Source organism: Coturnix japonica, chromosome Z (assembly GCF_054131305.1).
Source record: "Coturnix japonica strain WE chromosome Z, WE-NBRP24, whole genome shotgun sequence".
NCBI lineage: Eukaryota > Metazoa > Chordata > Aves > Galliformes > Phasianidae > Coturnix > Coturnix japonica.
The window spans coordinates 29,290,293-29,434,101 of NC_140702.1; the positions used below are offsets into that span (position 1 = coordinate 29,290,293).

Consider the following 143,809-nt stretch of genomic DNA (forward strand, 5'->3'; position numbering starts at 1 on the left):
CAAGACCCCTGAACTAATTGCACTAATTCATTTTGTTCTTCATTACTGGCAGATGCTGCTGAGTAAAACAAGGATCCAGAGTCTTGCATAATGAAATGAATGTTGTTCTGCTGCCTGTCTGCCCAGGACAGAAGGTTTTCTTGTCTAACAGAAAAAACTGAAAGGCTGCCTAACACTGCCACCTTGGGATGCCTGCACACACCATCCAAATCCTTAAACTTTCACATTTTTGTAGGTACATTTTAGAAAGAACACGTACATGTACAATACACTGAGAGCTATTGATTTCCTTTCAAACAAATTATTTTCAGGACTATAAATGCTTTAAAACTTTAAAAAACTTCAAAACTTTTCTCTCAAAAACATGGCTTATTTTAGGCTCCCCAAATAAGCTACTGGATTTGGAGCTTGATTTCAAAGACATCAACTGAAACTGTGTTTCATCAGTTCAAGTGAGGTTTAAAATCTGAAGAACTGAAATCAACCACTTTAGCCAAGTAAATACCGTAGGTCAAACTCAGCTCCACCACAGTTACTTCAGATAGGAGATTTTTGCAAATAACCCTGGAGGAGGAGGACACAGGACCAGTCATTTGAGTGTCAAGAGCTTATTGTTCACGAGCTACAGCATCATCTTCCTTATGTCAGGGAGTTAAGAAACTGCCTACACTTGCTGTTTGCAATTGTTTAACGCTGGCCTGGGAGCCACTAAGGGCTTGTAACTGTGGGCAGTTTGCAGACTGTGGGTAATGCAAGCTGTTAATTCCAGTCCACCTTCGCATCATGAGCTGCTGTCAACAGTACCCTGAGGTGAGGCAGTCTTCTTGCCAGCCAGTAGGGCACAGCAGGGCTGACAGGACTCTCCTCCATCCTCCTACCAGGCTTAATGAGATCCCAGCAGCGGAGCTTCTCCTGCCAGGCTGATGCCACTCACTAGGAGTTTGTACAAAGAAAGCTTAAGAGAAAATGAAAACAGTGAGGCACATAGTGCAGTACCAGGGGCACAGCAGAACTGCTCCACTGAAGCTAAGCCACCGTGGGTTTCATGTCTTGCTTTGGGTGGTTCAAGACTGAATGCTTAGTAGACCAGGAAACATAGGCCTCATGAGATGGGATAGAAATGGCTGTCAGGTGACAATGACTGCTTCCAAGGGAGCTAGTGCTGAAGATAAGGGTAGTTTTACACTGTCATGAAGTAAGAAAAAAATGCCTGACGCTGAAAAAGCTGTTATTGAGAAACATGCTGCCTACTGACATTGTATATAGTAGGAAACCCCCTGTACAGATGAAGCCTTCAGCTGGCATCAATAAAAAGTGGCTTCAATAAAAAATGCATGGCCTCACTATCAGTGCAGTTTTGGGAGCCACAGCACAAAAAGAACATTGAGAGAGAGCACAAAAAGAACTATTAGAGAGTGTCCAGAGGAGGGCTACAAAGACAGTGATGGGTCAGAAGGGGATGATATATGAATGGTTTTATCATCTGAATGAAAATCTGATTGGGAAGCCAGCCTATAAAGCACTCTCTTTCAGCTGGTGTCTGAGGAGAACTTTGTGTCATTCATTATGGTGACAGCTCTACAGCAGAGGAGCAAATGGACAGCCAAGAGGAAAACGTGCATATGCTTTTCTTCATGAAGGTTTAACACAGCTCCAACGAACTGCGACATAATGCAGCAGAACCAATGCTGAAGCTTGTAGAAAGCACCAAAGAATCAATCACACATATTGTACATATTCTGGATTAAACTTTCTGCTAAAATTAAGCTGGATCCAATAACCAAAGCCAAAGCCAGTGGTGCCTTTTAATGTGATGCAGTCCTGTAGAAAGCTTTTCTCCTCATTGCTAGGGACCAGAGGGCAAGATGTGTGAGGAGTGGCTGTGGTCCCTTGGTGTGCTCAAAGCAGAGCAGAGGAGCTGAGAGGACTCTCAGATATAGGGTTTGGATTTTAAGTGGTGCTGTCTGCGGCCAGGAGCTCACTCAAAATATCCTCCCATTCCCACCCACATCAAACCAACAGTGGAACTACCAGGAGGAAAAACTGGCTGCACAGTGGAGGCAGACCATTCAGCTTGTCTCAGAAGATAGTGAATCAAGTCTCAGCTCATTTTTGGAACCTTTCAGGATACTGTTCGTATGAAAAAATACATTCCTGCTCTGACGTTATTTCATGGAACAGTTTTACAAACCATGTGCAGAAATAATCTGAACATGGCTGATGGTCTCTAACATTTTTGTAACAGAAACATCTTGTTGTCCTCTATTCAGATGTTGTACAAAAGGATGCTTAGAAAAATATTGGCTTAATCAGTCATTCTTGCTGCGCATAAATTGAACAAACATAATTCAGCTGCTGAGTCAGATTAAATAGAAGGAAGAGGTGAAATTCCTGAACGCTGTGATTTAGGGATGTGCATAGGGCAACAATACTCCCATCTTACCATTAAGTCAAGCTTTATGCTAAGCACAAATCTGGTTATAAAGACCCATAGGGGAAAATATTCTGGGCAGTTCAGAAACTGTGTCATGAACAGGGACTGGGATTTCCACTTCCTCCCTGCTGAAGTCCAGGTCTCTCTGTGATGAGATCTGCTTCTCATGGCACTGAATGACTGCATCTGCACATGAATGTTAATCCTTCACTAATAAGACTTCTCCAAAAAATGCAGCAGTGAATTTCCAGTCTTCTGGAAAAAGACTGATATTAACTGAGGGAATCCTAAAAGCTTGAAGGTCGGGGTGCAGTGATAAACTTCACATTTTATTTCTTTTAAACAAGCTACTAATGGGGTAACCCTGAAAAAAAAAAAACAAACAAACCAAAACAAAACAAAATACAACAAAGCAGAGCAGGCATTAGCTTTTCTTGATTGGTGAATGCTTAGGGTCAGACAAATGAGCCAAAAGCTGATTCCTATTGTATTACTGTTGCCCCACTTGAAAGAGCATTTTATGTAACATGATTTCATTCCAGATGTGCTATTGTCTGAAAATTGCTCTTTCCCCAGTTTGCCCAGGACAGAGCAGTTTCATAACAGGCATTTTTCCATTTACACTTTCTGCTTGCTGGCTTGCCAGGCCCCAAAATTACTTCACTAAAAGCTCTTTCTGAAAGGACTGGGTAGAGATAGGGTACTTTCTTGTAGAAGAGATACTGTTTTGAACTGTGCCTTGGCCTTCGGTCTTTTAATTCAAGTCAAACCTGTCAGCACGCCCTGCAGAGTGGTGGCAGCAGCAGATCTGAGGAGACTTTTTCCCTACTTCTGAAGCAGCAACCCTACAGCAGGCTGCTCTTAGACACCGTGACTTCCAGGGTCTGTACAAAGAGACAGAAAATGCTCCAAGCAGGGGGCAGGCAGCTTCTCATTAGAACCTCTAGCTCTTAGTCAAAACCAAGGCACCTATATCAGGTGTTTTTATCCTGGAGGCTGGGCAGATTCAACCAAGTATGTTCTCCAGACTTTTTTAACGTCTGGGACATAGCAGCAACATACAACAAATATGTTAAAATAGTGTTTCTTTACACACTGGCACTATTAAAAAAACACGCAAAATTGCACGCAAACGTATTTTAGACTGTTAGTTCGTCTTTAGTATGTGTGGCATATATTTCTGTGTCTTATCAGTGAAATTAGCTAAGCTGTGGTATTTTTTGGTTTACCTTGCAGTTACGCAACATCATAATATGTACTTCCATTTGTTTTTTCATTACTGACTTCAAAATAATTACTCTGGATTAGCCACTGAATGTTATCAAGCTGTTTACTGATACTATTCTACCTAGTTTTGTGTTTTCCTAATTAGTTAACATGCTGTCATCTAGTTTGTCAAATTAGACCTAGATTTAAAAAAACAAAACAACACAAAAAGGGAATGAACTTTGTCCTAAATAAGTGCTTGAAAAGCTCTACAAGAACTTCACTGATTGTTTAGCTATGAAGTCTTTTATCTGTGTGAACACAGATGTGGAACTTAAAGGTAGGAAAGTAAAATGGACTTTGTACTACTGCTTTTCAGGTTACTAACTTTGCTGTATGATAGGAAGAAAACAAACAAGAAAATTAGCTAAGTCTGAACACATAAATGTCTTTGATTTTAAGAATTATATCAGCAAATCTTGTGTATGATAGCTCCCCTTTGGAAAATGAAATTATGAGAGAAAGACTGCATAGCTAAGTTGGAGAGAAAGAAATAGTGCTTTCTGCTTTTTCAAAAGTGTTTGAAATGCGGAGGGAAACCTCATTATTTGAGAGCCTTTGCTTTCACACTACCAAATGCAGATTGAAGCAGGGTTCGAGGCAGAAAAACTTACCTGTTTGTGTTAGAAAACAGGTAACAGAAGCCAAGGTCTTAATCTCAGCCCCAGAACTTACAAACTTCTCCAGTGTCAGAACTGATAAGCATAGAGCAGTGGACTACAGGGAAAGCTTATGAACACACCATGGTGATGTGCAGGGTCCAGGGAGACCATGGACCACTGGTAGATATCAGTACTTTGTACATCACGGTAGATATGATCTCTGTCCTAATTGGTGACAAGTGAAAAAGGAACTAATTAAAGGGAAAGTACATTTTAAGATACAGCCTTCTCCCACTTGATTTTTCTGACTTCGGTGCTGAACCTAAAGCTGATCTTGAGTAACTCAATTTCTTATCTCATGTCAAGTGTTCAGTAACTCAACAGAGCAAATAGTTGTATTATGGAGCTGATACTGGCTGTCTCTGGAGAAAAAGCCCTAGAGATCAGGTTGATTTACTGTCAGCAGCCAGACACATCTTCCACAGTTGCGGCCTGGTGGCTCAGGAGGAAGCAGGAGCTTCTGTTGTGATTCATGGCACTTCAGATGTGATAAAGATAAGGGCATGGTCCTTTCCCCAGTAGTGTTACTCATTCCTGAATGTATTGGTGGAAAATAAGCAACCTAGCTCTTAAGAAATGAATGCACAAACTCATCCATTTACATTAAAAATATGGGTTTTTACTGGCAACCTTTCAGTCAGCCAGAGAGTCTACCTAAAAATACAGTTGATGGCCTGCTCTGTGTACAAATACACAGCTGGATTTTAAAGCATTCATGCAATATAATTTTACTATACAGTTTTTTGTATAGTTCTTTCTTTGTATGAGTAAAGAGTCAGCACCATATATTGCAACATCAGCCTGGATGACTGGATGCATTGGCTTTGCTATTGCAATTTGCATTTGTTTTACACGCAATCAATTCTACATGAATAATCTTTACCAGCCTGTGTCCTTTGAATGTTGTCCATGATCATTTTATGAAAAATCCCTGATGGTGTTCCATAACAGCGTAACATACCTCCTCAGCAACTGTAAAGGCAAGAATAACACTTAAATGAGTTACATTTCTGCCTTGACAGTTTCAGGTCTATCACTTAGAAAGTTTGCAATGTGTATGCTCTATCAGGCTAAGTCAGATGATGATTCCCTTTTCCTATCCTTAAGCCACAGAATATAAAAAAGTCATAATTTATATATATGCCAATTACTCCCTATGAGTATTCAAAATTATCTGCAGCCACTCTGATTTTAAAAACATGTAGTATTAAAAATATCCATGCTAGTGTCTGTGACAGCAAGGAACAGAAAACAAGTCAACTGCTGCATGGTCTACTTCTGATGTAAGTAGCTCTACTGGATCAAGAGTAACCAGTGACTCTGCAGGGGTGTAAAAGGCATTCCACATAATAAACCCTGGAGGTCTCTATAAAATCATACTGCCTTTAGAATTATGCGTTAAAATAATTAAGCATTGAATTGAAATGAGAACTGAGTTTTTGTGCAAGGTGGGAAGCAAGTGCATAGTTCAGCAGGAGAAGAGGAAAAAAAAAAAAAAAAAAAAAGTTAAAATTAAAATTAAAATTAAAAAGTACTTTGTGAAATACAATCCCAGTCTAACAGATTTAAAGTAAGACCTAGACTATTCCCCACATACCTTCTGAGCAATATTGTGATCCAGTACAAGAGCCAAGAATGATTAAAACTGAAAAACACACCAAGAAAAAAGGCATTAACCATCTGGATTTTACTTTCTGGTCTGCTGTAGTAGAAGTACTGAGAAGCTGTAGCTCCCATAGGTTTCTGTCCAGCATCCACTCTGCCACATTTGTCTCTTCTCTTGGTCTTGTTGTAATACGCAGGGTACCATGCATGAGCGCACCTCATTCTGACTGAGTGGATGGGGAGTCTGGAGGCAGTGTGGGCTGTGCTGAGCTTGGAAAAGGAGCTAAGGTGCCAACTGCCCAGCCCATCCCTGGCCTGGAGCTTCTGGGTAGTTGCCAAAAGAGACAATACCTGAGCTCCTGCTACCTGCCCTTTGCACAGTACTGGTGGTCTGTCTTCCCAGGTGCCAAGTTTTAGAAAATTCATAGCAGAATGGAATAGAATAGTTCATTTGTAAGGGACCGACAGTGATATGAAGTCCAACTGCTTGACCACTTCTGGGCTAACCAAAAGCTGAAGTGTATTAATGAGAACATTATCCAAACAGCTGTTGAACACTGACAGCCATGGAGCTTCAACCACTTCTCTAGGAAGCCTATTCCAATGTCTGACCACCCTCATGGTAAATAAATGTTTCACAATGTGCCATTTCCATTCTGCCACCGGCTCCCAGCAGCAGAGCCTGGCTCCCCTTTCTCATTGCGCTGTAGGGAGCAGTGAGGTCAGCCCTCAGCCTCCTCTTCTCCAGGGTCGAGGAGAGCAGTGCCCTCAGCATTTCTCACAGGACATCATGCCTTCAGCCCTGTCACCAGCTTTGCTACCCACCTCTGCGTGTGTTCAAGGACCTAAACACCTTTTCATATTGTTGAGCCCAGAACTCACACAATATTCAAGATGAGGCCATGTCAGTGCTAAACATAGCAGCAGATTCACCTCTTTTGACCAGCTGGCTGTGCTGTGTTTGATGTACCTCAATATCCAGTTGTCCCCTTGGCTGTCCAGATACAGCACTGGCTCATGCTGAGCTGCTGTCACCAGCACTCCCATGTGCCATCCTGCTGAGCTGCTCTCCAGCCACTTGTCCTCATCTGTGCCTGTGTTTGGCACTGTTCTGTCCCACATGCAGAACTCAACACTTTCCTTTGCTGAACTTCATGCTACTGCCAGTTGCCCAATGCTCCAGTGTATCTAGATCCCTCAGCAAGGCCTTACATTATAAAGGCATCATTAAAAGACATCAGAGTAATTGGGATTTACAGCCTTACATTCACCATGACTGAAGATGGCCAGCAGATATAAAAGTCATCAGGAAATAATGCTGGCATTTAGCACCCTAAGATCTATGTCCCAAATGCTCTGCTTGGCCCCTTCTTTGCACAAAACTGGATCTCCTGGAGCACTCAAGCTTCTGTGAGTGGCCACTCAAGTTACTCATACAGATCACAGACCGTTCCCTTGGCAAAGAGTGGGACCTTCTAGTGCAGTACTAAGGAAACTGTTCTTTCCCAAATGCATACCAGCTCTCATTTCCAATACTGTCAGGGATATGCATGATAAGTATACTGATCCATTTCTCTACCTTCTGGTCTGGCTTAGGACCCATCTTGTTCTTTTCTGTTTAACAACAATTTCTTGTCAACAGCTATTTCACAAACTTAAGAAGAACTGAAACTAATCTTAAACAGGGCACTTATTTTTTTGAGGCTTTCAGACGCCACTTCCTGCCTGCAGTACCTAATAAAGTCTTGAATTGCACAAAATAACATTGCAAGATGACAGTAAATTAAACCTGCATGCCTGCATCTGCTGCAGGGTGTGTATGTGAACATGCTGAGTGTCCTGTTCTCTGACACAGGGGCTGAGAACCAATGTGCTGGGGATCTCAGGCCAGCAGAGTCAGAGACAAAGCAAAGAGGAAAGAAGTGTGCTACAAATCCTTCTCACTGACTGCTCTGAGATCTGCTACTGGAGCCTCAGTTGCCCTGCATATTATGTTTGGTCTCTCTATCCCTACAGTGGGATAAAGCAGAAAGAATACATCTTTGAATTTGACTACTGGAAAGGAAAAATTGTTCTAAGAACTTGTCTGCAGTCATTGACTGCATCATGCACGGTGATATCTTCTTTGGTGTTTCAAGCAGTGTTTGGGTAGGGAATTCCATCTGTCAGGGAAAGCATCCAGCTGAAAGAGTATGAAACAAAGAGTGCATCCAGTCACATGGCAAATATCACAAGGGAGAAATCGTAGTTATCACAAATAATAATAATAATAATAATTAAAAAAAAAAAAAAAAGCCTTCAAGACCCCTGCAAAGTGCACTAAAACAGCTGAACGCATGGAAGCGAGGCACAGATCATCCAACCACTGCTAGTTTTCTCTTGCAGAAACAAGGAAAAGGGAAGAGGAAGAACAGAACTAGGAACTTCAATGCACAGTGTACACCCCCTTCTGGTTATGTGAACAATGATCTGTTGCAATGTGAATGTGTCGGCCTCCTCTGCCAGGCACGGGCGGCACATCGGTGGGGACTGGGGCACAGGGACCATCGCCAGCACTGGGGAACACGTTGTCTGCAGCCCTTCGGGAAGGGGCCCGGCTCAGAGGTGTCTCTGGAAACGTGCGTGCTCGCGAGGGGGAAACTTCTAATGGCGTTGGCAGGAAAAGCTCAGTTCCATCCACAGACTAATTTCTTGAAAAGGTAATGTGAGAAATCCTTTTTTAAAGACAAAGAACAAAGACAAGGCTGTATCACTAAGACTAACTGTCAAAATTGCCTTTTGCTTCAAGATGAAACACTTTGTTGGATTTAGAGCTGACTTTACTTGAAATGATTTACTTTAACTACTGTGAGAGCTAATGATTCTAAATTTGTTTCATCTACTGATGTTTGCAAAGACAAGAAATTGGTTGTTTTCCATAGGAAAAACAAAATGATAAAATACAATTTATCTCCTTGAAGCCTTCATCCTAAAAGGCACTAATAGAGCTGACAGAGCACAAACAATTTTTATGTCGTCATAACAATAATTTATTCACTTCTCTTATGTGAATGGTTCTCCTTCAGTACCTATCTGATTTGACTCTTCTGTTTTCCCAAGCCAAGCAGGCACCTAATCTGTCTGGAGGAAAGCATCTGTTTCAGCAGTCAGCAAACATACCCATGTAGTGACTCCTGCATTCCAGCTTTCTTTCCATACCTGCCAGTCATATGGAACTTGCATATATAATAGTTTCTTGCAGTCTAAAAAATCACTCTCTCTGGTTTACTACATGTGTTTGGCAAGCACCCTGGTTTTTGTTTTGCTTTGCTTGTTTTTTTGTTTGTTTTATTTTGTTTTAATATATCTGCTTATATGTGATCTACTCCTAAAGCTGGCACTGTGATGGTATTGAAATGGAGATTTCACTAGTTTCTTCAAAGGCACCTCTCCTGGCGTGCACTGTGGAAACAAGTAGAATGCCTCCAGGTATGCACAATGAGTCTTTGGAGTCTTCTCTGTCATGAATTGCACAAATACAGACTGGTGACAGAAGGATTAGCATTAAAAGGTCTCGACTGGCCAAAATCCAAAATTCCATGCTTATTTAAAATCAGGCCTGGATACAGAACAGTAATGACAAAAGCACTAGTCACTGTGTTTTTTGTGGAGCTAAATACATACGTATGTATATATGTATATATAGTCTTGCTATTTTAAATAGTAAACAAAATGTATAAAAGCTGCTGGAGCAATCCTGATCTCCTCTCCCACGCAGCATACACTTTGATCTTAATGAGTCTGCGTGGTCTTTAATTATACTTGCAGGTACCAGTTTCATCCCTATTTCTCAGAGAGTAAGGAATGTGATTCAAGACAGAGAAGAATACATTAGCACTCTAGCACGTAAAACCTGTGGTGTCAGCAGAAATTAGATATCTGTGCAGCAAGGGGATATTACAAATACTCATTGCAAATGAGTAAGATTGCAAATTACGCATTACTATTCAAGTCAAAAATGCACCTGTAAAATATCTGCCTTAGTCCTATAGCTGAGGACATTTTATTCCCATCTCCTTCAACTCAAAGAATGGGAAGAAGCATCTTTTCACTCTACGACTTTTTAAAGCAGGGAAGAGGTCTCAAGTCTAAGACAAGGGCAAGAACAGGTCATCCCAGTACTCAGGAAAAGAAAGGAGACCACCTAGGCTAAGAATGTAATCATAGCTGAATTACTATGGAAAAACAAGACAAAACACAGGAGGTGTGAGCAGGGTTGGATGCTATAAAAGGGAAATGTAGAAACGTTGCCTGGGCATTTAGGGATGGCATCAAGAAAACCAAAGCTAGAGCATAGATTTGCACATGAAGAGTAGTAAGAAAAGTTTCTGCTGGTAAATTAGTGTTAAAATGTTGAACAGGGAGAATGCAGGGCTGTTAATGAACAGCTGGGTGATTTAGTGAAAGTGAGCACAAACAAACGAGGAAATCAGCGTCTCCTTCACACTAATCTTCAAGGTCTTTCAAGCAAAGAACAGCAGATGTCATTTACTATGAGTTTAGCAACACTTTCAATGCTGTGTCCCAGAACACTAATGTATTCAAACTAGGATGTATCCAAGACTTTGTAGTCTGAATAGAGAGTTGGATGGGTTGGACTGGGCCAGAGAGTTATGCATTAATTGGTCGTCCTGTATTGGAAGGCTGTACCATGCCATCTGTCCTAGGAAATTTCCTGTTTAGCACATTTATGAGTGACCTGGAGGATGCAAAGGAGTACTGCTTGTCAAGTTTGTAGGTGACACCAAAGTGGGGGTAACAGTCAATATATCTGCGCTACATACTTGGGCTTCTATTTCAGAGGGACATTGACCATCTGCAGAAGTAGCCAAGGAAATCTCACAAAAATGAATGCAAAGATGCAAAGCCCTGAGCAGGAAGAGCCTGTTGCAGTTTTACAGGTTAACTGGGGAGAATCTCCGCTGTAAATATATAGGATAACCTTGGTAAAGACTCCTCCTGAGATGCTTGGTAGACATAAGGCTGAAGCATGCCCTAGAAGCAGAAAAGGCCAACAGCACCTTGGGCTGTACGAACAAGAACACAGGCAGCAGGTTGAAGGAAGGGACTATTCTGTTCTACTTAACAAGTCATGCGTAGAGTACTGTGTTCAGTTTCAGATTTCCCAACAAAAGAAACATCAATAATCTCAAGCAAGCTCAGCAGGGCCACAGAGATGGCCAGACTCTGTATCAGCTGCTTGAAGAGGAGGGGCTGAGGGAATGCGGTTTATTCAGCCTGGAGAAGACCTTGGGGTATGTAACCAGCCTTCCTGTATCCACTGGGAGAATCATTGCAATGCACTTGGTCTGCTTTCAGCTTTATGTGAAAGGAGGAAAGGGAAATGAACAAGTTGAAAAGAGAGTAGTTCAGACTACATAAAGAGAAACTTCTTCCTCTTGAGGACAGCCCAGCAGTAGAATGGGTTGCCCTAAGAGGTTGTGTTCACTCCGCCCGTGCAAGTTTTCAAGACCAGGCTGAGCCCTGAACAACCTGGTCTGACCTCATGGCTGACTGTTTCAACAGGAGGTTGGACCAGGCACCTCCCGAGGTCTTTTCCAAGCTGAATTACCCCATAATTTGTGAGTGATCAGTACTGCAAAACTGCTTTGGATGCACAATCCTCTCCCAGTCTCTGTCATAAATCATTCCACACCCATTTTATAACCACAGTAAAGAGCTTTTAACTACTTGGTTGTTGATAAACCCTTTTCTCACATAGCAACTGTCAAAAAAGTTGTTTTTTTTTGTTTTTTTTTTTTGTTTTCCCTAGCAGACTGCTCAGTGCACATACTGTCCAGTATGTCCAGTGGATGTCATATACGCTCCCACATCTGAGACCAAAGAAGCTTCAGTACAAGTGTCTTAAAAATAAGAAACCGCTTAGCTGAGACATGCCTGTGACAACTGGCTCAGCCTGCCTCATCCCTGAGAACAAAAACCAGGATAGCAAAGGGGTACTGGACGTGCTGGACTGGGGGGAAGAGAGGGTGGCACTGGGAAGACAGAGGCTGATGGAGATAGACCAGGCAGAAGCTGAGCACCAACAAGGAATAAGGAGGTGCATGACAGGCGAGGCGTACAAAAAGAGGGCCAAGCCGTGATCCCCGTGGCTAAGAGACACCATTGTACCTCACACTCTGCAAGCATCCCCCCTATCCGAGTTCTTGCTCCCCGTTCTGCTCTCCCACCAGCTCCCCGCTGGCACCGCCGAGCCAGCTCAGCCCAGCAGGGAAGCTGCTGCCAGCACACACCAAAGGCGCATTGCTCGCCATACATTCGGCACTGCGCGCCGCCGCCGCTGCTTCCATCAGATCAAGGGCGAGAAGGGAACGCGCATACAACCACACCGCCGCCCAAACGCCGCCGGTCTCTCTCCGGCGCCACGCCCGCTCCGCCGCCCGGGGAGCCGTGCCAAAGGCCCGGGAACGCCCCGGGAGGCGCGGAGCAAGGCGGGGCCGAGCCGGGCCGAGCAGAGCCCAGCAAAGGCGAGCCAAGCGTGTCCCAGCTGCGATGGAGGGGGACGAGGCGGCGGGCCTGCTGGCGGAGCACGGCCAGTGCCGGCTCAAGACGTACCGGCGGCGGTGGTTCCTGCTGGCCGTGGTGTGCCTGCTGAACTGCTCCAACGCCATGGTGAGCGGGGCTGGGCGGGACGAGCCCCCTCGGGAGCGGGGGAGGCCTTTCTGACCGGCGGGATCTGCGGCAGAACGGCGTGAGGGGGAGGAGGGCAACGCGCGTGTGAACCCGAGGAAGCACCGCGGTGAAGCCAGGCTGGGATGGAGAGCAGGTGGAAGTACTGAGGAGACTTTGGGGGCCCGCTGGGAGGCTGAGAGGGCACCGAGCCTGTGAAGGACGGCTTCAGGCTAAAGGAGTGTGCTGCTGAAACTTCCCGTGGGTACAGGAGCACGAGTTGGCTGGGCTTTCGTGCTAATCTGGGCCAGTAGGCTTATACACTCAGAAGAAGGAGCGAGTGGATCTCCTGCTGGGGTTTGTTGCAAATACAGAGTGGTAAAGAGGTGATTTTGCACCAAGCTAAGGACAGCAGAGCCATGAGGGGTCTGGAACATAAGTCTTATGGGGAGCAGATGTGGGAACTGGGATTGTTCAGTCTAGAGAAAAGGCAGCTCAGGGGAGACCCCATCTCCCTCTGCAACTGCCTGAAAGGAGGTTGTGGTGAGGTGGGGTTCAGCCTCACAGGTAACAGCAATAGGACGAAAGGGAATGGCCTCGGGTTGCGCCTGCGGAGGTTCGGGTTGGACAGGAGGAAACATTTCTCCTCAGAAATGTGGTGAGGCAATGGCATGGGCTGGGGGGGAGTCACTGTCCCTGGAGGTGTTCAGGAACCATATGGATGTGGCACTGAGGGACATGGCCAGTAGGGGTAGGCTGACAGCTGAGCCTGAAGATCCTAGAGGTCCCTTCCAACATTAAACAGAATGGCACAGGAACTTCTAAATGCCCACAGATACATAATTCTGAAAGACCTAAAGAAGGGACACTAGATCACACCTATTTGTTGAGCAGATTAAATAGTTATCAAAGTAAATATTGCAGTTTCCCCCATACCAAGTTGCATGCCCAAATATTCACTCACCAATTCATTGAGGGCACTGTTGATAGTTATCAGGCAGTGTAGATTTATGTGCTTGTGGATTATTATACCATGAGCATGTGCTGTCTGGCAGCCAAGGTTTGGCACATTCAGTGATGGGAAGGAAGAGTGTGTCTTCCATGATGCAGAAGTGCTGTGGTGGAGAAATGAAAACATACGGTGAGAATCTGGTTGTATACTGAAACACCAAAAAGCTTAGGTACCCTCTTAAGACAAAATCTATGTATCCTCTAAGGAAGAGGAGGTGCAAAAATGGGTCCTGCAGAAAAGCACTGTGAAGGTCTGTTGTTTGCTTGCAGTTAGGTTAGCGCAGCACAAGTGCGTCATGTAACAGGAAAGCGCCACTGCTAGTCCAGATGCCTGGATGTCCTGGCTAGGAGTGAGAGTGACAGCATAGGGAAAGGATGCTGTACAAAGCTGCTACAGGCCCTTCTGGAAGACCTGGACTTTGCAAATGGTTAATAGTGAAACAGGAGAGATACTTGAAATGGTCTTTCAGATGCACCTGCAAGTGAACCCATGTCTTGGGTCATGCTGCTGGAAGGAGGGTACTGTCTGTCTGCTCTGACTTGTGCCAGCCTCCTGATTGTCTGCAGCCTTATTTTACCACAGTAGTAACTTGGTCCAGAACTTCCCCACTTCAAAAACTGTGTACTTAATACCCTATGGTATTTACTCTGCACTTCTCTGGAATTTCCAAGTATGCTGACATAGAAAGTTGTAACCAAACGATTTCTGAGGCAGATGTTTCTCATAAATGTTGCAGGTGAAAATCACATCAAAACAGAGGGAGGGGTTGAAAGGCCATGAAATCAACTTGTTTGGTTTCTGTTTAAAAGTTCCAGATGGAAAGATTAGCTTACCAGTTCTGTGGCATGAAAACTGCCATGCAAGTTGAGTTGTGTCCATACTTCCTGCTCAGGTGCTGCATACAGTACTTTGTGGTGGGTATTCCTGTGTTGGTGTGTCTGCAAAATGCAAATGGTGAGCACATCCAACTTCTGAGCTCTCATTTGGAGAGAACAGGTCACCTCATGGGGTGGACTGAGCTTCTGTGATGACACCCTGTGTTCTGCTCTTGCTCATGCACACACACAGCTTTCCTTTTTATTGGCCTCTGGTGTCAGTGAAAGTGACAGACAGCAGGTAGCTCTGAGAGAGGAGGATTACTGTAGCTGTCACAAGGACAATGTAGGAGCAATTTGTGTACAGGAAAACACGTTCAGTCATGCCACAAGGACAGGCAGAGAAATAAATGTTTCTTTGTTCATTCTGTTTTAAAATTCTGATTGAGTGAAGCCAGGCCTGACCACGTGATGATGAAATAGAAACTACTTCTGCTCTACATCATCACGTGAAGTTCACTGTGAGAGAGGGTAGCAGGGTAGATGAGGTATAAGGAAGGCTTTTACACCAAACAGTAGTTATCTCTTCCTTGAATCTCTGTTTCTGACATGGGCTTAAGAGCCTCTGTCTTTCAATGCTCTGTGAAGTGAGCGCTGTCTTCTTGTAGGTTGATTCTCATTTCCCTAAATACTGCTGTTCTGGAAACTGCTAGCTGAAAATGTAGTGTAAGAAATCCTTGCATCACTTAAAAGAAGTCCTTCAGTAGGCATCATCTATTTCATGCAGTTTCTGCCTGAAGTCCTGGGCTGTGTGGTACTTCTGACCGCATCTGGGCTAAGCATAGGTGATTGCTCCCCAGGTGCCTCATGCCAACACTTTTGAGTAAGAGGTGACACTTTTATGCTTGTGGTTGCTTTCCATATTTGTTTTGTTAGACTGATACTGTGGTTTTGAGTGCATGGGTGTTTAATCTAAAGCTTTACTGTTTACTAATACTCAGGAAATGCTGATTGCTGAGGCTAAAACCTCCTTTCTCTTTGCTTCCTTAATGCAGAGTTCAAAGGCTGGAAAACTGCTTTGCAGAAGGAACTTCTTGCCTTCGTGCTGGGGGCAGACAAATGCACATCAGAATGAGTCTGGGAGTGCTTCCTGCCTTGTTCTGTGCTTGTCAGCTTGAGTAAGGCAGAGAAGAAAGAGGAGGGAGCAACAGGCAGAGCTGGCTCACACGTGGCTGGCTTGCTCCTGACTCGCTCTCCTGGAGGGCTTCTACCACCACTTGGGGCACTTGGAGAGGAAGGAGAGCCACACAAGTGTGCTGCATGGCTATGGGCACGTGTTCCTCACCCATACCTGTTCCAGCAGGGCCCTTGTAGATACGCATGCACATACAGCTGCTGCTTTCTAGCTCTTGTCTTCTCATGGGCTGTAAGAGGCTGAAACTGACATCCAGCCTGTCTGGAGGTCTTTCCTCTGTCCTTCCTTCCTGGCTGCTGCATCAGCATGGGTGGAATCAGCTGAGGCCAGAGGCTGTTTGCTTCAAGTCTTTTGTGTCCACTTTGATGATCTGTTAGCTCAAAGAGGAGGAATCTGGTGTATGGCTTTGGAGCAGGAGTACTGTGTGTCTCAGGCAGACATGCAATGTCACTTTCACAGCACACACTGCTGTGTTCTGGTGCATGGGAAAGCATGCTGAGACTGGGGAGCTGCTGCAGGCAGTGACTGCCTGATGATTGCTGAGCTGTCTGTTGTGAAAGAGAAGGTCTCCCTTCTTGTGAGCCATCCCTGTGTTTCCTCCTTTTCAGACTGTACAGAAAAGGTGTTACAGGGGTGTTGCCACACTGTGCACAGCTATACAGTCTGCATGACAGTGAAGAACGCTCCATATGGCAGCTGGTGCTAGCTGATGTTGTCATTAACATGGCAAAATGCTTGCACCTTACTTGGTTACACGTGCTTTCCACTCTGCAAATCTTTTTTAGCTTTTTACATCTGAAATCTTGATTTGTTGGTGTGTGTGGGGGTAGACATTGGCTATCGGCTTGCATTTCATGAAAACCAACATTTTTCTACTGTATCTGGCAAGGCTGTTTATGTGATGCATTAACACATTCACAGCATTCCTTGAGCTCTCGCAGTCCCAGGGTTGTATTTATTTGTGCTCCTCATGCTGCTACAGGGCAGCATGGTGCAGGCAGGGAGGCAGTGGCATGCAGCCCACCAGTAATGTCCTGCAGAAGTGGGAGGGAGGACAGATCCTGGACTCCTTTGGAAAAGGTTGAAGGAAACTGAATTGTTAGCCTCTTACCAATGTAATGAGATTGCAGGGATGCTAAAAATCTATTCTGGTAATGATAGTCATGCTTACTCATTTTTGCTCTCTGTTCTGCAGCTATGGCTGACATTTGCTCCAGTGGCTGACCAGACTGCTGCCTACTTTCACATTTCCCTGGAGATGGTCAACTGGCTCTCAATATTGTACCTGCTCATCTCAATCCCCTTTGGTCTGGTGGCAACGTGGGTTCTTGACAGTGTGGGGCTCAGATGTGCTGTGAGTTGAACCGTTCTGTTATCCTGAGGGCTCTTCACCCAGAGGTGGTGGAGAACCCACTCTGTGGGTTTAGCTGCACAAAGCACCAGCATATACATTGTGAATCTTTTGCCAAGTGCAGCAGAGGATGGCTGTGTTGAAAGCTCAGTTCTAGTTCAGTAATAGCTGTCACCACCTTGGAAGGAGGGAACAGTAGGAAAAGTCATCGTGAATGTTGTACTTCTTTCCTTTTTCTGCTTGGGATTTTTTTGTTTTAACTAACTGACAGGGACAGGCAGCATGATTCAACTATGTAAAGAACTTAGTGAGATCAGGAGTTTACAAGGGAGTTGTGTTAACACAGCTATTGTGCTTGTAGGGCCAGTTTAAGGAATGCAGGGCCAGGTGCAAGCAAGCTAGTGGGGAAAAAAAAAAACAACTTCTGCCAGCTCAGTGTGCTGTGTGCAAAGCCAGCTTGGGATCTCAGCACAGTCTTCCCAAAAGCTGTGAGGTTTGAGATCAGGCACTGAAACAAGCAGTAAGGGAACAGAACACAATAAGGACTTCTGTGCTGAAAAACTCATTTCCACGGTCTTTGGGTCATTGCAGCAAGATATGTGGGTGATGGCAAAAACCTGAAAACAGAGTGAAAATAGTGAACTTTGGATTTCTACTAAATTCCACAACAGTGTCTGTTGTCTTGCCTAAGCTGCATGAAAGCTTAGGCAGAGCTGTTCCTTAAGGAGTCTGGTAAATAGGTTATCTTTGGATCAGGAACATCCTGCAGTGATCCAGAGGGGTGGGGACAGTCTGCAGGCAGCTTTCTGTGCAGCAGTTATTAACAGCCCAGTATCTCCCAGAATTCATCTGCTACTTTGTTTATGCTATGCTGTTGCATTAAGTTTTGTCCTTCAGGCTACAACGCACAACCCATGGCTGTTTCTGCTTGCAGGTGATTCTGAGTGCGTGGCTGAATATGATGGGTAGCATCATCCGGATGTTCAGCGTCCTGAAGTTCATGAGCTTGGGCTCCCAGAATTACTGGTACCTGTTTGTTGGGCAGTGCCTCTGTGCATTGGCTCAGCCTCTTGTCATCTTTTCACCAACTAAGTTGGCAGCTTTATGGTTTCCGGATCACCAGAGAGCAACAGCGAATATGATCTCATCCATGTGTAAGTGATAGCTACACAATAACTTTGTTACCTTCCAGAACCTGCTGGCATCTGTACTGCTTTCAGGGACAGCCAGCTGAGGGAAGCCTTCTCTACTACAGCTGTTAGGCCTTGCAAACACGGCTCTGACCAAAGGCGTCATACCTTCAAGGCACCTCACAGGACAGGCAGGCATTCTCATGCCACCAAGCAGGAAATGGGCCTCAGACATGTCCAAGTGCAGAGTTTAAAAGCATCCTTTCCCTCTGCCATAACAAGATGACCATCTTTGCTGAGGACAGCCCTTAGCATTACTAAATTTCAAGTCTCTGCAGTGGCTTTACCTGTGCAACTTGTTGAGCGCATGCTTGTGGTCACAGTAATCAAATTCTGTAATTAGATAGAGGTGAGGCTGCAGGAGCAATTTTGTTCACCTGTTCTTCCAGTAGCAAGGCTGAGCATTTGTTCCCATTATATGTACATGCGTACACATGTAAAATATACTTGGCTGGCCATGCAAACACACTAAATATGCTAAGTGCAGCAGCACTACGCACACAGAAATTACTTCTCACTTGTAAAGTCCCTAAGCAAAAGTTTCTGAAAGCTGGGAAACTGGAAGTACCAGATCTGCTTTCTCCGACCTCATCCATTTCCTGGTTCCTTTATCTGTTGCTAGAGTTAGGATACTGCACTTAAAAGACCTGTTTCCTCCTTCTGTGTGACATTTTCCCTGGCTTCTCCCCTCCTTGAGACGTGCCCAAAAACTGGGCTGACGTGCTTGTTCCAGCTTCATTACCTGGAGGTATGAGGAAGATCCCACACTGCCACAGAGTTGTGTCAGAAGGGATAAGCCAGGGGTAAAGGCCAGTTTAGAAGGACACCTACACAGCTTTCCCAGTACTGTTGGTAAACCTAGACCATGAATACTTATTTAGAAATATGGGTATTTGTAATGTCAGAACAAGGCAATTATTTTGCCTCACCCTCCCTAGAGTAGGGAAAACAGTGTTGAACATCTTCTTTCCCAGGACTGAGATAGATCTTTACCTTCCCTTCTGGAGGAGGAGCTCTGCTGTGTGTTGTGATACCAGTACTACCAGAGTTCGGAAGGTGCTGGTGGACACCACTGGGCACTGCAGTCCTTTGCTTTGGGGATGGAGGATCACAGCATCTAGAAATTTGATTATTTCAAGTGAGGGAGCATCCAGAGCAGCTAAATAGTATACCATTGATGTAGTGATCTCAGACCTTACAGGAATGAGTGGACTTATCTGTGGGAATTAATAAAACTGAAGAGCTAGGCATAGTAGATACTTAAGATTTGAATCTGTTCAGTCTGTGTCTTGCTGAGATATCAGTGTGAGGACTAAATGGGCTGTGATAATTATCTGTTGCGACGCCTGCATATTGCTGTCTAGCAGGCTTCCATTAGTGGTGTCTGGTTATACCCATTATTGCCTGCTGTATAAAATTGGGATTTCATTTTTAAAAACAGTTTAAATATTGCCGAGAAGGAGCATCTGCCACAGCCTGTTCATTTACTTCAGTGGTTAATTACCTCACTGGCAAATGCTTACATGTTACTACTTTACTGGTAGTACCTGTAAGCAGGATTTGCTGTTTCTGTGTGCAGGTAGAAACAGATCCTCCACACAGGATCCAGCTGAGTAACTGATATCACTATTACACATTGGTGCTCTTCAGTATTTACCATACTCAGTCCTCTTATTAATCCCACACACTTACTCATGTAGAAGCAGTGCAGGGCTCAGAATGGATCCCTGTGAACACCATGAGAAATTCTCCTGTTCGTGTTTTACACACATACAAAAGTTTTAATCCATCTCCTTGGGAAATGTTTTTTTAACTATTTCCATTTAAAGTTATATTTTACCTGGATGACAACAACAAATACTTTCCAAATACAGAGCAGAAATGCTGCGATTGTTGTGTCCTACAGCAATATTAATGATGCTTTGGCAGAACTGCCTTTGTTCTATACAAAATATTGGTGTAATTCAGTGGTTGAGCTCTGGGATGTCCCACACATGATTAATACTCTCCTACTGAGGACTTGTGGAAGGTGTGTGCTGGGTACATGCTGTGCGCTTACTGGACAGTCTTCACAAAATGTAATATGAGGCTGTTCTGACTGGTTCCCTAGCAGTACGGATTCTCATTATTTTAAAGGGGACATTTAGCTGATTTTTTTGTTTGTTTATTTGTTTTTGCACGCTAAATGTTCATACATCTACAGTGCTACTAGATCCTGGCATGTTTGTTGCTTCTGAGAATGAAACTGACAAACACATCCAGTGCACATGGCAGAAGGTGGCCAGGCGGTTCTTGGTACCTGCCACTTTTTGATGTGCACAGGGTTCTTGAGGGAGAAGGGTGAGGTAAACCAGCTGTGGCTCAGCTCCTACTCGTGAACTGCAAGAGCAGTTGGATGCTGGTTTTCTACTTACTGTGAAAAACTGATGTTTTAAGGCTGGCTGGCTGTTAAAATGGCTGATTATACTGCAGGAATGTGTAGATGAATAAGGAAACTCTGGTGCCAGTGAAGCACTGGCACTGAACTTGAAAGAAGACTGAGGAAGTGATGCACAAAGGCATCACATTGCATTCAAAAGTGTCCCAACTAATGCTAGGGTACGTTCCTTCCTAGATCCAGGCTCAGGTGGGATTCTGAGGTTGTTTACATTTCTCCTGTATTTGTTGCTGCTGCTATATGACATCAGGACAGATTACGTGTAGTGGTTTGTCTTCATGAAGTCACTTCTTATTAGCATTTACTGGAACAGCTTTGTGAGGGTGCAGACACCATAATTTGTATATGAAAATCAATTTCCAGCTTTAAGTCTTTTAGGAAAATGGATATAAATGGATTGCCTGATGATGAGGGAACAAATGTGACAACAGCGAGACCACACAGTTAACTTCTCTCACATGTTCATCTCCCGGTTTCTCCATTGGTCTGTCTGTACTTGTTGCTTTTCTGGTCACTGCTACTCTGGTGCTCAGTGGTAGTAGAGATTAATAAATTAATATGACTGCTTTCATGAAAAACATATTTTTATTTTCTTCCAGCCAATCCCTTGGGTATTCTTATAGCAAACGTTCTGTCACCTGCACTAGTTCCTGAAGGAAGGCACATCCCACTGATGGTAAATGAAAACTGGTTTTATCAGCCACTGGGGCTGGTTGGGGTCCAGCTGGCTTATGTGTTTGGAATGGTGGAGCTGGAAAGATACTTAACGTTGCTTTGCTTTGTGTTGTGTAGCTAGGTGTTTACGCTGTCCCTGCCGTAACAGCCTGTCTTCTGGCCACCGTGGGGATTCGTGAGAAGGTTCCTCCAACACCTCCTTCAGCCAGTGCTACTAACTCCACTTCTCAGCCTTTCTTCACGGGACTCAAAATGGTAAGTGCTGTAGCACAGAGAGGAACCCAACAGAGAGATGATGAAATGAGGGATGCAGCTTTGCCAAGCAGGGATGTGTTGAAAAATCTGCTGAGAAAGCAGGCTCTGGATTTCGGTCCACCAAGTCTGTCATGGAAGGTTCTCTTCAACAGGGAGTGAATTCTGCTCACAGCAAAGCTGTGAGGGATGCTGTCTGACCATTCAGCTATGGGCTGTTTGCTCTTTAGCTAGTACAAACAAGAACACCGGTCTCCTCCAAGAGGACTGCACAGTCTAAGCTTTCTGAGGGGGTAGCAGATGTGGTAACAGATGGAGAAGAATCTGGGCACTGAAGAGATTCCTCCTTTTACGTGGCTTCTGTTTTTCACTTGGCTGCTGGCTGAACTCACAAGGAGTTCCATACTCCTGTGACGCTCACAGGGTTGCCCTCAGCATTTCTTACTAAGAGGTCAGAGCATCTGACCCTTAAGTCTGTTGTCACAGCCTGGCCTTTTTTCCTTCTCCATTTGTTTAAGCACGTTACCTTCTTTTTCTAGCTCCTGAGAAACAAGCCATACATCATCCTGACAGTGTGCTTTGGAGGAGGAATTGGGATGTTCACCTGCTTTTCAGCTCTGCTAGAACAAATCCTCTGTGAAAAAGGTTACTCAAATGTGAGTTTTCTCCCTTCCTCCCCACTGACCACGTCTTCTATGATCCTAGCAATTTCCTTGTTAAGCAAATCAGAACAAAATGAAGACAACTGAATATGCTGCACTGTCTCATATCTTATTTGCATGTACTCTTTAATGTATGTTAAGCAGTATATTAATGCCCAGCACAGTCAGTCTTTCAGTGTAATGGATGATCTATGTTTTTATTACTGCCTCTGTCCAGGCTCCTCTTTGCAATTTAAAAACCTTTTTTCCCCAAACACTATTTAGGGGAAGTTGCTCTAGAACACAGATGTTCTCCATTATTCTCAGGGTGCTGGCCAGGTGCAGCTTTCACAGCTGTGCACAGGGTTTGCACAGCTGGTTCCTCCTGCTGTCTCCCTGCAATAGCAAGGGGCTGCACCAGTTCCTGTGTTTCCCCTTTGGCATACAGTACTTCAGTCCTGCTGCTTGTATCCCTGTGGAGTCCTCTTAAAACACTCTTAACTCCAGCTATTAGATGTCTACATGTTGACCTGCCTTGCTGCACATTCAGCCTTCCTTGCCAGGCATGCCAAAATTTGTCATCCGTTGAGACCTCAAGACCACCCTCACCCTGCTGTCCACACACGTGTAGCAGCACTGATTCTGGGCCCAGTTATTTACTGCCCACAACCCTGCAGTGAAAACTTGCTCTGCCTAAGAGAGTGACCCACTAGCAGTAAGCAGGTGGATCAATGACATTAAACCTCATTCTAACAAACTGTATTTTCTCTGCTACTTAATTTTTATGCCCCACAGGTATTTGCTGGCCTGGACGGTGCTCTGTTCACTGTGTGCGGCTTGTTGGGTGCCTTCCTGCTAGGGCTGTATGTCGACCGGACAAGGAATTTCATAGAGTCCACTAAAATCTGTTTCTGTCTGAGTGCCCTTGCCAGCATCGTATTTGCAGTGGTGAGTTTTCCCTTGCATTGCACCACACCTGTGGGCTTATTTCTGTTGCCATCTAGTAAATCATCAGCTTAAAACAAGGTCATTTGATGTCATAGTATTTATTAAGCTTTTATTCAGATAGGATTTTTAACAGAAAAACCCTTCCTTGGAGACTTCACTGAGTACCTTTGGAGCCTCAGACAGAGCTTCAGGACATAAATGAATTGGTGCAATTTACTTACTTACACTGGATCACTTCACCTTTATCCCATACAGATAAACTACTAGTTCAAAGCAGTAAAATAAAACCCACCCATCCAAGTCTGCTTGGTGCCCTGATGTTTTGAACTCTGATTCCAGACACAGTTTGGACTTCACAAGCTCTATCCAGGCCTCTGGAACTGCTGTGAGACACCTGCTGTTTCTCTGAGAATTTAAAGCATGAATAAGGAATGGGGTTACCAGCACTTTGGCTGCAGGGCTTTTAACTTTTCTAGTGGTGAGACAAAGGCTTTTTTTTTTCCCACCAAACCTAGGAAGGAGGCTACTTTGGGCACTAAGCTTATCACCAAAGTTTGTGGATAATTCAGGTTTTTTCTTCATGGCTTTTTTGTTTGTTTGTTTTTGTTTTAAACATTCCAGTGTTACAAACATGAACCTAACATGATAAAGAATAGTTTTAAGCATAAACTGAGCTGTAGTACCCCAGTGAATTCTCACATGTAATTCACTGCAAATGCCAGTCCTGAAATGCTTGTCAGGATGACAGTGTGTGGTTCACTTGGTGGTGAAGATAAAGCAAGTGCACTTGGGGTTTGTGTTCAGAAAATCAAGTCCATATTCTTCACATAATTCTGCTGATCCTCTGTTACTTGTCTTTAAAAGCTAAATGTTCACTGAGTAGCAGTTTGTTGACTGTAGAGGGCTGAAGAGTAAAGAAATGCAGTGCTGGTGGATAGCAAATACTTGGGACTTCATGCAGGTTATGAGCTCAAAGACTTTCTGTGCAGTAAAGCTGACAGTGAGATTTTCGTGCTGTTTTCCTGTCTGCAGGCTTCTCGGTTCAGAAATCAGGCCATTGCTCTGGCCATCACCAGCTCAATCTTCGGTTTCTTTGGTTTTGCCATGTACCCTATTGCCATGGAGCTGGCAGTGGAGTGTTCCTATCCTGTGGGAGAAGGCACATCTACAGGACTAATTTTTGTTGCAAGGTAAGCAGGCAGGTTAAATCCAGCTGACAGTTGAACATGGGTTCCTGTGCACACACCGGTTTGTGAGTGCAGAATGAGCATCACTATCAGCCATGCTATTGCCTTTGTGCAAGGGATGAGGTGGCTGGCTGAGCTGTGGAGCTGATGAGCTTCCACTAAAGGCTTTGGCACTGTTTTGCTGCAGGAATGACTGAGCCCTAAGCAGTGTTATTCATGGCTCAGTACCACTTTTGTGTGACAGGTGGAGCTGCAGCAGCAAGAAAAACCAGTCAAAGAGGGGCAGCAAACACTTGATTTGAAAGTTCTTGTCTCCCACTGGTTGTGAACTTCATTGCTGCTACCAGCCAGCTGTGATGAGGAGGAAGCCGAAATCTTTTTCCTGTCCTCACCCCTGCAGTGAGAGGTATTTCCAAGTCTCTGGCCAGTGACTAAGCTTCAGCACCTTGACAGCTGTAGTTCAATACCTTCTCACCTTTGCAGTGATTGCACCGTGATTCTGCTGTGTTAGCCCTGTGTCTGGGGTGTTCTGAAAGGCTGATGTGGCCACCCTGTGAACCAGAGTCTGTTAGCCAAGGGCCTAGGTCAGGAACAGCTGATTTCAGCTTTCTCTGCAAAAGGGCCCTGTTCCAGAAAGGGGCATTGCTCCCTTGCACTGAGGAAGCTGGACTTGTCTTTGTTGGTGGTGAAAGAGGTAGTCACTGCATGCTGGCTTCTCTCCACAGCCAGATTGAAGGTGTGATTTTTATGATTCTGCTGCAAGCCCTCACCGTGCGTGTTTCTAAGGACCCATCTTCCACCTGTGCTCTTGATCAGGACGGAGCCCTGGACTGGACAAGTAAGTACATCTTTAAGAAACAATGCTGGATGCTCAGCTGCACACTACATGTCCCCCACTCCCACCCATGTCTCGCTGCTGAGGACCCTGCAAGACCAGTTTCTACTGCACCTATATCTGAGTTTAACCACATAGCTATGCTTAGCAAAAAGCCTATCCATGTAGCACACAAAGCCTGTGCTGCTTTGCAGTGTGGCAGGTCAAGACTACAGACACATTGACTGAAGGTTAATTCCTTTGTTTCTGCATGCACAGATGTTACAGGTTTTGTAATGTGCCTGTGCAGCTTTGCTCTGACTTATTCCACACTGCTGTTCCTAGTCAGCAGAAGACAAACTGAGATGCAGTAGAGCACAAATATGCTTGCACTGTAGGCTAAATCCTAGTTTTGATCTCTCATTTATGTAATACTAACATCAGTTCCTAGTGTCACACCATAACACGGAGACTAGCAAGCTTTTTTTTTTTTTAAATAAAATCTTCAGCTGAGCAGAAATTCCCAGAATCGGCTCTATTTGCTAACAGGGAACAAGATTTCGCTGTCCCCAAAAAGCAATGTGGCTTCATCAGGGCTGTAAATCTCAGAGAAGCCTTGAGTTCCCAATCCTGGTGTTCTTCAAGGCCAGGTTGCATGGAGCCCTAGGCAGCCTGATGTAGGGGGTGGCAACCCTGCCCATAACAAGAGAGTTGGAATTGGTTGTTGCAGTTTTCTTCACCAGCCCCCAACACACAGTTGTACACACACATGCACGCACAAATACTTGCAAACGTATTCCCACAAACACACTGCATGCACTGATGTAAGTCCTCCAACCTGAGAGTCCTGGCAGATTTCACTCAAGTAATCTTTCAGAGTCCTTGTTATGTGAGCTGAGATTTGGCTTTCACCCAACCAGTGTTGCCCAGTCTTGAGCTGTATGTTGTCCTCAGGCTAGCCTTAGGGAGATTGTCACCTGGCCCATGCAGTTGCTCTAAACTTTTGCAGCAGTGGAGAATGAGGATTCAGTTCACTGTCTAAAAGTGTGTCTTGTTTACAGCTTCAGTCCTGTTGATGGCAGGCCTCTGCACTGCCATGGCTTGTTTCTACGTCATCTTCTTTCACACTGACTACAAGCGGCTCCATGCTGAGACAAGCAGCAGTGACATGGTCAAGGCAGAAGATACAGGATCAGATGATGTTCCTGAAGCCTAATCCAGCTGAAAAGGGCATACCAAAGGACCAGTTAGGGAAGGACTCAGGCCTGTGAGCAGGATTCAGGACTACATGTGCTCAGCTGGCAGGCAGGGATATGGGTCCTGCTGCAAAAGAAGCACTTTGGATTTCAGAAGAGCTGGGGCTACAGCAGTCACTGGGGCACATTTGCTGTGCTTCCCCCAGCCTGGTATTTATTTGTGAATGTAGTAATGGGCTGTAGTACACGTTGTGCTGCCAGAGAGACCAAGGAGGAACAGGACAACTACACAGGTAACCGGGATTTCTAGCTGACTTGTTCAAGCTGAAGAAATGTTGCAGAGGACAGGAGCATCATATTTCACCATTTTTGCATGTGTACTGGGATCAGAAGAGAAGCTTTCAGAGGAGTGGAAGCACTTCCTATCACAAACATGCCAGAAAAACTGCCTTCAGGAACTGTGGAGCTAATTGTGCCTCTTAGGGGCACAATAGTGTGGCAGGAGCTACCTCATTCTGTTGCAGTGAGGAGATATAAATGTATGATCTGCAGTATAAATCTGTTGCAAGTAATACACTTAGTCCTCTCTTAGAAAAAGGAAAACCTTGCCTGTCATGCTGACTGTTAAGAGAAAAAATGAATAAGCCACAGACATGAAGTATGGCAGTTTTCCTTGCCCTGTCTGGTCACTTGCCAGATGCTGAGACATTTTAGATAAGTTTGTTTTAAATGGGCTCCTGTTGTTTCACAATCTGTCATGCAATTCCATTGGTTCAAGCTTTGCACAAGAAGACTAGCTTGCTAGTGTGATTAGAGCTGTGTATCCCACCAAGCCAAGGCATGCTTTCCCATGGGAGATAATGCAGAAATCAGGTCACTTTTTGGTGAATGGTGCTGCAATGCTTGGTGGTGCAGAACTGGCAAGATGACCATGTAGAGAATGGATGGCACCTGCACAAGTTCTTGCAGATGGCAGGGTTTGGGTTTTTTTTGAGGAAGATCAAGTAAGAAACAACATCAAAAACCTTCATTTTCTCTCTGCAACTGACAACTGTTCTTCAGTGTTTGAAGAGATTGTTAGCAACACAAAAGATCACTTTGGAGTTCAGTTACACTAACAATTGCATTGGGTACAATGGTCTTTTCACTGTACAACAACACTTGCACAGCAGTCCAGTGTCCTGCTTTGGTGTTCAGGTCTTAATGTGCAACTTGAGAACTTTCTACCTTAGGATGTTTTGGTGCTAAAAAAATTAGATGGTGGAACTTGGGGATGCTTCATACCATGCAGCTTGCAGGGGGATCTCAGAATTGTCAACCTCTGAAAACAGTGACTGTTTTTCTCCACTCCGGTTAGGGGATGATCACAAGGCAAAGGATGCACTTTCTCTAAGAAACAATGTAAAATAGAGCTCTCTTGATGACTGAATTCTCTTATCGATTAGCATGTGGTTAGCTGTAGATGTCCTGTTCATTGCCGGGGATGGATGACCTTTAAGGGTTCCTTCCAGCTCAAGTGATCCTGTGATACAGAATTCTTTCCCTTTATAAAACAAATTCCTGCATCTTTGTAGGGAATCAGCTAATTCTTATAGCTCCAGTATTGCTGTCCCTTGCAAGCACTGATATCTGTCAAGTGAGCAGGAACTATGTCTTAACTGAAGTGAAGCAAGAGTAACATGGCTATGTCAGAGGAATGAAATTAGTCATCTTTGACAATAACTGGTGGGTAATTTTTGCAGCCCTGGAACTAATAAATGGAATTAACACCAGATCTACCCATCACTTCTGAGTCCTGCTGTACTGGGAAGCAAAAAGCACTTGGTACTTTATAAATTTATATATTAACAAATGCTTATGTTTTTTAATAAAGGGTCATTTAATAAAAGATTAAGAAAAAAAATCATCTTTTCTCACTGTATTTTACAGATGCAAGGGCTCATCGCATCTGCTACACAGCAGAAAAGGTTTCTGTGCTTTGCATTTGTGCGTTAAGTTGTGTTTGAAATCATGATGTCGAGTGGTATCTCATATCTCTAAAAAGGCAGTTTGAAATCAGCTGAAGGCGATACTCTAGTTACCTTTATCATAGAATCACATGCTCAAGGACAGGTTAAGAGAGAGAAGTAACTACTAGCAAGCATCTTCAATATCTGTAGTCCTAGCCAGAATTTACCTTACAGGAGTTAAGTACTCTTTATCCAATTATATAAGGGAGATTTGAAAGGCAACATTTTTTTCTCCATAAGACATACAGGTGTGTAAAGCTCATTCTCCATTTGTGATGTACTGTGAAGTGGGCTGCTCCTTCACAAGGGTTGTTATATACTCACAAGGTACTGTGAAGGCATTATGGTGTGGCTAACAGTGGAGCTAGGTAATGTGTGCACAGCTTGCACTATCATTTTTTTTTGTACTGGTTATGCTAACTTAATGTTTAGTCTTTAGAACGAGAGAGTCAACTTTCTGCCCATGTCTAACCATGGCTAAGGTTAGCTTACTGCTCTACATCCTTCTTAAGGGTGTGTAACTCAGCTACTGCTCACAGGCCCTGGAAAGCCTATGAGGAGTGGGAAGCTGAAATCTTCTCTTGCAAGAAATATTTTTCTTGCACAGGAGCCAGACTTGAAGACCCTGCAGGAGCTCATTCCAAAGACTTTCTGCAAGGCATTGTCACCACCTGCCTCAAGAGCAACTGTTCTAGGTAGGAGATGGTTGTACACTTTCTTCAGCTGCTCAGAACAGCCAGCTCTGTGCCCTCTTGATGCAATCTCCCCTTGGGACTGCATGGGCTTGACAAATGAAGGTCAAGCTTTCAGGATCCTAGGGGTGAATGATGCTACACCCTAAAGACCAAGCAGTTCTCACTTGCACTGTCCTGTAGAGACCAGATTTAGCTGTGGGTGTGGGGAAGGCAGGAGGAGTTGTACAAGAAAAAAAAACAAAAACAAAAAACAAAACAAAAAAAACCACTCTATAGGATGTTCCTTTGAGTACATCTACATAAGGGCCCTGTGGAGAGGTCAGGTGAGCTGCCAGTCACCAGTACTGCCATGCAGCACTTCTCATGGGGCATATCAGCAAAGAGCCCACTGCCTCCACAGCTATTTGCCCACTAGCACAGGAAGCTAGCACCTACAGGACTGGGTCACCTATGATATAGACTAGGGTATAGTTAATGCACCTCTTGGTCTGTAGCACTGAAGAACTAGATATATCCTCTTTCCCCAGAGTGCTGCTCTCTGGAGAGAATAGGAATGCCAGGAGCCCTCTGGCATTCGTGATGTAGTCACTGCCTTGCAGCTGTGGTAAATCCCTACCGGGAAAACCCAAGTAACAGAAAGAAAAACTCTCATGCTGCTGTCCTCAGTGCTTCCTGCTTGCTGTGTGTGAGCAGTCAAGGACAAGATCATAATTCAGCTACAGTTGCTCCAACTGAAGCCATTTTTTTTTTTTTTACCTTGGCACAGATTTTCCTTTAAGGGCACCAGTGAAGTGCTACAGGGAAACTCAAGAAGAGGAAGGAAATGATTTATCCTCTGAGGCCTCACAAAAAGAACCAGTCTGGAGGCCCTTCTGTATTTGACAGATATTGAAGTCACAGAACAGAGAACAAAAAAGGTTGGAAAAATCCCTCTCCAGGGAAATGCGGCCTGCTCTGAAGAGCCTGCTGGAAAGACACAGTGGGACAAGGAGAGGAGTCACTCAGATTTGCCTGCTTTGTGGCTGGACTTGGACTTGAATGGACAAAACTAGACTATGAGGGAGGGAGGAAAAAGAATTAGGAAGGGAATTAAGCAATTCTCAGGGGCCCTGAAGCTACACCCGCCTCCCTCACGCATGCGCAGTGCTGCTTTCTCTGCGAGCCGCTCGTTAGGCCGTGCCCGCACGGGGGCGCTGTTGCGGCGTGGAGGTGACGAGGAGGGAATGGCGGGGCCTTAGCGCAGGGGCAGAGAGGGCCCAGACAGCTGTCAGCCCAAGTGTTCTTGCTTCTCCCTTGTGGGGGAAAGACAGAGCGAAGGCTTACAGGTAGGATGCTCAGCCTATAGGGAGAAGTGCTGAACACCTGACAGGTGCGTTACTCCTCTTCCAATAGCCACAGAGTCATTTACAGGTCCAGGGGCAGATGTGCCTGGAGCACAGAGGGAAGGTGTTGCTCTAAACTTGTGAGGGTCTTAATGCTGTATTTCTCTCTTGTGATAGTGTAGGGGTGTTTTGTCTGGGCTCAGGATGCTCCCAACGCTGTGCATTGCCTTTTCCTTGGACACCCAAGTTAAGGCAGAGCCTCCCTGCTCTCCCCAGCTGCAGCACAGGGGCTCTCAGGGGGCTCAGCTGGCAGCTAATGGCATGTAATTAAGAGACCAGTAAGTAGCTTTGATTCTGTTTGCAAGCCATGTGTCTTACCTTAAGCAGTCTTACCTTGAGAGAGGAGTCAGAAAGCTGCCCTGGGGAGTGGCAGCACAGCTAACATCATTTACTGGAGTGGCATTAAAGGCTGTGGTTGCCCATAGGAGAACACATGCTCTGGCTTGTAACCATGTGTGACTCTTCATGTTGTTGCTGCTATATTGCTTGACTTGGTAAAGGAGAGCCTTCAAATAATGAAGTTTGTTCCAAACACCAGGTTTGTTTCAATTTCCCACACTTCCAGTGGTAAACTCTCAAGAACCAGATCTGGTATCTTTATGCACAAGCACAGCCCCTGATTTCACAAGGGTTGACCCCAAAATATGGGTTGCCGTAGGCTGCTTCTGTCCTGGGATATGTAATCACTGAGAAAAAGGAATAGGTGAAGAAGCAAGAGATGAAAGCAAGTGAAATTAGTCAGCTGAATAACTGAGAGCATATCTGTTTGCCGACTTACTGTTCTGGCAAAATACCTGTAATAAGTGTTGAAATAAGCCACAGATTCATGCCATCATCAGGAGGCATTTGCCAGCCTCCTTGGAAGGGGATTGCTGCAAATTTACACTGTTAGCTGCATTAAGTACTTTTATGGTCAGTTATGATGTGTGAGGAAGGAAACACGGTTTTGTTTGAAGTGGTAGTAGATGCCAGTTATGCTTATGGACTCTCCACTGGATGAATGGTGAGCATGTTTCTCTTGGAGTAGCAAAAATCCATTTTTTTCCACCTTCATTAGCAGCACTGCAATTGCTCAGTGTGTCATGTTACCGAGTAGTGCCTTCCCTCCAGATGCTGATGTCTGGAAACATGGTATGATCCATCCCAACATTGGACTGAATATGTGGTTTTGCTTCCCTTCCCTTTTTCTTCCCTTTCCCTTCCTTTTCCCTTTCCCTTTCCCTTTCCCTTTCCCTTTCCCTTTCCCTTTCCCTTCCCAGCAGCCTAGTGGAAATGGATTTAGTCTCCATCTGTCTCTGGATCTGTCCCCTAAACGTAGTGATTTTCCCCTCCTGAGGAGTTGCTACTACTGTGGCATTCTTGTGTAACTGATGAGCCTGCAACATGTTGAAACTTGGTTTTAAATAGTCCTATGAAAAAAACAAAGCTACCCATCTGGTACATTAGCCCACAGGCAGAGCGAGCGTCCTCCCCTGTCCTGACTCTTGCACTTTACAGGCATTTTGTGTTTAGCTGGTGCTGCATGTACGTAATTGTGACTAAAACTAAACACAGGCTGTCAAAGCAAGTGATTTTGCCTCAAGGGAAGCAAGTAATAAGTCAAGTTTTACAGTTTTTTAGTTATGACTTCTGAAAATGACTATGTGGAAGGCTGCCTTTCTGCAGCACCATCAGCCTTTCCTTTGGCCTTTTCATTTGCCTTCCACCTTGCAGCCTGCAGATTATCCATACTGGCAGAACTTCTTAGAACCAAGAGATGGGACACTTGAAAACATCTCACAGAGTAATGGGAAATTGTCAGGAAGTCCCTGCATTAGGCTCAGCACAAGGAAGGATGGAAGTTTCTGAAGTTTCTGATCATGAAGTGGTTTACAACAAACAGCAATCTAATTAGGCCTGTGTTTACTTTAAAAATTATTGGAGGAAGACCAACGTGAAACTACAGCGGGTAAAATAATTGAGGCTGAGCTAATAGGAAGCAATTAGTTACCCCTAGTTTTACTGACATGACTTTCTGGGTTTGCTTTACAATGAGGGTCAGCAGTGACTTTCATGTCTGTGAGTGTTGTCTACAGCCTTTTGTTTGTGTTTGCCTGACAACTTTCTGCATAGCTTACCAATACGGTAATACTGTAATTGCCTACTATATAAAACTAGATACTCACAGACATCTTTGACAGGGACATTGACGCATTCAGATGTAAGGATACCCAGCACCAGGATCCCAGTGTCTCTGGGCTAAGTGAAACTAACTTGTATGTGGATTAAGGAAACACAGGACCTGTGAAGAAATCTTAAATTTCTTTAGAGAGGGCAGAAGTCTGTGGCTGAATAGAGATGAGGACAGGAGCAGTGGAGCAACATGATGGATTGGAGCAGCTGGAGCTGAAGTGTCCACCCAACTACTCTGCTTTCTATTCCTGCCTACCTGCTGCACAACAGGAATCTGAATTCGTTTGCAAGTGTGTAAACAAATGCAGCCAGAGAGAAAATGGCAATGAGATAGATAGATAACCAATCCAGATAGATAACCTGTGAATCACAGAGAGGATTGAGGTCCACTCTGACTAGGCATTCCTGTATTTAAAAATAAATTAAACACTTCTGCATATACTGTTGTCTTGATTTCAGGGCCTGCATTTATGTTTTACTCTTTTCCAAATACACTTGTCCTCTGCCATGCATTCAAAGACGTCTTCACTATTACCCTGAAAGACTGCAGAGTGTGCTTTATTAACCTTTGTCTCAGCATCATTTCCACCATTAGCATCCCCTTGCTAGCTGTGCTGTAACATGCAGCTGCACATGCATGGCACCACAGTGGCACCATTTCTGTCCTCTTTCTCCTAGACTAAAGATGTTCAATTACAGACAGTGAGCCATTCCTCTATGCGCATAGAGCAGATGTAGATGCTTCAGCTTCATGTGCACCCATGCTGCTCCCTGTAATCTATGCCTGCCCAACCCAGTGGGATAAACACCTGGGCTGGTTCTACGTGTCACATCCCATGTGGCAGCCCTCAATCTTCAGGACAGGCTGCTTATGGCACTGTTGGGGAGGCTGCTTCATCATAGCATAGGGTGCAGTGCTAGAGGCTTCACTTCTGGCACTGTCAAATGATACAGCTGCTTCTCTCTTTGCTGCTCTCTTATCACAAATTTTCATGCTGCTTTTCTGCTTATTTTCAGGTCAACTCCTTGTGTCAGAAGTCTTGTCTGTGATTCATTCGTTACCAATTAATGCAGCTAATGGTCATCTTCCTCTTTAACATTATCACTTTGTGGTTTCTCAGAACCTGGGACTTCACAGCGCAGTTTAGTGAGTTCCATTCACATACACTCAAATTATACCCCTTTCTAATCAGAAGTTACTATCCATGCCATTTCACAAAGGGATAAGTGTGTGCATCCTCACAGCTCTCTGTTACTGTTGCATGTTATCTGATCCTTAATCGCATATTCTGCAGTACTGACATGTTGCTCCTCCCCCACAGTCTTTGAAGTCCATACTATTACCTTCCCCATGAGTGGCACTAACAAGCCTTCAAGACTCACTTAATGCTGCTTCTTCACCTGTTGTAAGAGCAATTTTTTTGCAGACTGCATCTCTTTACTTGTCATGATGTGGTTGAGGATTGCTTCTCCATACCATTGCAAAAGTTTATTTATCCTACTGTAAATCTCTCATTGGAGTTAACCTGTTTAATCATTTCCTTCAAACAATGCACTCCCTCATTCCCCCTTTGCTGCACTGAGGCCAGTGTTTGGTTCTCTGTATTTATTTTTTTATATACAATAGTGAACAGTCTGTCTTCTCTTTCTAGACAAAGTGTACCCTAGGAATGTGTTTTGATTCATTTCAGAAGAACTTCTGAGCAAATCCTGAAGATTATTGTTGGGAACATATCAGAGTATTTTGTGTAATCTACTATGTCTGCTTTTCAGAGCATACTTTATTATCTTTGAACTATCTGGACAAAACCAGATAGTTGAGGTGGCCCTCACAAAATGTGACAGTTTCAATTTTTGTATGTCTCAGCATCAAATACCCTTGTGCAAGAGTACTGTCCTATAGCACCAGATGGCATTACAGAATTAACACCTCATCCATCCCCACATATTACTTTTGTCCTCAACTTCATGTGCAGCATGACAGAAGTGACTGCAGTGAACAAAAAGCAGCTACTCTGATTCCTGAGGAGATATCCAGGCTTGGCAGGAGTTGTCTCACGAAATTCCAGCTTTAACCTGGCTCCTGCCAGGTCATAAATGGTACAATTTGCATTACGGTGTTGGGTGCTGGTCTCCATATCCCTGTCAGATCCTACTCAAAGACAGAGCCATATTGCTAGATACTTTCTGTCTGGAGTTTCTCTATGAGCTCTGCTTAGTGGAAGAAAAGAGGGCAGAGTGCTAACAGACAGCTAAATGTGAGGGTGCTACAATTCTTTTCACCCAGCCAGCACTAAGTACAGAAGATGTAGCCCCTTTCCCCTCTGCCTGTGTCCCAGTGGTACACAACTCAAAGCTGGGCAAGCACAGAGACTGAGTGTGTGCCTGGGAGGGACTCATTGCGCCTGGGGACTGAGGTTGTGTTTTGAAGGGAAACGTGGCAAGAACCCAAGCTGAAAAGTCCATTGGCTAAAACTGGCAGAAAAAATTCAGGACATCCCTCCTGCCCCTGGACAGAGACGATGCCTGTTGAAATCCAGCACAGACTACAGGCTGGCAAAATTGCCCAAATCCTACATGATGTTTCTGTGTTCAGACATTGTTTTCAGTGAAAGACAAGTAGGTGACTGTGCAGAAGATGTAAAAACAATGAAAAAAAACATTTCAATGTCATTAATTGTATTCACACATTTTTCTTGCCTTGCCTCTGTCTGTCTGGTGAATTGAGTGGAGTGGGGAGGCAGAGCGACTGAGATGGGGAGCCCAAGGTGTTTGCAGAATTTCCAGCTGCAAAGCAATCAGCAGTGGATGGTGAAGGGGGAACGAGGACAACTACCTGCCTTTTGTGTAAGTGCTTACAGGAAGGGGTACACTGAGGAGGGCATGAGACTGACCAGGGTGATGTTCTCAGCTTGTGTGTCTGGGCTACCTCTCCTGGGAGAGGGCAGAGGAATTGCAGGGAGATGATGCTACAGGTGTGTACTTCAAGGTACACAGGCAGTTGAGAGAAAACAGAGGGGAACACAAACTCATTTTTCTAGGAAGCAGCTCTAGAGGCACTCGAGCACAAGCACTGGAAGCACTGCAGACGTGCTGTCTCGAGTTAGGTACAATCTGTGGAGATGTGGAAAGCATCTCCCTGGCAGCAGTGCCCCCCCTCTGTGCAGCACACACACAGCTGTGTACGAGGATTGCAGGCATTTGCTTCTGATCAAGGAAAGGCTTAGAGTGCCTGGGACTCACAGTCCCAGGTTAAGTAGCTAGCCCCTTTGTGTTTGGATTTACTGAGCCAGCATTGAGCTGATTTGGCTTCTGGGGACTGGAGAAGCACACAAGAAAATGCACTTCTCTCTCCTGGTGGGGAGCTGGTTTGGTGCCTTATTACTGTAATTGCCAAATCCATCAGTCACTGCAGATTCTCCCTTGGACTTCATCTTCTTCTACCCTCTGCTCAGGAAAGGATAGGCAGCCAGTTTGGACAATGCTTACTGAAAAGTGCTTGGGATTTTTCTATTCTGGACTGTGTCTCTGGGCATCCTTGTTCCTGTCTTTCTTTAAAGGTAAGGTAAGCTCGTATGTGGTTGTCCATCTTTATTATTTTCCCCCTAGACACCAGACACCCACCCCAACTCTGTTTACAGGTCTCTTATCTGTGTGTAGTTTAAACTTCATCAGAACCCAATACTGAAGTTGAGGGGAGTTTTGTAATCAGTTTGCCTAAGTCTGTGGATCTGAGAACCTTCTCTCAAGAAAGGAAGAGTTGTAATTTTCTTAATGAGAGCCGAGCTGTTTTCACACTCTGCGAGATAAATTGAAATGATTGCATTTGAGGACAGAGGTGTTCTTTCTTTTTTAAATTTTCATTATTTATTTATTTATTTATTTATTTATTTATTTTGGTGGAGAATGAGAAACTGAGGCTGTAGAGGATGGCTGTGAGAACCCTGTAGGTATGCTGCTGAAGGAATGTTTTTCTACAAAGAAAATAACTGTCAGGAGAAAAAATTCAACTGTTACTTTGTGTGCATGATTTGGTAAGACTTGCTGCTGCGTAAGCACATGAATTTACTATTCGTAATTTAATGTTTTTCTCTTCTACCTTTTAGTTTGTTTCAGTAAGAATCTTTCCAGACAGTAATGGGTGTAAGCTGGGAATATCTAATAAAAATAGTAATGGGCTCCTGCAGGCTGAGGTGTCACCTGTGACCAACCTGTCTGCTGAAGTTTCAGCATGTTACAAGTAATACCTGTGTTCCAAAACACAAAGGATTGCAAATGATAGAGATTTTTGAAGTAGGAAAAGGAAGCTGAATCCATAGTTTTTAAAGATGCTCAGGTCTCTACACAAAATATGCTTTTTTCAGTCTCCCCTGTCGCTTTTTATATGAAGCATGCATGCCTGGAACAAATGTGGATTTTAAAACTGAGTGTTGCAGTGTGTCAGACCGTGTCATGCTGTCCATGGCTTCTGCATAGAGAAAGGGAGATTGTCTTTTTAAAGCAGAGAATGTAGTTCCTGTGCTTCAGAAGTGCAGTAGCACAGGAGAATTACCTGTATGTGATGTTGTGCTTCAGATAATTCCTCACTGAGTCTGCAAAACAACTGAATTTCACTGTTACAGCTCCACATTTCAGCTGCCTGATGCGGCAGTGGCATTTCAGAAAATGTCCCTCCACCTTGCTAAGTTAAGGGACTTGCTGCCTTTGTAAGACATTTCTGTGCTACTTCAGAGCTGAGCTAAAACCCAAATGATGGCTGCTAGTTATTGATTACAGGCACTCAAAATATGTCCTTTCAAATAGTAAGTGATCACTAATTCACCAAGGAGGATGTTCAGTTTCTGTTGAGTAGCACTTGAAGACTCAAGATGCTTTTATAAATAATTGAGAGGATTTTTTATTAGGTGCTTTTACCGTAAGTTTACAAGTATGTACTTTTACAGATAACTGCTAATACAGCATAAAATGAACCTCTAATGAAGATGGGCCATTTTTACTCTCTGCACAATGGATGTGTCTGTTTTCTTCAATAAAAAGAAAAACCACAGCAATTGGGCAGTTGGGGCAGAAGAAAAAAGAGAATTGAGATGATCTTAGCATATCAGTAGTAAAGCCTTTTAAGTAGTGAACTTCAGATGAACTCCCACAGGACTGCTCAATGCGTGGAAGTTGCAGCAAGCCTGTCATAATTAACATCACTCTCAGGTACTGTTGGGTTGTTTCAACAGGGTTCAGAGTAGTAGTAGTTTCTCATGACTGAAAGCTTCTGGAGAGCCAGCTGATAGGCAGGTTGCAAAAATGACTAGGAAAAATAATGGCAAGATGCAGCAATTACAGAAGCAACAAAAATCACTAGAACTCGGTCTTTTTTTGTTTTGTTTTGTTTTCACAGTCCTTTCCATGACTTTCTGCTTCAGCAGCTTCATCCCGCTGCTGGGAGCCCTGACAGATGTGCCCTTCTTGTTAGGTCATTGCACCCCTTCTTCCCAAAATGCCTGCAGCTAGTGATGCTTTTTTTGGGCTAGATGACCTAGTGAAGATAGACAAACTGGTTATCAGCTTCCTTAGATCACAAATTACTTTTCTCGTAGCCAGATGTCCCTTCCAGGCCCTATGCAGAGTCTGAAAGAACATCTGGAGGATGGAAGTATTCTGTGAATCCAGTGGATACATAGCAGTCTCAAAAGGAATGTCTGGAAAACACTGCTCCAGGGAAGGATGGTAAGGAAGGGATGAGAACCATACCTACTGCTTGCCTTGTGCATGATGCCGTCTGAAAGCTGGGATACAGAAGACTTGCAATGGAGTTCTCCCAGGATATATGTTCCATTGACCACACTGAGACCTAGTCTCCCCAGGGAGTGTTACCTTCAGCTCAGTATGCAGTCCTCTGCTGGGTTTAGACATCCAAGTTAAACACACACTTTGCTGAATATCAAGCTGAAAATCTTCAGCTCACCCATGTATTCTAATTACTCTAATTACTATTTTATGCACATCCTTTTGTTGTTGTTGTTCTAAAGGAAGGCCACTTACTGCCACGTGCCACACACACAGCAGAGTCAGACCTCCTAATTTCTGTGCTCTGTGCAGGCTGACATCAGGGCCTTAGTCTGACCATGTGATTTTGTAAAATCCAGCCAAGGTAAAGTCAAGGTAAGGACAGAGCTCCTCCTTGCAGTCCTGAGGGAATAGAAGGGCTAAGCAATATGTGACACATCCTGTGGCAGGGAATGCTGCAAACAAGCTCAACACGTGAAGGACAGAAATGATTAAATAATCCATCGTGACTTGTTTTGCACCAGTTGAGTAAAACAGCTTTTGTTTGGCTCACTTACTATAGAATTGAATTCCTATGTTACATTCATTTCATGCTTTCTCACAGTTTTACAGTCTTAGAAGAGCTGTGCTGATCACATCAGAGCGCAGCTGGTGATCTGTGGAAGCGAATCCTCACTAGGACACTGGTTTTGGTTCACTTCCATGCAAGCAGGTGCTGTTTCTGCAGCAGCAAAATCATTGTCAAGACAGTCCCAAAAGGCCAGGTTCTGCTGCCAGACTACAGTTTCTTTACTGCAAGCTAGCTAGTGACAGGAGTTTAGAGATTTCTGTAGCAGAAAGAATCAAGGCTGGTATTTGAGTACTTATCTGTGCAGTCTAAACTTTGGGGCACCTTAATTGCATAGGACTGTTGGAACTGCAGTGAGCTGTGGAGATCAGATTGGTTTGGTCCAAAGAGACTGTTAAGTAGATGCTAGAAGTCCTATGTCTTCACAGAATACCTTTTCATGGCAATTTGGGTGATCAGTGGAATGGCTTCAACTTCTGATCTCATAAATGTTTGCAGATCGGAACCAGATATTCAAGTCAGATAATCTGTAGTCTTTGACAATCTTCATTTGAAGGTTAAATGTCATGTTTAGCCCAGTTCTTCCAAGCTGATCCTCTCTGAGCTGTGTCACTCCACTGGTAGATATATTATACAAAAGTCAATAATGCAATTGGCAGTTAAAATAGGAATTAAATGATTCTGATCACTCTGAATGCTGAGTGTGCAAAGAGATGACACACACATGGGTTCAGACAAGACTGAATGTACTGCTTGTGGCACAACTCCATCGGTTAGGTGTTGCTCTTCTCTGTGATGAGGAATGCTGAAGAAGAGGTACAGATCAACACATTTACAGTAGATAAGCAGAGCTTTAGGCAAATCTGTGAGTTATGGTCTGCAACAGTTGCAGATGGGGTGGTGCCTCTGGAGCCTTCAACCATGATGCGGCATCGGGAGACATCCAGTGGTCTCAGAACTGAATTCTGTGCCCAACATTCAGGTTCTAAAGGTGACTCTGTTTTTTTTTTTTTGTTTGTTTCTCTCTGTTTTGTTCTCTTAACAGAGGTATAGAAGAGGATGATTTAGCAATGGCAGTAAAAGACTGGATAGTTTTGTCAGGAATTTGTCCAAGCACAGGAAGATAGAGGTACTTAATGTCTGTGTAGTGGGTACAGTAAGCAGCATCATCCCTTTTCACACTGCAGGAAGATAACTCTTCCAAGAGTCTAAGAAAGGAGTTACATTAGTCACAAGGCAGGATATTTAAACATGATGGCTGTGATTTTCAAGGGAACAGAAGTACTGAAATGCCATCTGATTTCACTGTGATCTGAACGAAGGTTTAATGCAGTATTTTAGCTATATGTTGTAATTGAGAGAGAGAGAAAATTTTCCTAGTTCTAGAGTGTGATTAAAGTAGATCAGAACCTTTGCTTCACTCATGGTATGGTTGTTCAGAGACAGCTAATGTCTGCATAATATAATTAAGGAAGGAGTAAAGCTACCTTAGATTTGTAGGGCTAGCAATGGTGATCAGCAGCACCCAAGAGAGTGAATGAGGTAGACAGGAGTTTATTGCTGGTGTGGGACACACTCTTGAGCAAATATAGCTCAAAGAAAGAGTGTTGTTTATCAAATACTTGTACTGTCATCCAGGACAAGAGAGACTCTGGTCCCTTTCTTTGTCAAAAATGTATTTGTGGCTGCTGGAGTAAGTGAGGATTTGGTCTCTGGAGTGGTAGACTTCTGGATCATAAACTTATAGAATAATTCAGCTGAAAGGGATCTGTAGAGTTTGCTCTGTCCAGTACCTCTTCTCAGAGCAGGAACAGCACAGTGGGATTAATTCTGGTGTGATCAGACTGGGAAGATCTCCAAAAAGTCATGGTCTCTCTTATGTTGAGCATCTTTCAGAGGAAAAAGACTGCGCTGATCTCTTGGAAATGAAATGGATGTGATTTCTGCCTAGTTGGTGATGTACCTGAGCACCTTGTAGGAGAGTCTGGCTCCTTATCACAGAACCATAGAATCACAGAATTGCAGGGTTTGGAAGGGGCCTCAAAGGATTGAATCCAATTCCCCTGCTAAAGCAGGTACCCTACAACAGGTTGCACAGGAAGGTATGCAGATGGGTCTTGAATATCTCCATAGAAGGAGGCTCCAATCCCAGGTATGTGTACAGAATCAGAAAACACGTTGAGAGCAGCCCTGTGGAGAAGGACATGAGTGTTCTGGTGGACAAAAAAATGGACATGAGCTAGCAGTGTGTGCTTGCAGCCCAGAAGTTCAGTAGTATCCTGGGATGCATCAACAGAGGAGTGGTTGACAGGGTGAGAGAGGGATTATCACCCTCTGCACTGCCGTTGTGAGACTCCATCTGTAGTACTACATCCACATCTGGGGCCCCCAACATAGAAGAGATGTAGGACTCCTGGAACATGTACCAAGGAGGGCCACAAAAATGATCAAATGGCTGGAGCACCCAGCTCTGAGGAAAGGTTGAGGGAACTGGACTTGCTCAGCCTGGAGAAGGTTCAGAGGAGATGGAACTGCAGCCTTCCAGTACTTGAAGGGAGCTTATAAGAGAGACTGGGAGAATGGTCTGATAGTAGTAGGAAAAGCGGAAATGGCTTTAAACTAAAAGAAGGGAAATTTAGATTAGATATTAGGAAAAAAGTCTTTACTCAGATGGTGATGAGGCACTGGCACCAGCTGCCAAAGCTGTGGGTATCCCATTCCTGAAGCTGTTCAAGGCCAGGTTGGATGGGGCCTTGGGCAGCCTCATATGGTGGATGGCACCCTTGCCCATGGAGTGCAGTCGGAATTAGATGATCTTTAAGATCCCTTCCAATCTAAGCCATTCTATTATTCTTTGACTCCACAGTTCTGTGATATCCATAAAATTTTAATTAGCCTACCCCAGCCCTAAAAGAAGTGTTAGCCATGCTCGTAAGCTACAAGATCCTTACAAACATCTTGTGAATTGTATTATTTCCCTCCTCAGTCCAGGTTACCTTCCTAGACTTCTCACAGATTTGGTATTAGTGCTTGTGGTCATCATTGCGTATTCATTTCTCCTCTCATCTCTTGTCCATTTTAGTTAGTAACACTTTCCCACCCAGTATCTGCTCAAAGTCTACTAAAAGACAGAGGTCTGACATCCACTGAGACCTTCTAGTTGATATTACAATACAAAGCTCATGTTCCTCACATGCTAATTAGAGACAACTCCAGTCTAAAGAACTTTGTTATGTGTACAAAACTACTTGAAGTCTTTGTGCAAATGGGACGTACATGTAGATTATTCCAGCAGACTTCCCAGATTCAGTGTTTATTTTTCTGTATGGAATGAGGCTTTCTCCCCTCCTACCCTTAAACTCTGCATGCTGATTGACCATTTCAAGAGCAGGAAGCAAAAGACATGCTTTTCTAATGTAGCTTAACTGCTACACTGTAGTATACTCTGCAGGAACATTTTGTTCAGGGTCCAGGGCTTCTTCTAAGGTATTCTTCAAAGTTACAGGGTCCCCAGCTTCCACTAATTCAATCATTCCATCTGTTAGATTAACATCTGTCTGCATGTTGCCAAAAATGCCAGTGGGAGGTCAGAAGGATTAAGAAAAGACAGAAGAACTGGGAAAACGTGTGAGGAAAAGTGCCATTCAACCCCAGAGGACATCCTCCAAGCTGGGCAAATCATTTTGCCTTTGGGTTTAAATGCTCTAGCAGACTCAGGAAGTCTGAACACAAGGCAACATGGGGCAACTTTCTGCTTTTCAGGCTAGGTTTGGTCTCTCGGAGACCCAAGCGACACAAGATCTGAAGGTGTCTGCTATCTTATCACAAGACGATGGCCACGCACCACACGGACATACACATTTTTTCTCATTTGCACCGACATAATTCATAGAATCATATTAGGGTTTGGATTGGCAATGACCCCAAGGATCATCAAATTCTAACCCTCCTGCCACAGGAGCTTTAGACTGAAGTTACCCAGGCTGCTGATTGAACAGAGTAAAATCATGCCAAAACCAGGCTCCCCAGGTCATCATTGCCTAGGAGTACCTCATTTTTGTGTAAAAATCTTTATTCCTCTTAATTGGGATCTGAGTCTGTCAGCCAATGCAGTTTTGAGCATTGTAGTTTTGAGCAATGCAGCCATGTATTTCATATTCCCACTGATTCCAACAAAACCAGGACATGAGAAAAACAAACAAACAAACAAAATGCATTTACCATCCTGAAAACAGAAATCAATGTTAACAAGCACATATGTCACTGAGACCTGGTGACATTCAGAATGACATGCAGAACAGCTGCATGCTTCATGATACAGACTGAGTTCTGCCACTTGGTATGCCCCAAATCAAATCTGTCTGAATCAGCCAAACTAAACAACTTTTAATGATTTTGTATGTCCTAGGTCAGATCTCTACAGATCTTTGTTTTGTTCATCACAAGCCTAATTTGTTAGGAGTTAACCATTTCCCTGGTCAAGAGTCTTCAACAGGAATAAATTCAGACTCCCTGTTGGGAATTTTTGTGCCTGTATTTACAGCTCCCTTTGTGTTTGAAGACCTGGATCACCAAAGCTTGGAAAGATGCATTTTCCTATTTCCCAGTTAAAGTATGGAGCACAGACAAGGATGAAAAATGATCTGCTGTTCAAGATGCTGTCAAAATTCTCAGCAGCAAAACCCAAATCCCTTTTGCAGGGCTCTGCCAACAGGTTTCTTGTCATCTATCATTTGTGTTTCTGACACAAGAAAGAGAAGCTTGCAATTTTCTTTAGATTTCCAGGTCTTACGGTTGTGCATCAGTGCCCTCCCTGTTCCTCTCAAACATTGCAGCCCACTTGCTCACAGGCCACAGACAAGGACTGAACAACATAGGAAGAGGATACAGCAGTTATTATGCCCTTGCCTTTTGCATCCTCAGTCTCTCTGGTGCTTTGTTTTATTTGCAAGTACAGTTTGCTGATTGACAGGGCAGAAGTTCAACATTAATTTCCTAAATCTGAGAAAACCTAGTTGAACAGAGGTGTAATAATGATTGCAGGTATCAAAGCAGATAAACAAGTCTGGTAAAGGCTCAGAAGATGACAGTTAAGAAGACAGATTATTTTTTCCTAAACTCAATGCAGATATGTGCAGAGGTGAAAGGTTGTGACAAGCTGCCCTGTAAACCAGTGTGGGCGAGGAATTCCCACTCCAGTCTGCTGGTGACCGTGTCCCCTGTGCCTCACTTTTGCCATATGATTTTATGTCTTTCCATGGGCCTCTGTCACTGCTTCTCCCCACAGATCCTGGGATGGGTGACAGGAGTCATCCCACACAACCACAACTCCTCTAATGTGTTTTACGGGGGAGGGTGGAGGGTGGATTCCCACCCCCGACCTTTGCCTCCATGTTATTGCATGGAGATGGTGTAAACTAGCATCTCTGTAAAAATTCTGTGTTTCTATTTCTTTTTCTTTTTTTTCTTTTTCTTTTTCTTTTTTTTTTTTTTTTTTTTTTCTGTGTGCCTGCATCCAGTTACGTTTCTAATCTGGAGCAATGAGATAGTTCTGATAACTAGCAAACATTTGAGAGGTATTCCACTGTTAATATCTTAATGCATGTCTCTTCGTCTTACACGCATATCTCAGCCTTTAAAACATCTGCACCAAGCCATCAGGACCTCTGCAAAAATAATCCTGTCCTTTCATTATATAATGGCCTATATACTCTTTTTAGCTTGTTGTCATGTGCCTGAAGTCTTTGAGTTGAAACCTTTCCTCACATACCCTTTAATACCCTTCTCTTCTGCGAGCTCTTTATCTGGTAGAAAGGAACAGAAATGACCAGTGTCAGGAAGAACAGGTCTTTTTTGCCTCAGAAAACATGGCATTTCTCACATTCCTCTGGGCATCTAATGAATTTTGAATGTAAGATACAAAAATAATCTGCATAGTGAAAGCTGAAGATAAGAGACAAAGATTACCCAGAAGGGATGCAGATTAAAAAGTTTTAAATGAAGGATGTATTCAAATACACAGTGCTCACACACACACATGGGGCTGAGGCAGCTGATACCATTCCATTGTCTTGTGTGCAAGTACTCTTCCCTGAAGGTGTGATGGTGTGCATTTTAAATCAAAGGGCATTGAAAGAAATAATGCTTTTGCAGCCACAGATGAAAGCTAAAATGCTGCACATAAGAACAAAAGCGGATGGGACACATCTGTGTCTCTGGGGATTAAGTGACATATGGTAACAACATGCTTTACATTCTCAGAAATTGGGAAAATATACAAAATAAGGCGAGTGCTTTTTAATAGTTACCAAAGCAGTGTAACCATACTACATTTAAGTGTTGTTGCCATTCCAATTATTAATGCCAGTGAAGTCACCTGTGAAATAACTTGCTTTTAATCCGCTCCTATTACTTCCCTCATAATTCATTGTTGTATGTACTTTGTATCATCCTGTGATAATTCTATTTGCTTTCCTGCAGGAATAGCTAAAATCCCTGAAAGCACACAGCGATAAACTAAAAAGAAAATAAAAACTGAAATGCTCTGGAAGAATCTGCAGTTTGTTAGGAAAATACTTGAAAATTCCAGGAGCTAACTCTGCTGTTCAAGGGTTTTCCTAATGGCTTTTGCTGTGTAAATGTTCCAGTCACACTCATATATTAGGTACAATAATACAATTAAATAGAAAAATACCTACCAGTATAACAACACTGGTTGTCATAAAGTCCAGAACTCCATCAGTTTTATTTTGTAAAACAGTAAAAACCAAAGCTAACAGAAACACTCCTCCCTTCCCCCAAGAAAAAAGGGAATGTGGCAAAAAACATTACACAAAGAGGAAAATACTAAAAAATAAATAAATAAAAATAAAAAAGTGAAATACCTGCAGAAAATATAAGAAGAGTAAATAAATACCACAAGCACAGTATTTCTGCAGGTTGGGACCTTTTCTGAAGCAGTAGTTTTTGAACACGTAATCAGCCAGGAATATGCTGTTGATTTTAGCAGCTGTGCTTATGCAAATGCTTCTTTGAATGGTTTTTCAAAAAGATAAGAAAAAGGCATGCTTTGTAACTCAGAAACGCATCGGCATGCAGATGCATCAATAAAAATGGCATAGGAAGAATAGGATGTTTGAACTGAAAATGCTTTAGGTACAAATAGCTCCCATAGTCCAACATGAATAAAGCAGTAGCTCAGGACTGTGCCAAGAGAAATGAGCAACAGTCAGAAAGAGTTCAGCTAGAAGCTGGCTCAATGCAGACAAAAATATATATATAATCAAGAGATTATCAAAATAAATCCAGGGAACAACATTAACAAGAGTAGGAGTGATCAATAAATAGGATGGCTCAGAACAGCTTGGAAATCCCTGTACTTCTGTCTACCGTCCTATTAATATTTCATTATTTAGTTGCTCTGCACAACAAGACATTCTGCACACCCGGAATGCTAGATCAAGGAGTTGACCCCTTTTGGAGCAAACATGGGGAACTGGCAAAACTGAGCTGCCTTGGAGCTCAGGGAGCCCTGCATGCCAAGCAGAGCAGTAGGATCTAGCAGCCAAGATATGACAGCATTGCTCCTAGGAAAGGAGGGAGTATCTGACCTTCCTGGGGACAGCCTAGGTGCAATCTATACAGAGACAGTTGTGATTGTGTTAGCCTTTCTTACCAGACAACACTGAGCAGTCTCCAGACCAGGCAGCCCCTTTTTCCAGCTCTGAAGCCAAACCCTTGGAAGGTGCAAGGAGTGTTATGCTGGTGCAGTAGGAAGTCAGGATACCACTCCAGCACAGTAGAAGAAAGCCAAGTCCATAGGAACCAGGCAGACGGACAGGGTAGAAGAGATCTGTGGTCATAGCCACTTGCCAGGAGCCTTGTGTTTCCTCAGTAGGACAAGAGAACTGTTAGTGGAGGAAGCCAGCGCAGCCCATCAAACCACACACAGCACACAGGGTAGGGGTAGTGGCTTCACTAGTTTTGATCAGGCTAATGTATTTTTTTCCTACCAAGAGGTTGGTGGTCATTTAAACATTTAATTTTAGTTTTGTGGAAAGCACAGATTCTTAAATCACGCTCAGGTCAGCACATGTCACCACAAAGCACGCATGCCAACTGAGGCAGCTCTCCTTGCCGTCACCATCAGCAAGACATTTTGCGCTCAAGTGTAGGTATGCCCAGTTGCTGACTTGGAGCTGACATCAGCCAACACCAGCTTGATCTTATCTCAGTATCTTAGAGAATTCAAAACCCTTTATAGGTGCCATGGTGGCTCATAGTCAGTATGAGACACCATCTGTGCAAATCTCATCAGAGATGCCTCTCTGCCTCTCTCCTTATAGCTGTTAAGCCACACTTATCCAGATTCCTGGATGCAGTTATTAACTTGTTCCTAGATTTGCTCTGAGAAGATCTCTGGAGCTTAGATACTAAAGCTTTGCAGATGTTTCTTTGATAACCAGATATTTCATGTTTCCTTCCTACTGACTCTGCCTAACCTGTCTGGGGCATTGCAACTCCTGTATTTAACAATGCTGAAATCCTATGTGCAAACTGTGTGTGTGCGCAGAGAAGGATAGAGCCCAGGCTGTGAGCTGGTAGCAAGGTGCCTTTTTTTAAATTTCTACCAGAAATAACTTAAGGCAAGCATGCTGTAGGTGAATGGAGGAGAAGGACAGCTGTTCCAGTGCATTTCAGAAATAAACCCACAGAGAAGCCACCATTTTGTTATTTTGATTTACATCGTAGGACTCCCTGATCCAACATGAAGGCCACCACACTGCTCCCCATGGGGGATATCCCTGATCTTGCAGTAATGCATTTGGAGGGATGCATTTTTAATTGCATTTCTTGCTAGAGAAGATAGCAACGTACTGCAATAGAGAAATAGTTCTTGGGCACATTACCTTGCAGAGTGGTTCTCAGCAACTCCATCCTAAAAAGAAAGGTGCTATTTCATTATAATGAAATGTATATTCCCAGAAAAATTCTGTGGCTGCTTACGGGTCACAGTTATCCACTGGTGAACATTACAGTGTGGGTGTGTTGCAGACTTTGCACGGACTGCTGTAGGAGAGGAGATTCAGAGAGCTAACAGAATACATTAACACTGTCCATGAATACACCTACTCTACATTAAGCTCTTCACAAAACCATAAGGGGACTTTATCCCCGCCATGGGTTAATTGTCTTGTGCCTGCCAAATGTCTGCAAATTGCAGGAGCAGCTTAGGGAACCAATTTAGGTTACACAGAGTGTAAAGCTGAGTCACAACCTACTCCAAAATTCTGCCTACCTTTAGCAATTGCATTTCACTTAATAACTCCAGACCAGCAGCTTTTTGCTTAAAGCATATTTTCAAGAGAGAAATCCAGCAGCCCTGATGAGGACACGGACATGAAATAGCTTCTGTTCTAGAAGCTTACAACATTTCTTGCTGGAAATCATGTTCTGTTCCCAGATTTTATTTTGCTTGTTTGTTTTCAATTTCTGGTCCCGTATATATCCAGCTTTGGTCTTTGGTGCCCTTTCCACAGCATAGAGCCCTTCAATATCTAGTGCATAAATAGTCCCCAGTACTTGTTATTCCCTCCACCAGAAAGAGAACTTGGAAATCAAATTTGATCATTATAAAAAAGAAAAAAAAAAAAAAAAAAAAAAGCTTTTTTTTTTAAAAAAAAAGAAAAGTAATTTTTCTGTTTCAGTTCGTTACCATTGCTACTTGTATGTTTGTTGAGAATTATTTCCTACTGTTTCCTGTATAATTCAGCAACACAGGGGATACTGACTGAGGCAGGGGACCTTTTTTACTCAAAGCGGGCAGCTTTTTTAATCAAAGATCCTACATCTATAAAACATAATTCTTAATGTCCATGCCAGTTAGTTGTATTTCTCCTGTAACACACACAGCCAAGCAAGTCTGCTTTGGAGCAGACTTTGGAAGACAGACCTGGTAGCGTTAAGTTTTGACACCCAACTTCCAGCCTAATTGTAAAGATGAAACCATGTATTAGGGACCAGAGAGCTCACAGCCACACTGCTTTTGATCAGGTTTCTGTGTCTGAGGGGTAGGCAATGGTAAAGCTTATTCTACCACTATTCCTGGGAGATCCAGACTTCCCCATCTCCAGCAAACACTCCACTTAGCACACAGAGATGTAGTGTCACAATGCATTAGCACAAGCATTAGAAGGGGGAAAAAAGCAGCAGTCTCTCTGGAATAGGAGAAGTATTTGAAAATTACAATTTAAAGAAAACGTCCATGGAAAACACAGGTCTGACTTGCCACCCACCTCATTTCCTACTCCAAAGCAAATGCAGCAGAGAAATGGTATACTGATTGTACTTACCAGGTCTTTGTAATGCCAGCAACTGCCATATCTATATCCCAGGAAACCCCAAGATATCCACTGCTTTTCAGTCTCTGTAATTTTGCACACTGAACTGGGAGCACACAAACATGTGGCTATTAGTGCCAGTTCAAACAGGCTATGTATAGATCAGCTAAAGGTACCTTAACAATTTTGGGTACAAGATGTAGGAAAGTAACAGGATCCCTATGCAGAGGGCAGAGTTGAGGATGGGGTGGCAAAGCGGGTATAAGTAGAGCAGTACTATGCAGTAAAGTGCTGTTAGCTGTGCTCACAGTGTGAAGACACTTTCCTGGAATACTCAAGGTGATGCTCATGTATCTCTCAGTCAGACCTCTCTGAACGAGCTCTTTTAATGCATAACAGCAGTGATGGTATCAGGGCTCTCAGCAGCCGAGCTGACTACCAGAGGATAGTAAAGGCACTTCTCCGTTGCAAATGCTGAGGTAGACAGTTTAAAAGGAATGTTGGAGGCAACCATTACATAAGCACTCAGGATAAGGGCAGAAGTGCAGACAATTATTGCTTTCCTAAAGCACAGGAACATGAAAAAGAAAGCTAGGGGAGCGTGCTGGGTAAGTGAAAGGACAACAAATTTGCTCAAATTATAGAGCCTCTATCCATTGGATGTTGTGTTGTTGTCCTCCTTACAGAGGGGTGTTACAAATGAACAACAGGGAAAACAACAACACAACATCCAATGGATAGAGGACCTAAATTAATGCCTTACAGGAACGCTTGCTTAGGCTGGTGAAGCAGAGAAACTGTGTCCAGAACTGCTTACTGCAGATGGTAAAACATGGCATCCAAAATAATAACAATTCAGAGTGTAGGTTCCTTCTCAAGAGTTGGTTTTCCACAGATCAGGAAATGCATACTCATGTTGACAGGAGTGATTTGTCCTCAGGGAGCTGCAGCCCATGACACTCACTCTGTCTGATGCATCTCTTGTTAATACTCAGGCTGACATCGGCCAGAGCACCAACACCTGCACTACGTGGGGGACCTGATCACCTGAGTAGGGTGTCCCAGCAAACTGCTGGCCTTCCTAGGGATGAGATCTGATCCAGATTCCTGATCTGATTCCTGGCTGCTACATCCAGCCAGGAAGCACAGAAACAACACATACATGAACTCTCTCTGCACCCAGTTCAAAGCTGGGGAGCCAATACACAGCAGAACTACACAATTTAAGCAAATATTGAAGTTCTGCTGGTCATTAACAAGTTGATGTGTCTCCATGGCATCTTCTGTTGATTATTCCCACAAGAAGAGAAGTTAAGCATCTAACACCCTCAGTTCAATATAACCATTATACATACCTATCAAATATTCTAGCCTTCATTATTACCACCTTATTTGGAAGAAAGGCAGGGGAAGTAACCCAAAGCTGGAGAGTCTGCCACATAAACCGAAGACAGTACGAAGTAGGCTTTTTACTACTTCCTGAGCACACACACAGAAAAGCCTGATACATCTGCTCTGAATAATAAGTTTACCTGTTGCTAATGATGGATAAACAGAATATGTCCAAGTAATACCAGTGGTGGTACACTGCAGTCCATTGCTAGGAAATAAGAACAAGTAAATAGGAAAAAAGCTCTCTTATTGCCTTCCAGCAAACTGTCTGGTAGTTCTGGAGCCACTGACCTTTGTCAGGAGGGGAGCCCAAATGTGGGGGACTTTTACTCTGAGCCCAAAAGACTGTTCAGCAGTTCCTGAGTGTTGTTAAATTGCTAGGGCATTAATAGTTATTGTCTTTAGAACTTGATCAGTCACATATGCAGAAAAGATGTGTCTGTCACACCTATACGAGAGTTCTGGGAACTTTTGGGAAATGCTTTCAAATTGCTGACACATTAAGAAGTATTTGTTGCTGAACAGACAAATGATGGGGACAGTGTGACCAGCCTGAGTGACAGTGACCTTCTTTCTTTTCTCCCAGTCTCTCAGCAGGGTGAAAGCCAGAGACGCCTGTACAGAGATCTGCTGAGAAACTACAATCGTCTGGAGCGCCCAGTCATGAATGACTCCCAGCCCATTGTAGTTGAGCTTCAGCTTTCTTTGCTGCAGATCATTGATGTGGTAAGTTGCTGGCTGTTCTGTTCTGTGGCACCCATTTAGCCTAACCAATCTGACCTCTCATGTAGGTACCAAACATTTCCTCTTAATCAGGCTGTAAAGGTGGGAGCAGGCTGGCTTTGGCTGAGCATTCTCCCTGAGTGCTGGAGTATGTTTTGACACTTTGAAAGAGCTAATATCCTCCTAGAAGCTCAATGATCTCTGATACAACAGGAGCCACAAGAAGATTATGCAGTTTTTCATTTCTTTTAAAGAGAAAAAAGGAATGCAGTAGTTTAGCAGCCATGTGTCATTGCAAATTATTAATATGTTCTTCTCAGAGCCACGCAGAATGCAGTCACTAAAGACCATGTGCAATGTTAAAAGCCAGCATAACTGCAGTTACACTTTTTCTTTAGACATTATAATGGCATTGACCTCTTCTCCCATTATGTCTTTATCATGCACTACATTTGAAAGATGCTGCCTTGAGACAAGGTTAGAAATGTATAAAAGCAAAAGCTGGAGGCATGGCCCTCTAATTGTCTTTACTGATCTCTCTGCAACATACATTTCAAATCTGGATATCTGAGCAATGGAAAATTTAAACATGATAAAATGAATTTAAATCCCTTTGTCACCCTGAAGAGGATTCTGTATCACGAAATATGCTGATAGAATTTATTCCACATGCATGGAAAACAAAACAGTCAAGAGGGCAGTTTTGACCACTTTCAGCTTGTTAAAGTAACAAACAACCGAAGAAATTAGTACTCCTCCCTTCTTCCTGTTATTTCCATTGCCATATTGAATGGTTTCTAGTGCACCGTCACTCCTGGTGAGAGAAAAACTTCAAAATATTGTGCATTTGCAGACTAATTGGTGAGAGGTCTCAAACATACAAACTTTTTAAAGTATCCACAACCTTTTTGAAGATGTGCAGCTCACCAGGCACTCCCTCTGGAGGGGCAAGCAGGCCCCCCAGCATCATGCAGCACCAATGCCAGGACCAACCAGTTGTGGTCCTCCTGCAGCAGGCAGCAGCCACTCAGGCAGTTTAAGCTTCTTTCTCTTTTGACACATTAACAAATGCACTGAGCTGGAAGAGAGAGATCAGTACCCTTAGCTGAAGTCACTCATTCATGGCAAGAGCTCACAAACCTCTTCATGAACGAAAGAGCAGATAAATCCTCCAGCTACTTTCAAGTAAATTTCAGTGAGCAGTTCCAGGTCTAGTAGAGGCATCTTAGCTCCAAAGCTCTTGCTTCGAACATTCTTTTTCCAACAGTGTTTTCATGCGGTAATTTGAAGGTTAGGGATAGCAGGGGGGACTTTTCAGCCTTCAGGCTGTGACTGTACATTTTCAAAGTCAGTCAGTCAGTCAGAGGGAAGAGTTACATAAAACCTTTTTTCAGCTGGGTTTCACATGCACATGTGAAATACATCCTTCAGCAAGCTACATTTCTTTAAGTACTCTATCTGTGTTATGTCAATGCCCATTGCAACCAATTTAATCCCTCTATTGTTTTTGCATTGTCTACAATAGGAAAGGGGTCATCTAGATGGTCATGCATACATAGAAACACAGCTTTGCTTTCCTCTGTCTCTGCACACAATACAGATGCTGTAAGTTCTTTAGCTGAGAGCATTAGTGACTTGTCCCAGGCTCATGATCTTGCAACCTGTAATCTCAGGAGCAACCTGAAATTTGTCTCCTACACAATGTGAAAAAGGTGTCTGTCTCCTCCAATCCTTTGAGTATGGACAAAAATATCCTCATTCACACCACGCAGTAGCAGAAGAATCCACATCACAGACAATATGAGTTGAGCATAAGTTGCTTATCAGCACAGAAGTTGCATGGGAACACCTGCATGGGAACAGATGGGCCCTGGACTACCCGCTGGTTGGGTGTAGGGAGTGTTTTAATTTGGGGCTAAGGGAGAAATATTCCTCCCTTCTTCACACAAAGCATTTTAGGTGATATTTCTTCTCTTGGCTATCCTGAGAGCAGCACCATGTGCTACCTCCAGCAGTGGAAACATCGTCCAGGATGTCAGTGACAATGTGGCTGGCACTCAAGTTTCTGCAATAGAAAGGTAGAAGGGCCAGTGTGACATCAACCAGTGGCTGAACCGGTCAGCTTAAAAATACATAAAGCACCTTGGTGTCCAATGCCCAATATGGGAAGTAGTACATGAATATACCTATCAGGAAGCAAGTTCTCAGTGTGAACACTGCTGCCCAGCCTCCACTGCTGGCAGAACAGATTGCAGCATCTGGATGCTCCAGCTGCTGAAAGAAACATTTAAGAAGTGGGTTGTGATGTAAAGAGCAGCAGGCAAGGTATAAAGGATCAGTAACCCCTTTTAGCTGCATGCATCAGAAGGCCAACCAAGGGATGTCTCACTCAGACAAGAGGCCAAAGCCAGCTGCTGTTCTTAAATCTTTGGAGAACATGTTCTCTGCAAGTGAAAGACATCTGTCTCTTCACAAGGCCGGGGTTGCCATGTCCAGGGATCACTTGTGCTTGGGGCTTCCACATTCCCTAGGGTGTCAGGCCTTTTCCTGGCACCAATGGTGGATTTGGCTGGTGAACCCTCCCAGAGAGCACTGCTAGGCCCTGCTGGGCCCTGGCAGCCCAAGCAAGGGCAGAGCACATCCAGGAGTACCTGGAACAAGACTCTTCTTCTAGCTTTGTCTAAAAGTCCAGCCCAATCATCAGGCTGAACAAGTCAAGAGATGAGATATTTTTTACAGAGAAGAAATTGCACGCTTTTTCATTGGGGCCTGCTAGGTAGGAAATATTTGTCATCATGAACGGTGGTTTTGATTGCTCCTGCTGGAACCTGCAGGGAACCTGTTCTGAGGGGATCTACATCCTTTACATCAGAGCATGGTGAAACTTCTTAAAAAAAAACAAACAAAAAACAACTTTTTTTTTTTTTTAAACCTTTCTTTCTTCTTATGATACTGTTTACCGTTATCTTCATCTCAGTACATCAATGCTACCACAGCAGTTTCTTCACTGCCCTTTGTTATCCAGAGCAAAAGCTTGTTTGATTAGCTTTCTAGGACACATTTCCTCACAGTGCAAGTTTAAAAGTACCGTGAAAAAAAAAGGAACCCACCAGGCAACTAACAGAAATGTATGATGAATAAAACTGAAGCAAGTATCACAGAATATAAATAAATAAATAAATTCAAAATAAAGAGCCTAATTTTAGAAAGAGTGCTTCAAAGTGGCTGCACACTGCTACAGAGATAATAAATGCCCCGAAAGCCCTTTCTAAAATCAAACACACCTCCTAATTTTTGGTAACAGTGTTAATGCCTTTCAGAGGCAATACGCAGCTAAGCACACTCTTTGGCCTCATGTGAGAAAGAGGGAGCGCACAGCTTCCACTTTCACACGGTTATCTTCTGCAGAGCCACCTTATCGTGCATCTCCTCCAATGTGGTGGAGTGCTCTGCTGTCTTTCTGCTGCATGTTCACTCTTCCACTTGCCACTGATTCAGAAAAACTCCCCAGCATTTGCCAGGCTGCCCAAGTATGTAGTGCCACATGGTTCTTAATGCTTTTGTTGCAACTTTATCCTCGTTCTGAGAGACTGGCAGTAAGAAGAAGGGTGTGCAGTCACCAGTGGGAAGGAATGGAAGTACTGAGAAAAAATCCCACCAGACACTGAAGAGTCAGTTGGCACTTCCAGAAGCAAAAAAAATCCATAGCTTTATTTGTAGCTACTAATTCTAAATGAACACTATGTATGGAAAATTTACTGTGTACTGTTTTGATTTGACTGAACCGCATGTAGAAAGAAAGCATGTTCTACAGACTGCAGGATAATCCCAGACCTGATCACAGGCTTGCAAACAATCCTATGTAAACTGCAGATTTTGATTCTGCTTTGAAGGTCCTGATTGATCTGGAAAGCAGCAAGACAAAATAATTGAAGAAATTATTTTGAAAGAAATAATTTCTTCAGGAATTATTCAGAATAATTATTCTGAATTCAGAAGAAAGAATAATTTAGTCAAGCAGTAAAGAGCAAATATTCAGATTGTCTCCTGAAAAACAGAACTGTGCATATTGTGCATTTCCTGAGGAGGGAAATTATAGGAAAAGTCTGCTCATACCTTCTCTGAGAACACAGGTGCAATTATTACTACTATAAGCAGTGGTTTTAAACTAGCTTAGCAGCCCAATAGTTTTAACCTTCTCTACCAGAAGTGTGTTAAACTGCCAGATCCAAGCTTTAGTTCCCTCTGTTTTCTTGGTTTGTTGTTGTTATTGTTATTTATTGGTGTTGTTGTTTGGATGGCTTAGTTGGTTAGGTTGTTTTAAGAGACTGGTATAACACGATTCTCCTTTGCAAGCAGCTCTTCATGTCAGAGGTGCCCTAATCTGCCAGCTCAGTTTCAAGGCAATCTGCACCTCACGTAGTAAGACCTTTGAATTCAGCCCCCAAAGGGCTGGCGGGTGTAGAATGCGATCTTTGCTGGAGTTTGCTCCCTTTGCATGAAAACTGCTGAAGTGAAAGGCTGCCTGTCAGCAGACTTTACCACCAGGTAAAGGTAAAAGGAGATAATAAGGGAGATAATAAGGCCAGGTATAACATCAGTAATAACATCGGCTGATTATGAGCCAGCAGTGTGGCCAGGTGGCCAAAAAAGGTCAGTGGCATCCTGGCTTGTATCAGGAATGGTGTGGTGAGCAGGAGGAGTGAAGTCATCCTGCCCCTGTACTTGGTATTGGTGAGGCATTGGCCTCACCTCAAGTACTGTGTTCAGTTTTGGACACCTCAGTAACGGAAAAGACACTGAGGTGCTGGAGCAGGTCCAGTGAAGGGCAACAAGGCTTGTGAAGGGCTTGGAGAATATGCCCTGCAAGGAGAGACTGAAGGAATTTGGGCTGTTTAGTCTGGGAAAAAGGAGGCTGATGGGAGACCTTATTTTTTCCCCCCAATATCTGAAAAGTGCTTATAGAGAGAGCAAGGTTGGTCTCTTCTCACTGGTGACAGGTGACAGGATGAGGGGAAATGGCCTCAAGTTGCACCAGGGTAAGTTCAGGTTTGATATCAGGAAACACTTCTTTAAAGAAAGGGTTGTTAAACACTGCAATGGGCTCCTGAGGGAGGTGGTTGAGTCACCATCCCTGGATGTGTTTAAAAACCATTTGGATGCAGTGCTCAGGACATGATTTAGTAGAGTGTTGTTAGGGTTAGGGCAGTATGGTTAAGTTGTGGTTGGACTCAGTGATCTTTAAGGTCTTTTCCAACCTGAGTGATTCTATGATTCTATGATTCTGTGGCACCTACTGTCTGTCACAGATCTCCCAGTTCAAAATCTATGCCACTTCTGGATATTTTAGAGGTTCATCTCCTTGCTTTTAAGTTCTTGTGTTCTATAGGATGTAAGATAGAGAAGGACACTGTAAATACAGGTGGCTGATGAAAGAAACACTACTTTGTAACGTGAATATGTGCTTATTCCTACCGGAAAACATTAACACAGTGCAGGCACAGTTTTTCCTTTTTGAGAGGCTGGCAGAGGTCAAGAAGTGCCGAGTGGCTGTGGGTACTTATGGAACTGGTGGTAGTAATCCTGCCCACGGAGCTGAGGAAGATGGCAGCCAGCTGTGCTGGTTATGTAGGTGAACTGAACAACTAGAGACTTGAAGGGTTACGTTTCAATCTCTAGTTCTCCTCTCCATTCCTAAATTGTATTTACAGCAACTAGATCATCCCTTTTCACTGCACATTCTGGTGCAGTCATGTGGTCAAAAATCTGCACAGGAAACCCAGGTCAACTCACAAGTGATTCAACGAAATAAATATAAATACGCCAGTACACATAAGCAGCCATTGACATATTATTCCCAATATAGCATCAGCATTCACTGGATTAAACTATAATCCTGATAGTACATCCTGTACAAATCTTTTCAGGATAGATAACTTCAACAGTGTAAGCGTGACCTCTCAAGACTGAAACAAAGAACACGTAACAGACAGAGATGTAATCAGAGATGTAATAAGAAAAGGATTATTAAATAGATATTCTGTATTTTGTTTATTTACAAAGCATCAGTAAACAGTAGGGAGAAAAACTCTTTCAGCCCTTCCGGATCTTTCTATTTTTTCTTTCTTTCTTTCTTTTTTTTTTCTTTCTTTCTTTTTTTGTCCTATTAATGCCTTTCCATTTATCTGTGGGCTTCCTGCATAGCCCTTCTGAGCTGTATTTATCGTTTATCCTTGTGCAGACCTACATTGCAAAATGTCTTTTTCCATGAAGATTTTTCTCCACCAGAAGTTAAGTTCTCATTTTGCAGGAGTAAATTTTATAAGCTGCTAAATTCTCCCTGCCACTGCAGGGAGACTGAGGCAATTGGTGTTACTGAGAAAGAGATTTGGACGTCATTATAAAAGCTGAAAATCTGTAATTAGCGTCATGAAAAATAGTCATTCAAATTCCAAGCAGGAAAATTACAGAAACACTGATAGACCAATAGATTCATTAAAGTTAAATCCCAGTCTCTCGTTTCTGGTCATACAGCTCACTTACTGTGGCTAATTTTGAACTCTGAAAAGAAAAATTAAGTAAATCGTGCTATTCATTAACATGGATGAAGTCTCAACAGTGGGAATGCCAGGGCTAATTGAGTCAAGAATGAGTACTTTGGCTGCCTTCTAAGTGCCAGGCATTCTCAAAATGCTTGTCTTACTAAGCCAATTATACATTTGAATTTGCTAGCATAGTGAAGTTTGGCACCATGGGAATTATGGCTTCCTGTCTGATAGGTCTTTGCCTGCACGCTTGCTTTAAGTATTATCATGAAGGCTTAATAGCCTGCCTTTTAACTTAGTGCTTTTTTCATTGCCTTCTGCCTAGCTCAGTGCAAAGCCAGTGGATGGAGCTCATCTTGTAAGCAGCAATTCCACTGCACAATTGCTCTGTTTTTCAGCATGGGTGTACAAGCTCTGCTTGGTGTAACAAGATATTGACAGATTTCCTTGTGGGTTTTTCTGTGATGTTGATCCAACTGTTTCACAATAACTAACCAGTCTTCTGCCCGTGTGGTGAAAAAACCTGTGCTATTCTGTTTGAAGAGGTGGGAATTTCTGTATTTAGTCATTGGGTACTCTCTAATCTTCTGTAAATAATTTGAGCCAACAAGGATTTTAAAGTGTTGCTAGCATTTGAGACTGTGAGTCTAAAGCTGCTAAGGATCAACATTTATTTGACTTGAAATTTGCCTGATTATTACTGAGATTGATAGCAGTCACAGAGAAATAAACTCATCCTCTGTAGAAGCAACTAGCTGCTTGAAATTTATAGCACTTTCACATCTCCCTTCTGTAAGGACAGCAGGGTCCACAGAAATCAGACTTCTCCTGGCTATGCTTCACCATGGGCTGTGGAAACTGTCACACGATGGGGGCACTGCAAATAGTCACCTTTCCAAAGACACAGGTTACAATAAGGCATTCTAACCAAGGCTGTCATCTTATCCATGGACTCAGTGTTTCTTAGTGTTCCTGTGTTTGATAGGCTTGTAACTTAACACTGTATTTTCTAACTCCAGAGAGACTGTCACTGATGCTATGTAAAAACCTTTTCTCCCCATTTCCCTTTCCTGACCAAAGGCTTTAAGTGACTACTTATATTTCAGAACAGGCTTATGTCTGTCATAGCAGCATGTAAATAGAGGAAGAAAATGTAAAGGCAACCTTACATGCAGCCTGGGAGTGAGACCTTGATGAGTATTCAGGGCTGGCCTACTGGGGACCTTTCTCTGCCCTTCTCTTGCTGCTTTCCCTATGACTTCAAATGATGAAAAAGGCAATGAATAATGAATAGCTTGGAATAACAATTCCTGTCTAGTCTTGTTTATTGGAACATATGCCAACAGAGCGCAAAATACATGGAAGGCTATTTCAGAGTGAGAAACCCACCCTGGAGAATACGCAAAACACCTACATGCTGTATGTGAATGGCTTGGGATTTCAGTAGAGGAGTGGCTGCTTTTAGGCTGTGACATAACACCCCCAGGAGCTGGACATACACGTCAGTTTGTCCAAGCTGTCAATTAGAGAGCAATCCTGTGCTGGAAAGACACATGAAAGCTGTCGTCCTCTTGGGACTTTTGGGGCTTCTGAGGGAGATAAAATCATGGAATTGTTTGATTTGGAAAGGTCCCTTAAAATTCATTTAGTCCAACTGCTTTGCAATGAACAGGGACATCCACAGTTCATTGTGGTACTCAGAGCTCCATCCAGCCTGAGCTTGAATGTCTCCAGAGATGGAGACATTTGGGTAACCTGTTCCAATGCCTCACCACCCTTACTGTAAAAAACTTCTTCCTTATGGCCAAACTAAATCTCATCTCTTTTAGTTTGAAACCATTTCCACTTGACCTGTCATAACAGACCCTGCAAAAGAGTCTGTCCTCTTCCTTCTTATAGCCCCCTTCAAATACTGAAAAGCTGCTATTGGTTCTTCCTGAAGACTTCTCTTGTCCTGGCTAAACAGCCCCAGCTCTCTCAGCCTGTCCTTATTGGAGAGGCATCCATTCATTGGATCATTTTTGTGGCCCTCCTCTGGATGTGTTCCAACAAGTCCCCATCTCTCCTATACTGAAGACTCCACATCTGGACGCAATATGGTAGGTGAACCCTCACCAGCGCAGAGCAGTTAGGGGCAGGATCACCTCCCTTAAACTGCTGTCCATGCCATTTTTGATGCAGCCCAGGATATAGTTGGCACATGGTTGGCTCATGTCCAGCTGCCATCCATCAGTACCCTCAGGTCCTTTTCAACAAGGCTGTGCTCCATCCTTACATTCCCCAGCTTGTACTGACAGTGTGGTTTGCTACAGTTCAGGTACAGACCTTGCATTTGGGTTTGCTGAATCTCATAAAGTTCTTCTGAATTCACTACTCAAGCTTTGTTTGGATTTCTCTGGTTGGCATCCCATCCCTAAGGTACATTGACTGCACCACACAGCTTTGTATCATCCACAAACTTGCTGAGGGTGTACTTGCTCCCACTGTCAATATCAGTGATGAAGGTGTTAAAGATCATTGATCCCAGTACAGACCCCTGTGGGAACATCTGTGAAACAGTGGAACAAAGCTCCTCCTAGCATGGGGATGTGATCCCTGGAATGTGCAGGTCTCTGCTGAAGGGCTTGAGGCCAAACACAGTCAAAAGCAATGTTGGAGACTATTGCATGGCACTCTTCCCAGCTGTTCTGGTCTTCGAGCACTGCTGAGTGGCTGCATTAAAGAAAAATGTTTCCCAAGGAATGCACCTACAGCCACAGTCTGTAGCTGAAGGTCATGCTGCGTGTGTGATGCAAGCACGCTTGTATTGTGTAGCATTTCTTCACCACAGCAGCAGTATGAATTTGTAACAATGGGAAAGAAAGCCAGTATTGCATGAGTCTGTGGGATTCAGTCACCAACAGTGTGAGCCACAACTCCTCAGTGTTTCCTCCCTACTGAGAGGAGTATCATGCACCTCTTCTTCAGGGTGAAAAAAATCAGCAGAAGCATGGTTAGAGGCCACAAGACTGTACAGCCCCACACTGCCACCCAGTACAAAGGCCAAAGGCAGTCTGGGCTAGTTGCTCCAGGGGAAGGACATATTCCTTGCTAAGGCAGTGGAAGGGACCAGGAAAGCTGTTGCCTCAAGGAGAAACCAGTGGAGAGAGGCAGAAATCTGTCTCAGCCTTTGGTGAAATATACTTACAAGAAATAACATCTGATCTTTCATAGAAGTAAAAGCCCACAGCAATAAAATGAGGAAAGAAGGAGGGAGGGAGGGAGTGTTCAAATATGAGCTCTTAAATACAAGGGCTGCTCCAAAGGTAATGCCTCCTATTTTATTATGTTGGCCCGTTACATCAGAGGTGGATATTGGTGGTATATCAGTACAAGTTGAACCCTCTTGTAACCTGCAGATATTCAGTTACGTTTTGTTGCTGTCTGACAAAATGATGCCTGACATGGGAGTGCAGATGAAGCAAAGGTGTGACACTGAATTCCTTATGTGGAAAAAAAAAGGCAACCATTGACATTTGCTGACACTGGCTGAATGTTTATGGAGATCAGACTGTGGATGTGAGCGCAGTGAGGCAGTGGGTGGTGTGTTTCAGCAGTGGTGACAACAATGGGGTCACCTCTGCTGGTGCAGGTTGTTATGAGGGAAGCATGCAGGCTCTTGCTCATCACTGGTGGAAATGCAGAGCTTATGATGGTGACTGTGCTAAAAAGGAGTGTTTTGAGGAGAATGTGCATTTTCCTCAAGCTGGCAGATTTTGAGTGTTTTCATTCATTTAATGCATTGAAGTTGTTTTAATTAATCATCTCAAGGTTTTGGGCATTTGAGTATTTCAGCAATCTAAACGGCTGCCAGCTGCAGGTAAAGGCAGAGCCTACAAGCTTTTGAAAGCCATACCATTTCCTTTTGATTATCTTGATCAAAATCCGGGGTAGAGAGTAATACCTCTGCTAAAAAAAACTTACCGACTCCCCAAGTCAGTGGAATTCTTTCTTGGCCAGATCCCTCCTACAAATTCAGGAACATAAACAGTATTTAAAAAATAAAGACTTCTGTCACCTCTAAGAATTATCTGTTCGATCTGGGATTTTTCTGTTCAATATCTTGCAAGAAATCAATGGTAGAATCAATGAGCTCTGTGAGAGGGCAAGGATTAATGATGTCAGTCACCTTCTAACAAAGGCCTTGTTACAGAGATGACACATCACTGTATGATGTGGCTACTGAACCAGGAAGGCCTTTGGATTCTTTTGTCCATGTGTTATGACCTAGATAATTGTATGGCTGAAGGCAGTCATATTTTGTCTGGATGCTGGTCTGAGGGAGAGTCTACTGACAGGCACTGGTGCAAAAGAAAAGAAAACTTACGCATACTCTAGGCTTTGAGTTGATAGCAGTGAAAACAAAACCAAACTAAATCATTCACATGTCCTGGCACGTGTTCCAAAACAAACCTCTGAGGCTGAAGGAATAATCAAATGTCCAGAACAGAGGACCAACTGGGCTGTAGCTGAAGATAGGAAATATGACCCAGATAAAGAAAGGAGGGATTTACAGGACAATGCTGTACTGACCAGTGACCACAGAGCTTGTTTTTCAAGTATTTTTAAATACCAGGAGCAAACTTATTTGCCTGAAATGAGCATTTGCAGCCCAGGAGAATACCCAGAGGAGTGCTGGAAGGCATCTCTGGAGGCTTGTCATCCCCTGCCTCACCTGGGATCTTGGCAGGGCTGCTTTCATTTCTTTGCTGTAGGGAGAGTCCAGTGCTGGGAGACTGTCAGAAACAGAAGGTCATCTCCAGGTCTGACAGTGCCAAGTGAGGCATGGACCATGCACAGAAAAAGGCAAACTGTTGGGTTATTCAAGTTTTCTCCTAGGAGAAAAGGCACTTTCATGACTTACCTTAAATTCCTTTGCACAAATACACAACACATATGAATGAGCTGTTTACAGTGCTTCCCAAGTTGGAGAATTAGCTTTTATCTAGGCCAGACAGTAACTAACAGTGACCACCTGAGGCAACATAAGGAATATGAACTTTCATGATTATGTGGAAGTATCTTTGTAGCAGAAAAACATAGTCCCTCCCTTGCTTAAGTCTCTCAGATGTGTACACAGTCCACAGCTCCTGATTCCTCCAGGGCTCTGGAAAGGCCAGGTAACCATCCCAGAAAGCACAATAAACACCTCCTCCCTAAGAGCCCTTGTGCTAAGGTATGGACACAGAGTTCCACAGCTCTCACCTCTTGGGCAGCCTGAGGGTGTACTCTTTGCATAGCCTGGCTCCTCAGAGTCCTTTCCTAGAAGGGTCTTAGCAGGAGGGCTATGTCTGGACAAGTGGGAAACTGAATTTCAACATACTCCTGCCCAGTGTAAAATGATGCCCTTATGCTCCTTTGAAACAGGCTTCTGCATTTTTTTAAATCTTTAATTTTTATTTGTTTATTTACTTATTTTTGCAAACTTGGATGCTTGTTTAGAAACCTTTTTGTTCTGTCCTGTGATAAGAAGGACCTGTCAGGTTGCATCTTTTGCTGAACACACATACAGCATTTTCTGGGGTTTGCTTTCCATAAAGCCTTTGAAAATGTGGAAGCCTGAAGGCAAGGATGAGAGCAGATTCTGAATGGCCATGGAAACAGCCTGAAGTGACACTTTTCTCCCCCAAGGCTGAAAGATACATAAGTAATCCAAAACTCTTCCTAACTGTGATTATCGAAAAGCAAGAAAAGAAGACCATGCAGGACACAGTTATATTCTAGATAAACATGCACAAACTCTAATAGGCAAGTTCCTTTTTGACTATAAAATAAACCTGACAAGTAGGACAAACATAATTGTCACAGTAGCCTTATGAGAAGTAGGCAAAATGTACCCAAGATAATGCGTTTAAGGCTAACCGAAATACCAATATGATGTGCAGTGGATAATGAGCTGCTTGAAGTCAAAGCTACTTACAAAGTCATCAACATCTGAATAAGAACCTCATGAAAGTGTGGCAGGTGAGCAAGTAGGGCAACAAACAGTTCTGTAAAATACAGAAGTCAACCCTAGATGATTTTCTTCGGTGTCTATTAAGTAAAAACTTGCAATATCAGGTAAAAGAGAGTTTCCTTGTGAATCGAAGTCAGAAGTTAAAGGCTTCTTAACAGAGATGTCTCCACATGGATGAAATTTGCAAGCCTTCCAGATCCACTACATATTACTGCGTCCCCTGTGGCTTTCAGGCAGCCAATACAAAGGGCAAAATCCACTCCTCCCCCTCCCCTTGCTGTGCTGTAACATACACGGGGAATCTTTCATATGACACAGGTTAGGGAAAAGAGCCTCCTGGTTGCAACAGCCTATCATTTGGATCACTTTGCTCAGCTTTCTCTTAGAAGTACACAGAAAGACTTTTCAAGGTGGATGTATGCAGTATAGAGCTTAAAATCAAAGAATCATAGAACAACTTGGAGTGGAAGGGACTTTAAAGCTCATCCAGTTCCAGCTCCCCCCCACCATGGGCAGGGTTGCCGCCCACTAGATCCACCCTCCAGTACCACCCCAGCACTTTGATATGCTGGGTGACCCAGGTTTGTTTTCATTGCTCTAGATGGGGCCTCATGAGAACACAGCAGAGGGAGACAGCTCCCTAATTCTCCTTGCTGGCCATCTGCCTTATAATGCAGCCCAAGATGCAGCTGGTCTTTCAGGCTTCAAGTGTACACTGTTGGCCAGCTTTTCATCCATGAGAACTCCCAAGTCCTTCTCTACTGCTCACATGGAGCTCTTCTTCAAGTCTGTACACATATCAGGGGTTGCTCCAACCCCAGTTTAGAGTTAGTTAAGGATATCCAAAGTCCTGCAGAAGTCCAGCTAGATGATAACTGTTGCCCTTCCTTTGTACATGGGTGCATTGACTCCCTTGTGAAAGGCAACCAGGTTGGTCAGGCACATGTTGCCTTGCTTAAATTGGTCAGGCTGTCACGAATCATCTCATTGTCTCACATGTGCCTTAGCATATCTTCCTGCAGGATCTGCTCCATGATCTACCCAGCCGCAGGCACAAGGATCACTAGCCTGCAGTCCCTCAGGTCTCTCTTTCTTAAGAATGGGAGCAGTTTCCCTTTTTGCACTCTCTGGTTTGCCTGACAGCCATGGCTTTTTGGATATGATGGAGAACGGCTTGGCAACTATGTCAGCCTGTTCCTTCAGGACCCTGGGATGCATGTCATTGGATCACACAGACTTGTACACATTCAGCTTTATCATATGACCTTGAACTTACTCTTCACTTCTGGTGGGAGGGCTCATCCAGCCCCTGCTTAGAGGTTCAGGGACATGAGAGACGTGGGTAGCCTGATTGAGAGTGAAGACTGAGGCAAAGGACCTGCTGAGTACCTCAGCTTCCTCCATGTCTGTTGCTGCCAGTTCTCCTTTCTCAGTTTTCAAAGGGTACACATACTCCTTGACCTTTTTTTTTTTTTCTGGATAATATCCATTTTCCTTGTTTTTCCACATTCTTTCCCAGGTTCAGTTGCATCTGGACAGCATACTTGAACTCTTTCCAGTCCACGTGTGCCTGCTTCTACAGCCTATAGATTTCCTTTTTATCCCTTAGCTTGAATCCTCCAGCAGATTTCCACTCAGTCATTCCTGCCTCCCCTGGTTGATTTCATGCACTGGGAGCTGGAATTATAAAGCAATTATTGATTCATTAGCCACACAAAATATAGCTAGGTTTTAATAAGCAACTCAGACAATCATTATATTCACCATGCCCAGAAGACACAGGAATGTCTAGGTGGGTATCAGTCAAGAAAAATGATCCTCTGAGGATCTTTGGACATGTCCTCAGTGTTCTTGAGTTGCTGTTGTTTCCAGCGTCTGTCAAAACAAATAGCTCTGCTGAATCAATTTATTACCAGTATAACAGGATATAAAACCTAAGCTGATTTTTGTGTGATATCTTTCAGCAGCAGAAGCAGGTTAGAGTTATCTCAAGGGGAAGCAAGGGGATTGGCAGTGGAGGTGATGTGATGTACAGTTGTGCATAGATGATTATGGCAAAGGCCTGTGTCATGCTTGAAGTTTCCTTTTCCTGGGACATCTGGCAGAAGATATCTCTGTTCACAGTGCCAAAGCAACTTTGGACGTCCTACAGATCAATTATTTCATCCTCTCTAGGATGGGATGCTTCTGCAGTTCCAACAGGACAAGTAAGAGGAGAGGGAAACATGATACAAACAAGTTTATGCTAGGGATTCAGCAGTGCCAGTAATCCACTATCTTTTGCACCAGAGAGAAACAGAAAAAGGCTTCTCCATATGCCCTTAATTCATGCATTAGCTTGCAAGCCTGCAGCCACAAAATGGCTTATGTGTGGGACACACAGGAGGTAAACTCAGAGGTGTCACTGAAGAAAACACATCTATAGATGCAGCTTAATGTGACACGGTCTGCTTCTGAGTAGCTTGCATCTTTCACTAGTTTCTTTTCATCTCTGGAGCAGGAGTGGGAAAGAAGGACAGAATGAAAGTAGCTTGATGTTAGCAGACTGGTATTTTTTTCTAAAGTGAATAAGGTGGTTTCACTTCATTAACCACTAAGTATTGCTAAAATAGTATAATTAGGTATCAGCATGATACAAAAAGCTCAGGCTACTTAAGGACTGTGGTTTACCTTGTGATTATGGAGACCAGACATTTTTGGACCCAATTAAATGAAAACAAATAGATTTTCTTTAGAAGTTGACTAGGCCACCACATTATCTTGCATCTTGGTGAGGTTCTCTGTCTGTCTGTTCTTACTGAACCATGGTCATCAGTGTTTGTTATTGGATCCCACTGGTGACTTCTGCAATGAACCCTGAGATCTGATCACTATAGCTCAGTCTCAGTATTTCTTGCAGTTTCACAGCAGCTTTGCTAATGCTGGAACATCTCTCTTTCCATTAGAGATTTCCCTATCTTCCTTGTAATGCAGCTGATTTCTCTGGTCTCTGTGTAAGTCCTGTGTTTGATATTTCATCTTGGCTTTGGAAGAGCAGGAGAAACAGAAACAAACAGAAAATTGCCTACAAATAAATTATAGAATCATAGAATTACCAAGGTTGGAAAAGACATATAAGATCATCTAGTTGAACCATTCATGTACGACTAGTATTTCCCCACTAAACCCTCAGTACCACATCTAAATGTTTCTTGAGCACCTCCAGGGATGGTGGCTCAACCACCTCTGTGGGCAGCTCATTCCAGTGCCTGACAACTCTTCCACAGAAAATATCTTTCCTAATATCCAAACTGAACCTGCCTGGGCACAACTTGAAGAGTAGTGTCTCAGGAACCCAAAGCATATTTCACATTTACAGCATCTGGTTTAATGAACTTAATCTCCTTTTATGACAAAGTTACTCACTCAGCTGACCAAGGAAAGCCAGCTGATGTAAACTTTTCAGATTTCAGCAAAGCTTTTGATACTATTTCTTACCCTATCCTTCTGAGAAAAATGCCCGAAGTAAAGGTAGGCAAAAAGGAGTGGGTGAATGATTGGCTCAAAGAATTGTAGTAAATGCAATTACATCAAGCTGGCTACCAGTCACTAGTGGGGTTCAACAGGACTCAATTTTAGGGCCATTTCTCTTTAATCCAATGACTTGGGTATGGGACTGTAAGGTATAGTAAGGAAGTTTAGAGATGACATTAACTCTTTTGAGGATAGAGAGGCCTTGCAGAGAGATTTTGACAAATTAGAGGGCTGGGCAATAAACAACTGTATAAATGTTAAGTAGAGCAAGTGCCAGATTGTGCACCCTGTGGTGCAGCAGACCCAGTGCTACCACCGGATAAGAGGAAGGGCTGCCCCCTCTGCTCTGCACTGTGTGGCCTCACCTCCAGCACTGCGTACCATGGTAGAAAAAAGATCTAAACTTGTAAGAGAGTGTACAAAGGAGGACTACAAAGGTGATGAAGGGTCTAGAGGGCAGGATATATGACGAGCAGCTTCGGTCCCTGGATGGGCTCAGCACAGAGCAGAGGAGCTGAGGGGAGCCCTCATGGCAGCTGCAGCTCCTCACAGAGAGCGGAGGGCAGCGCTGAGCTCTGCTCTGTGTGACAGCGACAGGGCCCGAGGGAACGGCATGGAGCTGTGCCAGGGGAGGGGTGGATGGGGGTGAGGGAAAGGGGCTGCACCAGAGGGAGGTGGGAATGAAATAGGATGCCCAAGGCAATGGGCAGAGCTCTGAGCTAAGGGAGTTCAAGGAGCATTTAGACACTTCTCTCGGACATAGGGTTTGGATTTTGGGTGGTCCTGTGTGGAGTCAGTGGGGTTGGACTCTGTGATCCTTGCAGTTTCCTTCCAACTCAGCATAATCTATGATTATTAACTGTAGAAAGGGAAATAAGTTAGTGCACTGTAGGGTGTGACAGACTGGGAGAGCACATGTTGAAAGCATTGGAGTCACCTGAGCCAGGCCATAGCTGTTGGCCTTCCAATGCTTGCCCAAGAGAGCTGAGTTGAAGCAGAGGGGGAAAACACTGCTTTCTAGCATGCCTTTTGGCCAGGAATGTGGTTTCCTTAGAAAATGGCTGCATCAGTCAAGCTTATACTGAAGCTACAGCATCAAACCTATGCTTGAGGGAGGATCCAGCTGAGTCCAAGCTGGAAATAACTGGGCATACTGTGGACCAACAATACTGAGTATCTCATTCTCAGGTAAGTGCAGGGCACCTGTGGTGGTATCTGGAGCTGAGCAAAGTAGAGGTGTGGATCTGAATTTCTACACTACAGGAACTTGGCAGCCCTGCTTCTCCATATCTGCTGTGGTGATGACACCATAGGATTCTATAGCTGCAGGCTGGCTGGAGCAATGTGGGCAACATGTAGATCCGTAAGGAGGCTACTTCATTTCTGACATGAGTCAGAGCTGCTTCCCTGTAGCCTCTACATGCTGGTGTCTGAACATACGGATCCCATGCTCTGTGTGGACACCTCATGAGTTCCCTTTCAGATGTCTGTGGCTTGCTCTCATGTGCTCGCATTTCCACAAGCCAGACCTTCCAGTTCAGCCTGAGCTAAGCAATAGACTGCCAGGACTCCAAAGAAAGAGCACTTAGACTGTTTTGCAGAGGCAGTAAATGTGATACAAACTCCCTCAAGTTGCCACATGTTGTACCTACTAGACAAAAGGAAAATTGTATATATTTAGTAAACAGTTCAATTGTCTCCAGCTAAATAACAGCCACTGCCTAATTTTTTTACTTCTGATGTTGATCAGCTATGGTAAATTCAGGAGGTCTGTAGTTTCTAAAGGTAGAAAAGAGCCGTTATTGTCTCAATCATGTTATGCAGTTGAATAATTTTGCACTGAGCTCACAAGCTACTTGAAAAAGTTTTTTGTTTATTTAACCCAATATGGATTTTCAAAGGAAATCTTCCACATGTAATCCATGAGTCTCATTTCTTTTTCTCTCTTTTCCTTCTCTAAGGATGAGAAGAATCAGGTGTTGATTACAAATGCTTGGCTGCAGATGGTGAGTAACCTGTATGAATACAGAATATAAAAACCTTCCTAATAGCAAACTACCAAATGTGATTTCTTAGCTGGAAAGCAAGATTACTGCCTTTTAACTTGTCTGAATGAGTTCTCTGACATTTTTCTAGTGCTCCTTTTAGTAGTGAAAACAACAGGAGACTGCATTCACACTCTGGGCAGACACTGGGAAGTAATACTAACCGCACTGTTAGGCCAATGGGCATAATGATCTTGTAACAGAGAGCCCAAAGCAAGGCTCCCACCCTAGCTGAAGACTCTTCAAGAGGCTCAGGGCCCTTCCAACAGTAGAGCTGGGCACTTGTAGTGAAGGAGCCAGGCACCTCATTATACCTGGCTGTCCCGCTCTCATGGCTTCTGGAGAAATCTTCATGTCTGTCTATAATTGGGAACTACGGTATCCCTTGAAAGTGCAGGACACTCTGGCATGCACCCCAAATGCAGAGAACTACATTCAGCTGTTGATTGGCTTGCCATCTGCAGTGCCCAAACTCATTGGTGGGACAGCTTCCTGGGAACACTGCCTTCCCTTCTACTTTAAAAATCTAATGCATGAACATACCTCCTCCCTCTCCTACAAATTGCTCCTACTGAAGATTGACCTGAACTAGTCATGCAGGATATGTAAAACTGATCTTCACTTAGGGCTTTGGTGCAGGGAACTTCCTACCACATCTTCTGCTGGCTGTGTGTGGTGATAGATATGATCTATTTTTATGGAGCATAAACTGATCTTGTTAATGGCTTATGCTCAGCAAAGATGTGCTCTGCAGGGAAAAACCTGTGGGAGACTTGAATGATTGAGCTAATTCTGCTTTGACTTGAGCAGCTAAATACTATGTCAAGTTAATGGGTGCAACTGAATAGGTTGTTTATTCCACAGATGATATCTGCTGGGATTTGAATGAGTTTTTTCTATTGCAATAACTAAACCAAACCAAAATATGGGATTATGTTATCATCACAGCAGAGCCTGCATGTATCTTGTTCTTAGCAGCGAGTGTCTTCAGCTATAGCACCAATAACTCTCTTGCAGCCCTACCATAGGGTTTTTCTGTAAGTCACTTTCAGCATAAAAGTTGTGCCTGAGCCCAAATTGTTTGAGATGTCTGGCTTCATGTCTCAGAGTGGAGTGGCTAGGCACTAAATTAAATACAGCAGCTAGCAACAATGAGTCATCAACCTGCAAATTCCTCTCTCTATATGCCAACCTTTCTTAATAATTGAAGCCTAGCATTAAACTATTATCATTCCACTGCTATCACTACTAATAATATCCATTCTGCACCCATAATATTCCAAATAACTCAGAAGACTTTTACCAGCTTGTATAATCTGATGTATGTATTTTCCAACAGTACTGGGTTGATATTTACTTGTCTTGGGATCAGTATGAATACCCGGGTGTGCAGAACTTGAGATTTCCATCCGACCAGATTTGGGTGCCCGATATTCTTCTCTATAACAGGTAAGCAAGATGCACAATAGGCAGTGGGAGCCTGGAACTAGAGCACTAGATGCTGGTGAACAAGAATGCTGCACTGATATTCCAGGGTTTTGTCTACTACTCTTGAAAATAAAAATAAAAATAAAAATAAAAATAAAAATAAAAATAAAAATAAAAATAAAAATAAAAATAAAAATAAAAATAAAAATAAAAATAAAAATAAAAGCAAACAAATGCAAGATAATATATTTTCTAGTAGTCACTCTAAGTCATGCTTTCTGTAATTTTATAGATGTCTTCCTTCTCTTTTCCCAGTGAATGTGAAAACAATCCATACTCTCCATGAAATTACCATACCTCTGCTGGAAAATTGCTTGTGCCATTATATTCCTGCTTGAAGTAAATAATCCATTTCTTTGCATATTCTCCATTACCCACATTTTATAAATACCCTTTCATCATTCCTTAGCTCCTCTAAACCCCATAGAATCCTTTTTTTCTTTTCCATTATGGATTCTAGCACTCCAGTCAGCACTTCTGCACTGTTGGATTGAGTAGAAGTTCTCTATAGAGACCTTTCTTTATTGCCTTCTAGGAGGAAGGGGTTCTACTTTTGCTTTAATTCTTATTTTTTCACTGACCTGTCCTTCTCTGTCGGTTTTAAACATAATCCTTTCTAGTTATCTGGTTTGGATTTCCATCTGGTTTTCAATATTTTCCCTTCCAAGCACCTACTGTAAGACATCTGAAGGAGGTTTGAAGTGACCTGAAAATTGCTATTCTTTACTACAGCTTTACTACTTACAGTCTCTTTATTAATTTCCAGTCTCCAAAAAATGATTCATATTATCTGGTCCATAGTTTGTTTATAAGAATATGTCTCAGGAAGGGCTTTCTGAAGTTCAGATATATCTTCTACTTTTATTCAGTAAGAAAATCAGATTGATTTGATGCAGTTGGCCCTTGACAAATCCATGCCAGCTTTTTTTACCTCATTATCTTTGAAGTTAGGATGATGTGTCTATAATTTCACCTTTTTTAATAAAAAAAAAGAAAAAATAAATCAGATTTCTCTTTGAACTTCTCTAATTCACTGAGCTCTTTCCTGCAGTCTCCAGACTCTCACAAATAATTGTTAATGCTTCAGAGAGCATTTCGGCCACCTTCAGTACTCAAGAGTAAATTTCATCAGTGCTGCCAACTGGAGCCTGACTTTTCTACTTTAACGCTTTTCTTTCCTCTCCTGCCTTGGACTCTGACCACTGTGGGAAAGTTGGTTCCCACAATCCCTGAAGAGTGAAGCACAGAAGGTACAGGGTACTGCAGCTCCCTGTACCTTGTTGTTTCCTTTCCTTTCACAGCAAGCAGTGAGACTATCTCACCCGTTGTCTTTTCCTTGTTTTCTTCTATTAATGAACGTCTTACTTGTGGCCTTTTGTGTTCTCACTCATTTTGCACACTAGTCTTTTCACTTTTACCCCCATTGATTTCTGCTGGTTTTTATGTTCTTCCTGAGTCAGCCATTCCTGCTCCCGTGTTTCCAGAGTTCAGTCCTTGATTTTCAAGCCCTGATGATGCAGAAGATCCTGATGCAGAGGACATTGTTCTTCACGCTTTGACATGAGAGCAGGCTGCAGAAATGTTAGGCTTGTGGTACTCTTCAGTATTTGTTTTCCTTCTTTTTTTAGGAAAACCCATGCCAGAAAATTACTTTCAGCTTTCTGGCACTGTGTCCATCTTTCTCAGACATGAACAAGGAGAAGGCTAAAGGAGGAACGGAGACTGAAATTTTCCATGTTTGGTGGCTAGACAGGGAGTGTGAGACATGGACCTGCAAGTAGCCATGATAAGCAAGGGTCCAACATGGGAATTCTTCTGTATTTAAACTGGAACAGTCCCCCATACCTGCTTCTTTGAACAATATTCTTGCTCAGGTCATTATTCCCTTCTTTTTCTCAGAATCACTGGAATCCTAAATAAATTCTCCTTTCTTGGTCTGTTTCACTGGGTTTCTGCTCTTAAAGTCTCTATCAATACCCTCCTACGTGCCCCAAATCTGAAACAGATTCTCTCCAACACCTTCTTCCATTGCCCAAAGCAAACTTTTGGCCCCTATGCATCCAAAGAGACAGAAGAAATATTGCCTCAGGGCATCCTTGCTTTTACAACAGATATTTAGGTAAAAAACTACTTGAGTTACACTGTGTGCTGCCTGGTTTTGACAGCAGCCCTAGAAAAGCCTCATCCTGCCAACAACTCAAACTTTAAAACTGCCTTAGAACTTCAAAAACTGCAATACTTCTGCTCCTTTCCTTTCTGCCTTTGCCCCAAAACATCTAACAGCCCTGCCTCTTGCTTCTCTGAGGACATTACAGCAAGCCATCAGCATGTCTGGGTGCAGGCCAGGTGTGTCTATTAGAAAACAAGGTACTGAGCTCTTTGCCCAGGAATAAGCCAAACTTTGATTCAGATATTCTGTGCACTTAATTCTCACAAAAGATTTTTTTTTTTAATTTAATTTAATTTTTTATTTTTTATTTTTTTTTTCTGTTGGAAGTTGCAACATCTTAAACATCAGCTTGCTTTTTCTTTCCTTTCCTTTGTTTGTGCTGTGCTGTAGTGCGGATGAAAGATTCGATGCAACATTTCACACAAATGTGCTGGTGAATTACTCTGGATCCTGTCAATATATTCCTCCAGGTAGGATGCAGACTGTGTTTGTTTGCTCACTGTACAGCTTTGAGTAATTACAAGCAGTTTTCACTCATAAATGAAATCAAGGCATTTAGATGCAGTCCACCGCAATTTTGCAAAATATATAACTTAATTACGAGACAGATCCACTAAGTAATTTAGCTCCATGACTGCTATCATATTTCCACTGCATAAATCTGCTGAGTAGTTTGATCATTCAGAAGCCAATCTGGGGTATTATCTAAAGCAAGGTGTCAGGTACCTCACATCGTATATTCACAGAGGAAAGTTTCTTATGCAAACCAATTAGTTCTTTCTTGAGACTGAAGAGAAATGTGACCATAGGAGGTAACCAAGACCAGCAATATCTCTGCAATGCATTTCACCATGTGAGGCTGAACCTCCATCTCCAGGTGAAAAGACGAACTGAGACCATCCCTGCTAAGCCAAACCCCAAACACATTCTGTTTTCCATCTCTATTGCTCATTCAGTGTCCATAGGGCCATTTGTACTGCTGATTCAGTATCCAAGCAGCCAGGACTTATAGCAAGCACACAAGCTATCCCCTTTGTTGCAGCCTCTGATGGACAAGAAATGTCCAGTCTTTGTGCCATAGTGCTGGAATACTGATGCCAAGCACATCCGTAGGAGCCACCAGAAAACAAGTGGGTATTCCCTGATGGCTGATCCTTGGTTGATCCCTGCCTTTGAGACTTTTTAAAGCATTTTTGTTGTTTTTTTATTTTTTTTCATGGACAGACCCATGGGCATGTTTGCTCTCCAGAGAGCAACAGTTGACAGGAATAATATCAGCCATGCACCAGAACAGAGCTTTCCCTGTCCCTTCTGGTTTGGTACAGGTAGGCAATGGAGAATATGCATTTATAGGCAGATCTGATGCTCTGCTAGTTTATTTTCAACTAAGAGAGCAGAAGATATACCACACATGCAGAGTACATCTGCAGTGAGCTACTACACAAGGTGAAGAATATGAAATAGAAAAGAGAGAGTAAGAAGTAGAGGAAAAGTCTCATGCAAATCATAGAAAATAATTTCTTACGTGAGTTTAACTGCTGTTGAACTGCTTTGCCCAATCCCTTTTAGAAGGCAAATGTTGATAATCAGCCTGCTTAATGCAACAAGTACTCACAGAAGCAGCTAGATTAATCAGGACATTGGAAAACACAGAAGAGGCAAAAAGATGGTGTTTCCAAGGCTTCATTAAAGTTTTATTTCCCATGACTCTGCAAGCAGGCTGTGCTCACTGATTCTCTCCATTAGAGAAACAAGCTCTGCTACACATGGCTCAGTGGAGGAACAGAGAGAGAGGACAAGGAGGGGACAGTTGTCTGTTGTGAAGGAAGCTAGCAGAGCCAAGATTCAGGAGAATATGGGAGAAAAAAAACCAATGTAACCCATACAAAAATGGTCATGACAGTGGGAGGCAGATCTACCAGAAGGTAACAGAGCAAATGGAGGGAATCCAGCTGCTACAGAGCATCAGTTTTTGTGCAGGGAAACACACCACACCATTAATCCACAATGCCCCCAGCTTTTACAGCAACGGAAAGAAACTAACATGTGATCTCAGTTTGGGGGATTTTTCTTCAAAAGGTGCAACCTGAGCACTTACAGAAAATAACAAATTGATTAGGTGACTCAGAGCTAGGATTCACATTAGCTGGTATTTTATGGAGCCTGCAGAAACAGTATCTGCCAGCAGGTTGTCTCAGTGTAGCACGGGGTGTAAGTAACTTTCTATCAAATCAGAAGCTGCTTCTCCATCACACAATGCCATTGATCCGACCTGCTCAGGGAAGCTGGAGACCTTAAGTGAAAGCTGCATAGCCTCAGGCCCGCAGAAGTGAAGGTTTGTAGGGATGACCTCTGCTTTGCCACCAGCTGCTTGTGATATGGGCTGTGTAGATAGATCATCTTCCCCTTGCTCTAGGCTCTCTTTTCTCCTGAGCAGCTGGGAAAATCCTGCAACTGCATCTTGGGGAATCAATAATAAAGTCTGGAGCATTCCCTAGTTTAATCTCTTCTCTCAGCTGAATAAGTAGATAAATAAAGTGAAATTAAACAGTTTTACAGTATGCAACAGTATGCAACAAATCCTAACATCTTCCATTACTTAATATGAAATAAAGACAGTGGGTTAGACACATGCTGTGTACAGTCCAGATGTGTTCCTTGGGCCAACCAGATAAAGAGACAAGGAAAGTAGCTCTCGTGGCCACAGTGTTCTGGACAACCTACCTCAAGGATGCAGTGAATAAGGGAGGGAGTGATCTTCACCAGTGTCCCAGGAAGGCACTTAGGCTAGCATCTTCCACCTGTGCTTGCTGTTTTCTGACACCATGACTATGTCATACAAGGTTTTGGAGAAGAAAGTTGCTCACAGTCATTTTAAAAGTTAAGGGTGTAGGAGAACCCTGCGCACATTTGATTCTTGTTGATTTTTATCCACAGGCATTTTGAAGAGCACATGTTACATTGATGTCCGCTGGTTCCCTTTTGATGTGCAGAAGTGTGATTTGAAGTTTGGCTCTTGGACTCACAGTGGTTGGCTGATTGACCTGCAGATGCTTGAGGCTGATATTTCCAACTACATCTCAAATGGAGAGTGGGATTTAGTGGGTAAATTCACTTGCCTAATTTTTTTTCAGTACTTGAATTTTCAAAAGCAGAACCCAAATACATAGAAATTACTAATTCTATCATGATGTTTGAAATGCAGATATGAAAAGTTTTCACATAGAAGGCAGCATGAAAGAAGAAAAAAATCACAGATGAAAAACAACTTTTCATACACGTTCTTTGAAATGTGTCTGAAAACACTGTGTTCTGAATCAGTTGCCTAAATCTAAGTGCATAAATGAAATGTAGTGGTGCTGATGCATCTGAGCAGTTTGTCAGAACTGTACTTAGATGTGTCTTATGTAGACATACTGAACACTACTGTCACATCTACTCAAACACATCAGTCAAGAATTGATTGGTGTAAAAAACAGAATTTCAGCAAAACCAGAATCAGCTTTTACTGAGATTATCCTGTTCACCCTGAAAACCACTGAAGTGTCTAACAGTTTGTAATATCTGGAAATAGCTGCAGCTTAGTATGTCTCCTATTCTGTGTTTCAAGTTGTATTTTTAAAAGAGAAACTTGTGTCCAGAATTAGTTACTTGTAGCTAGCTCCTAATGAGTTATTTTGAACTCGTTTAAGTAGGTGAAAATCAGAATCCATGCTATGGAAATGGACAGAGCTTAGACTGCTTTAATGGTAGCTTACAGCCATTTTGTTTTCTAATCCAGATATTTGATCAAGGAAATAACTAACCCAGGACAGCCAAATATGCCATTCAGTGTATTTGAGAATAAAATAAGAAACATAATCAGTATTCAGGAGTGCTGAGGGACTCCATAGGAAAGTCTTCCTGAAGTCAGTTCATTCCAGAGCATTTCTAACCTTCCAGTGCTTTGATACACTGGTCATTTCTGTTCGGTAAATTTTCATATCTGACGAAGTGACTGGTCTCTTTTACTTGCCGTTGGACAGAACTGGTCCTTAATCAGCTCATTTGGTGAAAGTGTTAGGTAATACCCAGCCAACCCACAGTCATACCCTTTATGAAGACTTGCTATTCTTCTGTCAACATTTACATATCACTGTACCTTCTGTCATGTGTACTGTAACACAGAGAAAGAGGTAAGCAGTGATGGCATGAAACATACAAGGTGCTAAACTCTTCCAGCTGGCCATGACATGTGTCCTGCTGCAGTTCCTGCCATACAGCCTCTTGGACAGTTTACTGCAAGTAGGTCACCATTGCCAACCCTATGGTATAGCTATGTTGTACAATGATGTATCTTAACCTTCATACATGGTAGAATATGATCTTGATTTGACTGCTTTTGAAAGCTGATGACATTTGTCCTATCTGATGTATGGGCTAGAGTGCATGGCATCAAAAGTTAGCAGTCACTCCCTAGGTGCAGGAAGTCCAAAGTTAGTTTTATCTGTGCTAGATTCTGACCTCTGTTTGCAGATTTTCCTGTTTTGAGGCTGGGTTGCTGAGACTGGTTTTGAACTGAATCAGATGAGCTTCTTTGTCTGAACCAGGTTGTAATGATCCAGAAAGTATGAGCGTAAATACTAGAAAACACAGAAGGTGGATCAGGAACAGCAAACAACTTGTACTGTCAATTCAGATGTTCCTGAAGACGATGAGATCTTAAGAGTCAGCCTTTGCTGATTTAACCCTGTAATGATGCATTTCAGCTTTCAAACAACATTGAGCTGAGTCATATTGTCCCTGGTCTCATTAAATCTATTCAGTCAAATGTGCCATATTGGCCACACATTTTAGAAAATGACTTTCACCTTGCAGCTGATTTAGGTATCTTTTTTTTTCTCCCTTCTCAGTTGCCACAGGATGCATGGAACAGTAAGGGACCCCATGGAGAGGTGGGGGAATGCTTTCTCCTTCCTGCTGACAGCTTTAGGAGCCAGACAAATTCCTGGCTGGATTAGAGCCTTGGTTGTCTGGACGTGGAGCCAGCTGGCCTTTACCCCTCACTAGCTCCCATTTGAGGAAAGAAGCAGTTTGTACCCAGAATAGGAGATATCTTGTTTCTTTTTCCTCATCCCATCACTTGTCTAAAAGCCCAAGGGAGAAAACACAGAAGCAACAGGGTGGTAGCATGGACTGGATCTGCTTGTGGCAGAGCGGGACACTAGAGTATCTCTTGAGGTCCTTTCAGTGCTAATGAGAGCTTATCTTGGCAAAAATGCCAGTGCTTTTAAACCGTCGGGACTTGGCCCCTTCCAAGTGAATGTTGGTCAGTCCTGTGCCACTGTCTACTATTCTTATCTCCCTCCCTGCAGGTGTCCCAGGAAAGAGGAATGAGTTGTACTATGAATGTTGTAAAGAACCATACCCAGATGTAACATACACCATCACCATGCGCCGACGTACTCTCTACTATGGCTTGAACCTACTGATTCCTTGTGTTCTTATATCTGGCTTGGCACTGCTTGTTTTCCTTTTGCCTGCTGATTCAGGAGAGAAGATTTCTTTAGGTAAGTGCTAGAGAATTCACTTATTCCTTGTGTACTTCCCATAAAATGGCAGATAATACCTCATGGTTTTTGATGAATAGGGATCTCCCTGGAGAAGCAACAGAACCACTTGTTTAGTGTTTGTGTATAGCATTCACACAGTGAATGGGATGAAGCAGAACTTACCACTGGCAGAAGAAGCAGTAGTGTCATGCTGTTCCTCAGCACATCTCAGTGCATTTCACAGCTGATTAACTCCGTTCTTCAGATAGGACATAGTAAGAAACAGAGAGTGAAGGGTCATGAGGAATGGCTGGGGGTTGAATTTCACCTTTCAAGTATAGCTCTCAGACCTCCAAGCTACGAGTTCCCCATGAATGGAAAGTAATGGCAGCCAAGGAAGAGATAAATGAGGTTTACTGTCATGAGTATTAATATAGGCAGGAGGGGTGCTTCCAAGAGAAAGTTGGAAGTATATGAAATTGACCTTTGGAATCATCAGTTGTGCACAAATCTGATCACAACGAAGACACTGAAGTAGTACTGGAAGAACATGGTTTGTAGAAACATCAGAACACTGAACAGGCAGAATTTCAAGAAACAAAACACGGGCTATGGGGGATGTGACTGCTGACTGTGAAAAACAGGGTGCAGGCAAGGAGAAGAATTATTTGAGTTAAAGCACAAAAAGAGAGTGTAACATTCATGCATTAAACACATGAAATAGAAGGCAGTTGCTCAGCACAGGGCAGTTAGCTTTTGCAAGCAGGCTTTCCAGAGAGAACAAGATAACACAGAGTTACTTTTGTAACAGGCTGCAGCTCTATGGAGAACGTTATATAACATGTAATAGTCAAAACAAGTCTCTCTTCATCTTGAACGGTTGTCTGGGTTTTGTGTAAGCTCTGTTTGGCAAGAACAGTATATTTTATCCATTCTGCAAGTTCCATTTCACTGAGCAGTAAACAGTGTCCCTTACTTGGAGAGAAACAAAGGTTTGGGTGCAATTGAGAAGTGGAAAGCGAAAAGATAAAGGTATATCCAAAGATGCTCTCACTTTGTAAAAGTTCTCACCTGCCCTGTCAAGCATGAATTCGTGGATTTGGCTTAGCTTTAGAGGAGGACAAAGTTATATTTAGCAGCAAAGATATCAAAGGAGGGGCTGTAGCAATCGTGTTCCTCATCTTTCCTCTCCATGTTCACTCCCTGCAGGTATCACTGTTCTGCTTTCCCTGACTGTATTCATGCTGCTTGTGGCTGAGATCATGCCTGCAACTTCTGATTCAGTCCCACTAATAGGTAGGTTGATTTTCTCTGCTCTGTGCAAAAAGTACAATGTTTCTCAAGAGCTGTTCAAAGCCTGTTGGAGCTTTGACTCTTTTTCTTACTATAGTTTTGGGTTTCAGCAGTGTTAGGAATAAACCTCCATTTGGGCTTTACTATTGGTGTGGATGCAGAAAGAAAATCAAACAACAACAACAACAAACCCAAATCCTGGCAGAAGGGATACAGAGTGATTCTGGAAATATCAGATAGGCTGGTAGTTGTAATAATTAAAGAGACACCAAATCAATGTAGCTTGGAGGTTTGGGTAGGCAAATCACAAGGACAGCACAACCGGTGCATGGGAACAGGTGAGATGCTGGAATAGTACTCAGCCTTGGCTCTGGGTTCATTGAATCAGTGTTCACTGAGTTAGTCTGACAGCTCTCTAGATGAAGCTATGCCCACAGAAAGCTTTGGAAGATGTCTTTGCAGATGGCTGAAGAGAAGTTTTTCCTCTTCCATAACACCTGCCACCTCCCCTCCCTTCCCCCCCCCCCAGTCTGTTATGCATTGCTGTGGATATTTTACTGTACTGCTTGAGACAAATTAAACACATTCTTTTACTTAAATATAGAAAGTTTTAATGAACAATGCATTGGGGAGTCCTGCTACTGTATCTGAATCCACAGGGAGTTAGAAAAGATGCTTCTTTAGCCTTTAAACCACACTGAAGTTTCAGTTTCTGCTTGTGGTCATCCTCACCAAGCTATACAAAGAACTCCCATTGGTGCAACTGCAGACTGTTCTTTCAAAATCACCAGTGTGTTAAAACACTATTCTGTCACAGTGGAGTTTGTCCCTATCAAGTGATGAAGATGAGAGCAGAGTGGTGAGGCTTGCACAAATCACTCAAGAAATTCCCATCACTGTCTAAACAGCAAGATTCAACCTACAACTATAGAAGTTAATTCAATGATGAAACTTATGGGAGCCTATACTTTGGGTGAAGTGCTTTTAGGAATGCACAGCCAACACTGTGAACTAAACAGTTGTTATGACTGGCTTAAAATCTCTAAAGCTAGAAATAACCTTGTAAAATCCAAACCAGGAATCTTCTAGTCAATTATCTTTCTGGCCAGTGTTAAATAACTCTGAAGACACTATAAAAAATCCAGAGGAGTTAAGAAACTATGAAGGATTAAATGATTTTCACAGGGTTGTGCAAGAATGCCAGGGGCATTTAATCATTTTTTTTTTCCCCATTAATTTCTTCTTTCTGAATTGTCAAATAACAAGGCAGGTGAGGGATCCACTGTTGTTTGATAAGGTGAATTGATATGAAAGGAGAGACTGCTTGTTTGTTATGGGACTGTCCTGTCAGTGAGCTGGCACAGAGAGATACTGCCTGGATATTATGAACTTTACCATAAGAAGTGAGAATGTTGGTCTTGACAGTGTGTTATTTCTGAGGTTGATTGTGACAGAAATAACAGGAAGGGAAAGTCACCTCTGTGTCCTGCACATTTCTCCAACAGCTGCTTGGTCACCAGCAGCATCAAAGGGGTAGTGGGAGCTCAGTCTATGATCTAGTGGGCTGTGCATGCCAAGGACTCCAGCCTCTGCTAGGTGAACCTTTTAAACTGCTTTCTGAGAAGCAGAGGAAGAAGGGAAGGCACTGAGGCTGGTCATCCTACCAGCAGATTCAGGTGCCTCCATCTCTGTTGGCTTGAGGATGCAGAGACCCAGCAGAGCTGTGAAAGCTCAGTCAGATGGGAGAGGCAGAAGACTGGGTAGCAGACTGTGATCAGTAAAGGCACAGGTCTGTATGTTGCCTTTCTGTTGCATCCACATGCATTCATGAGAAGGGTCTCAGGTAATACTGGCAACTGCTAAAAGGGAGAAAAGGAGGCTAGGATTCAGCTTTTCTGAACTTATGTAATAAGACATGCCACATGGCCATTTGAGTCATTTCTATCATGAAATCAGTTTGGGTAGACCATACGGTCATCTTTATTTTTGTTTTCATAGGATGATCCTCTGTCTCGAGCACATGAAGCTTCAGTTTCCCCAGTGGAAAGTGGGTAAAATATCATTTCCTGATCTCAACAGGGTAGGGAAAACAAACCTTTTCTGGTTTGTAAAACAAGGAAGTGTGAACAGCACAGGAAAACTCAGAAACTATTAAAATGTCATCTCTTGAGCTAAGGTCAATATATTCATGCAAATCATGACTAAAGTGCACATTCCAGGCAACTGAAATAAATGAAATGTCCAACAATATATCTAGGTGCTGACAGAAGATGCATTTCTGGAGGCTGGTGGCCTTGCCTGTGGCAGGAGGGTTGGACCTTGATGATCTTTTTGGGTCCCTTCCAACCCAAGCCATTCTATGACTCTCTGATTGTAAAATTAAAGCCTAGCACAAGTTGTATCATAAAAAGGGCAAAAGAATATTTTCTCAGACATCTTAATATTTAACTTCATAGAGGAAAAAAACAGACTTACATGTGGGGAAGGAAGGCGACAAAGAGAGAGTAAGGGTAATAATACCCACAGGAAAGAGTTGCTGAAAGCTTCCAAATAACTTGAGCATCTTACTGAGATGCCACTGAATCACACAGGAGCTTCCAAAAAAATCTAACAAAACCCTTGTCTGTATGTATACCCAGGACGCCACAAAGGTGGATAGAAGACACTGAGAGATAGTGAAGGAATGCAGCTGTATATGCTCTGTGCACTAGTTTTACATCAGTTTCTAATGTTACAATTCCCTACAAGAGAAAATAAGGTATATGTGAAAAAAAGCTATAGAAATTTATGTATTACTATGGATATAGGTGCTAGAATAGTAGGCTAATTACTACTTAATCCAGCATAGACATAAGAAACATCACATAATGGTAGGAGGTGAGGAGTAATGGTAGTGGTGGTGGGGATAACCATTCGGTCAAGCCCCTTGCTCCATGTGAATGTTTAACTCATGTGTTAGGATCACTCACCTTTTTATCCCTGTTAGAGCACAGAGTCTAGGAGACGATAAAGAAGTCTCTTCTCACAATTAGTATACGAAATAAGCCTTGTTGGTAGCTTGTATTACTGTAAGTTTTTAAAAAAATACCTAAATAATTAGAGCATATCAAATGTATTGGAAATGCACCTCTTAAATTTGTCATATAGGTCAAGCACAGTCTGTTTCTTTCATCTGTTCATTGGACAAATTTTGTTCTGTGGAACACAGTAAAAGAATAATCCTAGTACATAAATGTTTCGTAACATCCTGGAGAGTGACTTCAGGTATCCAGGTAAGGGACTCGTAAAACAATCTCATGTCTACAGTTGTCTGATGCTTCCTTGTTATAGCCCAAAAGAAAACTAACGTTGTCATACTGGAGTTCACTCAAGCATGATGATCTCAAAGACTGCCATTCCTATGCAACAGAAGCTTCTTATTTCATAGGGTGACAGAACAATCCAGATTGAAAAGGACTATGTGATGTTGCTAGCCCAGGCCTTGCTTGGAGCATGTTCAAGTCTGGGGTTAGATGAGGCTGTGCAGGTTTTTCTAGTTATGTTTTGGAGCCTCCATGGACAGAGATGACACCACAGCCTTTCTGGGCAACCTATTCCACATGCAGATGCACTCAGGAGGGAGAAGTCTGAGCGTATTGTTTCAGTTTATGCCCGCTCTCACCATCTTGCTCGACACTTCTGTGAAGAACCTGTCCCTGCCATCCCTTTCCTGAAAGCAACATGGTGTTATCAGGTACTTCAAAGCTCCAGCCTGAAACAGCTGTAGCAACGCAAGTCCTCTTTAGAGGGCTTCATTGAGCCCAGTGCTTTGTTGACATAGTCCAGTTTTTTACTGCTTGTGTAATGGTAGAAAGTCTTCCTGATGCTCTTGACTCCCTTGTCAGCCTCAGCTGCTTTCTTTAGCTTTCTTGACACCAGCTGTGAATGCCCAAACATTGATTCCAGATCTTGCCTTTGCAGCCTGTCCCTGCTCCTTGCCCTGCAAGGTATGTTGACCTTTTGCACTGGAGCACCGTCATAAGTTCCATGCTGGTCTTCTGATGCATTTCCTTATTTCTCTGAGTAATCACAGGAGCCTTTATTACACTTGAAAGCTGCGTTCCTGTAACCCCTTGCTGTTTTCTAGTATTGTTTTATCCTTCTGAGCTTTCTCTTATCTATTCCCCTTCATGCATTTGTACATCTATTGTGGAGGTGAGACTTTCCAAGCTGTTTCACCATGTTTCCATTTTTCATCTTACATATTCTGGCCACTCTGCACCATTTTCCTCCTATGACTTCTCAAACGAAGCGTGAGTTCCTCTGTTCCGTAGTATTCCACCTGTACAGGCTGGGAGGAGTTGTCCTTGAGAGCAGCTTGGCAGAAAAAGACCTAGGGGTCCTGATAGATGAGAAACTTAACATGAGCCAGCAGTGCGCTCTGGCAGCCCGGAAGGCAAATGGGATCCTGGGCTCCATCAGGAGAGGGGTGGTCAGCAGGGATAGGGAGGTGATTGCCCCTCTCTACTCTGCTCTTGTGAGGCCCTATCTGGAGTACTGTGTCCAGGTGTGGAGCCCTCAGTACAAAAAAGACATGGAGATTTTGGAAAGGGTCCAGAGGAGGGCCACAAAGATGATCAGGGGGCTGGAGCACCTCCCCTATGAGGACAGGCTGAGGGAGTTGGGTTTGTTCAGCCTGGAGAAGAGAAGGTTGCGGGGTGACCTCATTGCAGCCTTTCAATACCTGAAGGGAACTTATTCCCAGGAGGGCAGTAAACTCTTCGAAAGGGCTGATAATAGCAGGACTAGGGGAAATGGTTTTAAGTTGAAAGAGGGAAGATTTAGGTTGGATGTTAGGGGAAAATTCTTTACTAGAAGAGTGGTTAGGTCCTGGAACAGGCTGCCCAGTGAGGTTGTGGATGCCCCGTCCTTGGAGGTGTTCAAGACCAGGTTGGACGGGGCCCTGGGCAACCTGATCTAGTAAAGGCGTGTGTTTGGTGGCCCTGCTAGGCAGGGGGGTTGGAACTACATGATCCTTGAGGTCCCTTCCAACCCGGGTAATTCTGTGATTCTGTGATTCCAGGTTTAAAGCCCCGCTTTTAACTCTTAGCTCCACTCCAAACAAACAAGGAAAGACTGTTCACCCTTCTGACCTCTGTACCCAAATATCCTTTATGCAGCAAGTACTGGGATGAGTCAAATAGCACGATCCTGAGATCTGAAAATCCTATCCCCACTCCAACAATGCATAACCTCTCCACAGTGGTTTTGTAGTAGATAACAATTGGGACATTTAGTTGCTAAATTGTATTTACCACATAACCTTCATGTTTCTTCACTGCTGTCTTTGGTTTGGCTATAAGCCCTCTTGGGATAAATGTGAGGGAAAGGTGTATGCTTGAACAATTTGGTCAGTTCCTGTAGAATCAGCATAGTTAGTATCAAGTTGCAGATACAGAACTCAGAGAATGCTTGAAAAGGATGCAAATAATTTGATTGTGAAGAAGAAAATTCCATTCCTTGTCTACAGTAAAGTCACTGTTGCTGGTCTTCATGCATGTAGGAGGAGACACTGAAAAGATGACCCCACACACCTGGAAAAAAATAATCTGCATTGTATTCTTACATTTTGTTTTTGTATAAAACCTTGCTTCTACTGCTGCCTGTACATGGCTGAATGCTTCTGACTTTCACTACTGTAAAAACACTTGACCAAAAAAATGCTTTCCATCTTATTTTTCTCTGTTGTTTGACCTCAGCTTTAACTAGCTAACTAATGATAGGTAGTAATGTACGAAATTCTTGTAGATGCTGTTTGGAGTGCCTCTGTTGAGGAAAAGAAATGCTGCTCTAATTTGACACCTAGAAAATAATTCACTTCTAGGGTCTGGTATATTTGCAAGGAAATGTGGAAATTATGTAATGATTCTTTTTAGCTGAGGCCATATTACCTTGTCCTCAGCTTACACTTAGGATAAACAAAGCACTACTCAGCCTAAATAATCACAAGGGCAAGATATTTGCTTTTTTCTGCCTCTCTGCCAAGCGTCTCTCTGCTTCCTTGGTGTGCCCTTTTGCATTCCCTGTCAGTTTGTAAAGCTGCCCAGAGGCTCACTTAATCCATCATTTGCAGCTTCCCCTCACAATGGCCTCACATATCTAAACAGTTAATTAATACTGTGTTAAACGCACATTAAAAATAAGCTGACTTATTTTCTGCCAAGTGCAGGTGACAACATCTGAGCTAGGAATCAACAGCAGGCTGCTTAGAACCCTCCAAAATCTGGACCCTGATGCTCCATTGCACTGCAGAGTGAGGTATGCTGGAGCTTTCTTTTCCACAAGACAGACCCTTTCTCTGACAGAGGTGTTCCAGCTAAGTAGATGGCTGATGACATTTGGACTCTGCTCTTTCCCAGCTGTCTCTGGGGTTTGCATGCACAACTGCTTTCATCCTTTTCCAAAATAGCCTACATGTTTAGGGGCAAAGGCTATTTCCAAAACCCAGTTTTCAGCAGCATATATATATGCCAAGTAAGGTACCAAGATAATTCAGAGCTCACACACTGCCCTTCTCCAAATTCATCTGTGATGCCAACTTTCGGAACAAGAGCTAGAATGCCTCTGTTTCTTTAAAAAATAAAAAAATAAAAAAAAAATGCTACCCATAGCAACAGAAACCCGCTCAGCCTTTTGGATTAAAAGCAACAAAGTCCCATGGCATCTACTAACACAATGGTTTGGCCAGAGTCCAACACAAGCCGATTGTATGCACAAGGCTTGTTTCAATTCGGTACCCTGGAGCTCCCTCCTGGCACTGCAAGCTCTGGGGTACATCTCCTTAAAAGACTTGCAGACCATGACTATACAGCAGTAGCTGTGTCCTAAACTTACCCTCCCCGGTATAGGTTCACCATGCCTCATGGGCAATGTGTCTGGCTGCACACATGCTTTGACTTGCTTTTAATTCCCCTCAAAATATTTTATAAAGAATCTAAATATGTAGAGAGCTGGATTTCATTACTTGGGGAAGGATTATATAAATAAATGTAGAGAGCTCCAGATATGATGCACACTTGAAATTATTGCCCCAAATGTACTGGTCACTGGCTAAAATCTTGAAGCCTGTGGGGTACAGCTCAGGTATGACAATTGCTCTTTCTGCTACTAAAAACCTATGCATTTCTGTACAGATGTGTCTCACTTGATAAAAGCCAGTCATCTCAAGGGAATTTCACACATCTTCCAGCCTTTGCCACTGAAGACCATGGCATCTAGCCTAATGCATTATATAAGCAGGGATGGATGTGCATTGCACTGTGCTTATTTTCCAGTTCAGTGACCAAGTTGAAATTAAGCAGATACTTTTATTTCAATTAAAACTTCCATACAAAGTCAGGACCTGTCCTCTGAAACTCAAGGATTAGGTAATTTCCTCAAGAACTACATTTGAGGCTTTCGGATGTAAACTTTCTATGATGTTTCTCTGTTTGTTTGTCTTAAAAGTCTATAAAGACAATGATATGCCAGTTAATAGGGCTGGACAATCGAGTCCATTTTTGATAATGTTTTATGACCATATCTGAGGATAGGATCAATTTCTTCCTCAGGCAGTACAAACATGCCTGAATTCTCTTTTTTAAATAGGTCTACAACTCCCTACTTACAGTCTCCATATCTCTCGCTTGCTTCATTAAGATGTATTTCCCACTAGAAAGCAACCCTCTTCCTTTGTGACACTGTCTTCTTCCATCATCACATAAATTGCCTACTTCAGGAAGTATCTCCTTCACCTGTCTACACCCACTTGGCACCCACCTGTTTTACTGTGCTGGTGTCCCTCTTATTGCTCATCTGGCTGCTTACCCTCCTGTCAGCACAAAGCTCACAGAAAACCACCAGACTCTGAGGTCAGACCCCAGGTGGCAGAGTACAGTCATGCAGAGAAACAGCTAGGGGGTGGCTTCAGCTTGAAACCAAAGCTGCAGTGAGTTGTGAGCTGGCTGCCCTCTTCCAGCCCAGCCAGCAGTCTGCAGAACTCAGATCAGACATTGCCCAAAAGCCAAATTCTCAAATGAAGTGTTCAGACTTCTGAAACAGGTCAAGTGGTTTATTTTTCCCATTAAGACTTTTCATCTCTGGGAATTTGTGGCATCCTCTTAAACAGAGGTTCTCAGTAATTTCAGATTTTTTTCCCCCTCAATATCTCCAAAACTCCACAAACCTCAGAGGAGTGTTAGGAAGCATTTCTTCTCAGAAAGAGTGGTGCTGCCCAGGTTGGTGGTGAAGTCACTGTCCCTGGAGGTGTTCAAGAGCTGTGTGGATGTGGCACTGGGGGATGTGGTCAGTGGGCATGGTGGGGGTGTGCAGATGGTCAGATTAGATGATCCTAGTGCTTTCTTTCCAGCCTTAATGATTCTGTGATTTTATGATTATTTCTTTCCAGCTCTTTCTGGAATAGGAGTCATGTGACAGAAAGTGCGTTTGTGCTGTTTGTTTAGAGAGGGTGCTTGAAAGTGGACAGTGTGTGTGAAGGGGGTGGATGTAAGGAATGGTCATTTCCTGTGGTCATGATGCATGACACATTGCCTGGATTTATCAAATGCTACACAAAAAAAGAAACCTCCAGTTAGCTTCAGTCTAGGTAACGTTACTGCATTTTCCTCTGTCTCCTTCATCTGGTTGCTTATTCTAAATCCACAAAACTTAATTTGCTGCTCAGGGCTCTACTACACTGATTTGTTTTCAGTCTTCTCCCCTCCTTGCTGTTCATTATGTTACTACAATACAAATGAAGGTCATACACTGTATGTTCACAGCAGATGCTTGGGGTGATTTCTTGAAGTTAGTCATATAGCAAACGAGATGGTAAATTGCTAAGACAAGGAAGCAATGTGGTGCTTTTGCCACCTCCAGGAGTTACAGATTGTTTTAAGCTATGAGCATAAGACATCAGTGTTTCTTACTAAAAAGAGAAAATAAGATTAATTTATCACATTTTCTGTCACCTGCTTGTATGTCCTCTGTTGCTGCCATTTTATTTTTCTATGTCTTTGTTTTTTGGGTTGTTTTTTTTTTGAGTGTTTTTCTCCCCTCCCTTTCGTGATCCTGATGGGAGTTTTGCTGATGGTGTTTTTTCTCTCAGAATCTTCCATCCAACAGAAAGCAGCCAGTTCTTTGCAGTGTTCAATGGTGCTTTTCCTAAAGTTAAGTATCTTGATGCACTTTATTTAAAACAGAAAAAAAATATTTCTCAAATGCCTGGTTCTATACTTCAATAGCGTTTGGGTTGAGAACTGATTAAAAATACTGCTCCATGCCCCTGCAGTTGCCATAACTGAGAAGGAAACACAAGATCTAACCCTCAGTTCTCTGTCTTTAAGTACATTTTGTATCTGTGAAAGACCAGCTGGACTCTGGCAGTGTTCTTTTGTTTTCTTCTGTTGGTGAGACTTAATGGAATGTACAGTGTATTCCAGTTACAGATTACTTATCTTCCTTGTCTCTTTGCTATCTGTGTACAACAGTAGGGCACTAAGGGAGTCTGTACTCAACCTCCTGTTCTCCCCCCTGCTCTTAGAGAAACTCTGCCTATGAGCAACTATTACCTGCTGCAGAGTGTGATGGTGTCTGCCCAGCACGAGACCTGCTTCCTGCCATAGGAAAAAAGGATAGTTGGAATTCCTTGTGCTGGGATATGAGGTTTTCTGCACCCTCCACAGATTCAGTTCATGAACCTGGAGCATTTTCAGAGGGAACAACAGTGTATAACTCATACTGAAAATGCACTGGGTCATTTCTGTCATTTCATGAGCGTTCACCAGAAGCCCTCAGAACAAAATGATTGAAAGTACTTGATTTAGAGCAGCTCTGACACGGTCCGGAATGTCAGATGCAAAAAGTGATGCTTCCAGAAAAGAAGGAATAGCAGTGGAAAGTACCCAGACTTACAATTATAAATACTTGGTCATGGCACTCACCTTCATTCACCTATACCACAGAATCAGCAACACTGCAGTTGGTCACAATGGAAAAGCTCTGCTTTTCCTATGATTAGCTGTGTGTAAATAAATCTGGATAATATACTGCTTTCTCAGTCAGTGTTCAGTGATAAAATCAACAAAGCAAAGCATCCATCTGGAATCATATTGCCCCTCAGGGTTTCAGTTTTATTTACCCTGTTCCTAATCAGCCCTTAAAGTTTATCCGGTTCCAATCAAGCAGCTGATCTTACAAATCATTTCCAAAATAAACCATGTTGCTTCTCTGACATAGGATAATGTCACAAAAGGTCCATAAATGGTGCTGGAGGCTCCTCTATTTCTGAACTGCAAGTCACTGTCATTATTTTGATCTAGGCAATGTCAGAGTATGTCTGCAGGAACAAGTAGTTGTCACTGATGTATTTTTTTTTTTTAAGAGCTCCTGGGTCCCTATGCTGTATGAGATCTGTATTTGCTATGACAGCAGCACCTGATCTACTTCTGACAGTGACGAGACAGAGGTTGACAACTCCAGATGCTAGAACAGCTGTCCAGGTAGCATGTTACATCATGTCTCCTTCGGCAAAAGGAAGAAAGTCAGCTGTAGAAGAGCACATTTTTCATGTTTGAGAGGGGTCAATTGAGAATCTGGAACAACTCTTCACACTGAGTGGCTGAAGAGAACAGCTTTGAAATTGTACAAAGAGCATCTAGTGGTGTCCAGAGCAGACCTCGGTATTCCTGTGGAATGTCACTGTGTACATCAGGTACACCATGGGACTGAAAACACAAGTCTGCTCACATCTCCTGGCCTGTGGCAGCTGTACAGGGCAGAGAGAGTAAATAAAAAAGCCAGCTGCCTTTTGTACTGGGTCGGAAGCTTCCCAGGTGTGCTCAGAGCAGCTGGCATGCAGCGCCAGATCCCATACTCTTTCAGAAACACATACAATGGTCTGGGATTGTTTTTTCTTAATCTGAGTGCTGACACTGCACACATTGAAGTGATTTGTTAAAGCTTCCAGGGTGGCCTCTACATGTGAGGGAAGACTTCAGCAACCAGGAACTCCTAAGTAGAATTCAAAAAGATGCTCAGTGAGAGATGCTGAACATTTCCCTTCTGCTGTATAAATGAAAGGGGATGAGCTTTTTTTTTTTTTTTTTTTTTGGTGTGTGTGCGTGTGTGAAATCAGACTCACATTTTTCTCCAGCAGACATACTTGGGAACAGGACTTTCTGAGACCAGTGGCTTCAAAGCCCTGTGTACATAACTGCTGTATGCTTATGGATGGATCCTAAAATACTGGGAGAAAAAAGTCTAGTGTCTGGTCTGTGGCTCAGTTGTCATGACACTGCTTTTTTCCTGCACCACATGTCATGGGTGGGCATCTCCTATTTTCCGTGGCAGTACTCAGTTCAGTGAAGATGTAGAATAGAGTTCACTGATTCCTGCTTGTGTGGGACTAGGATAGGGTGAGAGAAGGCTGCTGTCTACAGGGAATGCTGCAGATCCCAGTCTGTTCCCGAAAGAACTGCTCCCCCTGCTTTCTAGAAGATATCTACAGAATTTTCTGACCTCAGTTCCCAAGTTTACTGCACTCAGAGTTTAAATTGTGAGTTCCCATTGCCTGGAATCTTAGGAGTGTGAGGTCATACAAAGCTCTTTTCAGATTCAACAAGTACGTAATACTTCAAGAAAGTATGTAACGCATACAACAAAGTATGTAAGGTTCTATAAAAAATACAAACCAAAGCTTTCTAAATTGAACATTTCAGGCCTTAAAGTCTAATTGAAGGCACTAATGTGCATGGAATTTACTGCAGCATTTATTGATTTATAGCAGTAATTAGACCAGTGGTATCAGCACTTCTAGGTTTCTCTTGCATGGAGCATGCTGGAGTCAGATAAGCCAGCATCTCTCAAGCCTGACTTCATGGTTTGCAGTGCTTCCACCTGGATATTGGCTGTGTTCTCTCATAACAGGTGCAACAGCAACCCCTCAATTCACATTACCCACAGGAGCATCCTGCTAATTCAGCTGTTAAATGCACTGTATCATGGAGAGCCAAGTCTTTCTCTTGAAGCAATTGTAGTGTTGGTTTTGGGGAAGAACCTCATTATTATGTAGAAGATGATTAATAAGATTTTTGCTGCTGAGGCAAAGAGAAACAGTATTAAGAAATGAAAATGGACAAAAACAAAATTTGCCTTGAAGTCTTTATTAGATTACTGACATTTTCTGTGAGCCAGGCTGAGATGGTGGTGGAGGCTGCAGTTCACACTGGTTTCCTACACCTCTTTCTAACAGCTAGACATAATAGTCCTTGGTATTTTGCTTTAGCTGTCTTCAGCAACTGCCTTCAAAATGCCATTAGCCCTATGGATAATTGTTCTGCACGCCCTGGTGCACCAACCCCATCTCTGACATGAGAGAATGCATGCAGGGGATGAAATGCATCGAGAAGATACAGTTTCAAATCTCAGCTCTGGGGTTTAAGATCTTGATTTCTTGATTTTGCACCCCAGCAAGGGTGTTGTCATAGAAACCAAGAGATGTAGCCTTAAGGACTGAGGAGGGTGCTGAGTAGTGCACCCTTCTGGGCAGCAACAAGATGAGGGAGCAGAAGGCGGTGATGCCATAACCACACTTTCTGTGGGTCCACTGACACTAGGTGTGGAATATCAGAGAAGAGAATGTTTGGATGAGATTCATCACTTCTTAAATGTAGCTCCAGGGCAAGGAATGTTATTTGCCTTTTGTTTTTCTCCTCTCCTGACCAAATCCTCCTTCTTCTTGCAGCTCAGTATTTTGCTAGCATCATGGTCATTGTTGGTCTGTCTGTGGTCGTAACGGTGCTGGTTCTGCAGTTTCACCATCATGACCCACAAGCAGGAAAGATGCCCAGATGGGTGAGTAGATTTGTTAGTAAATATTCAACAGCATTTGAAGAAAACATGTGACAGTGTTGCAAACCAACAAGGGACAGAAGTTATTCCCCATTATCCTCAAGTGTCGGCAATGCACTTGTATGTTTTAGGCTGCTATGTTTGATATTAGAGAGAGAGAACAAACATACTAAATGGGGGTTTCTCTTAGAAACAGCACCTGTTATTTGGGTTTTCTATTCGAACCTTAAGCAGAGGTAGATCGATTCATTGCAGAGTAATTATCCTCTGCACCTGCTTTGCAAGGTCTGGCCCTGTGGGCAACACCTTTGATTTCTTATCCAGCAGACACCTCACAAACATTCACTAGACTGCTGGGCAGTTTGTCTGCAGAGAAGGGAGCAGCATTATCTTTTATATTTAATGGCAGAGCCATGATCTCCTAGAAAAAAAATGAAAGAGGGGAAGCAGATTTGTTTATCCTGTCTTACAAGTGTACCAGTTATGAGCCGGCTCCCAGAGTCTCTGGAAAACCAGGAACTTCAGTACCTCTGTGCTGAATACTGAACCTGGCTACGCTTCTCACAGCTTGGAGCTGGTTCCTATTGCACCATCAGCAGAAAGGCAATACGGTTGAGCTCAGTCTGACTGCACTGACATCACTGACTCAGAAGCTGCCATCTGCTGAGGCTGCATCCAATGGTCTGGGAGGAAAATCAATTTTGTCTACTTCTATCTGATTATTTCTCGGTGCAGTTAACATGTGGACACTCTTTTCTCCACAACAGAAGACACTGTTACCCTAGTGAGGTCTGGCACCTCTCACAGATGTCTTTCAGGGAGATGTACTTATTTTATATTTTCAAGTTAAAACAATGCTTTTTTCTCTCTCCATTTACAAAGAAGGGTTTAGAATAAGCAGGATATGCTTTGCTCTTAAAAAAAAAAAAAAAGAAAAAAAAAGAAAAAAGAAAGCAATTAAAGTATAAGCAGATACATATAGTCATCTGCATATCCTGGTTTCACAGGCATCTGTTTCTGCAGCGTCCTGTAGTATCTCATTCGCCACAGTTGTCACGCAAGACAATTACCTTGACATGATGTTAAACGTCACATGATTACCAGCGTCAGCCTGAGAACAGAAATGCTTTCTAATTTAGCTTCTCTAAAGATAAACTGCAGCATCAGAGCAAAATTAAAAATAAAAAAAATAAAATAAAAAAGAAGACCAATACCTATTAAGCTTACTAAAAATTACTTCTTAATTTCAAGACTAGAGCACGTGAACACATGGACAAATATGCAGCAGTGTAGTAGCTCCCACAAGCAATTCTACCATTTCTTCTGCTTCCTGAGGAGCCTAGACTCAATGGCTCACACTAAATACAATCATAGATCCAGCAAGCCATCTCTCACTCTGTCGCAGTAGAGCAGAAGATCCCCTCAGGCCAAGAGGGTGAGTAGGAACACCCATGACAGGAAATTGGTGGCATTATGTAAAGGCAAGTGGGGGCAGAGGGGAATGGCTTGAGGAAAGGGGTGGGTGGTTTTAGACCTATGCATTGAAGTATATTGTCTAGGACACGTTTACCCACTGCTGCTAAGTTTTGGGACTACCTTTTGGTCTGTGCTTGTTGACATCAGGATCTAAAATTGCGAAGATAAAAACTGCAGAGAAAGAAGATCTGGATGTGTACTCTGGATTCTTGCCACAGAGCTGATGAGGCCCACTGTCTGTTGGATGAAAAGACTGAGTACAATGAGTTCTCACTCCTGAGGAGCCTGACTCAGTGCCCTGACTCCTGAACTGGCATACATTAAAAAAAGCACAAAAAACCCCCACAAAGAGAACAAACAAACAAACAAAAACCACCACCACGACTGTGAAGTAAAAATTCTAGAAGGGGCTATGGGGAAGGTCAGATGGTAGACTATAGAAGCTGTTGGCCAGGAAAGCTGACAGGGCTGTGGGATCTCAAGAGGAAAGAAGTGAATGCCGAATTTGTAGAGATGAGTTTGACGCCACAAAAGCGTGTGTTATTCCTCCACCAATAAAAGGCCGTGGCTCAGACATCAAGATTCACAGCACATTTTCCACTTTTATTTTTTCCTGTGCACCTATTTCAGGCAGATTACATTTTTATTATAGATACATCCTTACAGACCTTTTTGCTCAATAACATACAGGATTTTAAGATAACCATCTGCAGAATCTAGGAAATAGCTCACCTGATTTTTTTTCTCTGCAGTCCCAGTCTCAGCAAGTATCCTTACCATCCAATTATTCTCCACAGACTCTATGTTGTTACAGGATTATTTTTACTTCCTGTTCAAATGCAAGTAGCTGCTGGGGAAAGTTCTGGGAGAAGTCACCAGGTTTGTGTGGGAGCAACCCCAAAAGTAGAGTTTAACTGACTGCATTGCCTGCACACCTGATTTATAAACTTTTCTCAATTGAGCAGTTTTGTTTCCTTGCTTGTCTCTCATCTCTCAAGAACCCTATGTTTGGCTTTTGGACCAGAAAAGGCAGGAGACAGGAATGTTAGCATTTCTGTTAGGTATTTCTTTAGTTACTTGGTTGAGAAGTGGGAGCTGCTGTCTCTGTGTTACTCCACTCACTGTGGAACAGCACACTAATGAGAGTCCAGCTCATTGGCAATTTGAGAGTAGATAATAACATGCATCAATTACTGCTCCATCAATATACCCCTGCTGACAACCAAAGATACTGCACTGTATGTGAGAAATTCAGGAAGATCAAGCACAGAGTAGAAAGGGGACTGTGGGGAAAGGCAAGAGTTCTCCAGCTCTTTGCTGCACTTAAATCCAGTTCACTGAGTTTCAGGTTTTACTTGGATATACTTACATCTGGATCAGCTGATGCCATTGAACTTCTTGTTCACCAGGACCCCCAAGTCCTTCTCTTCAGGGCTGCTCTCAAGGAGATCTTCCCCCAGTCTGTATAAACACCTGGGATTGGCCCAGCCCAAGTTGGGCTGCACTTGGCCTTGTTGAACCTCATTATGTTCTCATGTGCCCACTTCTGCAGTTTGTATATCTTGAAAGGAAAAGTATGTTCTTTTGGAATAAAGATTTTTCACCTAGCACCTCCATCCAGAGCTAACAGACACATTGACATTTTTGAGTCAGAAAGTTTGCCTAGCCCAGTATTTTAACATGGTTAAAATATTGTTACCAGTTAACACCTTGTTTTGTTACGTGATGTTTCACCTCGGGTCCGTAGTATATTAGATGAAGCTGTAGTTAAGTAAGTTTAATTAACACCAGTATGGATTTTGTTAAGCTGCTGCACTGCAGTTATCTGTTTCACTGTTTGGTGACTGTTCAGGATATAATGAAAGATTAAAGCCCTCAAGAAAAGCAGAATAATTGGAAACAGGAAGTAGCCCTTCAGGATGAAGAATAAATGATTCATTAGGAGGACAGATGCAGAAAGGCTCGTAGAAAATGGCATGTCTGCAAACCAGAAGAACTCTCACTGTAAACATCTTTCACTGGCCATTGCTTTGGCTCTGTTATTTTACATCCCTTATGCTTCGCACCTTAAGTGGACTTTGAACATCTGTTTGTTCACCATAAAGGGTTTGTCTCAGGGAGAAGACAGACACAAACCCACTACATTTGAAAGCAGATAGCTCGTGAAGCAGGCTGTTGTTCCAGCAGAACATACATATTGACTGTAACAGTGAATAAACGTTTCAAAAACTGCTAAAAAGGACGAAACTTCCCTTTCCTTATGCAGTTTTTCCTTTCTTTCAGGTCCGTGTCATTCTGCTGAACTGGTGTGCTTGGTTTTTACGTATGAAAAAACCCGGGGAAAATATAAAGCCCCTTTCTTGTAAATACAGCTATTCCAAGCACCATCCGAGCCTGAAAAACACAGAGATGAATGTCCTACCTGGGCACCAGCCCAGCAACGGCAACATGATTTATAGCTACCACACAATGGAAAATCCATGCTGCCCCCAGAACAACGATCTGGGAAGCAAGAGTGGAAAGATTACATGCCCCTTGCCAGAAGATAACGAGCACGTTCAAAAAAAAGCTTTAATGGATACCATCCCGGTGATTGTGAAGATACTGGAGGAAGTTCAGTTCATTGCAATGCGCTTCAGGAAGCAAGATGAAGGTGAAGAGATCTGCAGTGAGTGGAAGTTTGCAGCTGCTGTCATAGACAGATTATGCCTGGTTGCATTTACCCTTTTTGCCATCATTTGCACATTTACTATACTCATGTCTGCTCCCAACTTTATAGAAGCTGTTTCAAAGGACTTTACGTAAGGATTTCAGATATGAACACAATGAGCTGAAAGGTAACTTAAAAGTGAATATCATCAGTACTATTGCTAGGTAATTTAACTCAAAACAGAGAAAAGTGTACTTTTATGTGCTGACATACACAGAAGGGGATAAAATTAACTTCAGGAGATAATTATTTCTGATGTTAGTAATAGTAGTTACTAAATAGTATAAATAATGACCTCTTACTTATTTCCTAGACAACTTCCACACATAATTATGTTGTCATCTGCTATGAAAAATAGAAAAGAATCCAAATCCACAATGTATTCATTAGAAGTTAACACCAACGTAAGTGTGTTATTGTATCTTTGTGAACTTTTAAATATTGTAATAATTTAAATGATAGGTTAATGACTAGAAGCAGCATTTTGTCGTTTTCGGTATCTTTATGTTTTATCATATTTGTTTAATGTGGCTGTGACGTTTACTTCTCACATTTGACAGGCATCTCTCTGCAGTTTTATGATGCTGCATAACTGCATATAAGAAAATAAACCATGATGATGTTTGCTCCTAATAGTGCAGTGTCTCATATTACTTCTTTTGTTAGTTCGCTTCTAATGTAGGAAATGTTGGCTGTTGAGTATGGAAAGAAAATTCATTCTCCACGATGACAATCATGTATATCTTTAGTGGCACCCTCCACCCCACTCACCTCTGCTCCTTAACACCTGAATTTGAAATATTTCTGATCTCCTCGGTTACAGTTGACAACATGTAATTTGTGCCAAATCTTAGCTTTGTATCATCTGTAGAAAATTTCCTTCTGATGCCCATGGGGTCAGATTCCACATTAATTCCCCATCATCTACACTGCCCTTAACATTTTTTTACAAATTCTTTGTCTACTGTCCCTTTTCAAAGGATCGTGTAAAAGATTTATTTTTTATTATTATTATTTTTGCTAAGTTTCCTTATAGCAATGTTTAGTATCAGCTATCATCATTATTATTTAAAGTGCTAGTATGTCACTTGCCTGGAAGATAACTGCAATAAAGCGCTCCTCTTAACACTTCCATTCACTACTCTGAGTGGCAGCTGTACCTTTCTTGTTGTGATTTTGATTCATCATCTGGTCCCCACAAACCTGCAGAAGGACACCATCTGATGGACACACCTTCTTCCTCTGGGATAACAGCACTTTTCTGAGATTTCATTGAAGTAAAAAGCAACTTACTGTTGTTTTGTGCTGATTTTCATCTTCCTTCCGAGTGTTGGTTCTCCAAAATTAACATCTCCTGTGCCTGTGTAAAGAGTCCTTCCCATCACCCACACTGAAGAAAAAGAAGCAAATATTTCCATTTAAAAGGTGGTGGTAAAGTTGGCCTGGTTTCCATTTTACATAGCTTTTGTGCCCTTGCAGTTTCTTTCGTACAGGATGCAGCTCAGAGGGGTAACAATGACTTACAGTAAAAGCCTCTTTAAAAGTTTTTTCTGTATTTCTCAGATCTTGTTCTCCTTCACAGGATAACTTTATTTCTCTAAGCAGCTCTTCCTGGGCCGGCAGGACAAAACAGCCATGGAAGTCCATCTTACAGCTTGTACTAATGAAAGTGGCCTTGCAGAGTGGAATTAGAGAAATTTGCCTAACAGAAATAACTGAACTGCAGTATTGGTCTGAGGTTTTGAGTTAGTCTTATATCAGGCTCTGCTCCTGTACTGCAGCTGAAGTGCTCAAAGTAAGTCACTGCTTTACTCACAGGGACAATGGATAAATAAAAAGCCTAAATATTCATTTACTTCTGCAGCTGATGATGCAGAATCCTAAATGACCTTTGGAACACTTGCTCAAGGACCACTGATATTTTTTCTTGAAAATCTCCATTTTTGAAAGTAATCTCCTCTGACAGGAGAAAAAGATAAAAGCTAATGTTAAAGCACACAGTCAGAATAGCTTAGTGTTCTAAAGCAAAGCAAGTTCTTTACATGAAACACAGTTTTGTTGGATAAGTCTACTTCTAACTAAATGTGTGTATCTTAGAATTAGAAAGAGGTCAGAAGCTGTCTGAAAACAGCAGTGGAAAACTAATTTTAATCACTTTTATTTGATAAACTCCAGTGCAAATAAAAATCTCGGTTTATAGAGTACTATCTAACATATGGCCAGCCTACATTAAAAATACCCCAAAATTCAATTTCTGTCTGCTGTATGATGTTTATCAATCCTTATACTGAACAGGTACTTCTTTTTGCTAACTCGTTCAGATGAGAAAGGAAGGAAGATCTTTTTGACGTCCAGCAGCCAATTTACCTTCTGGGGGCCATCAGTACAGAATTTGTAATATGACCTAGTTTGAAATGGTGCAACAAATAATTGCTGTGCATGCAGAGCAATGGGGTTTCAGTGTGTTTAAGATTTTCCTGAAGACTGAAGTGCAGTTGGAGAAGGTGATGCATCGTCTGTTTATACAGATCTACAGCCCTTCATGGCATCGCTAGGTAGTGCTACAGTGTACCTGACAAAGTATTACATAATTCTAACAGGAGGAAAAATTGGATAAGTAGCGAAAAGAAACTACCCTTAGTACTTCTGACAAGGTCCAGGCACTTACACAAATGAAACATAAAAGATGATCATCTCAGAACTCCACAGGAAACAGGGGGACAGGACCCTTCTCAAAGTTCTTCTGCAGTTTCTCTCACAGAAGGTGTGGAAGGTTTCTGGTGTGAAGGTATTCAGCATAAGAAGATGAGAATCTGCCCTGATCTATTCATGAAGCACAGAAAATAATAGATATCATCAACACATGATTTTCACTTCAACCCATGAACCACGAGGTTTCCTCAAATGTCTTAGCTGTCTTATCGCCAGTGTGTATATATATATATATATGAAAAAAATAAATTAATGTGGTTTTCTACCTAAGAATATTGGTAATAACCCTGAAAAGTCTTCTATTTTATACCATAAAATATCATAAGAAATAAGGCTGTACAGCTTCAGTTTGTGAATATGAAGAATTTGATATTCACTCTTTCTCAAATGCACAGGTCTCCCCTGTACTGCAGGCCCTAGAACTGAAGGCAGTACCCCAGATGTGCCTTCAGCAATGATGAGGAGAGGGTAGGATCACCTCACCTGATCTTTTGAGTAATGCATCTGTATCAAGCATAATAAGACAAGAAAGTACTCAAAACAGATCTCTCAGGCTGTGTCTCCCAACCACACAAAAAGTAATGAGATTATACTTATTTATGTCAGCAGAGGATCTCTCTACTCTTAGAATGCACTTCTTTCTTCACAGTTTATACCGTAGTTATAGACCTCACATAAGTAGTTGGTTTGGGGGTGTTTTTTGTTTGTTGGTTCATTTGTTTTTTGTCTCAAAATAAAAAATAACTGCATGAGAATTCTGTTTCCTAAAGGTGTTCTAAAATCAACATTCTTCTTTTTTTTTTCATGTTCTAAATAGAAAACATTGAATAACATAGGTCAAGTAAAATTACAGTATTTCAGACCTATCACAAAACAGAAACGAACGGCTTCAAAATTAAAGCGAGGCCAGTAATAGTCCATAGGCAAAGAAGGGCAGGTGTTTATGAGGAAAACGTGGTGTAAGATGCACTGTATCCGACTTGTTTGCATATCAGCTGCTCAGAAGTGTCTGCCTGGGAAAAGAAGGTAGCATTTCTAAAAGGATTTGGAAGACTTAGGCGATTAGGAAGATCATCTACTTAAACAGATTTCTGTGATGAGGCATCATAGCAAAAATACGTATCTTCTCTTCCACTAGGGAAAATAGCACCCTTCTCCTACAAAACAGCTTTTATTCCTTATTCCCTTAGCTCTTATTTTCATGTATTTGCTAGAAGGAAATGTTAACACTTCCATCACCTGGTATTTGTGAATATCATAGCAGTTTATACACTTAGCAAGCAGTTAAAACTGCACTGGTGAAACTGCACTGCATTGAATCAGCTTTGATTTCCACTGCTGTAACTGAAGAGGTGTGGTACTCATCACTGAATTAATCTGACTGAATTCAGTGGGAAGTGTTTCACTGTCTTGCCCGAACGCAGCACTGGGGCTTTTACTGCTGCACCACAAAATGCCCCATGCTCTCTCTGACACTACAGGTACGCTCCTGCTTCTCTCCTCCCTTGGAATCATAGCAATCGCCAAGGTTAGAAAAGGCTGCTGAGGTCATCCAGTCCAACTGTAGGTCTCCAGGCAGAACATTCCCAGGTCCCCCGGCTTTTCCTCACACAGGAGATGCTCCAGGCCCCTGGCCATCTTTGTGGCCCTACGCTGGGCTCTCTCCAGTAGTTCCATCTTCTTAAACTGGGGAGCCCAGAAACTGACATAGTGCCACAGATGTGGTTTCCAATGGCTTATCAGAGGCCTTACTTCTTGAAGCTTTTGTATTGTTACACCCAAACTTTTCTGCTGTCTTGCATTTGTTCATACTTAGTAGATGTCATAGATAAAAAATCTGTTATGATTACTTTAAAGCATTTTATATTCACTAGTCAAAACACCTTTTTGAAGATATTGAAAGCACAAATGAGAATTTTCTGCTAAGCAATGATTTATGCAACAGCTTCTATGCACTAACCATGAGTTATGATCAGGTGTTTTCCCTCTCTTTAACAAAGTGCAGCAATTGTTTCTTGTGCATATAAGAAACTTTGGCTTTTTATATATCAATATTTACTATTTCTTTACGTTAAACTGCCATCACCCCAAGTATATTCCTGTCCTAAGTGAGTTGATTAAAGAGTGACTTAATCATCACTTTTTTATCAGTGAGCCTTCATGATACAGAATGGCAGAAAGATACGTGATGCTGCCATACCAGAGAGTCCTGACAACATGCTGATACTGAACAGCAACTTCATCACTGCTTGTTTGCACTGCTATGTTGTTGGCTATGGCTGTAACTCGGAGATTATTATAACTGAAGTATTCAATTCTTTACAGTGAGAAAGGGGGAGAAAACAGAGAAACTGGAATCCTTCAGAGCATTTTCCCCCCAAAGAATCTGCTTTTCTATTCTTTTCTTTCTTTTCCTTCCCCTCCCGCTCATAGGAAATATTCCTCTGCAGTATTTGGGTTGTTGGTCCCTTATTTAAATGGCTCACTTCAAAATTTACTTCTGCTGTTCTACACCAGATTTCTACTTTTCTCAACTATTTGTCAAAAGAACAACTGCACACACATACACACACACACACAAAAATCATTGCAAGGTATTATTGTAAAAGACTTTTTTTTTTTACTTCTGCACATCATCTGTTCCTCTGCACTGAATTGTAGGCCAGGAATGCCACTAAAATGCAAATTAAACACTCAAAGTTGGATTAGAGTGTTTATGAATATTTTATGTTGACCATTCTAAGCATGATTTTCGCTGTATCTTCCATAAAGAAGTTTATTCTCCTCAGTATGTTCCTAATTTTGCCATTAGCATTCATAGGTGAGTCTTTAAATATAAGGAAACTCGTTAAAATTTTAATACTTTGACTTAATTATCTTAGTACTGTTATTAAGTTTTAGTTTCAAGGCTGGAGAAACAACGTGTCTTAAATATCACCTCCTTTATCTTCCTTGTTTTCTCGGAGGTGCACCCGCCTATATTATGCTAGGACTCCAGTTTATTGCCATTAAAGACTATTCTTATAATTAACAACAATAATAACAATAGCAATAGACACAACTAATTACAAAATAGACACAAATAATAACACTCATTGCAATAACAGTAGACCGAAAAATGAAGCTTTTTCCCCTGACAGTACTGTAATGTAAGTAAATACAATTAGTTCAAAAGATGAAGTTGGCACCAACTTCACAAGAGGGCTGGTGCACGCTCTGATGGATTTTGGATAGAGAAGCAAGGCACTGGATCTGTAGAAAGTGGCAACTAAGTGGTCACAGAGGGATCTGCAGATCAGGATGTTTGGAAAAATAGAGGAAGCATTCATGTGTCTTTCTAACTCTGTGGGTTGTCATTATCTGTGTATTCAGAAGCATTCGGATAAAACAACCAAAATTAGTTTCCCATGTGCTTGGTTTTGTACGGTCAATCTGAAGTGCCTTCAGATTAGATAAACAAGACATAGGAAGACAAACAGGAAGCATTTCATTACTGTTCTGCTGACAAGAAATGAAGATTTCAAGACATCAAATGACTTACCCAGCCTACCCCGGGAATCTGTGGCAAAATCCCAAACCCTCAAACAGAAACTACAACATTTTTTGCCTTCTTGTTTATTCATCCTTTAGCTTGTACTGGAAGTGTTAAACTCCCTTTTCAGAGTGTTTGTAAACATTATCACATTATCAGCTGTTCTAAATGTCCCATCTAAGCAGATTTTAGAGGATTAATAGAGCTGCTTTGGGGGAAAAAAAAATAAAAATGAAAAGATTTAACTAATTTGATATTGAGAACTCAGTATGAACAACTTCTGAGTATTGCTTTGGAATGATTCTTTGTGAAATCAGGAAACAAAAAACCACTAGCCCATGAGAATGGATTTATTTTTGCAAAGCCATGGATAATATATATGTTAGTACACAACGTGTAATTTATGAATAATAGGAGGTCATTCATTACATGATTTGATAGGAGATGGGTTGAAGAAAGCATCCAAGAATGGTCTGTTTAATACCTATATAGATGAAGCCAAATCTAATGAGTGGTGCAGCCACTCCTTGTTATTTCTGCTTAACAAACTGTGATTGTTAAATCCAATTTGCCCTTTAAGCTACAAAGCATAATTCATTTAGCTTAATTAGCTTAGGAATGTTTTAAAGAAAAACCTACAAACCTGAACAACTAAGTAGGCAATTTTCATGCATTCTGAAGATTTCTGAATCATCAGACAGTGGAATGTTTTCAGTGTATTCTAAAAACACTGGAAAACATCATCCAAGTAGAAAAACTTGCTACAGATATATACATATACATATGAAATACGTATTGAAATGTTTTCTTGTGGATCACCAGCTTTAAATATTACATATTACTGATGTGAAACAAGGATTGTCCTTAAAGGATCTGAAGGTGTACAGAATTTGACAGAAGGAAATATCCACAGGAAGGTGTTTGCAGCTGCACATAGCGGAATTCTTGGGAATCGCAGGCCTTGGAGTCTGACCTCAGTAGAGAGGGAGGTTACAGAGCAGATCACTCCCAGTGCCATGTGTTTTTGTAAAGCAGGTTCAAAGTAATTAAACTGATCTCCTCCTGCAATAAGACAATCAGCTTAGCAGATGAGAGAAAGGCTTCAGATGTTGACTCCCTGGATTTTAGTAAAGCTTTTGACACCAGTTTCCCACAGAATCCTCCTGAAGACACTTTCTGCTCACGGCTTAAGCAGGTGCACGGTTCACTGGATAAAATGACTCTATGGCTGGACTCAGAGCCATAGTGATGAATGCAGTTCAATAGAGTTGATGGACAGTGACTATCAGCATGCTGGAGGGCTTGAGAATAGGGACCACTTTTCCGTAACGTTTTTATCAGTTATCTGTACAGGGGGATTCGGTATAATACTGTGCCGAGCCCTGCGACCTACGGAGCCAGGACGGAGCATGGACTGACAGGGGATGAGCGGAGGGGACAGCACACACCGGTACACTGCTTCAGGGAATGGGGTACAAAAGGGTGGGGAGGACAAAGGTGGTTTTAGTTTTTGATGTTCTCATCTGTTATTAATTGGCAATAAAGTACATTAATCTCTCTATACTGAGTCTTTTTTTTTGCCTCTGGCGGTTACTGGTGAATGATTTCCCTGTCCTTATCTCAACCCATGAGCCCTTTTCCATTGCATTTGCTCTCCCTGTTCTGTTGAGGAGGGGAAGTGATAGAGTGACATGATGAAGCTAAACTACTTACTGATATGAAACCACCACAGTTGGGTGGGATTGATTATTTGCTTAGGGTAGGAAGGCTTTGCAGAGGGATCTAGATAGGCTAGATCAATGAGCCATGTCCAGTCTTATGACATTCTACAAGGCTAAGCACTGAGCACTGCAGTTGGGTCACAACAACCCTATGCAGCAGTACAGTGGCTGGAAAGCTGCCTGGCAACAAAAACCTGGTTGTGCTACTTGATGGCTGGCTGAACATGAGCTAGCAATGTGCTCAGGTAACCAAGAAGCTTTACTTTGTAAAACTGTTAATGAAGTATTATACCTGCCCCATACCCTTCAGAACTAGCTGGAGCAGTATTCCTCATACCATCATTCTGGAAGACTTGGCCATGAGTATGGAACACGACACATCTACTAAATATTCTGCAGTCAGAACACCTACCATTAAGGAATTAGAAATCTCATGATCTGCTTCAAGTTGTACCACTAAAAATGAAATCCCACAATGCAAATGAGTCAAATTAATCATCTGCCATCAGTGAAAGGAAGGAGCCTTATTTATTCCTCTTCTACTCTCTGACACGAAGAAAGGATTAAGTAATATAATTAGGTCTGTTTAGCTGTTTGCAGACAATGCTTTATGAAGTAATCCTCAAATGAGCTACAAGCAAGATGTACAATGAGAGATTACTAAAGAAAACAGAGTTTGAATCAAGTGCCTCCCTGCAACTCTGCCAACTGATCAGAAGGCTTTGAATGCAGGGATGAAATGATACTGCCTATATTGCTCACCATAGAAAACAACATTTTCTACACAACAATTTATGAAGACTTAATTTTAGTGTGTTGGTTAAATTCATAGAATGAGCTCAACCCCAATGAAAGGTTGCAGTGTTTCTGCACATCATGCAAAGTCAATATGAAATTATTCGAATTCATGAAAGAGAAATACAGTACCAGATTTTGAAAGCTTGCTTCTATGTTCACCCAACTGAAACACCTTCATCCTTCCCTTGGCATATCCTTAGATAACTCTGTGCCTAGTTTGTAGTCATCTTTCAATGTGCCAGCAATAAATAAACAAATAAAATCACTGGAAGACTGCAGCCACAAAGACTATCAGTAACTTGCCCTCCACAGGTAATTTCAGCTACAGTATTGACAGGTTCCTACTAAACATTAAAGAAATAGTATTTCACATTTCCAACTCTCCTGTTTCCAAGAATATAGGAACCACTGAATGTTTTTGTTTGTGCAGAATCGATAGTGCTGGAATATCATAATTAGTTGCTGTAATAAAAAAAAAAAAAAGAAAAAGAGAAAAAACATAAAATAGTAATACCAGAAAACATCTCAGGCTGTAAAAATGATGACAATATTGAAGCTTCAAGATCAAACACAGACTCCACAATAGACCTTGCTGCAGCTGCAGAGTTGTGCTCCATATCCTTTCTCTGCATAATTATCCATCTGAATGGGCCACTAATTTCACCCATCTATACACACAAGTGTTCAGTTTGCTATGTAAACAGACCACTGCAGAAGCAGGACAAGCAATTGTCCTCATACTTTTCTCCTGTAACCTCAAACATCTTCAGTGTTTTCACTAAAACTGTGTGACTAATTTTGTCATAGTTTCAGATACTAATTAAAAAAGGATTTGAAATTACATGCATAGAAACCAGTTTCTTACTGAGAGATAAATTGAAAGTAGACATAAAAAGATTTTAAAACCAGTTTTACATCTGTCACTGTAAGTGCAAAACAATCCATCAAAGAAATCAAAAGTGCATTTTTTGTTTGGCTTGACAAATTAAGGGAGATGAAGGGAGAAAGAAAGAAAAAGACAAGTATTATTCTGTGCTCTTACTTTACTTCAAAGTGCAAATATTTCTGACGTTAACAAAAAGGAACAGTTAATAAAGAAGCAATTATAAAAAGGTTAAAGAAATGTTACGTCCCCTAAATTTGATGAAATTAATTAGTTTTCATTCTGTTGGATGTTGAATGAAAAACAAGGTTTTATGTGGCTTGCAGTGAATGAATATGCAGATGCTTTGCAGAGTTTGTCTCCAAGGTCTTCTTAAGAGATAATTCTGTAGCTTTGCTTATGAGTTCTCTTTACCAGAGAAGCATTGCTTTTTCAGATATTAGCAGCTTTTAGTTTTTGAAGGTCTGGCATTTGCCATAAAAGCAAATTGACAGAATTTGTGTACTCATGGAAGGAGAACGTCTCTGAAATCCTTGTGCAATGCTTAAGAGAACAAATGTTCTCCTTTTTCTTTCTCTTTCTAGAATTTCCTAGGAAATTCTAGGAGGTGGGTCTGCAGAACACCAAAGCAGCAAGACTGGTAGTCATATTTGAAAGGAGAGAGACAGAGTAAAAGGAAGAGGAAACAAACAAGCTAGATTTTAATACTTGAATTTAAGGTGCAACTCATTCTGCACAGAAAATACAATTAGAAGAATCAAATATTTGTGCACGTGCTCTCTCTAGCATTGTGGAGAAGACTGTCAAAGGAACTGTAATGTTACTGTCAAAATAAAATCAACTGTAAGCAAGAATTTACTGCATGCAAAACATTAAGTATTTTGCTTAGAAGGAATGCATGTGTTTTCATTTTAGCAAATGTACAGGAGTTTTAATCTTCAGCTTGACAAAGCAGCCCTGGACAACGTTAGTTTCTTAATCTGAATTGCACAACTATTTCTCAGTGCATAGGGAACAGAAGTAATATAATAAATACAAGAATGAGCAGAAATAGAACCTTAAGTACTGTATTTGATCAGGTATCTTTTAAAATATTTGCTTTATGGAAAAAAGCAATTTCAATAAAATGGAGTATTATGGACAAGTTACTGAGCTTCAATAAGTAAAAGATTATTTTAAAAGGGAAAAAGCACAACAAAGTGGATTTGGTGACTACAATTTGATTTTATTTTTTTTTTTATTTCAACATAAATCCAGTGGATATGTTTGAATTAGAATATCCACCTCATCAAGTAAATGTTCAGCGCCCTACATCAGTGCAGCCGGTTCTGTTTGCTGCAGTAAATTCCTTCATGCCACTCTCCTTTTGCTGTCACAAGCTCCCACATTTGTTTCCTATGTGTATAACAAAAGAAAGCAAAACCTATTAGTTACAGCTAATAGAGGTAGTAAAATGGTTTCTTTTTACAATTACAAATGAATAAGTACAAATTATAATTAAAGACGTAACACATCTAAAATCTAGAAAAATTCAGGGGGCTAAACATAACTCTGATACTTGAGTTTCATGCTGCAAAGACTGTGAGACTGGAATAGACAGGGTAAATTCAGAACTGTATGAGTTACTATGAACTTCCCGTAACTAGAAAGAATATCACTGCAGAGTTCATTTGATGCTATATTTGGTATTTTGTATGTTAACAAACAGTAGTGATTTGAAAGCTTTTATTTCAGTATACAAACCTTTATCTCAGTATACAACAAAATATACAATTATGCCAAAAGAAATAGTTGCTGCAATTAATTTTATACGTCACAAAGGAAGGAAAGATGCTCTTACACATACCAAGGTTACATAATGAGTAAAAAATAAAAGTAAAATCATTATTTCTGAAAAACTCAGACTGTACCATTCTGAAGAGAGGAACAATTTCTTCCTGCAGAAAGAAGGATGCACAGGAACACTCAAGAAAATTAAAAAAGGAGAACAGCTCTTGGTCACGTGCAGTGTCAGAAGATGCACAGAAGACTGGGGAAGAAAAACTCTCAGATATCTTACAAATTTTACATTTCTCAGGTGGGAAATATGAGGAACAAGTGGCATGGAGGACTTGCAATGTATATTTTAAACATATTTCAAGTATCAAAATTAATTGTAATTCAAGGGAAGGAATCAGACTATCCAGAAATCGCTAAAAATATCCTCAGTGGAACTGCTGCATTTTGAAATGAATAACTAATCTGAACCTGGATAATCAACACCTTACATGATCCATTCACTCCTGGTAAACAAAAAAACAAAAAAAAAAAACTCACAAAAAGGTTGCAATTGGAGGAGAGACTGTTAAAAGATCTGAACTTAGAAAGCAATGGAATTGTAAATCCACCTTAGCTAGCTGTAAGAAAAGAAATAAGGATGGCCTTATCAAAAGTGAATTAGACTGGAGTTAAACACAGAGTAAATGATGGCAATAAGTGAAGTCAAAACGGAACTCTTTTAAAAATGGTATAACATGAAGTAAGAGACAAAACTGTTACCTTGGACTGTGTGGTTCACTTATCACTGTTACTACTTGTGTAAGCCATGACTACAGTGAAATTTTGGAAAGTACTAATGCAGGGATGACCAGCATGAATTTGGCATGAATGTTGGCAGGTACAAAAGCTCTGACATCTGAGGTGAGCACTGCCCGCCAGTTCTAAAGCAGAACATAGGCAATGAGGTTAGAGGCATGCAGAACTACAGTAATACTGCAGAAATTACTGCTGTACTGGAATGCCATTCTGCAGTAACTTATGATACTCAATCACCATGTGGGTACAGAAGTATAACATAGATTATGCCTCCAGAGTGGAAAACTGATTAAATAAATTGTGCACATCTGTGTGTTGATTTATTCAGTATGTGGAACAGATGCTTGGTCAGCTGTGAGGGGAAAAAAAAACTTCAGGTGCATAAGTAAGTGGATAGCATTTCATTGCCAGCAAGTGCAATGAAGGCATCAAGTCAATTAACTGTGGGCTGTTCTTGTTGCAGAGGGTGGGAGCAGATAATAGCTGCTCTGCAAAAATATTAAGGTTCTGCTGTACAGTGGTCCTTTCTGTGACAGAAAAGAGAGATAATTAACTGGAGATGGCTAACACGGTCCATGGACAAGACAATAGTGAATCTCAAAGAGGACTGCAGCTTGGACTGCAACTGAAAGCTGTGGCCGATGAAAGTTAATGGGTTGTGAAAGCTACTTACTATAAGAAAGGATTTGGCATTTTGTGCTTGACTGCAGAAATTTACTTTTGATCTTGGAAAAAAGGTGGATATTGTACAATCTGAAGAAATACTATCTATGAATGTGTGAAATTAATCGCTTTTTGTATATATGTATTTTTGATGGGAGACTTCAAGGAGAGTACCTATGAGTAGGCAGACAGCCAACAGAACAACAAAAAGCAACAACAAGAAGCAAAAAACCCTTGAGTGATACTAAGAATATATACAAACCACACAGTCTTTGCTCATTAATTTATGATTCCAAAGTCAATTTTGATCAAAGCTATTATTGTTCACCATTTCTCCAGATGCATCACCTTTAGAGAATAGGTGGGATTTCATCGTGCAAAGTGCCTCCTATTAATCTGTTACTCTGATTCCTCTCCAGTCAAGGGCATCGGAAGAGCACCTCACTAAGATCATCATCTGGTAATAACTGTAGGATTATAGGATCATTGAATCGGAATAGTTTAGATTGGAAGGGGCCTCAAAGACCACCTGGTTCCAAACCTCCTGCTACGGTAAGTACTACAACTACAGTATGACACTCATACTACCCTGCTCTGTAAATGAGAGTACTGCATGACATCTTGCCTCCTCCTAGTAACAGTTTCCATTAAGTGACGCTTCCTCTCTACAGCTATAACTGAATTCACACCTCATGTTTGGAATATCTCTGTGATTGGAGTGACCTCTCCTCCTTTAATATTTGGTATAAAAATAATAAGTTGCCCTGTGGATTTTTTTTCATGTACTTCTAAAAAAAAATAAAAATAAAAAAATAAAAAAACACAATGATGGGAGACTAGATCATGCCTTTCTCCTCGAATGGTATGTCTGATGATCTCTTTCTATGCATCAGCTGACAGCACTATTGCTCAAAACAATTACACCAAGTTGCAGAGAAAGCTGAAGCTAGCGTACAGTGACAATAATGAAAAGATGGTAGTATATATCCAAAAGGTGTTTTACAGGAAAAACCTCACCCATATGGAAGCCTTCAGTCTGCTGGGAAACACCAAAGCAATCTCCACCAAAAAGCAATCACCAAGAGATGCTGCCTTAGTGGTGGTCAGCCCTTAAATGTAGTCTAGAGGAGGTGGAGTCAAGCTCCACCCTTTCTGGTAGCACAGCTAAATTACTCTCACCTGTGCTCCCACAGCTGACCCAACACTTGCCTCAGCTGATTAATCAGAGGTTCAGGCTGTGATTACCAATTTCCCATACAAGCTAGCAAGCCAGCATTAGCAAAACTGCTTTATAAAAGAGGCTATGACCTCTGGAATTCTCAAATCTCTACCTGCCTGTGGGTCACTTGGATTGAATTCTGAGATAATTATTTAGCATTCTTAATTATGTGTTTTTCCTCACAGTTTCTAACCATCCTTACAGGAAATTTTCTTTAAGTCTATAAAATACTTCTTTTTCTCCTCCAAACTGGGCTCCCAAAAGCACCTGTCCTAGATGGAGTAAAAGAAAGTGACTGTGCAAACATGAATGGTCTGACATCAGTAGCTTTCCGAATAAAATACAAGAAAAATTCAGAAGGAAAACAACTTGTTTTTTGCTTCTGGCTTCAAAAACCTCTGGCGCACAGTGAGATAAGCAACAGGAGATGTTTTGAATGAAGGATTTAAGCTGAAACAAAGATTATTCTTAGTATTCATTTTCCATTTTAAAACATATGTTGTAGTGCAGCATGCTTTCATTATTTTCACAAGAAATATTAATTTCATAGTGATGAGAATTAGTAAGAGAGAATTTCCTGCCAATATGGAATGAATCTTAATAAAATTATACCTGTAAGGTAAACATTTGCTGGCTTTAGTGTAAATTACCATTAGTTGTGAATTACTGCAAAATCAGTAAAGCAACAAAAGCAATATTCTTATTTCAACAGCAATTTCAGCAGTCAGGATGAAAACAGATTACCTACAGAAACAGACAGAACAATGATGTAAGCAGTGACAATCTGTAAGTTTAAACTTGAATTTTGCAGATATTCAGTGAACTGCTTTGGAAACATGGGGGTGACTATTTTTGCCTTCATGGTTGATCACTTTGTACTGTGAATTTAAGTTAGCTATAATCTGAAAAATATTTTGCATGGGCCTCTCTGCTGAATCATATTTAATGCAGTTGATGAGATGCTTCACAGTAGCCCTGCAAAAACGAATTGTCATAGTGACTGTGAAATATCTATTAAACATATATGTTAAACATGCAAAGCTGATAGAACAACTGCTTGTTAAAAGTCTTCCTACTTGCCTCAGGGACCTAAGAAATACCTGGATAACAGCACGAATAAATAAATAAATATATATATAAAAGGACAAAATAATTTTTTTCCATGTTATTTTCAGGGATATTTTCTTAAAAAAATTGAAGCTGTCATTTAGAGTCACAGAAAAACAAGGCTGGATAGGACCAACACGATCATCTAGTCCAACCATCCTCCCTTTACCATACCTACAGAAAACCAATAAATCATATCTCCTAGCTCTCTATTCAGACGCCTCTTGAACACTGCCAGGGGTAGTGACTCCAAAACCTCCCTGGGCAGCCAATCTAGTGCCCGACCACTCTCTAAGACAAAAAGTTCCTTCACATGTCCAGTCTAAACCTCATCTGATACAACTTGTGGCTGTTTCCTCGCGTCCTGTTTGTTACCTGGGAGAAGAGGCCAAGCCCATCCTCCTCACAGCCTCCCTTCAGGAAGTTGTAGAGTGCAATGAGGTCTCCCCTGAGCCTCCTCCTCCAGGCTAAACAATACCAGCTCCCTCAGCCACTCCTCATAAGACTTGTGCTCCAGAAACCACACAAGTTTCATTGCCCATCTCTGGACATGTTCCCAGGCCTCAATGTCTTTCTTGTACAGAGGAGCCCAAAACTGAACACAGTACTCGAGAACCAGCCTCATGAGAGCTGAATACAGAGGGATGATTACCACCCCTGCTCCAATTGGCCACACAATTTCTAATGCAGGACACGATGCCAATGGCCCTCTTGGCCACCTGGACACACCGTTGACTCATGTTCAGCTGAGCATCAACAAACACAACCAGGTCCCTTTCCTCTTAACAGTCATGCAGCCACTGAGCCCCAAGCCTATAGCGCTGCATGGGGTCATTGTGGCCAGAGTGCAGGACCAAGCACTTGGCCGTGTTGAACCTCATCCCAATCACCTCAGCCCAGCAATCCACCTTATCTAGATCCTTCTGAAGGTCCTCCCTGCCCTCGGGCATACCAACACCACCTCCCAACTTGGTGTCATCTGCAAACTCACTGATGGTACACTCAATCCCCTCGTGTAGGTCATCAATAAAGATATCAAACAAGATGGGCCCTGTCATGAGTTAGCAACACAATGCACGGTTCTTGTGCCAGGAAGATTTATTTACTTCTGTGATGAACATGATCGTAACAGTGTATCTCTCACTGTCATCCTTCTAAGCAAGCCTTTTCATATTCTAAGATGAGCGTTCAGTACATTTCCACTAACAATCCAGTGGCTAGAAAGCAAGCAAGTTTCGATATGGATATTGGATAATAAAGTGGAAGGAGACACTGTGGAAAACCTGAGCACCATTGCTGTGGTTGGAGTGCAGCAGATGATGATGGCCCATTGTGATGTCACTGGCAGTGACACACGCAGCACGTCACTAAGGTGGATTGTGACGTCCTGGCCCTCACTGCTTGTAGCCGGGACACAGAGTCTCACTCTCAGTCTGGCTTGTGCCTGAACTCCAGCCGAGCGTGTCTGTGAGGTTTGGAGCGAGCGGCAACTCTTGCCTTGGTGCTGGTCTCGTGTTCTGGGAGCTGCTGACAGCCGCTCTCAGTGCTCGTCCCCAGAGCCACCGGAGCTTCTTCCCCGACCTGCCTGGTTCAGGCAGCCGGGGCACCCAGAAGGCCGCAGCAGCAAAGGGAGCCGGTAAGGGGACACCTCACCCTGGGCAGCTGGGAGGGAGGGAATTGGGCACTTGGCAAGGGACGTAGGCACTTGTTCCTCCCCTGCCGGGCTCAGCGAGTGACTGTGGCCTCTCTTCCTTTCCTAGTGTGACCCCTGCTGCTGCAGCAGCGGTGTGAGGAGCAGCCCCTCATCCCCTGCACTTTTTCCTGTACACCATCGCAGCTGGACAGCATGGCCGCTGAGCTGGACTATCGCTGCACCATTTGCCTGGACAGCGTGACTGATGCCAGCTTTGTCATGCCGTGCATGCACGGGTTTTGCTTTGGCTGCATCCGGCGCTGGGTCCAGAGGAGGCGCAAGTGCCCCCTGTGCAGAGGCAGGATGATGTCCATCCGGCACTCGGTGAGTGCAGACAGCAGCTTTGAAGAGTTTGTCCTCCGTCAGAATGAGCCAAGGGGCAGAAGAGCACGACGACGACGACGGGTGCGCACTAGGGCACACATGGCAGCCCCACTCCTCCAGCCCCGATCTGTGTCCCAGCCCGTGCTGCCCCGGCTGCGGCAGGAGCTGAGGCAGCTCTCTGGGGCTCACCATGGGGCAGGCTCTGCAGTACAGCGCCTTGTCAGCTCCGGCCGGTCCTTCTTTGGCCTGGACGAGGCAGCGCTGACTGCACGGCTGCTCAGCTCCCTGCAAAGCCAGGCTGCCCGCTTTGCACGATGGCTCGCTGTCCGAGCTGCGCAGCTGTGCGGCAGGGAACAGCAAAATCTGCCTGCCCAGGATGCCTCCCATGCATCCGCCGGGCAGGAGAGCAGCCCTGCAGTGGCCCAGGATGCAGACGCATCCCCAGCACACCTTCCTGAGCCACAGCCCTCCAGCAGCACCTGGGAAGGCAATGTGGAGGAGGAGCTTCCTGGCCCCTCAACCTCTGCCCTTCGTGAGGGTCCCAGCCAGCCTCCATCCAACCCGGCTCCGGTGAACGTGGTCCAAGAAGCAGCACAGGAGGAGCCGGGGGAGGCAGTGCCAGGTCCCTCCAGTGCCAGCACGGGCAGGGAGCGCTCAGGCAGAGCGCCTCGGCGAGCCCCGAAGAGGAGGAGGACTCACACCTCGGAGGACTCTGCACCTCCTGCCAAGAGGCCACCCCGCAGGCGGCACTAGGACACCGCCCCAGCAGCTGGCCAGAACACGGCCGGGCCTGCAGCTGGGCCACAAGCAGCCCTCAGGGGCTTGGACTGCGTCAGACCACAGAGACGCAGAATGGCCCATGTTGGAAGGGGCCTCAAACATCAACAGTCTTCAATGCCCCTACCCTGCCACAGGCAGGGCCACCAACCTCCATATTTAATACTGGACCAGGCTGCCCAGGGCCCCATCCGCCTAGCCTTGAACACCTCCAGGGCGAGGCATCCACCAACTCTTTGGGCAGCCTATTCCGGCACTTCTCCAATCTTAGTATAGAACTTCCCCCTGATATCCGTCCTAAATCTTCCCTCCCTTAACCTAAAACCATTTCCCCTTGTCCTACTCCTATTCACCCTTTCCAAAAGCTGATTCCCCAATAAAATTCCATAAAATTTATCCGTGTTGCCACCCGTGCATCTGTCAGCGCCGCGCACAGGGCAGGTCTGACCTTTGCTGGGCCTGGAGGCCTCCCATGCTGCTGCTACCGTTCCTTTGGGACCTCCCACAGCACACTGGAAAGGGAAATGTGGACAGCGGAGGCACTGCTTTACTTCTAAGCATGGCACGAGCTCAGTCTTCTCCACCAGTCAAGAGCACCCGTGTCTTTACGCTGTCCTCTGCTTGCAACCCAAAAGGTTTCACTCCACTCCTACTGTAATGTGGTAACGCAATGAACAATGCAGGAATGGTATCACAGTAGCACAGTCCTACTCTACAGCAAGTGGGGATATGCTCAAATACAGCAGCTGTGGGCAGAGAAAGAAAGGAAAAAAATCTGCTTTCCTTTGCAAGGCTTCAGGGAGGCAGGGATCACAGTGTCACAGAATCGTAGGGGTTGGAAGGGACCTCCAGAGATCGAGTCCAACCCCCCTCCAAAGCAGATTCCCTACACCAGGTTGCACAGGTAGGTGTCCAGGCAGGCCTTGAGTATCTTCAGAGAAGGGGACTCCACGACCCCCCTGGGCAGCCAGTTCCAGTGCTCCGTCACCCTCACAGTAAACAAGTTCTTGTGCACAGTCGTGTGGATCTCCCTATGCTTCAGTTTCTGGCCATTTCCCGTTGTCCTGTCTCCACACATTGGTGAATAGAGTCTGGTCTCTCCGCTTTGCCCCCCACACCTTTAGGTATTTATAGAACTGGATCAAGTCCCCTCTCAGCCTTCTTTTCTCAAGGCCAAACAGATCCAGGTCACGTAGCCTTTCTTCACAGGGGAGATGCTCCGGGCCCTTCACCATCTTTGTGGCCCTCCGCTGGGCTCTTTCCAAGAGATCCCTGTCATTTTTTGTACTGGGGAGCCCAGAACTGGACACAGTACTCCAGATGAGGCTTTACCAGGGCAGAGTTGAGGGGGAGGATCACCTCCCTCGGCCTGCTGGCCACGCTCTTTTTAATGCACCCCAGAATGACCTTAGCCTGTCCAGGTCTCACTGAATGGCAGCACAGCCCTCTGGTGTGTCAGCCAATCCTCCCAACTTCGTATCATCAGCAGTCTTGATGAGGGTGGCCACTATCTCCTCGTCAAGGTCATTGATTAAGATGTTGAATGAGACTGGACCCAGCACTGACCCCTGGGGGATACCACTAGTCACAGATCTCCAACCGGACTCGGCACCGCCAACCATGTCCATCTGCACTCTGCCAGTCAGCCAGTTCTCAGCCCACCTCACTGTCCACTCATCTATCCCTCGCTTCCTCTGCTTTGTTATAATGGTGTTGTCAGAGACGGTATCAAATGCCTCACTGAAATCAAGGTAGGCTACATCCACTGCTCTCCCCCCATGTACCCAGCCAGTGACAGTGTCACAGGCGGCTGCCAGGTTGGTCAAGCATGACCTCCCTCCCTTTGGTGAACTGATGCTGACTACTCCTGATAACCTCTTTTTCTTCCAATTGTCTGGAGATGGCATCCAGCACAAGTTGTTCCATCACCTTTCTAGGGACAGAGGTCAGGCTGACTGGCCTGTAATTACCTGGATCTTCCTTCTTGCCCTTTTTGAAGACCGGAGTGGCACTGGCTTTCCCCCAGTTTTCAGGCACCTCCCCCGTTCACCAAGACCTCTCAAAGATGATAGAGAGCAGTTCAGCAATCATCTCCACCAGCTTCCTCAGCACCCATGGATGCATCCTATCGGGTCCCATGAATTTATGAACACCGGTGTTGCGTAGGTGCTCATGGGCCGCCTCTTCCCTGACTAAAGGGAAGTCTTCCATTCCCCAGACGTTCTCACTAACCTTCAGGTTCTGGAATTCCTGGGGGAGAGCTTTTCCACTGATGACAGAAGCAAAGAAGGCATTCAGTATCTCCTCCTTCTCAGCATCCCCCTTTACCAGAACACCCCCCTCACTCAGAAGGGGGCCCACGTTCTCCCTAGTCTTCCTTTTACTGTTAACATACTTTAAAAAGCCTTTTTTATTATCCTTCATTACTTTTGCCAGGTTAAATTCCAGGTGGGATTTAGCCTTCCTCATTTCATCCCTGCAGGCCCTGACAACATTCTTATTTTCTTCCCAAGTGGTCAGACCCTTTTCCCACATTTCATGGACCTTCTTCTTCCCTTTGAGTTTGTGCATGAGCTCCCGTCTCACCCACGCAGGTCTCCTGCCACCCTCTCCCTATTTCTTGCTCACAGGGACGCACCAGTCCTGAGCTTGGAAGATCTCCGGATCGCCACCAAGATACCCTTGCCTCCACTGCCCACCATAAGATGAGGTCTGGGAAGGGGTGGATCCTGGCTTTGCCCCTTCCAGACAGGTTTTGTTGAAGGTAGCCCTATGCTGTGTGTATGTACAGAGGGATGATTACCTCTCTCACACAATTTCTAATGCAGGACACGATGCCAATGGCCCTCTTGGCCACCTGGACACATCGTTGACTCATGTTCAGCTGAGCATCAACAAACACAACCAGGTCCCTTTCCTCTTAACAGTCATGCAGCCGCTCAGCCCCAAGCTTATAGCGCTGCGTGGGGTCATTGTGGCCAAAGTGCAGGACCAAGCACTTGGCCGTATTGAACATCATCCCAATCACCTCAGCCCAGCAATCCACCTTATCTAGATCCTTCTGAAGGTCCTCCCTGCCCTCGGGCATACCAACACCACATCCCAACTTGGTGTCATCTGCAAACTCACTGATGGTACACTCAATCCCCTCGTGTAGGTTATCAATAAAGATATCAAACAAGATGGGCCCTGTCACGAGTTAGCAACACAATGCACAGTTCTTGTGCCAGGAAGATTTATTTACTTCTGTGATGAACATGATCGTAACAGTGTATCTCTCCCTGTCATCCTTCTAAGCAAGCCTTTTCATATTCTAAGATGAGCGTTCAGTACATTTCCACTAACAATCCACTGGCTAGAAAGCAAGCAAGTTTTGATATGGATATTGGATAATAAAGTGGAAGGAGACACTGTGGAAAACCTGAGCGCCATTGCTGTGATTGGAGTGCAGCAGATGATGATGGCCCATTGTGATGTCGCTGGCACCATTCCGCCTACGTGAGGAGCAGTGACACACGCAGCACGTCACTAAGGTGGATTGTGACGTCCTGGCCCTCACTGCTTGTAGCCGGGACACAGAGTCTCTCTCTCAGTCTGGCTTGTGCCTGAACTCCAGCCGAGCGTGTCTGTGAGGTTTGGAGCGAGCGGCAACTCTTGCCTTGGTGCTGGTCTCGTGTTCTGGGAGCTGCTGACAGCCGCTCTCAGTGCTCGTCCCCAGAGCCACCGGAGCTTTTTCCCCGACCTGCCTGGCTCAGGCAGCCGGGGCACCCAGAAGGCCGCAGCAGCAAAGGGAGCCGGTAAGGGGACACCTCACCCTGGGCAGCTGGGAGGGAGGGAATTGGGCACTTGGCAAGGGACGTGGGCACTTGTTCCTCCCCTGCCGGGCTCAGCGAGTGACTGTGGCCTCTCTTCCTTTCCTAGTGTGACCCCTGCTGCTGCAGCAGCGGTGTGAGGAGCAGCCCCTCATCCCCTGCACTTTTTCCTGTACACCATCGCAGCTGGACAGCATGGCCGCTGAGCTGGACTATCGCTGCACCATTTGCCTGGACAGCGTGACTGATGCCAGCTTTGTCATGCCGTGCATGCACGGGTTTTGCTTTGGCTGCATCCGGCGCTGGGTCCAGAGGAGGCGCAAGTGCCCCCTGTGCAGAGGCAGGATGATGTCCATCCGGCACTCGATGAGTGCAGACAGCAGCTTTGAAGAGTTTGTCCTCCGTCAGAATGAGCCAAGGGGCAGAAGAGCACGACGACGACGACGGGTGCGCACTAGGGCACACATGGCAGCCCCACTCCTCCAGCCCCGATCTGTGTCCCAGCCCGTGCTGCCCCGGCTGCGGCAGGAGCTGAGGCAGCTCTCTGGGGCTCACCATGGGGCAGGCTCTGCAGTACAGCGCCTTGTCAGCTCCGGCCGGTCCTTCTTTGGCCTGGATGAGGCAGCGCTGACTGCACGGCTGCTCAGCTCCCTGCAAAGCCAGGCTGCCCGCTTTGCACGATGGCTCGCTGTCCGAGCTGCGCAGCTGTGCGGCAGGGAACAGCAAAATCTGCCTGCCCAGGATGCCTCCCATGCATCCGCCGGGCAGGAGAGCAGCCCTGCAGTGGCCCAGGATGCAGACGCCTCCCCAGCACACCTTCCTGAGCCACAGCCCTCCAGCAGCACCTGGGAAGGCAATGTGGAGGAGGAGCTTCCTGGCCCCTCAACCTCTGCCCTTCCTGAGGGTCCCAGCCAGCCTCCATCCAACCCGGCTCCGGTGAACGTGGTCCAAGAAGCAGCACAGGAGGAGCCGGGGGAGGCAGTGCCAGGTCCCTCCAGTGCCAGCACGGGCAGGGAGCGCTCAGGCAGAGCGCCTCGGCGAGCCCCGAAGAGGAGGAGGACTCACACCTCGGAGGACTCTGCACCTCCTGCCAAGAGGCCACCCCGCAGGCGGCACTAGGACACCGCCCCAGCAGCTGGCCAGAACACGGCCGGGCCTGCAGCTGGGCCACAAGCAGCCCTCAGGGGCTTGGACTGCGTCAGACCACAGAGACGCAGAATGGCCCATGTTGGAAGGGGCCTCAAACATCAACAGTCTTCAATGCCCCTACCCTGCCACAGGCAGGGCCACCAACCTCCATATTTAATACTGGACCAGGCTGCCCAGGGCCCCATCCGCCTAGCCTTGAACACCTCCAGGGCGAGGCATCCACCAACTCTTTGGGCAGCCTATTCCGGCACTTCTCCAATCTTAGTATAGAACTTCCCCCTGATATCCGTCCTAAATCTTCCCTCCCTTAACCTAAAACCATTTCCCCTTGTCCTACTCCTATTCACCCTTTCCAAAAGCTGATTCCCCAATAAAATTCCATAAAATTTATCCGTGTTGCCACCCGTGCATCTGTCAGCGCCGCGCACAGGGCAGGTCTGACCTTTGCTGGGCCTGGAGGCCTCCCATGCTGCTGCTACCGTTCCTTTGGGACCTCCCACAGCACACTGGAAAGGGAAATGTGGACAGCGGAGGCACTGCTTTACTTCTAAGCATGGCACGAGCTCAGTCTTCTCCACCAGTCAAGAGCACCCGTGTCTTTACGCTGTCCTCTGCTTGCAACCCAAAAGGTTTCACTCCACTCCTACTGTAATGTGGTAACGCAATGAACAACGCAGGAATGGTATCACAGTAGCACAGTCCTACTCTACAGCAAGTGGGGATATGCTCAAATACAGCAGCTGTGGGCAGAGAAAGAAAGGAAAAAAGTCTGCTTTCCTTTGCAAGGCTTCAGGGAGGCAGGGATCACAGTGTCACAGAATCGTAGGGGTTGGAAGGGACCTCCAGAGATCGAGTCCAACCCCCCTCCAAAGCAGATTCCCTACACCAGGTTGCACAGGCAGGCGTCCATGCGGGCCTTGAGTATCTTCAGAGAAGGAGACTCCACAACCCCCCTGAGCAGCCAGTTCCAGTGCTCCGTCACCCTCAGCATAAAGAAGTTCTTCTGCACGAATGTGCTGAACTTCCTATGCTGAATTTGCCATGAAATATAGAGAAAAATAAGAGCAAATAACCAGGCTCCTTCTAGAAACATCTCAGGCAACCTTGGAAAAAGCTGATTTAGTAGAATATTTTTTGAACTTCGTTGGTTAAATTCAATCACCTCTCTGTATAAATGACCTGATTTTAGAAGGTGATGAAGGCAATAGGTGATATAAGTATCTTGTTGTATTTCTGTCATTCAGAAGATAGCTATTAGCAGCTTCAGCAAGTGCCTGCAGGGAGAAAGATAGGTATCATCAGCCCTTCTTTGGAGCAGAGAAGGTGCTCTCAATGTCCAAGAATATTGGATTCATTTAAGTAGCTTGACCTTGAAAAGTAAATTTACACTCACACACACACACATATATATATATATATATTGGCCTATATATATGCATGCTTTAAAAATTATGGATTTATTTTTTTCTGTCATCTAAAGCAACATTTAATACAGAATCTGCAATAGGAACGAAGAATGATTTTTCAAAAGCTTTCTCACAGCATGCTTACGAATATAATGGATGGTCTCGTGAGCTTTGAAACAATGAAACACCATCTACAAAAAATAAATAATAACTAAAAAAAATCAGTGACACTTGCAAATATATAAATGCATTCTTTTGAGAAATACTTTTAATGCATTTTCCCCTAGTCCTGAATTTCCAGTGCAAAATTAATAAGATACTATTATAGGGCCTTTTAGGTATGGATAATGCCAAATGATATTTCCTTAAGAGAAATATTAAATTAACCTGCTTAAAATACTTCAAAGGAAACTGACACATGGGATCTGTGTCTGACAGACTTAGACTACAAAGTATGACAGGTTCTTGAGTCAAAACAGGCCAATGATTCACACAAACAGCTCATTTCAGGGCTTCTTAGTGGCTTCATTAAGAGGTTCTCTAGTGATAAGAGAGGTTGTGGAGCTCTCCATGGAGACCTGTATTCTGGGACTGTAAGGCTCTTTTCAGTGCTTTCATGCCAGGACACAATCTGAAATACACCATGTTCCTTCTGAACAGGCACAGGTTGCTTCACTTGCCATTTCCATCTCATGCTGTTTTGCAGGGCTTAAGCTCAGCCAGATTGGTTGTTTCATTTGACAAATAGTACTCATCCCTTCTCTGCTGCAAAAGTGTTGGATCTACTAAATATTTGTCAATCTGCGGATGGAGCAGACCCTTCAATCCTGACAACAGAAGTCAAACTTCTAGCCTTTGCCCAAATGAGAGATTATATCTCCCTGCCCAGTAAGCACTGACTTTGTCTGCACCTAATTCATAATACTTTAGGTTCAGGCTCTTGAAGCTGCACTCCTGTAGAAGACCTGCCTGATCTTCTCATTGTTTCTGGTTGCTGCACTGTCTGGCAGCCTGGCCTGACTCTGATGCTACAGGGACAGTTGCTCCAACAGCTGCATGATGTACCTTTGTGGCACATCAGCAGAATTGCTGGGATGTGTCTGCTGTTACAGGTAGCTGCTTGCATCTCTTCACTGCAATCTGCTTTGCGAACTGCTGTGTTTCTTGTCTGCCACTCAGCTGTGCCTCTGACAGCTCTCATGCATCATCCCTAGCTGGGATTTGCTGAGCGAAACTCGAAATTGGCTGTGATACGCATCCTTGTGATGCCACCTGCTGGTAAAGAGCTGCAAGTTTACTGCAGCCTGCCCTGCATACACCGCTGCCGAAGGGACTGTCGTGCACTGTACGTCTCATATCTCAGTTCTACCCATTGCTTCACCTGAAGTTTTAGGATTTTTTATATTATTATTATTATTATTTCTTGTCTTCCAGAAATCTGGCTTCTTCAGTTTCTCTTCCTTCGTTTTCTCTTCCTCCTCAGAAGATTTCAAGAGGCTGTTACAGCTTCTCTACCTCTTGTCTTGTCTCTGTATTGCCATCACTGGCATAAACTCAAATAGCTCTTCTTGTTGTCTTAAAATTCACCTCGTTCTCCAGGCAAGTTTCATGTGGTCTTAATCGCTGATGTTTCATCATGGTTGCCCCACCATTTCTTTGCTAAAGCAGCATTTTCTCCTTCCCATACCCCATCCCTCATATATCTCCATTGTCCTGCATCCTTTATTCCCTCATGTGAACGACAACTGTCCACTGATCCCTATTTTCCCTTTAGTATTGGATCTTTCTTTAGCTGCATATCTCATGAGGTATGTTCCAGTCTTTAAGATTCTTTTTCCTTAGCATATCTGAAATGAAGCATTTTCCTTCCACCGACACACTGAGTTTCTCACCCTCTGGTACCTCAGCATACTTTTTGTGGGCTTGATGTTTGCATTAATAAAAATAGAAGCTGAGCATCGCTAGGCATGGGTATGGAAGGTCTCACATACAAACAGAAGAATTAATCCAGAGCCTTCTGCTAAGTAAACTGTCTCCAGACAGACGACTTTTGTAATGAAAGTTTCTGTCCTGTTCTAGTGTAATAGTGAAACCTCTTCTTCATTTTCAGGGATGAACTATGACTTGCTGACTTATCTCTGCACGTTTTGAGGCTTTTACACTCTTTATCCTATTCCCAAGACTTTCTAACTAGGCTGGCATTTTCAAGAAGTTGTTTTGTTGTTTTCTAGTCAGGATTGAGAGATGGAATCAGAAAAATGTGACAGAACTTCAGAAAATGGTGTCTTAACTAACAGAAATGTGTATATTTTGAGTGATTTCACCTTAGGATATTTGCCACAAATGCTTGCTAAAAAGAGTGGACCATGTTTAACAACTCATTTTACTTTAGATAAAATCTAATTTTTTAAAATCTTGATCTCCACTTTTACGGTGTTTGGAAACTGAGGAGCAACCTCCTCTTGAGGAAAATGAAGGGATACTACGCAGTAAGGTAGCATATGTGTTAGCAGGGAAACAGGTCAGACTCTTAGTGCTTCATGAAACCATGAATGGAAGAGCAGACACCACCTCTCTGACTGTTACTTAATCTATGCCGACATTTCAAAGGCAAGCTTCCAAAACTGCTTTTTCACCAGTGGAATTTGCCACATGTTTTTTTGACGCTGAAATTCAGGCAAGTCACAGTAGGTTTGAACAAGTAATTTAATTTCTTGAGACAGGTTTGGGCTTTTGTTTTCCTTCTCAGAAAGTTCATTATTGGCTTATCATGCTTGACACCAAGGAGAAAACAAACAAGCCATTTGTCATAATGAAAACTGAAGAGTTAACCTTTACTATAAGTTCTTATGGACATTTTAGAAACTGAGTATGTTTATGCGAGAACAGAAGACCATCCTAATAAGACTGTCCATACCGTGAGAATATACACTTTAAGCTATTTACTCAGTTTTAAACTAAATTCCACAGTTGGTGTATTTAAAAATAGCAGTGCATATTGTATTAACAGGTAAAGTAAACAAAAAAAACAGAGCATTTAAAAGAAAATTCAACATTAAAAAACAAAACAAACAAACAAACAAACAAAAAAACAGCACTCAGCTACACGTATTTTCAAAGGACCTTTTATGATCTTTGATTTCTACTGTGCTCTGTTTTACAAAATGCATATTGTTTACTGTATTTTCACTTAAAATTTACGCTCAATTTTATTTATGTATTTATAACACTAATTCTCCTAATTGGAAAGGTTTATTTACCTCTCAGATTCTGGCTGTCATTTTTAATTCAGCACATTCCCAAGTGGAATTAGGGACATGGTGCATCGTGGAATTTGGAACAGGAAGATCTGAATGCACATCAATCAAACAGTAACACTGCTTGAAACCGTTTCGATATGTAGAGTGAATGTCTATTAAAATGGGTTATTTTTTTAAATTCAGGTCAGGCACAAATGCTTCAAAGGGGCAGTAATTTCCCTTGTATCGTACTTTAATAAAACCCTAATTTCAGCAACAACTCTTTGAATGGCAAGAAGCAAAGATGGATTTAATTAATTTTACGTGGATAACTATCTATATTACTTGCAGCAATAAAACCAGTATGTCGTAACAATGTACAGTGTTTGCATCCACTGTGAATCCCACAGATAGGTCATATTTTGAAAAAAAGTATCAGGCATTTTGTTCTTTATGTCCACTTTTAACTATGGGACAAGGAAAACACAAAGAACAGATCATTTTTCAGTGTGACTTTCAAAATCACAGGAAGCTGAGATAATTTATACTGACCTTATTTATCAACTAAATAATCCTTGTCCCTGCAAGCTAATGTAGTGTTTGTAAATATAATCATGTTACATTCAGTGTCTGTTGCCCTTCTCTGGCATTTACCAATCTGTACCTCATAAGGATATTCTAAATCCAGTGGAAACAAATTGCAATCTCTGACATAGAGAGCAACTCCCCCTCCCTTCCTACCTCACCTACCTCTCCTAAAGAGGCTATAGCCGCCGATGGCAGTATCCCAATTGTGGGAGTCATCCCACCATGTTTCTGTGATAGCAACAGTGTCATAACTTTCCCAGTGCATCACAGTTTCCAGTTCCTCCTGCTTGTTACTCAGGCTGCCTGCCATTAGTACAAAGGTACTTCAGCCAGGCTATCCATCTGGCCACCTTTATAAGGGATCCAGGATCCGCTAGAACAGCAGCATCCCCAGCATCCCCCTGCCCTACTCCCTCCCTTTGCACTCTGCCGTCATTGCCCACGGAGTTTGGTACAAACCCTCGAATGACCCGTTCAACCCCTGTAGCTATTATTTTTCCCCCTTCCCCCTTCGTTCCTAGTTTAAAGACCTGTCAATGAGACCCGATAATTCTTCAGCTAATATCCTCTTACCCCTCAGGGACAGGCTGCTTGCATCAGCAGCCATCATGCCAGGTGCAGTGTAGATTGCCCCATGGTCAAAAAAGCCAAAATTCTTGTGTCTGCACCAGCTCTTAAGCCATCTATTTAAGAGTTGGGTTTTTTGCTTCCTCCCAGTACCTTTCCCTGACACCACGGGTGTAGAAGAAAAGACCACCTGCACCCCAGCTCCTTCAAGTATTTGCCCCATTCCCCTGAAGTCTTTCTTGATAGACCTCAGGCTTTCCTTATCAACTTCTTCACTGCCATACTGAATTATTAAAAGTGGGTAGTAATCTGAAGGCTGAATTAAACCAGGAATTATCTTTGAAATGTCCCTGACCCATGCCCCAGGAAGGCAGCACACCTCTCTGCGGGTAGGGTCGGGCCGGCATATAGGGCCTTCTGTTCCTCGCAGAAAGGAGTCACCTATGACAATCACCCTTCTGTCCTTACGGGTAGAAGCAGTCTTGAGGCTTGGGGGTGACTGCTTCGCCTGAGGCAACCTCATGGGTGAACCTGTCTCCACACTCTCACTCGTCCCGCCCTCAAATTCCAGGGCCTCAAACCTGTTTCGCAGAGGCACCTGGGGAGCTGAGGATGGTTGGGATGGGGGATGCCCCCTCTGCTGAGCAGGTACACGTTTCCACTCCTCCTCCCTTCTCAAGTTGCTGCTGGGGGGAAGAGAGGACAGGAGGCTCGCTGCAGCGCTGTCAGCTGGCTGGTTCCCCTTTACCACCTGTTTGTAAGGTGGCAGGGGCTGACGTGCTCCATGAGGAGCCTCGGCTGTGTGCTGAGAACCTGAGGCTGAGAGGGACTGACACCACCAGTCAGTCTCCCTCTCACACTCTTCTATAGTCCTCAGCCTTTCCACTTCCTCCTTCAGGTCAACTACGAGGCTGAGCAAGTAGTTAATCTGGGCGCAGCAAACACAATCACTGCCTCCCTCACCAAGCACTGAAAGGGCCAGGCTCTGGCACTCAGTACAGCCAGAGACCTGCTCACCAGCATCTCGGGTTGGGGGCTCAGTCTGAGTCTTCTCAGACTTTTTGGCAGCAGCCTTCCTATCAGGCATGTGCAGGACCTCAGTCTGGGTCTCTGCAGTACTCTTGGTTGCTGCCTCCCGTTTCTGAGAGCATGGGACCCTTGTCGGGGCCTCCTCAGTATTTCTGGCAGCAGCCTTCCGCCGGGGAGCACCCATGTCGAAGCAGAAGACTTATCAGCACTGAAACAGGAAGACACGAGGTGCACGGACCCGGACCCGGACCCGGACCCGGACCCGGACCCGGACCCGGACCCGGACCCGGACCCCTCGTGTCCGTCTCTGGTGGCAGCGACTAGTCGCTCCCTGTGCCCGTTTAAATCTCCCTCCTTTGCCAGGCAACGCCCACGTCACGTCAGTCACGTAGCCGCTCCCGCTCAGCTGCCGGGCTTCTCCTCAGGCCGGGGGTTCCCTGCTCGAAGGAACCGCCCGAGATCCCCCTCGAACCACGCGGTCAGTCGCTGCTGATCGGTCCGGGACGGCTCCGAGTCAGGCGACTTGGGCGATCAAAAGGGCTGAATCAGAATTGAGATGAATCAGAAAGGGTCGGCTTCTTCGGTTTTCAGGCAACACACATTAGCTACCTGCACAAACAAAGCACGTGAGCTAAAAGGACAGAATGAGGGTATATATTTACATTCATTCATAAGCAGACCTTCCTGGCTAAATGCTTTGACTACATTTCCTTTCTTTTTTAATCTTTTGGGAAATGAAGACTGAGGGAAAACAATCTTTCTATTCTGCATGCAGAGACAGAAGACTGAAGCAGGAGGTTGATTCACTGAAAACCATACACCTTGCTCTAGAAAATACAATCACATCAGAGAGAGAAAGAGAAAATGGGTCAGAAGATCTGGTTAGAAGAAAGTGGAATACAGCAGAGATCACTGGTATGTAGCGTGGTGCCTGCAGTTCTGACCATCTCAGTAGGGTGCTGGAAGGTGCTGGCAGGGTCACTGGGTAGCAATGCACCTGGCCTGCTGACAGGTGCTACTCCTGAATTGATGAGAAACAGGATGGCTGAGGTTGGAAGGAACCTCTGGAGGTCACTTAGTCTGCGACTCCTGCTTCAGCAGGGACACCCAGAGCAGGCTGCCCATGTCCAGGTGCCTTTTGAAGATCTCCAAGAAGGAGATGTCAGGGTGAGAGTGACATGGGACATAGTGGGGACAAGACCTGCGGGACAGATACGTGAGAATAAGAAAAACAGGATGTTTACTGGAAGTCTGATTCTAGAAGACATATAATGCCCTAGAAGCTAGCTTGGATTTCTTATTAGTAGTATATATGGAATTTCAGAATTGTTCTGTTCTCCATTGCCCTGGAAAGTGTTCAAATAGCGATAACAAAGCTGCTGGGGGTCTGGAGCACAGGCCTTATGAGGAGCAGCTGAAGGAGCTGGGAATGTTCAGTCTGGAGAAGAGGCTCATGGGAGACCTTATTGCTCTCTATAACTTCCTGAAGGGAGGTTGTAGTGAGCTGGTGGTTGGCCTCTTCTATTGTGCAATTAGTGATAGGACTAGAGGGAATGGCTTCAGGCTTTGCCAGGGGAGATTCAGGCTGGACATTAAGAAATACTACCTCTCTGAAAGCATGGTCAGGCAGTGGAATGAGCTAACAAGGAGGTGGTGGAGTCACCAACCCTGGAGGTGTTCAAGGAACGTTTGAACGTTGTGTTGAGGGCCATGGTTTAGTGATAACTATTGGTGATGGGTGGATGGTTGGACTAGATCATCTTGTAGATCTTTTTCCAACCTTGGTGATTCTGTGATTCTGTGGTTCTAGGACTGTGGGAAAACTCACCTCTGTATTGTCATTTCTGGCTTAATTTAACTTGGCTGCAAGGAATTAAATACAGAAAAGCTCTAATAATAGATGGTCCATGAATGCTGGAGGCGCATTTGTTCTTTGCTCAGCCATGTCATTGCTGCCTCCTCACTTAAAACAGTATTGTAACTTTGATGTGTACCTTCCCATCAGTTGTAGATTCCTTCCTATACTCTGAACAACATCTCCGTTTGTTTCTTTGCATATTTGTTTTATAAAAAAAAAATAAATAAATACAAAAAATGTTTCCTGTTATAAATTAGAAATATAAACCCTGCTCACTGTTCATCTGTAGAATCGGTTTTCTGTTTATTGTGTTTCTCTGCAAGTTCACGTCTTCTGCTTAATTTTTAAGGTTCAACTGCTAAGAACAAGTAGGATGTGGCCTCCATCACCTCCTGAGCAGCAGCATCCTGCTTTAAAGCCAAAAGTTTATAAACCAACTTTCTCTCTCTGAGCTCATATTTTCGAAGATTCAGGAGATGCAGTTAAACCTAATATTATTATTCCTCTGAAAAATATTAGAATTACAGGTGAAAACAAGAACCACTAGTGTTCCTTTGTATGATAGCTGCACTGCAACTAAGGTGTGGTGTGTGAACACATTTTTGTTGAGCTTATGCATTTATGGAAAATCAGCTCTTAATAACCTGTAAATGAAGTTCTTCTCTGGTAAATGATGCCTAGATTCTATCTGTCTGTCTTACAGAAATAAACAACCCAACAACTAAATCAGACAAACATGAAACTCCAAACCATAGGAAAATCGGTGCTAAAACACACATTTGTAACACTCCTTTTATTGTTATTTCTACACCAAACACAATAAATTCTTAGAGAGTTTATGACTTTGTTTAGTTGTGTAGGTGATGCAGGAACTACTCACCATGAAAAAAGTAAACAATGTAACTGAGAGAAGGAATCAAGAACTTCTGGTATTTAAAATCTTCCAAAATCTCTATGAATTTAACAGGCAAGATATTTCTGCATGGTTCTAACACTTCTGCTACTTCATTTAGCCTCTGGAAAGGGTCAAATCTTCCCTCTTGTTTTCTCTCACAGCTGCAAAGATTACAGGATTTTCAGTTGTCTCATCCAAGGCCACCAAGATGATGATGGGCCTGGAGCATTTCCTGCATGATGAAAGGCTGAGAGATCTGGGGTAGTTGAGCCTGGAGATGACTGAGGGGGGATTCTCATTATTGTTTATAAATATCTACTCCTATCTACAGGGTAGGAGTCAGGTGCATGGGGCCAGGCTCTTTTCCATGCTATGCAGGAGCAATGGGCACGAACTGGAAGACAGAAATTTCCATCTGAACATGAGGAAATCAACACTGCAGACAGGCTTTCAAGGCATCCCTTACTCTTTCTGCTGTGAGAGTGACTGAGCACTGGAGCCAGTCACTCAGAAAGGCTGTGGAGCCTTCCTCTCAGGAGATCTTCAAACATTATCTGGAAATGGTCCTGGGCAACCAGCTTTAGGTGTCTCTCTTTGAGCAAGCGATTGCACCAGGTGGCCTCAGCATCCTGTGGAAAGGACGAGGTGTAGTCGGGATTCCAGGTTAGCAGCTGCCAGGACTGCACACTGGCCATTAATCTTCACCCAAATTCACAGTATTTTAGAAAGCTGAATATCCTGAAAGAGACTTCCTACCTGTAACACAGATTATGCTTTTAGCAGTTTTAGTCCTTAAGTGTATTTTTCTCTCACGTTATTTTACCCTTTTCATTCAGGCAATATTCAAGAATGCAGCATCCCCAGGAGGGAGGCAACACCTTCTAAAGGGAAGGCAAGGCAAAATAATGTATCCAAACCAGATAAAAGATGGGTGTTTAAGCAAGGCTCTGAAAAAACTCACTGAATTCTGGTTTCGGTGCTGTCTGGATCCAATTATTGGAGGAGATGGTTCAACATATACATACCCAGAGGAAGACAAAGACAACAAACAAGGCCAAATGCTGTTCAGTTGATTTATTACAAGTTCTAAGCAACTAAAGGATTTGAGGAAGATGGGAAAGTTGGCAATAGTAAAGAGGGAAATTCTAGTGAACTGTTTTCGGAGCAGGGATAATCACCACCGAGGATCCGGCGATGTCTCGCTGGTCCACAGGGAGGCAGCAAGTCGGTCACTGATGTCTCAACCTGCACGGCTGAAATTCTGCAGTGGGGATATCTGCTCGTCTTTGGAATCCTTCAGGTTGTCAGGGACACTCCTGCTTACCCCTATTATCAGGGGACACAGGTCCCGTCCAATATGGAGATGGTAGCTGTCAGGGTACACGCATTTTATTCATCAGGAGAAACAGCACATCCACCCTCTTACTCTCTCTCAGTCTGGCTTGTGCCTGAACTCCAGCCGAGCGTGTCTGTGAGGTTTGGAGTGAGCGGCAAGTCTTGCCTTGGTGCTGCTCTCGTGCTCTGGGAGCTGCTGACAGCCGCTCTCAGTGCTCGTCCCCAGAGCCACCGGAGCTTCTTCCCTGACCTGTCTGGCTCAGGCAGCCGGGGCACCCAGAAGGCCGCAGCAGCAAAGGGAACCGGTAAGGGGACACCTCACCCTGGGCAGCTGGCAGGGTTTCCTTGGCAAGGGACGTGGGCACTTGTTCCTCCCCTGCCGGGCTCAGCAAGTGACCGTGGCCTTTCTTCCTTTCCTAGTGTGACCCCTGCTGCTGCAGCATCGTGGCGAGGAGAAGCCCATCATCGCCTGAGCTCTCCTGTCCTCCATCACAGCTGAAAGGCATGGCCACTGCGATGGACTATCGCTGCATTATCTGCCTGGACAGCGTGACTGATGCCAGCTTTGTCATGCCATGCATGCGTTGGTTTTGCTTTGGCTGCATCCGGCGCTGGGTCCAGAGGAGGCGCAAGTGCCCCCTGTGCAGAGGCAGGATGATGTCCATCCGGCACTCGGTGAGTGCAGACAGCAGCTTTGAAGAATTTGTCCTCCGTCAGAATGAGCCAAGGGGCAGAAGAGCACGACGACGACGCCAGGTGCGCAGTAGGGCACACATGGCAGCCCCACTCCTCCAGCCCCGATCTGTGTCCCAGCCCGTGCTGCCCCGGCTGCGGCAGGAGCTGAGGCAGCTCTCTGGGGCTCACCACGGGGCATCTGCAGTACAGTGCCTTGTCAGCTCCGGCCTGTCCTTCTTTGGCCTGGACGAGGCAGCGCTGACTGCACGGCTGCTCAGCTCCCTGCAAAGCCAGGCTGCCCGCTTTGCACGATGGCTCGCTGTCCGAGCTGCGCAGCTGTGCGGCAGGGAGCAGCAAAATCTGCCTGCCCAGGATGCCTCCCATGCATCCACCAGGCAGGAGAGCAGCGCTGCAGTGGCCCAGGATGCAGACGCCTCCCCAGCACACCTTCCTGAGCCACAGCCCTCCAGCAGCACCTGGGAAGGCAATGTGGTGGAGGAGCTTCCTGGCCCCTCAACCTCTGCCCTTCGTGAAGGTCCCAGACAGCCTCCATCCAACCCGGCTCCGGTGAACGTGGTCCAAGAAGCAGCACAGGAGGAGCCGGGGGAGGCAGTGCCAGGTCCCTCCAGTGCCAGCACGGGCAGGGAGCGCTCAGGCAGGGCGCCTTGGCGAGCCCCGAAGAGGAGGAGGACTCACACCTCGGAGGACTCTGCACCTCCTGCCAAGAGGCCACCCCGCAGGCGGCACTAGGACACCACCCAACAGCTGGCCAGAACACGGCCGTGCCTGCAGCTGGGCCACAACCAGCCCTCAGGCCCAGCCTTACGCCTTGCTGGGCAGCCAGTTCCAGCACCTCTCCACTCTTACTACAGATCTTCCCCTTGACATCCATCCTCAACCTTCCCTCCCTCAACCTAACACCATTTCCCCTTGTCCTGCTCCTATCCACCCTTTCCAAGAGTTGATTCCCCAATAAAATTCCATAAAAATTATCCGTGTTGCCACCCGTGCATCTGTCAGCGCCACGCACAGAGCAGGTCTGACCTCTGCTGGGCCTGGAGGCCTCCCATGCTGCTGCTATCGTTCCTTTGGGACCTCCCACAGCACACTGCAAAGGGAAATGTGCAGAGGGGAGGCATTGCATTACTTCTAAGAATGGCACGAGCTCAGCCATCTCCACCAGTCAAGTGCACCCGTGTCTTTACGCTGTCCTCTGCTTACAACCCAAAAGGTTTCACTCCATTCCTACTGTAATGCGTGCGCAATGAACAACGCAGGAATGCTATCACGGTAGCAAGGTCCTACTCTACAGCAAGTGAAGATACACTCAAATACAGCAGCTGTGGGCAGAGAAAGAAAGGAAAAAAATCTGCTTTCCTTTGCAAGGCTTCAGGGAGGCAGGGATCACAGCGTCACAGAATCGTAGGGGTTGGAAGGGACCTCCAGAGATCAAGTCCAACCCCCCTCCAAAGCAGATTCCCTACACCAAGTTGCACAGGTAGGCGTCCAGGCAGGCCTTGAGTATCTTCAGAGAAGGAGACTCCACAACCCCCCTGGGCAGCCAGTTCCAGTGCTCCGTCACCCTCACCTTAAACAAGTTCTTGTGCACATTCATGTGAATCTTCCTGTGCTCCAGTTCCAGCCATTTCTCCTTGTCTTGACTCCACACCCTGCTGAAAAGAGTCTGGTCTCTCCGCTTTGCCCCCCACACCTTTAGGTATGTATAGATCTGGATCAGATCCCTGCTCAGCCTTCTTTTCTCGAGGCTAAACAGATCCAGGTCACGTAGCCTTTTTTCACAGGGGAGATGCTCCGGGCCCTTCATCTTTGTGGCCCTCCACTGGACTCTTTCCAAGAGATCCCTGTCTTTTTTGTACTGGGGAGCCCAGAACTGGACACAGTACTCCAGATGAGGCCTTACGAGGGAATAGTAGAGGGGGAGGATCACCTCCCTCGACCTGCTGGCCACGCTTTTTTTAATGCACCCCAGAACGCCATTGGCATTTGTGGCCACTAGGGCACACTGCTGGCTCATGGCCAACTTGTAATCCACCAGACACCCAGATCCCTCTCTGCAGAGCTCCTCTCCAGCAGGTCTTCCCCAAACCTGTGCTGGTGCATGCAGTTATTCCTCCCTAGGCGCAAGACTCTACACTTGCTTTTGTTAAACCCCATCCGGTTTCTTCCTGCCCAGCTCTCCAGCTCATCCAGGTCTCACTGAATGGCAGCACAGCCCTCAGGTGTGTCAGCCAATCCTCCCAACTTTGTATCATCAGCAAACTTGATGAGGGTGGCCACTATCCCCTCGTCAAGGTCACTGATGAAGGTGCTGAACAAGACTGGACCCAGCATATTATCCAGTATCCATGCATAGATATTACATCTGCTCAGTGTTGTCACTTCACAGTCAGCAGTGTCTGAGGCTTCCATCGAGTCTTCCCATGTCACCCCAGCCATGATAAATTTCCAGATCCATACAGCACTGGGGTGCCTTCAACAAAACCCATGTCTTTCTCAGAGGCAGCAGGACATGGAACTACCAACTCTTCCCACAAGCCAGCACTGCTGCCCTGCCCTCTGCACACATTGGTTCCTTTCACACCAGGTCAAAGAAGGCCCATGGGTGGCTCTTAGCTGGGGGCAGCAGGGGTGGTCCCCTCTGCCAGGCATGCACCAGGCCTAATCCAGGCTGTGTCTCCCATCTGGATTGCAGACAGGAGTGACTCTGCCCATCCAGATGGGCTCATTGTACACTACAGAGGCAGCGAGCCTGGAGCACTTGGCTTGCAGGAAAGCCTTGTGTAGCCACGGCCAGTTCAGCATGGGGCTGCTGCAGGGCAGCTCTCCTGGCTTGTGGCTGCATGGGTGGCCTCCGGGCCAGGCAGATGTTGCACCTCCCCACTGCACAGCTGCGCAGCTCAGACAACAAGCTGTCACACAAAGCTGACGGCCTGGCTATATGGGGAGCTGAGCAGCCACACAGTCAGCGCTGCCTCGTCCAGGCCATAGAAGGACAGTCCAAAAAAGACAAGCTGGAACACTGAAAAGGCTGCCATATTATCAACCCCAAAGTGCTCACAGGAAGACATGGGTTTTGTTGAAGGCAACCCAGTGCTGCATGGATCTGGAGATGTTTGTCACAGCTGGGGCAAAGTGGGAAGACTCAGTCAATGCCTCAAGCTGCTGCAAAATGACAACAGTGAGCAGATGTAATACAGGGAATGGAATGGACCGAGGCACTGTGAAGAACCCGGGCGCCATTGTAGCAGATGATGATCGCCTGTTGTGACGTCTTCTTCTTAGACATCTTCCTCTCTGCTGTACTGTATCCTTCTTTACATTTGTCTTGTAATGTTGGCAAATGATGTCAAAGTTCAACCTGAATTGTGTTTTGTTACTTCTACCACTATTCCACTGCAACATCAAAACCAAGCATTTAGAGGTAGGAATTTTTTTTTATAGAATCATAGAATCACAAGGTTGGATAGGACCAACATGATCATCTAGTCCAACCATGCACCCATTACAGTTGCTACCACAAGCCACTATGCCATATGTCATAGCTCCTCATCCAGACGCCTCTTGAACACTGCCAGGGATGGCAACTCCACCACCTCCCTGGGCAGCCATTCCAGTGCCTGACCACTCTCTGAGAGAAAAAGTTCCTTCTTATGTCCAGTCTAAACCTCATCTGATGCAACTTGTGGCCATTTCCTCGGGTTCTGTTTGTTGTCTGAGAGAAGAAGCCAAACCTCTCCTCACCATAACCTCCCTTCAGGTAGTTGTAGAGTGCAGTGAGGTCTTTCCTGAGCCTCTTCCAGACTAAAGAATTCCAGCTCCCTCGGCCACTCCTCATAAGATTAGTGCTCCAGACCCCTCACCAGTTTTGTTGCCCTTCTTTGGACACATTCCTCAATGTGTTTCTTGTAGCGAGTGCCCAAAACTGAACACAGTACATGAGGTGCAGCCTCACCATTGCTGAGTCCAGGGGGATGATTACTCCCCTGCTCCTGTTGGCCACACAATTTCTAATGCAGGCCAAGGTGCCATTGGCCCTCTTGGCCACCTGGACACACTGTTGATTCATGTTCAGCTGAGCATCAACAAACACCCCCAGGTCCTTTTCCTCTTCACAGTCATCCAGCCACTCAGCCCCAAGCCTATAGTGCTGCGTGGGGTTATTGTGGCCAAATTGCAGGACCAAGCACTTGGCCGTGTTGAACCTCATCCCAATCACCTCAGCCCAGCAATCCACCTTATCTAGATCCTTCTGAAGGTCCTCCCTGCCCTCGGGCATACCAACACCACCTCCCAACTTGGTGTCATCTGCAAACTCACTGATGGTACACTCAATCCCCTCGTGTAGGTTATCAATAAAGATATCAAACAAGATGGGCCCTGTCATGAGTTAGCAACACAATGCACGGTTCTTGTGCCAGGAAGATTTATTTACTTCTGTGATGAACATGATCGTAACGGTGTATCTCTCACTGTCATCCTTCTAAGCAAGCCTTTTCATATTCTAAGATGTGCATTCAGTACATTTCCACTAACAATCCACTGGCTAGAAAGCAAGCAAGTTTCAATATGGATATTGGATAATAAAGTGGAAGGAGACACTGTGAAAAACCTGAGCGCCATTGCTGTGGTTTGAGTGCAGCAGATGATGATGGCACATTGTGATGTCACTGGCACCATCACGCCTACGTGAGGAGCAGTGACACACGCAGCACATCACTAGGGTGGATTGTGACGTCCTGGCCCTCAGTGCTTGTAGCCGGGACACAGAGTCTCTCTCTCAGTCTGGCTTGTGCCTGAACTCCAGCCGAGCGTGTCTGTGAGGTTTGGAGCGAGCGGCAAGTCTTGCCTTGGTGCTGGTCTCGTGTTCTGGGAGCTGCTGACAGCCGCTCTCAGTACTCGTCCCCAGAGCCATCGGAGTTTCTTCCCCAACCTGCCTGGTTCAGGCAGCCGGGGCACCCAGAAGGCCGCAGCAGCAAAGGGAGCCGGTAAGGGGACTCCTCACCCTGGGCAGCTGGGAGGGAGGGACCTGGGCACTTGGCAAGGGACGTGGGCACTTGTTCCTCCCCTGACGGGTTCAGCGAGTGACCGTGGCCTCTCTTCCTTTCCTAGTGTGACCCCTGCTGCTGCAGCAGCGGTGTGAGGATCAGCCCCTCATCCCCTGCACTTTCCACCACCGCAGCTGGACAGCATGGCTGCTGAGCTGGATCATCGCTGCACCATTTGCCTGGACAGCATGGACAATGCCAGCTACGTAATGCCATGCCTGCACCAGTTCTGCTTTGGCTGCATCCGGCGCTGGGCCCAGACTAGGCCCAAGTGCCCACTTTGCAATGGCAGGGTGAAGTCCATCCTGCACTCTGTGCGTTCTGACAACAACTTTGAGGAGTATGTTGTCAGACAGGATGGGCTAAGGGCCAGAAGAGCACCCCAGAGCCAACCAGAGGCGATGCCAACCTGGGTGTCCATTTTCCGCCAGCACCCAGCTGTGCTCCGGCCCCTAATGCCTTGGGTGCACCAGGAGGTGAGGCAGCTCTTTGGGGCTGACGACAGGGCAGCCTTTACAGCATTCCAGCTTGCCCTCTTTGGCTTGTCTTTATATGGCCTGGACGAAAGAGCGCTGACTGTATGGCTGCTCAGCTCCCTGCAAAGCCAGGCCGCCAGCTTTGCGAGACAGCTCGTTGTCCAAGCTGTGCGGTTATGCAGTGCAGAGGTGCAACGTCTGCTGGGCCTGGAGGCCTCCCATGCTCCCACAGGGCAGGAGGGCAGACCCGCAGCTGTCCATGGTGCAGCTACACCATCAACAGGAACTGTTGACGACAGTCTACAGCCATCCAGGAGCACCAGGGAAGCAAACACGGAAGGGGAGCTTCCTGGCCCCTCATCCTCTGCCCTTCGTGAGGGTCCCAGCCAGCCTCCATCCAACCCGGCTCTGGTGCACAGAGTCCAAGCAGCAGCCCAGGAAGAGCCGGGGGAGGCAGTGCCAGGTCCCTCCAGTGCCAGCACAAGCAGGGAGCGCTCTGGCAGGGCGCCACGGCGAGCCCAGAAGAGGAGGAGGGCCCACACTGCTGAGGACACTGCACCTCCTGCCAAGAGGCCACCCCGCAGGCAGCGCTAGGACAACGCCCCAGCAGCTGGCCAGAACACGGGCCACAAGCAGCCCTCAGGGGCTCGGACTGCATCAGACCACAGAGTCGCTGAATGGCCCAGATTGGAAGGGGCCTCAAACATCACCAGTCTTCATGCCTCCCTGCCACAGGAAGGGCCACCAACCTCCATATTTATTACACCAGGCTGCCCAGGGCCCCATCCACCTGGCCTTGAACACCACCAGGACGAGGCATCCACAGCCTCTCTGGGCAGCCAATTCCAGCACCTCTCCACTCTTACTACAGATCTTCCCCTTGACATCCATCCTCAACCTTCCCTCCCTCAACCTAAACCATTTCCCCTTGTCCTGCTCCTATCCACCCTTTCCAAGAGTTGATTCCCCAATAAAATTCCATAAAAATTATCCGTGTTGCCACCCGTGCATCTGTCAGCGCCACGCACAGGGCAGGTCTGACCTCTGCTGGGCCTGGAGGCCTCCCGTGCTGCTGCTATCGTTACTTTGGGACCTCCCACAGCACACTGCAAAGGCAAATGTGCAGAGGGGAGGCATTGCATTACTTCTAAGAATGGCACGAGCTCAGTCATCTCCACCAGTCAAGTGCACCCATGTCTTTACGCTGTCCTCTGCTTGCAAGACAAAAGGTTTCACTCCATTCCTACTATAATGTGTGCGCAATGAACTACGCAGGAATGCTATCACGGTAGCAAGGTCCTACTCTACAGCAAGTGGGGATACACTCAAATACAGCAGCTGTGGACAGAGAAAGAAAGGAAAAAATCTGCTTTACTTGCTAGGCTTCAGGGAGGCAGGGATCACAGCATTACACTATCAGAAATACACGAATTTCCTTCTGAACAACCACAGGTTGCTTCACTTGCCATTTCTATCTCATGCTGTTTTGCAGGGCTTAAGCTCAGCCAGATTGGTTGTTTCATTTGACAAATAGTACTCATCCCTTCTCTGCTGCAAAAGTGTTGTATCTACTAAATATTTGCCAATATGCGGATGGAGCAGACCCTTCAATCCTGACGACAGAAGTCAAACTTCTAGCCTTTGCCCAAATGAGAGATTATATCTTTGCCCAGTAAGCAGTGACTTTGTCTGCACCTAATTCATAATACTTTAGGTTCAGGCTCTTGAAGCTGCACTCCTGTAGAAGACCTGCCTGATCTTCTCATTGTTTCTGGTTGCTGCACTGTCTGGCAGCCTGGCCTGACTCTGATGCTACAGGGACAGTTGCTCCAACAGCTGCATGATGTACCTTTGTGGCACATCAGCAGAATTGCTGGGATGTGTCTGCTGTTACAGGTAGCTGCTTGCATCTCTTCACTGCAATCTGCTTTGCGAACTGCTGTGTTTCTTGTCTGCCACTCAGCTGTGCCTCTGACAGCTCTCATGCATCATCCCTAGCTGGGATTTGCTGAGCGAAACTCGAAATTGGCTGTGATATGCATCCTTGTGATGCCACCTGCTGGTAAAGAGCTGCAAGTTTACTGCAGCCTGCCCTGCATACACCGCTGCCGAAGGGACTGTCGTGCACTGTACGTCTCATATCTCAGTTCTACCCATTGCTTCACCTGAAGTTTTAGGATTTTTTATATTATTATTATTTTTATTTCTTTTCTTACATAAATCTGGCTTCTTCAGTTTCTCTTCCTTCGTTTTCTCTTCCTCCTCAGAAGATTTCAAGAGGCTGTTACAGCTTCTCTACCTCTTGTCTTGTCTCTGTATTGTCATCACTGGCATAAACTCAAATAGCTCTTCTTGTTGTCTTAAAATTCACCTCGTTCTCCAGGCAAGTTTCATGTGGTCTTAATCGCTGATGTTTCATCATGCTTGCCCCACCATTTCTTTGCTAAAGCAGCATTTTCTCCTTCCCATACCCCATCCCTCATATATCTCCATTGTCCTGCATCCTTTATTCCCTCATGTGAACGACAACTGTCCACTGATCCCTATTTTCCCTTTAGTATTGGATCTTTCTTTAGCTGCATATCTCATGAGGTATGTTCCAGTCTTTAAGATTCTTTTTCCTTAGCATATCTGAAATGAAGCATTTTCCTTCCACCGACACACTGAGTTTCTCACCCTCAGGTACCTCAGCATACTTTTTGTGGGCTTGATGTTTGCATTAATAAAAATAGAAGCTGAGCATCGCTAGGCATGGGTATGGAAGGTCTCACATACAAACAGAAGAATTAATCCAGAGCCTTCTGCTAAGTAAACTGTCTCCAGACAGACGACTTTTGTAATGAAAGTTTCTGTCCTGTTCTAGTGTAATAGTGAAACCTCTTCTTCATTTTCAGGGATGAACTATGACTTGCTGACTTATCTCTGCACGTTTTGAGGCTTTTACACTCTTTATCCTATTCCCAAGTCTTTCTAACTAGGCTGGCATTTTCAAGAAGTTGTTTTGTTGTTTTCTAGTCAGGATTGAGAGATGGAATCAGAAAAATGTGACAGAACTTCAGAAAATGGTGTCTTAACTAACAGAAATGTGTATATTTTGAGTGATTTCACCTTAGGATATTTGCCACAAATGCTTGCTAAAAAGAGTGGACCATGTTTAACAACTCATTTTACTTTAGATAAAATCTAATTTTTTAAAATCTTGATCTCCACTTTTACGGTGTTTGGAAACTGAGGAGCAACCTCCTCTTGAGGAAAATGAAGGGATACTACGCAGTAAGGTAGCATATGTGTTAGCAGGGAAACAGGTCAGACTCTTAGTGCTTCATGAAACCATGAATGGAAGAGCAGACACCACCTCTCTAACTGTTACTTAATCTATGCCGACATTTCAAAGGCAAGCTTCCAAAACTGCTTTTTCACCAGTGGAATTTGCCACATGTTTTTTTGACGCTGAAATTCAGGCAAGTCACAGTAGGTTTGAACAAGTAATTTAATTTCTTGAGACAGGTTTGGGCTTTTGTTTTCCTTCTCAGAAAGTTCATTATTGGCTTATCATGCTTGACACCAAGGAGAAAACAAACAAGCCATTTGTCATAATGAAAACTGAAGAGTTAACCTTTACTATAAGTTCTTATGGACATTTTAGAAACTGAGTATGTTTATGCGAGAACAGAAGACCATCCTAATAAGACTGTCCATACCGTGAGAATAAACACTTTAAGCTATTTCCTCAGTTTTAAACTAAATTCCACAGTTGGTGTATTTAAAAATAGCAGTGCATATTGTATTAACAGGTAAAGTAAACAAAAAAACCAGAGCATTTAAAAGAAAATTCAACATTAAAAAACAAAACAAACAAACAAACAAACAAAAAAACAGCACTCAGCTACACGTATTTTCAAAGGACCTTTTATGATCTTTGATTTCTACTGTGCTCTGTTTTACAAAATGCATATTGTTTACTGTATTTTCACTTAAAATTTACGCTCAATTTTATTTATGTATTTATAACACTAATTCTCCTAATTGGAAAGGTTTATTTACCTCTCAGATTCTGGCTGTCATTTTTAATTCAGCACATTCCCAAGTGGAATTAGGGACATGGTGCATCGTGGAATTTGGAACAGGAAGATCTGAATGCACATCAATCAAACAGTAACACTGCTTGAAACCGTTTCGATATGTAGAGTGAATGTCTATTAAAATGGGTTATTTTTTTAAATTCAGGTCAGGCACAAATGCTTCAAAGGGGCAGTAATTTCCCTTGTATCGTACTTTAATAAAACCCTAATTTCAGCAACAACTCTTTGAATGGCAAGAAGCAAAGATGGATTTAATTAATTTTACGTGGATAACTATCTATATTACTTGCAGCAATAAAACCAGTATGTCGTAACAATGTACAGTGTTTGCATCCACTGTGAATCCCACAGATAGGTCATATTTTGAAAAAAAGTATCAGGCATTTTGTTCTTTATGTCCACTTTTAACTATGGGACAAGGAAAACACAAAGAACAGATCATTTTTCAGTGTGACTTTCAAAATCACAGGAAGCTGAGATAATTTATACTGACCTTATTTATCAACTAAATAATCCTTGTCCCTGCAAGCTAATGTAGTGTTTGTAAATATAATCATGTTACATTCAGTGTCTGTTGCCCTTCTCTGGCGTTTACCAATCTGTACCTCATAAGGATATTCTAAATCCAGTGGAAACAAATTGCAATCTCTGACATAGAGAGCAACTCCCCCTCCCTTCCTACCTCACCTACCTCTCCTAAAGAGGCTATAGCCGCCGATGGCAGTATCCCAATTGTGGGAGTCATCCCACCATGTTTCTGTGATAGCAACAGTGTCATAACTTTCCCAGTGCATCACAGTTTCCAGTTCCTCCTGCTTGTTACTCAGGCTGCCTGCCATTAGTATAAAGGCACTTCAGCCAGGCTATCCGTCTGGCCACCTTTATAAGGGATCCAGGATCCACTAGAACAGCAGCATCCCCAGCATCCGCCTGCCCTACTCCCTCCCTTTGCACTCTGCCGTCATTGCCCACGGAGTTTGGTACAAACCCTCGAATGACCCGTTCAACACCTGTAGCTATTATTTTGCCCCCTTCCCCCTTCGTTCCTAGTTTAAAGACCTGTCAATGAGACCCGCTAATTCTTTAGATAATATCCTCTTACCCCTCAGGGACAGGCTGCTTGCATCAGCAGCCATCATGCCAGGTGCAGTGTAGATTGCCCCATGGTCAAAAAAGCCAAAATTCTTGTGTCTGCACCAGCTCTTAAGCCATCTATTTAAGAGCTGGGTTTTTTGCATCCTCCCTGTACCTTTCCCTGACACTACAGGTGTAGAAGAAAAGACCACCTGCACCCCAGCTCCTTCAAGTATTCGCCCCATTCCCCTGAAGTCTTTCTTGATAGACCTCAGGCTTTCCTTATCAACTTCTTCACTGCCATACTGAATTATTAAAAGTGGGTAGTAATCTGAAGGCTGAATCAATCCAGGAATTATCTTTGAAATGTCCCTGACCCATGCCCCAGGAAGGCAGCACACCTCTCTGCGGGTAGGGTCGGGCCGGCATATAGGGCCTTCTGTTCCTCGCAGAAAGGAGTCACCTATGACAATCACCCTTCTGTCCTATGGGTAGAAGCAGTCTTGAGGCTTGGGGTCGACCGCTTTGCCTGAGGCAACCTCATGGGTGAACCTGTCTCCACACTCTCACTCGTCCCGCCCTCAAATTCCAGGGCCTCAAACCTGTTTCGCAGAGGCACCTGGGGAGCTGAGGATGGTTGGGATGGGGGATGCCCCCTCTGCTGAGCAGGTACACGTTTCCACTCCTCATCCCTTCTTAAGTTGCTACTAGGGGGAAGAGAGGACAGAGGGCTCGCTGCAGCACTGTCAGCTGGCTGGTTCCCCTTTACCACCTGTTTGTAAGGTGGCAGGGGCTGACTTGCTCTATTAGTAGCCTCGGCTGTGTGCTGAGAACCCGAGGCTGAGAGGGACTGACACCACCAGTCAATCTCCCTCTCACACTCTTCTATAGTCCTCAGCCTCTCCACTTCCTCCTTCAGGTCAACTACGAGGCTGAGCAAGTAGTTCACCTGGTCGCAGCGAACACAATCACTGCCTCCCTCACCCAGCACTGCAAGGGCCAGGCTCTGGCACTCAGTACAGCCAGAGACCTGCACACCAGCATCTCGGGTTGGGGGCTCAGTCTGAGTCTTCTCAGACTTTTTGGCAGCAGCCTTCCTATCAGGCATGTGCAGGACCTCAGTCTGGGTCTCTGCAGTACTCTTGGTTGCTGCCTCCCGTTTCTGAGAGCATGGGACCCTTGTCGGGGCCTCCTCAGTATTTCTGGCAGCAGCCTTCCGCCGGGGAGCACCCATGTCGAAGCAGAAGACTTATCAGCACTGAAACAGGAAGACACGAGGTGCACGGACCCGGACCCGGACCCGGACCCGGACCCGGACCCGGACCCCTCGTGTCCGTCTCTGGTGGCAGCGACTAGTCGCTCCCTGTGCCCGTTTAAATCTCCCTCCTTTGCCAGGCAACGCCCACGTCACGTCAGTCACGTAGCCGCTCCCGCTCAGCTGCCGGGCTTCTCCTCAGGCCGGGGGTTCCCTGCTCGAAGGAACCGCCCGAGATCCCCCTCGAACCACGCGG

The 143,809-nt window shown here is 43.9% G+C and overlaps 4 protein-coding genes and 1 pseudogene across 8 annotated transcripts in view; 3 read left to right on the forward strand and 2 right to left on the reverse strand.

Moving 5' to 3' along the window:
* Window positions 1-8,410: 8,410 nt before the first annotated feature.
* Window positions 8,411-28,121, forward strand: SLC49A3 (solute carrier family 49 member 3). 2 transcript variants are annotated; one of them, XM_032441310.2, is made up of 10 exons: window positions 8,411-8,666; window positions 16,854-17,012; window positions 17,944-18,163; window positions 21,236-21,312; window positions 21,429-21,566; window positions 22,103-22,219; window positions 23,000-23,152; window positions 24,185-24,342; window positions 25,065-25,177; window positions 26,215-28,121. In XM_032441310.2, exons 2-10 carry the CDS (start codon window positions 16,917-16,919, stop codon window positions 26,367-26,369), a joined length of 1,227 nt encoding a protein of 408 aa, XP_032297201.2. In that variant the 5' UTR covers window positions 8,411-8,666; window positions 16,854-16,916; the 3' UTR covers window positions 26,370-28,121. The 2 variants fall into 2 exon arrangements, with proteins under 2 accessions (XP_032297201.2, XP_015705008.2); XM_015849522.3 differs by lacking the exon at window positions 8,411-8,666 and adding an exon at window positions 12,290-12,639.
* A 7,544-nt stretch (window positions 28,122-35,665) lies between these two features.
* On the forward strand, window positions 35,666-97,677 carry LOC107306401 (neuronal acetylcholine receptor subunit alpha-7-like). 3 transcript variants are annotated; one of them, XM_015849523.3, is made up of 10 exons: window positions 35,708-36,167; window positions 51,275-51,414; window positions 69,426-69,470; window positions 70,849-70,958; window positions 73,558-73,637; window positions 76,105-76,272; window positions 78,522-78,716; window positions 79,908-79,994; window positions 92,752-92,861; window positions 96,618-97,677. In XM_015849523.3, exons 1-10 carry the CDS (start codon window positions 36,089-36,091, stop codon window positions 97,137-97,139), a joined length of 1,536 nt encoding a protein of 511 aa, XP_015705009.1. In that variant the 5' UTR covers window positions 35,708-36,088; the 3' UTR covers window positions 97,140-97,677. The 3 variants fall into 3 exon arrangements, with proteins under 3 accessions (XP_085385774.1, XP_015705009.1, XP_085385773.1); XM_085529647.1 differs by having other exon boundaries at window positions 36,083-36,172; XM_085529648.1 differs by lacking the exon at window positions 73,558-73,637 and having other exon boundaries at window positions 35,666-36,167.
* A 28,081-nt stretch (window positions 97,678-125,758) lies between these two features.
* LOC146753851 (uncharacterized) lies at window positions 125,759-127,021 on the reverse strand. Its single transcript, XM_085530046.1, has one exon. The coding sequence runs from the start codon at window positions 127,019-127,021 to the stop codon at window positions 125,759-125,761; it is 1,263 nt and encodes a 420-aa protein (XP_085386172.1).
* Window positions 127,022-135,182: 8,161 nt separating this feature from the next.
* Window positions 135,183-137,736, forward strand: LOC146753852 (uncharacterized). The gene has a single exon (XM_085530047.1). The coding sequence runs from the start codon at window positions 136,810-136,812 to the stop codon at window positions 137,734-137,736; it is 927 nt and encodes a 308-aa protein (XP_085386173.1). The 5' UTR covers window positions 135,183-136,809.
* A 4,534-nt stretch (window positions 137,737-142,270) lies between these two features.
* The window catches only part of LOC146753853 (uncharacterized), a 2,200-nt pseudogene continuing 661 nt past the window's right edge, over window positions 142,271-143,809 (reverse strand). The window contains exons 1-2 of the transcript XR_014939402.1: window positions 143,097-143,809; window positions 142,271-143,033 (exon numbers count right to left, since the gene is read on the reverse strand). The exon at window positions 143,097-143,809 is cut by the window's right edge and continues 661 nt beyond it. The product of XR_014939402.1 is annotated as an uncharacterized LOC146753853 (transcript). The remainder of the gene's footprint in view (window positions 143,034-143,096) is intronic.

Coding starts and splice junctions, on each gene's coding strand:
- LOC146753852 (XM_085530047.1), top strand. CDS start 136,810: ATGGCTGCTGAGCTGGATCATCGCTGCACCATTTGCCTGGACAGCATG.
- LOC146753851 (XM_085530046.1), bottom strand. CDS start 127,021: ATGGGTGCTCCCCGGCGGAAGGCTGCTGCCAGAAATACTGAGGAGGCC.
- SLC49A3 (XM_015849522.3), top strand. CDS start 12,520: ATGGAGGGGGACGAGGCGGCGGGCCTGCTGGCGGAGCACGGCCAGTGC. Junction 12,640..16,853: donor TGAACTGCTCCAACGCCATG/GTGAGCGGGGCT, acceptor TCTGTTCTGCAG/CTATGGCTGACATTTGCTCC. Junction 17,013..17,943: donor GTGTGGGGCTCAGATGTGCT/GTGAGTTGAACC, acceptor TTCTGCTTGCAG/GTGATTCTGAGTGCGTGGCT.
- LOC107306401 (XM_015849523.3), top strand. CDS start 36,089: ATGCTTACTGAAAAGTGCTTGGGATTTTTCTATTCTGGACTGTGTCTC. Junction 73,638..76,104: donor CTGTCAATATATTCCTCCAG/GTAGGATGCAGA, acceptor TTTTATCCACAG/GCATTTTGAAGAGCACATGT. Junction 78,717..79,907: donor AGGAGAGAAGATTTCTTTAG/GTAAGTGCTAGA, acceptor CACTCCCTGCAG/GTATCACTGTTCTGCTTTCC.